This window comes from Sparus aurata, chromosome 4 (genome assembly GCF_900880675.1).
Source record: "Sparus aurata chromosome 4, fSpaAur1.1, whole genome shotgun sequence".
In the NCBI taxonomy this organism is placed as follows: Eukaryota; Metazoa; Chordata; class Actinopteri; order Spariformes; family Sparidae; genus Sparus; species Sparus aurata.
In genome coordinates this window covers 27,888,239-28,032,417 of record NC_044190.1, presented here as the reverse complement: position 1 = coordinate 28,032,417, position 144,179 = coordinate 27,888,239, and the positions used below count along the sequence as shown (strand labels likewise).

At 43.9% G+C, this 144,179-nt stretch overlaps 1 protein-coding gene across 2 annotated transcripts; it reads left to right on the top strand.

Annotated features, from left to right (window-relative positions):
* Positions 1-51,238: 51,238 nt before the first annotated feature.
* Positions 51,239-139,385, top strand: mafa (MAF bZIP transcription factor a). 2 transcript variants are annotated; one of them, XM_030414558.1, is made up of 3 exons: positions 51,239-52,681; positions 61,556-61,628; positions 130,348-139,385. In XM_030414558.1, the coding sequence occupies exons 1-2, from the start codon at positions 51,714-51,716 to the stop codon at positions 61,581-61,583; spliced, it is 996 nt and encodes a 331-aa protein (XP_030270418.1). In that variant the 5' UTR covers positions 51,239-51,713; the 3' UTR covers positions 61,584-61,628; positions 130,348-139,385. The 2 variants fall into 2 exon arrangements, with proteins under 2 accessions (XP_030270418.1, XP_030270417.1); XM_030414557.1 differs by lacking the exons at positions 61,556-61,628; positions 130,348-139,385 and adding an exon at positions 53,340-54,933.
* The last annotated feature ends 4,794 nt before the right edge of the window (positions 139,386-144,179 follow it).

Genomic DNA, 144,179 nt, shown 5'->3' with positions numbered 1-144,179 from the left:
CTGCCTTCCTACAGTACAGAGAACAGATGGAGACTCAAAGGTTTCTCATGTTGTAATAACCATATTCACCAAAATCAATAGCACAGGAGAGGAGGCAATAATGCAGACCAACTGAAGGAAATGAGATCAGACACAACAAGAGAGGACAGAAGAGGTAAATAAGGTGATTTGTATCGAAGAGTAGGCTTTTTATTAAGCACAGAAACTACGAGCGTTGGCCTGCAACATTCGATTTTGGAAATGGTTTTTAATCGCCAGCAATAAAGTAAATATTCTGAATCAGCGCTATATCATGATTGCTATGGTAGTCAATAAAATAGGTAAGTCATTAAGAATGTACAGTAGCTGTAACATCTATAGCAGTGGCTCTTATGTAAAAGTCACGTCTCAAGTTCCACCCATTATTTCAATTTCTCTCCTCTGTTCATCAACATTATTGCCCCCTTTTCAGATCTTAATTAAAGCACACCAGCCCACCTCACTTTTCCACCCCAGTTCTGAGACCCCTGTGCAGTAGGATTATGGGATTACACCAGTAGGGTCCATGCCTGTGAAAGCCCCTCTGTAGCAACCAGTGCTACAGCTCGGAGCTCCGTGGCACAAAGGAATTCTAGGTGGAATTCTTCATGAGGACTAACACAGCCGTGGCCTTTTGTAAGCAGCACAGTAGGTTTCCCACCCGCATCTGACGGCATGTTTTTAAAAACTGGCCCCAATAGTGAGACCTACAGCAAGAGAGCAGAAAAATGATTATCCATGTATTCAGTGAATTGAATTCCATTAAGTCGGAATGTCAAAATTTCCCCCCTGAAGAGGTGTGTGTGTGTGTGTGTGTGTGGGGGGGGGGGGGGGGTTCGGAGTTGCTGTTTTTGCCCCCTTAAGTGTGGCAGAATTAATAAGACTATTACCTCAACAATTACCGCTCTGTGCAGCACCCAGGATTCATTTCTGTGGAAATTCAATGCCACTAATTAAAACTGTTGCCATCGCTCTGGCGTGAGAGTGATTGTCTCAGAAGATACATTCCCCACCGAATTACAAAGGCAATTTTATGAGTTGGAAAACTGAGAGCAATTATTTTAACAAGCATAAAGCATTTTCTATCGAGCAGCAGTCCCGGCTGATCTAATATTAGTGCTCGTACTATAAGCAGAAAAAATACAGAGTGAAGCCAACACCGGGAGAAAATGAGGCTCCCTCCTCAGAAGGCTGTAAACCAGGGAGGTGTCGACCTCCCGCTGCTGCTCTCTGTGTGGTCACAGACTGTCTGGCCATGGCCAATGTAGCAACCATTTTTACAGGATGCACACAAACACACCCACACACACACACACACACACACACACACACCCACACACATCTATAAGTACACGATATATCACTCTAGAATACACACACCGGACGGAAAGTCAATAGCAAGAGCGCATGTATGCGTGTTATAAGTTTTCTGTGTTTCAACAGAAACTGCAGCTGATTGCTTCTGATAGTATCATTATGACTCGCTCACACAAAAAATAATTCCTTCCTGTTTCCACGTAGATTTTTATATTTGCATCAATGTGGTTTCAGACATTTAAAACTGATAAACCACCAACCGTTTTTTGTATGATAACTGGTGTCCTTAACTGTTGTGAAACTCATTTGTACCATCTGAAAAAAAGGGGAAACATTTGTATGAAACCACATCAAAAGCACATTTTACCCAAATGCAAAGTTGTTTTCAAACTGAGATGAGATTTTTACCCAAAGTTCTTGTGTACCTTCCACAGCCAAGTCACCGGGACATAATGCTAGCAGGTAACGTTGCAAACCACAGATGCGTCCAAGTACGTATCAGAGACATGCACCATATCAACATTTGCATAAAACGTATCATATTATTTTTATATGATATTATTACATGCATATTCAAGCAGACCAGTGGAGGGGTTGGTGGTGGAATTACAGGCGTCACGGCTGCCAAATGGGTGACCACAGTTCAAGTCTGCATATGTAAGTGTGAAACTATGGGATATTTTTGACCGTGGGACATTTACAGCCTTCTTTGTGGTGACCAAAACTGGATATCTTTCACGGGAAGTCAGGCCATCTCCAGCTTTGTTTGTAGACACACATGTGGGTGTTTTTGAAGGAGACCTTGGGCATTTCAAGCCGCGCTTGTGACAGCCAGAACCAGACATATTTCACAAGAAGTCAGGCCATCCCCAGCCCGCTTTGTAGTGACAAAGCCGGGTCTTTCAAGTCAAACCATGGTGCTTTCCTAACAATTACCAAGAGGTTTTTCTGCCTAAACCTGACCAGAGCTTACATACAGCATTGTGACAAAAGAGTTGTAAAAACAAACTTGGCTAACATTTATCATCATGATCATGACAGGTAGGGGTAACTTGACTTGTCTAAGTTTAACTTTTCAAAGGGCAAACTTCTCACGGGAGAAAACTGCTGTGTGTAATCTGTTACATTGTCATAATCAACTGTGTGATGACAGAATACAATATAATACTGACAATTCATGTCCACAACACACAGCAATGTCTTATTTAGTTTGAGTTCCAGTCATAAAATGTAATAAGCCAGTGTTGGATACACATAGGTTAAAGACATAGACCTGATTTATGAAGGCCTACTGTATATGCACGTATATGCATTGTGTGTGTGTGTGTGTGTGTGTGTGAGCTTTCATCCGTCTCTCCACATCTGTTATACCTTGGCATTAACCACCAATGCCATAAATCCCTGCTGCAATTAAATGTGTTTTGACATGAGGGATATCCCCAAACTTATCATTACTGATGTGCAAATTACACATATACCTCTGACATGCGCCCCCAATTAGTCACTTTGTACTCTTAATTAAGCGGCATTAATCCGTGTGTATGTGGCGGCTGTGAGTTGAAACTGGAAGCGCCACAGGATGAAATGAAATGAAAGGCAGGAGGTGGGGTGGGGGGGTACAACATTGTGGTATAGGTCATGCTTCAAATCACACAGACAAAGATGTGATCAGGAATGCACTCCGCGTAGACATAATAACCTCTGTTGGGAGACAATACATATTACAAGTGATCGCCTTGATTAGCTTTCAAATAAAAATGAAGGAACGGGGAAGTCCTTTAAGTGTGGTGTTGTTTTCTGATTAAATATTATGTATGATTCAGTTTTCATATCAGCACCTGCCAGCTGAATAAATATACATTTGTCTATGTTTACTCGCCCAAATCCACAATCCGCTGTGACCTAGAGCGCCGTGTCCTGCCCAGACCACTCCGACTTACAGAGTGTGACTTTTCACACGAGGCCTGAGCGGTAGGCCGCCCCTTCCTTGCCAAAACATATGAGAGATTCCTCCGACATACCCAGTCCACACACATTCATCAGGCCTCCCACCTCGTCCAGCAGTGTCCCTTCATCCTCCATTATATTTCCAATTAGCGTGGATTTTCAGGATTTAACATCATTTTCCCCGGTACAACCCACTGTTTACACTGCCAGTGTCTCTATAGGCGCCACTGTGAATCCTTCAAACAGAGGAAACTTGGACCATTAGTGAAGGGGGGAATGTACTGTCACACATACAGTAATGTACTAATATTTAGGACACAGGGTGATATGTTAGCGTTAGCTAGTGAAAGCTTGTGCTTCTCTCTTTCTGAAGAGGATATGTTTTAGATGCCACTAGATGCATGAATCTGTGTATTATTTCATTTTTTTGCAACTACATAAAAACATATACACGCAAACACAAGCAGCTCATGTGTCTTGTTTTAAAATCAATGCATTCATTTCTACTCGGACTGATAAAATGTGAGCATGATACATATTGTAGAGCAGACTGCCCTCTGAGTAGTGCTTATCAATGTCAGGTTTTACACTGAAAACAATTTGCTTTGACTAAAAAGTAGTGATCGGATCACCATGTACCATAGCGTGCACGGAAAAGAAATATGTAACAAGCTGTTTATCTGACTCTGTCCTCAGTCTCCTGCACATCTGGCCCTTAAATTACAGCTGCTGAAAACGAGGAGAAATTTACAGTGATCTTGACAGGGTTTTCAGACTGGGCACGGAGCCCAGTCCCCCTGCCTCACACAGCCTTGGAGCCCTGAGCACACATGGGGGCCATTATTTGTAAAGTAGCTGCGGTGGCACCAGGGAATGATTTGAAAGGAGCGTGTGTGTCTGTGTGTGTGTGTGTGCTGGAACATGCAGCCCGAGTATGTTTACTCTCTGTTATCACATCCACACATCTCTAGTAAGTGGCGGGGAGAGAGTGTGCCGTGTCCAGGAGGAGATATGGGGAGATTATTGTGCTGTTTAAAAACCCCCAAACTCTGCCGCCCACTCCTTTCTCCTTGAAAATGGATTACCTTTTCAAGTATTGTAACCCACTTGAGTGAAATGCTCGCACACACATTTATCTCACTTGTCATTTGGCAGTGAAACCCTGTCGCATGTGTTTATTATAGTGGTAGATAAAGCACAACTTAGCAAGTCTGCCTGGAGAGCGAGGCGAGCTGAAGGCAAATGAGCGATACGGGAGTGCATTTAAAAATAGAACATTAAATAACACACTGACCTGATTAAAATACAGTAGAAAACACGTGTAAGTAAAGCCCCCAAAATTCAACAGACTATAAAAAAACCTGAAAACTAAATAGACAGGAGCCAAAAGCAGAGGGGTGGAGGGGTGATACAGCAACAAGGGAGAGGGGATAATATCTCTGGCGTGCAGCCCCGCAGTAAAGCCACTGGTTGGTCATGGCTCTGGGCTGTAGACGGACCGTCTCCTCACAGCGCTGGGTGAATTAGGCTGTGGTTCTACAGCAAACCTCAGCCAGCCTCAGCAATGTGCTAAACCCAGACGTGACTTATGGCTACCCACCAGAGATTTGGCCTCTGGACTCAGGACCCACACCGCAGAGCGGAAAGGCAAAAGAAGTTTCATCACAAGCACCACAGAAAAAAAGTGGGACAACACATGACATATGTACTGCCATGGTGAGCTCCATCCAAATTGTACTAACTTCTCTATTCTCCAGACTAAGCATAGTCGTGCCTTGCCAAAAGGCACGGTTCTTGTCCAGTCGCTGTGTTCGCACTGGTGGTCAGTGCAAAAAGCCACAGGGCAAAGATGCTCTCCTGAGGTCTCCTGACCGCAGCTCCAGGGGATACTCCCAAGTAGGACAGCTATGAGTACCAGTGGTTGGAACTGGTTTGAGAACATGATGGTCTTTTAATAAGATGCTTGCCATTCCAAATTTCCCCTGAAAAAGTTTCAGTTTCACCAAATCCTTGAAAGGGAAATGATGTGTATTTCTAGGAAGAGTGAAGAACGGATTACACCGGGCCATCTCCTCATACATTGGGCCACAGTGAGAAAATGCTCGATGGCTGTACTTACAGTAGTAAACTGACCCGATCTCCCACGTCTGAGTCCAAGTAACATGACTTTACACTTTTCAAATTACATGCAGCGCGTACGCCAAAGTCCATTTTTCCAAGGTGGTGATGCGCTAAACTTTCCCATTTACTTATGTGGACAACAGATCTGTAGCCAGGTGACCTTTGTCGTCATGGTAACAAAAATAAACAGCTTAGTGTTGTGAAATGGTCATAGTTTGCTTAGGTTTACCGAAATCAAGGTTTCGGCCACAAAGCTACTTGGCTGGACAAAGTTTGGGTTGAAATAAGTATGTTAAATTACATTACAGCGCCTGTTAATAAGAGTTTCCCAACTCAAATTGGATGCTTTGGGATTGTAGGTCAGGTCGGCCACCATCAACTTGCTGAAAAAAAATCAACTATCTCACCAACAGGAGCTTTAAGTACATGATGTAACTTACGGACGTCAGTTGAAACAAGCCAACACTTTTGGTTTCACCTGCTACACAACCATTAGCCTTAAGTCCTCTGTTTGACCTACCCATCAACACTGCAGAGACTTTCTTGCTCTATATACATAACCTGGAATTTTTCAAATGCGTGGTATTTTGCCGCATCTGCCTTCCACAGAAGTTAACAGGAATTGGTATTTCATCTGCACGCAAGATGGACTTTGGCAATTCACAAAAGTGTAAAGCAGTGGGGGAAAAAAAACAACCCTTTTTTGTCTCCTTTCCAGTCACAAGGCCTCAATTAAGTCATTATGAAACAAGTCAAACCACAATGTCAGAGCCGTCTTCAGCCTCCTCTGCACACGCTCCAGGGTGATTCTAATACTCTCTCCCTGTTACAACATGCTCTAATAGTTTAATACACAACTTTGAATGTAAGTTGATACAGGACTCTTGATAGTTTCTCAGTGCCACTCATATCACAAAGGGTAACACTCGGTTAATCAGACTCTGTTTGCGCATCGTGCTTTCCTGCTTGCCATAAAATCTGGTTTTCACGCTCCAGCTGTTAGACGCCGTGCCCTGTTATCAAGCTCCAGTTTGTCCCTAGACTTACATTGCCTTCTCATTTAGTGAGTCTTACCTGTGAAGGATATTCAGCATAAATCTGTACTGTATTCTGTCACACTTAAACAACTGCATCGGTCAAAATGAACTGCCTTTGTGCTGTCCTGACTTCATTTTTAATAAATGTGAGGTTATCATCTTCGGTATATCCGCAGAGGCAAACACATTCGTTAGACCTCGTGCTTGACACAAGAGTTATTCACCATCTCTGACGAGATTTACAGTTTAATTTGCAGGATACAGTCATTTATTGATCTGGCAAAGCTTATTAGCAATCCCTTCCGCGTACTGCCTCAACAACATGTATCTGTCATCCTTCACATAAGCAGCAGGTTCCTTTGAGAAATCTATGGCATTGTCAGTTACACTGTGGGGAGTTAAAGAATGCCCTGCCACAATGCACAGTTGTCTAGTCCGTACAATACAAGTATTGATACTCACGGCTTCAGGGTGTGCTCACGCTAATCTGCATTTTTGGAGATGGCCAATCCTTTAGCTCATTTTGTGGAGTTCATTTGAAAAAAGTGACATACGCTTGCCGTGACAATGAGCCAGCCGGTTCTCATCATAAAACCGACCACACAGGTCAACTACGCAAGCAGCTTACAACAACCCAAATTTAGGATTCTTGTTGATCATGACCTCGAGTGGCCGAGGTGATTATAATGGCAGCAAAAGCGGGAAGTGACATGAGGCAGTGTGAGGAGCGACAAAGTCTGCATGAGGGGGAAGCTGGCGTGGATGGGTGGGTCACACTAACACACGGCTTTTACCCAGAGGAAGTTACTTTCACCAAACATTAATATGTAACGTACCGATTTGAAAAACCTTTTTGTAAATGTCTCATGTCTAATAATTATGGATCTGGATGAAAAAAAAGTGGTACTCGTAAGTTGGATATCGTCCAATTTTGATAAATCACACATAAGGGATCTGACTGATTCAGTACCCGGTGCTGAAGCCAATATACCTGGAAGACGTGTGCTGTCATTGGCTCACCCTTGCTTCCTGTTTGGATTTCAAACCACCCACAGAGCATTTATACAGCTTCACTCCAACACTTTTATTGGCCATCATCAGTCTTGTTTAAAGCAACCATGCATTAGAGATGGGGTTGCTGGGGGGAAATTGCCCTAGTTTGATAATGTGGCCTGGATGAGAAAGGCTGATGGTGGTGGGTGGGCTTCGGGGGAAAGAGACTCAGTAATTAAACTGTACAGGTGATTCATTCAAAGAGGAGGCAGCGCATGAGAATGTGACAACATAGCAGTGAAGATGAAGCTTAATTGCGAACGCTGGCTGTAGTTGAAATGGATTGTTCTTGCCGGGGTGTCTGTCTTGGCGGAGGCCTCGCTGTGCAGATGAGTTTATCCATGAGAGCCTTTACTGCCTTTACTTTATGTGTGTGTGCACGTGTAAATACAAAATATGTCAATATCATTTGTCTCACCTTCTTAGCACCAATCGCACAGAGAGGAAATGAAAGCCGATGCGGAGCACAGACGTGCCTCTTTTCTTGACCTTTAAGAGGGGTCAAACAATTTGTACATAAAAATGATTGATTTGATATTTGTCAGATTTGTTTATGGACCAATTTGACGATACAAGATCATAAAATTCAAAGACAGGGCGCATTCCTCCGTGTTTCCAGTCACACACGGAATATCCTCACTGTTGTTTATAACAGGCTGGCTAAAGTGTAACTAAGTGCACGGCTGATACTGAAGAATATTAACGCAGAACCAAAAATTGTCACTTGTAAGTTAACAACAACATGAAAAAAACACACTTTTTAGTACGTGCTGTTCCCTCACTAAAGGACTCTGTCTACAACTGATGAGGGACATACAGAGAACAGTTCACAAGCCATCTGAATGAATCTCAGTTTTCTGCAGATTCATTATGAATGTTAAGGACAGTCATCAGAATTGTGCTCCATGTACCTTACTAAAAAGGTATTCACTGCTAGGAATGTCTTTCTTAATACTATAATAACATGGCCCGAGCCTGTGTGATTTGAGACATATTGAACTTTGATCTTTAAACGGCCTTAATATCATTAACTTGACTGCACATTCTGTTTACAACCTGAGAACCATAATCTTGTGCCCAGCGGTGGGGAGATGCCATTGTAAATAGTTAATGGCTCAACGTGTTTTTGAGCAGAGATAACTTGTGTCTTGGTGTTGTTTTGCTGGACAGCATGGGGAAACAACATTTCCTGTTTCTGAATATCCTTCCGTGACATGAGTAACCGGGTTATTTTTTGAATTTTTGTAATATTTCTGCCTGTTAGTGACAGGAATTACTGCCCTTTGAAGGGAGTCGGATCTTCTATGTGTGCCTACATTCCTTTAAAAGAGTCTTAAAAAAGGAAAGCTCATAGTTCTTTTTTTTGTCTGTTTATTTGTTTTGTTGGTTACTGATAATGACAGGGTATGATTTGGATCAGATTCAAACTTGGACAAGGTGAAGCCGCACTAAATTACTTATCTACATTGTTCGGCCATAGCCCTCTGCTGTATCAGTGAAATTACTACTTTGTATTTACCGTATGAACTGTGTTGTGTAAATAACGTTGACTCGCCTTAAATGCAATTCATGCCAAACAGGACATTGCCTTTTATTGCATTGTGGGTACTGCACGCTCCAGGGTTTGAAAGGTAGTACACTAGTCTGGGATCACACACCAATAACACCGTTGGACTCATCATGGACATTTTGAGACACAAAATCGATAAAACACATTTATTGTGTTTCTTTTCTCCTTTTCAAAAACTGGCGCCGACATTACCCACAGCGCAACGTAGCCACTGGGTGACATCACTTGAGGCGATTTTATCAGATTAACTGCAGCTTCCTGTGGAGTCTCAAAAGAATTTATCCAACCATTTATTCCTTAAAACCTGTTAGCGAACTTTAATGTGTGACATTTCTGTCACCCTTTAATATTCTCACTGACGACTGAATTCTGTTCTTTTCCCAAGAGCCGTTAAAAAGAATGGTGTCGCTCTCGAACGTAACATCCCTACTGTCTGTAATGGTCCTGAAAAACAGAGGAACACACTTTTTACAAAAAAAATTAATGAATTCTGTCAGTTCTTCTCGCACAATGTCTTGCTTCCAAGGGCAATATAAAAAAAGCACATATATACCAGTTCTCTGCCAAAACTGTAAAAGGGGAGAAAAGTAAGAATGAGGAGAATAACAGCTCTAAAACGCGGAGGATAACTCAAACACGGAGTCCCATATGAAGTAACGGCTTTACTGAGTTTAATCCCTTATCAAACAGACTATACAATGAAGCCCTAATCTAGCAGAATTCACAGTCCATTTCCAATGTTTGGACAGAGTGGATCCACAGGGGTGTCCTGGTCTTTCACTGCTGTAACCTTGAGTAGGAATCCAGCTATCCCGTGCACAATAATTGCTCTTATTACCGGGAAATAAATCTGGTCGGTACTTATTTCATGCTCAGGTGAAGACTTCTCTCACACGAACATGTCGAATTAGTTTGTTTTTCAGTCTGACAGTGACTGAGCGCGAAATATTCACGCCGGAGAAGAATATTTGATTTCAAACTCCAGTGCCATTTATGCTTTTTTCAGATCTTCTACATCCACACAGCCGTGACCCAAAACCTTCTTGTTCCCATGTTCCCTGCATGCTGGACATATATATGTATTTGAATCATTCTCCACGGAGAGAGGGGGGGGAGAGAGAGAAAAAAAAGTAAATTGAATCCCAAACCCAAAATAAATAACATGAGGCGTTTGAAAGTGGCTGAATATATTCTGGACAGAGAGGTAGGTGCCGCCCGACACGTTTCAGAGAGAAACCCCTCGCTTTGCTTTTTATCTGTGAATAATTAATTCCAGAGGCTGAAGAAATTTAGCTATTCATGACCTTGATAGTGGGCACATTAAAGAGGGGAGCATTTGCTAAACGTGAAATTATATGCAACTAGAAAGGCGTAGCTACATCACCGGAGTCACCCCAGAGTAAACAAACGAGTTCAGCAAGCAGAGGAGGGATTACCATATCTCCACTTAACTTATTTTATCCTGTGAGAATCATCAATATTAAAGGGTAAGGAGAGGGAGAGAAACTGCTGAGGTGGGCTTTTAGCAGCAGGGTGAACCACTGTGTTTAAGGAGAGAGATAAATGAGAGATCTCCCCGGAATCTACAAAGAGAGTAAACATGGTCTTTTTATCTTTTCTCTTAAACCACACAAGGTCTCTCTTCATTTTAAAATGGTTTAACATGGTTTGATGTCACCACCATCCCCGTTCCCATCGTCTCTCTGTTGTTGTTGAACTGCTTTTGACAGCTAACCGGTGTGTCACTTCACTGGGTTTTGTTTTTTGCTGTGCAGGAATGAACACACAAATATTGACTAGACAGTTTTTTTTTTTTACATATTTGCAGCCATGCTAATGTTTTTATTAATTCAATCATGGCAGCATTCTGCAGCTCACTGCAGTTTCGACGCTTAATGAGGGTAACTCCAACTGAGGACTGACCTGTGTTTGTGTGCCTTTGGGCTAAATGCCAACGAATATGCTGTGTTTGCCTGTCATGCCAGTGCAGTGTATACCGTGTGGAGGTAGACGCTGCCTCAGGGCCATCAGAATCAGCACGGCGCCTTTGTCAGGTAACTGACCCTTCAGGGCAAGTAGCAGACTGCTGATCTATGGACTTAACTTCTGTTCACCCCACCTGTCAGTCAAAAAACTTATGACATTAGACAGTCCCAAACGGAAAGGAAGAACCTCCACGAGATACTTTGTGTACTACGTGCTACCCTGTGCCATTGCTCGCTGTCCTTTCACTGTGAGGCAGAATATTTGGATCCTGTGCACATCTGTACGCCCTCCAGCTCCTGAACACATGCCAGTGAAGGCGGACAAGAGCCCAGAGGGGGGTCTCCTGCTACCTGCCAAAAACCCAGCCCAGCCTCCAGCTGATATTAGTTATCGATATTTTACTGGCTCCCATTAAAACTTTAAGAGGCTGCGATTAGACGCAAAAACAAAGGAGATCCTTCATGAGGCGGGGTCACGTGGGGCTGTAAAAGATGGCTTTAAAGGGCTTCATTTAACGATATAAAATTCACCCTGGTGTGTGACGCTGTGGGGTCGTACAGCTATAAGGAAGGAGCTTCTGTGCTGCGGTTGTTCTGCCAGCTCTCACGGCCTTGAGCTACAGAAATTGCTGCAGCCGTGAGCAGCGTTTGCTGCATGACTGCCACCCAGAGAACTGTTGAATAATGTTTTTATACATTACATGGAAATAACTGTTACAGGGGCCATCGAAATCAACAAAAAAAGAAACTTCCATGATGATGAAATTCCCTTATACATCTCTTTAAGAAGTGCGTACTAATTAACAGTATTTTTATGCAGAGCTGATATAATTCTGTTTGGTGTTTTTACTTATGTTTCTTTTTGTGACACAAAAAATCTAAAAGTCTAAGCTTTTCTGCCTGTGTGTGGTTGTCTCTATGTACATGTTTATGGTCGCCTGAGTGTTGTGTTGTTGTTCACTGTGCGTGGGCCACAGTTGGCATGGACACCGAGGAGTAGGAGGTCTCTCCTGGCATCATTTCCATGTCCTTTGACCACTGTCATGACAGGGAAGCCACAATGATGAGGAATTTTAGCATTGTGGTTACAGTAACAAGAGCAAGCCACAAACAACGCCCCTTGGTCTCCATTCCTCTCCATCCAACTCTCCTTATTGTTTTTCCCATTATGTGTTCTCTTACTCACTTAATATTCTTTCTTTCCTTCCTCAGTCTCTTGTCTCTCCGTGTCTCTCGGTGTCTCCTTCCTCTGAAACACCCACTGAAGCCCTCGAGGCTCTGGGTAGTCTGAACATTATCATCAGAGACCATGTGAGGTTGGGGTGAAAGATGAGCTTTTCACAAAACAACTATGACAAGGCTGTCTGTTACTGTAGCTCAGAAACAATGGTCTCATACAAGCCTCTGCAGTAACACCGACATTACAGTCTAAGTAGCTGTAGAAAGTCTTTATTTGTTCTCTTAGAAGCAGGTCAGCTCCCCCTAGATAACCTTAGTTTAAGTGCAAATTCTATCAGCGTGAAGGAAAGATGACTCAAAGTAGGTTAAAATCAAAGTTTTTGTAATGTGTGTGTTTGTGTGTCAATGTGCAAGTGCATGCTGTGCACACCTTGGAGCCGACGCTTCTACTTATTTGTGTGATGCAAGCACCTACACGGATGTATATTGCCCCACAAAGAAAAAGTAACAGCATACTTAAGACAAAAATTTGACTTGCTGACATTTAGTTTGTCATATAACATTTTTATGCCATGCATAAATTCAAACAAAAAACACATTTTAAATGTGCAGACTGTCGCCACAGTTCACCTTGACTAATGGTTTGTATAACTATATCCATCTCAGCAAACTCAAATCTTGATCATTTAGCTTGTTGTTCCACATAAGTAAAGGATAAGTTACATCAAGTTGTGCAGGCATTATTATGGATCCTATGCCATTTATTGCCAAACCCACCCTACTCTGCCTCTGATTAGCTGCTTTCGCTATACTTGACTCAAACTGTTAACTACAGCAGTATATTAGCTGTTAACACCTGGTAAACACACCGACCTCTTCAGCCTGCTTCAAGCTCTTTTGCTGCCCCTCTAGAGGTCACTCATCCTCTGGAGCTATTATCTGCCAGTGTCTCTGGGCTAGGCTGTCCTACCACCGGTCTGCTAACTAGCCCGGAGACACTGCAGCCAGAGAGGTCAGTGTGTTTACTAGGGAAACCACAGCTCACAAGCTGCTGTATCAGCTCTGCCGCTGACCATTTGTTTTACAAACCAACTGCAAGAAAAAACACAAACACAACCCATTAATGCCAGACAACCACTGAACTTCCAGGGTAGGAAATAGCACGATAGCTGCGTAATTCTCTTCTCTAGATCATTTGCGGCGTGATCAACCTTCTTCCCTCTGGTTGTCTAGCGGAGTAAGGCAAGAAATGCAGTGGGGTCCATCAGGGTCTCCATAATGGAGAATAACCTCAGCTTATCAGCTGAGTGTAGCAAATTCACAATTTGGTGGGAAATTACAATAAGGTGTAAATTAATGTATTACATATTCAATAATGTATTGTTATTATTATTATTATTATTATTATTAGAAATAGTATATGGAGTGCTGAAAGAACTATTTATGTTAGCTGGCTACTGTGTTTCCCTCCCTATGTTTTTCCAAAGGTTTACGCAAGTTTTTGTATCTTTAGTCAAATAAAATGAAAGAATTGCATCCTTTCTCCATCAGATACAGTTGTTACAGTGTCAGGTTGACGACAGTTTTTTTTTCCACTTAGGCTCTTCTTCAGCAACTGCCCTCCATATTTTGCACAGCATGATTTGATAACACAGGACCATGCATGTGATAACACAAGGCCATCAACATGATTCTATTAAGTTACTTACCAGTACCTCTGAATTAATCTGAAGATGATGTACTACCTTGGCTCGAATAAGTGCACTGAGAAAATGTTGATATTGGAAAAGCACATTTCTTTCAATTTACTACAAACTGTGCACCATCACGTCCTTTTTTTGCTGTGGAAGCCTTTTTCCTTGCCAGCTTACAATTTACATAAAAGCATTTATTCGATCATCGCACCGTAAATGAAGATGTACGTATTAGAACTTTTATTCTACTCGGGCTCATGCGAATGGAAAATTTAAGTTGCATTGTAATTAAATCTTCTACTTATTCATTAAATATATTTTAACTGCTCGAAGGTAATATTGGTTAGCACTTTTATGGCTTCTCCCTGTCTCATGGCAGTAGATCCCAGAATGAGACACTGAGCTGGCCCCTGCACCAGACGCTGAGCTGGCTTTGAGACAGTAACTTGCTCCATCCCTCTTCCTTCTGTTCCGCATCCCCTGTAGTTCATTTAGTCTTTGCATCACTTGTCTTTCCCTCTTCTATTTCTCTCTTGCTCCATTTTCTTCCTCCTTTCAATCTCCTCAAACGTCCCTCACCTCCACACTTCCTTCCATTAATTGCACAATTCCCTGCGCGTCCCTACCATTCCTGAGGGAGGTTCTACCGTGAATAGCCAGCCTTGAAGGTTGGCTCTTTGGCCCAGCACCACGTCCCATTTGGCCCAGCTATGGTGGAAAAGCCGAGTGGCGACCACATAATGACCAGTGTCTGAGGGCCCGGCTAATTTTTCATGTTCAAACAGGCGGCTGACTCCTAGGCCCAGACTGGGGCTAATGTAAGGTTTGTCAGTGCCCTCCAGGGGTCATAAAACATGGCAACATGAGCTTCTGATCTCTTTTACACAATCTACACTAAGAAGTGCGTGATAGCCTTTAGTTGTGGCTCTGGCAGATTTGCCAAATCGCATAAAAATGTCAGGCACATTTTCCATACAACTTCATGGGGGAAAGAAAAGTATTATGAGCCTTACAGTATTTTCTCCAACTAAAGTTAAATATCTGAGGGATTTCCTCTGACTAATACTGCAGATGCATTTTGTATGTGGTGTTATCTTAAATGTGTTAATTAAGACAAAGCAGTGCTTTTATTAATTGAAATTACATAAACCTGTTTGATATATTTGTATTTTGACAGCAAATGACAAGTTAAATGTGTCTATGAAAGGTTTATTTTTGGGTGATGCAATGTCATTTCTTCAGATCTGACCTTTGACCTCATTAAAAGCTCTTAAACAGTCGAGGCTAGTTTAGCTTTCCGTATCCTCCTGACTACCAGGAAAAAAAATGTTGTCCAATCACAATTTTTTTTAAATTCCCCAATCTTTGTAAGGTAATTAGAATACTGAAAACATTTTTTAGGAAAAAAAAGCTTTCATTTTTAAGATATCGTATGTCCATGTTACGACCCTCTAGTAACAGTCCACTACAGTGGACATTGGAATGCTATACATCTGAAACTGAACCTTGATGGGAACTTAGGTGCTTCTGAGAATGAATCTCTTTCTTTTCATTTGAAAAAACAGAACAAAATAGAGGAAATAACAACAAATGTCCACTACAGAGGACATGCTTTAAACACTTAAATACTATGCTAAAATACAGTAAAAAAATTCAGACAATGTTTTAATGTGTTGTTTAGAGACTTATATAAAATATGCCAACAACATTTCAAGCCAAAATTTGCTCAATAAAAAGTATTATGCGCTTACTTTCCCTCTTCCCATAAAATGTGCTTGCCATTTTCCTAAATGAGGAGGAGAAAGGTACCAAAGCCCCACCCCTTCACATTTGGTATCATTGAAAAGCCCTAAATGTCCTCTATAGATAGCAAAAGGAGTTAATTTAGTAGTATGCAGTGGGTGGGAGATATTCAGGTTTAGAAATGTCCTCCATAGAGGACAAATTTGAACTACTGGTAGTCAGGAGGATAGAGGTGAATTCACATGATTTCCTCCTTGCTCATGTCAGCTGACACCCATTGCTTCTTACTCTGGACGCTGAGGAGCAGCTACTCCTTTTGCTTTGAGTTCTTCACTCCCCTCACAGCCTGGTGACGCTACTGTTGGCATGATTCTGTGTGTTTTTTTCTTCAACAAACTGCACACAAATCATGCTTCCAACAGGCAGAAAGATAAACATCCGAAATGTATTAGCAACAGCGTTCTCAGCGCAGTATGGCAAAGAAAGGGAAATATGGTTTTGGAAAGCAGTGCAGTGATTGTTTGCTAAATGCAGAGTTGGCTAACACTTGGTGAGGGGGACTTCAGACTTAAAATAGGTTAGCGGGAAGAGTGCAGCTAACACAAATGTGTTGTGCTGTCTAGATACACTAATTATTTGTAGGTATAAAAAGAATAAGGCGCACAGATGAGCTGGAGTAAGAAAAATAGACCACCTCTATGGTGACCCACATAATCCATTATGTAGATGAAGGCATGTTAGCTATGTGTGTGTGTGTGTGTGGGTTCTTGGGAAGTTCGCAACTGTCTAGATTCATTTCCTGTGCCTTTTTGTTTGTGTGTACGTGTGTGTGAATGTGACTGTCTTTTTACATCCTCACATATGCATTGTTTTGTGAAAAAACAGGAGTTCCATAAAGAATTGCTGCTAATAGTGTATATACAGTAAACCAAGTATATCTTGTTGCCCGAGAAAATGTTACTGCTATCTTTGTGACTTTGAGCGATCATCTTTGCATTCATCATTTTGTCATTTTCTCACGTGTAGCCTGCAGATTTACTTTGCCACCCAAATATAGATAAGACAAGAAATGTTCTACCATTTGCTGTGGCGGGACAAGGTTACGCAGAAAAAGATGAAAGCGCATAAAGATTTACTGTTTGTGCCAAATCAGTCACTTATTGACCAATCTCGGAAACCAATGGACAATGGGTAATGGATGTCCGGTCGCACACTTCCTCTTTTGTGCACCGGTCAATATTTACATCTAATTAGCAACTTGAGACAAAAAGAATGGATATAAGACAACATTTTAGCTCGTCTCTATGAATAAATATCTGCACATGAGCGCAGAAACATTTTTAAAAAGCTAATACAAAGTTCAATTATCATCAGATCATAGCTGATGGGTCCCAAGACGTAGTTTTGGTCAAAGCATTACGCCTATTTTGTTCTTTTCACCACTAACCATCAAAACCCACTCAAACATACTTGATCAACACTAGTCAGCAAATGGGAGCAGAACCAGTAGCAATATCTGTCATTCAAATGCATTAGATAGATTACTAATTGACTGAAACTTGCTTGCTAAAGGAACTGAATGAAGGTTCGACATCCGTTATTATCTGTTAAGATATGATTTTACATTCAGGTTTAAAATCTGCTTACTCATGTTGCTTCAGTACTTTTTGCTGCAGAAGTCTTCAGTAAATTTCGTATGACAGAGACATGCCACAACAATGTTCCCATTAGCCACGTATTGAATTACTCGCAACAGAAGCCGCGATAGCACCTTTTTTTTTTAAAACCATAACCAGTACAGCATGCCTCACAACTTCAAGCCTGTCAGGAAAGATGCACTGAGAAACCACTTTATCTCTTACTGGAAATGCTTCTCTGCGGCTTTCCTGTGTGAGGAACACAGATGGGTTCTTAGCTTGTCAATGAACCTGGACTTTTTTTCTTGAGGTCTTCTAATGAAAGCCGGTTGTTACTGCCATACAGGATGTAGAGCTTCGGTATCTTCAAGTTCATCATAACTGTAACCTCAGCGGAAGTACCTTGTGGCATTGTGGAATGTCGTTCTCTGTGTGAATATGGAGCCAACTGTTTATCACGAAAAATGCTTCAGATGATCTTTAGTGTGTGTGGCTCCACATCAAAGTTTCAGCAACTGAATGTGCGCTCTGCAAATTGATGTCACACTAACAAGTGGATCTAAGGGGTGTAGTGCTGTTTGAAAGAATGTTATTACTTATTTCAACCACTGGCAGGGGAGAGCACAGTGTTAGCTATTGGGCCGCACTCAAGGACACTTGAGTGGGGCAGGTGCTTTCTATTGCAGTGTACTCCATGTGAATGTTGGCCTCTGTACGCACAAGGCTACCCAGCTATGTGTATCGAAGGGACTTGGACACTCCAAGAATCACATCAGCCAACTCCATGTTGCTTTGTTAATGAGAAACAAATATTGAATATTTTTCAGAGATCTGTGATGTAAAAGTGATAATCTGTGATTCAAACCTGTTGGAAATTCTGACGGACGTGATAGCTGTAGCTGTGCTTGCATGGGTTTCTCATTTGGCCTCCTCGGTACAGAATAGCTCAATGATGGAGCTGCGCCTGCGGCTGGAAATCTAATGCAAACGTGACGCAAAAGAGGGCAACCTAAAGAGGAGGTTGGAAAAAGAAAGGATAACTGCACCGCTCCTGGGTTTGTGGCTACATGCTGGCTGCCAGGGCCGAGACAAACCCAGTAATTCAACCCAAATCTTAGTCTGCTAATTGATGGTATCTATGACAGATAGCTGCAACACACGTAATGCAATCTAACAAAAATTCACACATGACTCATGGTTTGAAATGTAGAGGTAATAGGCGATTAATGCAATGTATGCATACAGCATGGTGGACACAATTTTTGTATCACTTTAAATTTCAATGATGGCATCCCATTCCCACCAATATTTGGTATCTCAAATTACAAGAAGATTCAGATTAGAGACCTCCAACTTTGAGGGATGCACAATTTGTGTATGTACACATGTATATGTATTTTCTGTGCATGGGTGGCGGAAGAGCTGTCAATGGCTCGTCTCATCTGCAGGCGGGACCTCCATCCGTCAGGGCTTAAGTAGTTTTCCAACAGTACATTGACCTTGAGTGCCTGGTATCGATTTCCTGTGGTGTCGCACTGAGAGGGGTCGTTACCACATGGCCCCTGCCGTGGGGTGTGATCAGGAACAGATTCCTGAAATCCCGATGCGATGGTGATGGATCGCCGGCCTCTGAAGACCATCAATCCTCACCTACCGTAACCAGGGTGACACCTGCACTGAATTTATCATCATACAAAACACAGATGTGGCAGAGGCCGGGATGCAAACATAACGCTGTGAAATAAAACTTCCACGCAGGCATAAACAAATACACACTCGTGCACGTGTACTACATCTGACCTTAGCAGAGAGTCATATCAATGCATTACCTCCCTCCGCTCATCCCTGACAGTCTTGTTTGCTGTCTACAGGAGACTCGCGATTAGAGCAAGATACAATTTAGATTGCCGCTGTGACAAGATGATGTATGACTAGATAAGAGTGTGTCTAGATATAGTCGCTCAGCTACATATAAAAAGCATTCACACTATTGTAGCTAACATACAGATGTCCTCTCTCTGACCCTGTGCCATTTTGAGGACAAACACCTTATTTTAAAGTTGACCGGACATTTGCTCTAACCAGCATCGGCCTTGAAAAAAACAAGATCGTGACTTTTTCGCTCTCTCCATCTCCTTTGTTCCTTAGTCTTTCTCTTTCGCATCATATTTGAAGCGCATATTTTCTTTGTCCCCCGTCTTCTCCCTGGGCAACAAGCGTGGCGATTACTGGTATTGGGAGCGGCCTCTGGTGCTCTCCACACCACAGCCTCAGAGCCTCCACTGCAGGCCCCATGTGGAGGAGAAGGGCTTACAAGCTTTACCCACCAGGAGAACACTCCCTCAGCACAATGCTCCTTTTCACAGAGTTCCTCCAGAGGCGTCGCACAAACCCACTGAGAGAACGAGCCAGAGGTTTAAGGGCACGAACACACACAGACACATGCGTGCATACACAAGATCTCACACACACACAGATCTGTCTCCCTGTTTCATTAACCGTAAAAAGAGATTAATGCAACGCATCACTAATAGAAAAAAGCAGCACCCAGAGCCCAAAACTTCTCGATATGCAGATGCTTTACTCCCAACATCCTCACACTAAGACTTGGATTAGGTTGCATCAAAGGATAAAGACTGTAATCAATCAATTTCTTTCTCTTTATTTCTCAGTTCTTTCTAGCAAAAGTAAAACTTCAAATTCCTCTTACTTTCTCATTGTGATTAAAGTTGCAAAATACATTTACATATATCTTATAAATATGTTACTTACTGGTGGACTGCATTTTTTTAAAAAACATGATATTATGTTGTGGCAGCGCCCCACAATGTCATTATCAACATCACTGACAGCACAATACATGTGTTGACAGAGCATCATAGCTGTGTTTATTGTACATAACAAAGGTCTTTTATAATGCTAATTCACACATTTTCTTTCAGCATTCTTCTTTGAAATGTTCCCCTTTGATCCACTCAGTTTGACACCGGACTGGCCCCGTCTCACCGGCTTGATTGAGAGCCGGGGAAGACAGGACTAATCTATCTGCACATCGAGGATGGCCCGGGCCATGCTCCAGAGCACCATGCTTTGATAAAGAATGGCTTTGAATGATTCCTTAAACTATCGATTGGCTCGGAGATGACATTCGACAGCTGAAGGGGAAAAAAAGACAAAAGAGAGAGATAAAATCGAGGGATTACTACTTATAATACTTTAAAGGAAAGGTTTATGGATGTGAAAATCCACAGAGTTTTCTTCTTTTTTCTGGTGCGTCTGAGTAATTTGAAAATCTGAATTTTCTTTGTTTCCAAATAGGTTTAATTATAAATCTGAACATTTTTTTTCTTTGGTAAGAAGGCTAAAAGTTAATCAAGCCCTGAGAGAATTTAACCAAATTAGGGGCCAAACAAAAACTGTTCTGTGCGCTGGAAATAAAAACATATGAATAAATTTAAGAAAGCACTACACTAATGGTAAAGGATAGCGCTTATAAATAGACCTATACTGGCATCAGTTTGCATACTTTCCCTTCATATTTGTGGTTTCAGCGTGGTACGATAAATATATAAATAAAGGCATGGGGTTGGATGGGTTGCCGTGGATCTTCCTGTTTCCACTTGTGGTGTCCTTGTCCGTGGTCTGCTTCTGGCTGCGCTGGCTGTTGTAGGAACAGCCTCCGTCTACCAGTTATTCACTCTGCACACTGCAGAATTCAGCCTGGGAGGTACGGGTCACCCCCTATGGCAAGCTAGTCCACAAGGTGTTACTCATTTTCCCCAGTCTTCCGTAACTTGTCTTTGCGTTCCTTTATCTTGTGATGGAGATCAGTCGGCATTAATCCATTTTTCCTTTTCAAAAGCAGACTAATAGGAGCAACGCAGGCAACCTTCAGTAGTAATCCTACGATAGTGTCTCTGCGCCCTTCCTACCCCTGTGCCTTCTCCCTCCGTCTTCCTCCCTCAGCTCTTCAGCATTGACAACGGTGTAATTTGAACTGCTTTTCCCAGGAGCCTAATCGTTTACTTCCTGCTCGCAGAATATGCAGCTATTGATTAGTTATCAGACCCTAATTGGGGTGCAATCTTTCTCACCCCCGGATGTTCAAATCTATGATGGAAATGGCAGAAAGCAAATAAGCTACTAATACTTGTAAATAGTTTTGGCCACTTGCCCCCGTTACCCGTAAAGACGCTCACAACTTTCCTTCTGTCATTCATAGAGGAGAAAGACAGAATGGAGACGTACAACAAACCGGTGATAAATGCATCAACATCCTAATTTGTAACCGAAAGAGCAGAGTTGGAATATTAGCTCGGGTGCGCCATCTGCTTTGTAGATCTCCCGGTTCTTCTCTGTGTATTGTGTGCATAAGGAACTGACCTACATGTCTTTGTACACCAGGAAGCCTGCGCAGCTTTCCAACCCTTCTCCACCTCCCCTCAGCTCCCAGTCCGACCTGGCCTCCCTGGAATACCGTGGGCGGCTCCGGCCACAGCTCCCACTGTGCCGGAGAACGGTGCAGAGCACGGCTGGAATGGGAATAGACAGTTAATAGGCACTTAGAGGGATGGTGAAAACATTTTCCTCAGGAGACGCGGCGGTTTTGGAGATTTCTCAGCGGGACACGGCCTACCCAGCCAGCGCCCTGTCCTTCTCCGCCACTTTTATCCACTATGTCTACGTCTATTTTTCAATGCGCTCACCCACTCCGTCTTTTTTCATTTAGTTTTGGTTTCCTAATGCTTGTCGTGTCTCATGTAGTTCATATTCCAACTTATGTATCGCCTTTTTCTTTATTCATTTACGATAGAATACGTTTTTTGCAAGCATACCCACCATTCACATCAACAACAGTGCAACCTACCACTACTACAGTTAATCTATTGATGTTATTCTGTTTCCTGTCTACCTGCTCCCCTGCTATCCCCTCCATTTTTCCATAAGCCATTCCAATGCGACTCAGTGCACTGGACAGACACCAGACCTAGCTTTCTTATGACTGTCTGTGAGGCCCTAAGTTCAGAATGGAGCCTTTAACTCTGTGCCCAGCAGCAGTGTCTGGTGATGGGTACTGGCTGGGCCCCAAGCCTCACGTCCAGTCCAGACATACGAGAATGCCGTTTGAGTCTGGTGTCACCTCAGGATAAAGCTGGAGCTGGCTGCACATTTTCCAAACCATTTTCGCTCTGCTTTCAGCTACACTGCTACATCGCTGTCTCGTTTCCATTCCCCAAAACACCTCATATAAGTTTGGACCCCGACCTCTATGTACAGTACGTTTTTTACTGTGTTTATTTTATGTTATGAAAAATGTTTCCCCACTTAATTTTTGTGGGGGGTTTTTTGTCCGTCTGAAGTCATATGGGAAAAAATACTCTTGAGTACATGCATTAAGTTCCTCTCCTTTAAGAATAGGGACGTTTTTGATGACACTAGTATGAAAGTGTTCGAACAATATAATTTCTTTGAGCATTTGTGTAAATTAGTAATGAGAGTTATAGAATAACACTATGTATCACTACTTGTTCCCAAACATTTCCATGCCTGTTTTTAGACTTTCTGAGTATTTAATAAAGTATTTTACAGCTTGCTATATCATTGATCTCTCACTCTACTGGGGTGCATATCAGAGCAGGCCTAAAAAAGGACAAAAAGATTTCAGGCCATTCCAGCCGTACCTGTTCAAGTAAACATTACCGGAACATACATGTGTCAGAGCCGGCTAATGACGCCTGACTTCTCTGACCTTGTACACTGTGTGTTTTCTGCCACAGTACGGAATGTGCCATGGAGGATTGTTGAAGTGTAGGTGCTTATGCTCCGTGAGTGAAGGATATGTGCGCCTGTGGGAGGGAAGAAATCTGCAATGGGAGGCAGAAGTGTCCAAATGTGACCCCCTCAGCAGAACCATCCAACTCTAAAGGCTATCTAATTGACTGGCTTGTGCTCTCCTGCCTCCCTCTATTCTCCCCCAGTCCCTGTGGATAGCCATCAGATGGATTGTGTGAACTTGCCCCTAATCAAGACCCACCACTAATGAGAATACGCTTAATGACCAAATAATGCCCGCGTGTGTGTGTGTCTGCAGTCTTAGGTCAGTGTGTCAGTAAGGCGGGCGTCGCATAAAGCAAGAGATGGACAAGAAGTCTGGACAAACAAACTTAACTGAGCTAAATCAACTAGCAGGTGAAAAGCAGCCTTCGTTAAGCATGACATATTACTGTTAAATAAAATAATGGCAAATACTTATAATCAGAAAAGTGTTTTGGATCAAAGACGCTAAAACTGTTAGCATGAGCAGCATTATATGGCTGAACAGACTAGCTGCAAAAATGTGTTTGCTGGCTTCCTGCTCAGTCCTGGATCACCTTTAGGCCTCATTTAGACCAAATCAGACATTCAGCCACCTGCAGTGAAAAAGTTTAACCAGAATAAACTGTGCAGGAGCGCAATCCGATGTCATGTTGCGGTGGCTGATCATGTAAACAGGCAATTGGACCAGAAGACTCTGAGGAATCAGCAGGACTGACAGAACACGCTGGAGTATAACATTAAAAACATCAGGAATTTTGGTGAAGTGAGATTTTTCGCAAAGAGCCCAAAGGTTACTTTGGATACCCACCCCAGCCACAGTCTGTTCACCACGCTGCCATCTGACAAAAGATACAGAGGTATGTGCTATCTTACCACCAGACTGCCGAGCAGCTTCTTTCCCTAGGCTGCGAGACACAGTTCATCCTCCACACTCCACTCTATAAAATAGTTTGTTTTGTTTTTGTATTGTCTGTGATGTAGCATAAAGAGACTCAAGCTCAATCTCCTTTTGCAACCCTGGTATTGTAAAATGAAAGATAAAACAATGAACTTCGAGCCTTGGAAGTTTCATGTGTAGTCGCTCACTCTGGAGTCCTGCACCAGTTTGAAACTGCACTGATAGGCTTATCCTGGTTATTGAAAGTAGATGCCTTTTTTCATTTGTCGGTGTGGAAAATCACAGTCACAATCCTGCTATTACAAGGCATGACCCGCCAATCAGAGGCACAGTTCAGGGTAATTTGCAGACGTACATGGCTAAACGTTACGGGGGAACCAGTAGAAGTTTCTTTGTGTAACCTCATGTTTCACTTGCAGCCACTCAGTTTGGCCTTGTGACCCAGTTTAAAGCTCGTCATAATGATACACCTTGAATTCTGGTAATTTGTTATTACGCTTTATGCCTTAAAGTATCTTTACAACGACTAAATACAAATATGTTTATGACTAACAAGACAAGACATCTGTCTCATTAAATGGGGGGAGACTTTTTTGCTTAAGTTGTGACAGTGGTTTTATAATGTCCATTTCGTATAGGAAAACTTTTCTGTTGAATCTTATACAGCTTATGTGTTCAAATTCTTCCAGGGCGTAATGGCGCAGGCTGTATCCATGTGCCTGTGTGGTGCTTTCACAGCCGTGAAAAAAAAATCTCTAGTTTTAGTTTCTCTACACACCAGACGGGAAGAAAATAAGCATCAGGCAAAGCTTTTGTTATAAAATCAATTATGTGAATTTGATGAAGACAGCTGTGTAGGTTTGTATTATCTGGAGAGCAGCAGAGTACGTCTGGCATGGAATCGGGCTCTGCCAAAATGCAAAAGGAAGTTTAGCTGGAAATTTCTGGCTTGTACAAGCACAATCCACAATCAAGGGGCCTTCACATAAAGACAACGACAATGTTGAGTGCCAAATAATAAAGGCTAAAAAATTACCTAAAGGCAGCTTTGAAACACAAGATACTTAGAGGTGTGTTGAACATCGGTGCATGTGTGTGTGAGGGAGAGAGAGGGGATAACGGGGTACAGGTTATCACTCTCTGATCTCAGTCTCTCTCTTTATCATCCTACAATCTTTATCTCATCCCCAGAGAATCTCTTTAGACCTCTTTAAAATTGGAAACATGGAAGTCGGTGTTTGACCAGAACTTAAATAGATCACCAGGAATCTCCTTCGCCTACCTTTCAGTGAGCTCGGTGTTCCCATGAGAGCGTAGAACTAGACACCCATTAAAAAGGCCCTGGACGACCATTTGCCAGTCTCCGATACCCCCTTTAAGAGCACGGGATAGTGCTTTAAATGGGCTCTTTCCTAGCTGATTGCATGTCATCTCTGGAGCAGATTAGACAGCAGGCAGCAGGGTCTTCGGTGGAGCAGCATGCTCCCTTCTGCCACAGGAGAGACGACTGAGAGGAGTCATCCATCACCGCTTTTGTGAAAGCCCTCTCGCAAGGGGATGAGCGGCTAATGACTGCTTTGCTAAAGCTGGGGATGGAGCACTGGGGTGTATGTGGGCCTTCTCCTGAGGTACAGACTGAGATTTGGGGACTGGAAGGCATTTTGATCGCGCGACTGGAACGACGCAACGTGTTTTTGAGACAAGAGGGGACACCAGAAAAAAAAAAAAAAGTTGACAAAGTGTGTGATGAGCGATGAGGTCTTTTGAGTGAGTTTTAGTCACTGCTGCTTTCTTGTTCGGCAGCACGCTGTAAGGGTTAGCCGGAGAGCTGCTCCAGCTGGATTGTATTCCTCTCCCCTCCACACTGTGCTGGGGCCAGGGAGGGAGGGAAGGGAAACAGGAGATTTATGTCCTTCTGTGACACACGCTGCTCTAGGTCTCATGTTAATGGAAAATGAGATGTTTAAGAGTCTGGCAGAGAAATACAGCTCTCTTTAAATCCTCCGCTTGTCAGCCAGTGAAACAGCATTATAACTATAGTCCAGCATGATAATTCCGTTAATGACAGTAATATGTTATGTTCTCGGAAGACTTTCGTGCGTCTTTCACTCTGCGTCCCGCCGCACTCTTCAGCTGTTTTGAGTGCAGCTTACATGACGCCGGGTGAATGGTTATTTCGGAACGCTGCACTCGCTGCACAATTTGAGACGGCCCGAAGAAGCCCCCGAGAAATGAAAGAAAAAGTGTTTCCGCGACTGTGAGCTGATTACTATTCGGACAGCGAGTTCATTCACAATGGACGCCCAGTCTATCAACATGTCTTCCCACTCGCTGCTTGTGCATTGAAAGGTCTGTCAGTGAAATGGACCTACAATGCTCTACCTAAGGTCTGTGGGAAATGGACTCGGGTCACTAGCCGTGTAATCTTTTCGAAAAAACAAGGAGGGACAATTCCATAGTTTTCAACCATCACAGTTTGCCTTTGTCCGTCCAATCTGACATTCCCATAATGCCCACATGTTTCAGATGCCTCCTGCTTCCTTGTTTCCTCAATTCTGCATCTGTTTACTCTCGAAAGGGCTCTCTCTGCCCTCTGTTCTCAGCCTCGGCGTCCAGGTCCAGTCAAGAAACTGGAGTTGAAAACCACAACAGCGTTAGTGTCAGTTTCTGTACTTTATTGCACTGATCAAGCAATAAAAGATACATAGATATACTGCATAGTCTCGACATTCACTTCTTTTTTACTTTAAGCAGTGGCCAAAGGCTCTGTCAGTCACTCTGCCAGTTGGCCGTGTGTGTCTGTGTGTGAGGGTGAGTGTTTGTGTTTATGCCAGTTGGCTAAAATGGGGGTGGCAATGGGAGGGGCCAATAGCAAAAAGGCGCATAACTTCTAAACAGATTCACAGACCTGCAAAAGACTTTATGGAAACGTTGCTTCTAAGTCAAAGTACAGCTGACTAACTGTACATGCCAATAGAGTGAAGAGAGTTTTAAGCATTGGGAGTGACCACATCACATGACCAAACATTTGTAGAAAGACATATATGCACACACATTGTTCTGCATCCACCTTCATAACTCATGAACTGGTTGTCACAGACGGTAGATGGAGGGACCTTTGGACTGAGCTAAGTTCCTTCTTAAAGCTCTATCTCTCTCTGTTGACCCATCAGGTCATTGGTCCACAAAGCTGTGTCCACCCTATAGCAACTGCAATTTTTCCCTCTGGGCAGCTTTGCCATGGAGGTTCACTCGTGTTTTTATTTGTATTTCCTTCAAAATCGTCTACTCAAGTCCATAATCTGGCAAAGTTTTTGATACACCTTCCACAAGACATTGAAAGAAATCTTATTTATTTTTAAAAGTTATTTTTGTCCAATCCTGAATTGACACAATGATAAATACTGCATGTCTAAAAAGCTTTGTGGGCCCAGTTTAGAGATTAACCTTAATGCAGTTAGTATTTTAGTGTAGGCCTTCATGCTCTAATTGTATTAAGATGATCTAAATCGTATATTTTATTGTCGCAGACAATGCGGACTAGAATACAGTGCAGCCTACAAGAATGACATGTTTGCTACTGAACCACGAAAGACATTTTATCTCATCTCTAATGGCCTCAGTACCGTCATCAAACTCGCAATATACTGCCTGGAGATGGTTATCACTGCCGGACATCCCTGTTCGACACTTCAACCCCGGCTCACCCCCATGAAACAACCAATCCCTAAAACAACAATAGGGGAGATAAAAGTAGCCCTGTGTAAACCACAGAAGCCTCTCTTCCTCTTGAGCACAAAACCCATGGCCACTGCTTCCCGTGCGAGAGATTGCAGCAGGATTTCATCCAGGAAAGGATGAGTATTCTCTAAACTAATCCTGGTTCTGTGGTCTTGGTGAGACGAGCCTGATTATGTGGCAGGGAGAACCATGGGACTGTCATGAAAAGAGCTGAAAATGAACAGCAGCTGAGATGACAACATGTATAACCACTGATTTAAGATTGATCATTTTCAAGTTTCGCACAATCTGTGAGATTTTGTACACCATTAACTAGGCTTTTTTTTTGGTCATTTGATCTGTGAAGTGAAGCATGGTGGAATAATGCTCTTCAGATGGCACTTAGTAAGTGATTTGTAACATTATAGCCTACGGATTATGCTGTTTGTACACCACACAAGGCCAGCCTATTAAATCTCATCAAACATAACAGCCCATATCATGTCTTCTCCGCCTCACGCTCCTCTGAGATACACGCTGCCTCGTCTATCTGGTCTGGACCGGGTCCAAAATCCTCCAGCAAAACCTAAATTTGTGTAACAAGATCTGGACCTTGAGACGCACGCCTGCCACAACAAATTGGCCTCATGTAGAGAGAGGGGAAAGAGGGGAGGTGTGTGTATGTGTGTGTGTGTGGGGGGGGGGGGGGGGCTGCAAAGCTAGTGAAGATGTAAGCTAGCAGAGGGAGGTAATCTTAGAGCCTCCATTGCCTGGAGGGGCCCTGCCCCCTGATGCTCAGCATTTGGCCACAGCCCAAATCGTGAAGACAAACATCATGTCTTCTTCAATTAGACACACTTCTCTCTGGGCAGGCAGAACAGGGTGCTACACAGAGTGGGTTTTCTTTGAGATGGACAAGGTGTTTGCTCTACTTTGACTTTGAATTATTTCTCAGCCCACTGAACCTTTTCGGGAAACGTGTTTTTTTAAGTCTGGAGGTTTGGAATTGACAGTTTAACTGTTGTATCTATAAATTATGAATCCGACTGCACACAAGTCAATTTAGTTTTCTGTATGCGTGGTTTGGAAGAGGAGCGTTAATGACTGTAACTGTTCCATGTTTTGGACTTTACACGGCAAAAAGAATAATTTTGTGCTCCATTTCAAATGGGCAAACATGTTTCTGCCAAGTCATGAATTTTCATACTGACTGTTTGAAAATCAAACATCCTCTCACAATTACCTTTTCTGTGCAATATTTCTGTCCTCCCTCGTTTTCTGTTTTCCTGTTCCTGTCTGGCAGCAGGTGTAGGTGTGAGATGAATGTGTCCCAGTGGTGTGTAGTACGGCTGGTTGCAAATTTAATGCATATCCTTGTAAATCAGAACTTTCTCTTGTCTAACGTCCAAATCCACATCCACCGCCTCTGTATAATGTTTTCGTTTCTCTGGCCATGTTTTTCTTGCAATGAAGGTGCAAATGAAATCACTTGTCCATCTGCCAACAGAATTATAGCTGTATAAAGAGTCATACGGCATTTATTTTTATGCTTTTGGATTTCTTTGTTTTATTTCAGGCAGATTTGTTTGATAATTATGTTGTATTAATTAGCACCAGCTTCCTCTCTATCTCGAAAAATGGAAATTCTGCTATGGTTTGTAGGATTGAGGAAAAATTTAGACTCCAGACTGGAAACGTCCCCATGGGGGTCCCTCCACCACCAACCTAGATGTCCAAAAATCAATAAGTGAAGGTCGCGGTCGGTTCGTTGATAAACATTGAGACAGACAAGCAGAAATTAATTTCATCATCACTTCATGAGTCTATCATCCATTCATAATTTCACATCTTACCATTTCACCTTTGCTGTTTGAAATGCATCACCGAATGGGTCACCAATCCATAGGTTTATAGGGAGCTACTGTCCATTTTTCTATAATTAAACCATCAATGCCAGTAACAACAGGACACATGCAAATGACCAGGTCGTACAGAGGGCTGAATGAACTTAACTAAAAGAAGCTAAGTTGAAATAGATGAAATGTTTACAGTTCTAGCTCGTGTCAATGTCAAATTTTGGAAGAGATGTTGAATTTGCCCTTTACTTTGAAGCTGGAAAGACGTGTTAACAGAACATACATGTACTTGTTATGGCGGCAATTGGAGCTGCAATTAGAAGTAGGGAAACTTGGGAAGGTTTTGGGGATGACTTCAGGAGCTTCTCAGTGGAGAAAAGGGTCCCTTGTCGGAGGATGGATGGAGCACCATAAGAAGATTCTTATACTGGTTAGCAGTACTTAGCAGTTACTTTTGCAGTAAAGCTATCTGTCCAAAGTTGAGTCAGAACAGCTGGAGGACAACAAAGGAAAAAACAGACAACATTTTCTCCATAAAATATGACCCACTTTCACCCAAATCAGTGAAACTTTTTTTCTTTTTGTACATTTATCTGTGAGATATCTGTGAGATGTGAGATATAGCGCACATGGGAACTTAAATGTTAGTCAACGCTGTCGATTTTGTCAGTTAAAACACTGTGCATGACATAGTTATTGTTTTCCTGCAGTCAAAAACGATAAAATCGACTTTTATTGAATTAGATCATCCAACATCACCACTCCTTCACATTCAATATATCTCTATGTGCAATTTTTGCAATCATTGTCCTTGTGAATGCTGGAGTCGGTGCATGTTCTTGCCACCAGCTGCAGAGAGCAAAGAAACATCAGCTGCAGTAGTTACTGTAAAATTAACCCTTCTCATTCCCACTGGATGTATAATTCTTGTGACCCTTCCTCGTTGAACAGTTATTGGATGTATCTCTCCCCTTAGTGCCTCCGGAATACAATGGGTTAACACAGAGACTTCCTGTGTTGGCAGCGATCCCAGACTAGGACATGCCTCTGCACGTAGAGGTGCAGACTGTGAAACATCTGTGTAGCAGAATTGTGACACACGCACACACGCCGACACACATTTACACGTTTTTTGAAAAACTGTGTGCGCAAAAACCACCCCCACAAATTTTCATTCTTGCTCGGCTTTTCTCATGTTTCAAGATAAGATAACAGCGTGATGCAGCATCTATTCATATCAAATCTGGAGCACGAACTCAAGCTTTCAGTCTGCAAACTGTCAAGTCATGTGAAACTAGAGACTCTAGAAGCCACTCTAATTGTCATGAATAAGAATATAAGATGCCGTCGTTTTCTTCAATAGATGAGAGAATGAAGGGTTGAAGAGCCAAGTTAAATGCAAGGTTCGAGGTGATTATTTGCCACTATACAACACGTATACAGAGCATATATACAGTGACTTATATATACATAAAAACCTAGTGCATTTGTTGAGTTGCGCCAGGGTAAATGTAAAGAGCAGCAGCAAGATGCCGATGATAATATGGTTGTCATCCTCACATTAAAAGTTACACTGTGCATCAATCTTGTCTACATGTGACCACCGAGCACCAATGATATAAACACAGAGTGCATCCGGGATGTTGTGGTAGAGACCGGTCTCTTTAAATATGCGGGTGCAACACTCTGATTTCCTGTTGCTCAGCCAGCAGAGTCCCATTCGTCCGTTTCTTTTTCCTGCAACCGTGAATGAGCCAGTAGCAGTCTTGAATCCAAGTACTTCCTCTACATGCCCCTTGCATCTTCCACTCTCCTTGACTGTGCAATGCCATGCACGTATAATGCCTTCTAGATCAGATGCTAATCTGATACTCGTACACTAACTCAGGCTACGGACAGATTGTTTTACCCCCCTCCCCTCTCTCTCTCTCTCCCACTTCCCAAAAGTGAACAACATGTTGCATGGTGTATAACAGGGTGTATAACAGGGGCCTTTTGTTTATTTAAGACCCGCTATGCCAGACGTGCGGTATGCCACACGAGAGGTGCGGTGCCCCGAAGCAGTCAAGTAAATGAAACTCACAGCACTTGAAAGCAGCAGAGAGAAACAGCTGTTGAGCCCACGCCTGCTGGACTGAAACTGAGAATATTGAGAGGGGGTAGCTCCCCGGGCCTCAAGAGTGAATTTTGAGGCTGTCCATACGAGGGACTTGATTTAAATGCATTATGGTTCTTTGCACCCCGTCTATGAAATATCTGTGTATTTGTGTCTCCAGCTCACTGCCTTTCCCGGCTGGAGCGAGTCCATTCGTGCCCACAGGGGGTGGAGAGGAGCACAGGTGGAATTACTACCCAGACCGTGCCACTCGGCTCGCTCATCTCCCGCTACAGGTGTGTTGTCTGATCCGTTTGTCTGAGGGAGTCAGCTCTCTCTTTGTTCTCTTCCCCCATTATTTTGTTACTCTTCCAGGAAAGGTACGCCTTGCACTGCCAGTAAAGCATCGCGTACAGATGTCACACCCCCATCCGTCGACCCAGGTCATGTCACTCACTAAACTGAGGTAATGGGTTACCAGAGTTGCAAAAAAAGAAAAACTTCCCTGAGGTCGGATCAGCACATCCAAACAAGATGAAACAGACACCCCGAACCACACATCATTAGTTGGCCACAAATACAAAGGAAAAGAGAGGTGATTTCTGGTGAAGTTCATTGTTTTATTTTGCCTTTTTGCCTCTCCCTGGGCTGGCAAAATAAGCTCTACAACAGCAGCCCTGGTGCAGGTGAAGTGAGGTTCAGCATCTTGCTCATGGGCACCTCAGAAGAGTAAACGCTGAACATCAACATACAACTCAGAACTCTCTTCTCACCCCCAAATGATAAATTTTCTAACACAGTAACACCAGCGCAGGAAACACTGTGGTGTCTTTAAATGATGTATAGGTGAAAGACAACAGTGGGGATCCCCGACATCACAGGATGTTATATACGGACACACTGCATCACATCCTGCCTTCCTCTCACTGCCTCACCACATCACATTGAAGAAAATCCACTCACACGTAAAAACACTTGAGCTCATTCCCACACAAAAGAAGTGTCGAGTAGTTTCCTGCGGTGTTTCAGTTTTGTTTTCTCTGCTACTGTACTTCACCTACTTTCTAGGCTTTTTTGCTTTGCCGTCTTGTTTGCAAATTAACCTCGTTAACCTCCTCATGATCCTCGAGAAATACGATATGAATAATGTAGACCATGACCTCTATTTGGTATTTATCTGCAAAACCTGCTTAGCAGGGGTGTTCCTACCTGGCCTACATTATCATAAAAAGATGACGAAGCATGTGAATAGCATTATAACGCCTTTTGAAAAAGGATGTAGTGAGAAACAGAAAAATGGAAAACCTTCATTCAGAGGAAAAGGAGCGAGATCTGTTCTGCTTTGTCTGTATCTGACTCAACACCCAGTGTGCAATAATGACAGAAGTAAAGCACACTGCAGTGATCAGTGGGATAAGCTCTCAGACCTTCCATACACCCCTCTTCACTCCAATTGACGAGTGTAATTTGATGGCACTCGTAACAGAGTTAGAAAGCAATTAGCGTCATGGCCCATCGGCACAAACAGAGCGGAGAGCCCACCTGTGGGTCACTTTTTAATTTGGTGGAGTGCTTAGTGCTTAGCGCAGGGCTCCTGCCTTTGATATACTCAGTAGATGGTAAATCCTGTTAGCGCTAGCTCCACAAACTACCCCACGACCAATATCCATCTAATCCACTGGTTAGGAGCTCACCAAGCCGCACAACAAATTATTAGGGTGTCATCTGGCCTGGGATTAAAATCCAGGCTCCTTCGTGTAAGAAAAAAGAGAGGAGAAAAAGTAGAGAAGAGAGGGAGGGAATGGAAGGGAAGATGGACAAGGCGATGATGGGGGAGGGTGTTTAATTAAAGCGACTGATCCGTGCTGTTTGTTGAAGGACTAATTGTCTTTCCCCCTGAGAAGGCTGTTTCCTCAAGGAGCCTCTCCAAATTACACTCCAGACGGTAAATCCTCCTTGGTGGTGAAGACGGCGGCGCTAACTGGAAAGAATAATTCAAGGAAATAAGTTTATTTCAAAACAATAACTGCACACGAGGAGATCAGTCTTTGTTCCTTTTGTTCTTCCGAGATACGGTCGGTCCCCGGCATCTGTGTTTGTTCTAATTAGGCCAGCGTTGTTGATCTTGTCAGACACTGTGCTGTCCCTCTTTTCCCCTGGGGAGTGTGTTTAACATGTAGTCCCCAGGCAGGGTACTTGACCCAGAATGTCCTCTGACCTCTCATTAAACCAGCTTGGGTTTCCTTTTCCTAGCCGCGGTCCTGCAGTCCAAATTTTCAGACTCTGCTGTCTCTGACTGTAACCCTGCCCTTGAAGCATAACTTCACGTGACTCAGTATACACAGTACATGACAGTAGGTACTCATGAGTTCCCAAGCTCATGACATTTGAATGTGGATGAGTAGAAGGGCCTGACATGAGGTTTTTTCAGTTGTTTATTCCAGGCTCGACAGAACATACATCTTACTTGATAGAAAAATGCGACTATAACGTGGTCACAGATACAATGTAGTCCTTCTTGTAAGCACATCTGCCTACCTGGCAACACTCTCGAATTTGTGGGAGTCTCCCCTCTTTTGACCCTTTGTCCTTTTGTAATTTCTCCCATTGATCTTGAGATTTCACGGTGATATAAATCAAATGAGTTATTTTCTTAGTTTCTGTGTGGGATACGTGTCGTGGTACTTGGCAACCCCACATAGAGGCACAGGCGATTGAGCTTCAACGACCCTGTCTGTCATGCGTCACTCCACTTCGCACAGTTTGCCGCTAAATATACATGAAACAGGTCCTACGAAGGAGAAATACGTTCTATTAATCTGTGTTGTGGGGTACATAGGGACGGGGACGCTGAGTGTGGGCCATTTGCTGATATCCCAGAATATCTCCCTCTTTTTCACAGCTTCATAGTGGCAGGTTTGTAACTGTTAAATATCAGAGATAGTGTGGATATAAATTGGGGTCCAGACAAGAAGTCTTCAAGGGATTTTTGATTTAGTAATGTGGAAATTCACTGTTTGAAACAACTCCATGGGATTGTAAAATAAGCTCTGAGAGGAGAGGAAAGTGAGGTTCAGTATCTTGCTCATGGGCACTTCAGAAGAGTAAATGCTGTAGATAAAAACACACATCTCAGAATTCTCTTCCCCCCATAGAATGATCGTGAGAAGTAACCGTAATACCAGCACAGGAAACACTGCGGTGGCTTTAAATGATGTATAGGTGAAAGACGACGGTGGGGATCCCCAACATCACAGGATGCTTTATACGTGTACTTCATCACATCCTGCCTAGGGTCCAAGACCAGACCCAGGACCTGTGTGCTGGGTCTGAATAGATAGATAGACAGATGAAAAAACTAATCATACTCCATAATGCCCCTTGACCCCACATGCCACTTAAACATTGAGCCACTCATAGAAGCTTTGTAAACATGATGAAAACAGATGACAAAATTGACCAAATGGAAAATTGACATTTAAGGTCACATATTATGAAAAACAGGTTTTCTCTGGTCTCTACATATATAAGCTGGTCCTCCCTGAGCCTGCCAACTCCCAGAATGAGGGAAGCAAACAAGTCCTGCATGGTCTCTGCAGCCCACCCACAGGTAAAATGGCGCTCCTAAAGGCTGTTCAGATTCAGCTCCTGTTGTTATGAAACGAAACGAGAGATGTTTATAGGCCGGCCTCCTCTGCGTGATGATAGGAGATATCCGAGAGGGGGACGTCCATCCCCGAGGTGAAGTTCGGTGTGTCCAGTGGTAAGATAAAAGTGTTTCGCAATGTCGTCGCTCGGAGCTAGAAATGCAAATTGCCCTGTTGTTGGTTGTAAAAATCAACATAAGTGCCTATATTCTGTCCCAGCTACAGAACAACAGAAGAGACAGTAGTTGCGTTTCATAACTACAACATGCCAGGTACGATTCGTGTAAGTTTGTTTGTGTGTGCTTACCAATTCACATCGGACTGCTTCAGTAACAAGGGTCAGTATAAAGCTGGCTTTGCCTCGACACTGACCCTCGTAAAAGGATCAGTCCCAACCATACGGGACCCAGCAACTGCACCCGAGCCCAGGTTCACAGGTAAGTGTTGCCATGTTTTGATAGTATTTACAGTTGCCATAGAACTACAAGTTACCGTTAGCAGGAGCTAGCATTAGCTACATGGTAGTAACTGTAAAAACACATACGAATAAACTAAGTAACATTTTCAGACAGACCAACCATTCTGAAACATCCTGCTGCAGCCGTAGAGTCTGTATTTCTTCAGGAGCCTCTCCTTCTGGGTCTGATTCTGAGTCAAACTGGTTTGGTTGAACAACAGCATCTCGGCGAGCCATAGCGATACATCCACCGTGAACATTAGCTCATGCTACTGCTAGCGTAGGCGGCATCCTCTCCCTCAGACGCCTGCCTTGCCTGCTACACATAGCAGGCAACTACTTGTAGTAACAGATGGAGCTCATACGCATTTAAAGGTGCAGGCACAGAAACAGCCTGCTCTCAGTAGAGCTCACTTGAGCGACTTTTAGACAGCTGAAATTCAGGAACACAGATGGGTTTGGGACAATACATTTCGAATACAGTGTTGTTGGACCTCTGACAGCTGTGTGAAATTGATAAATCCAAAACTCGAACTGAGTAAGTCTACCTGTGACAGATGAACCAGATCAATCGCTGAATTAACTGCAGGCCATTTTCAGTGGTAGATGATGGCCGGCAATTGAGACTTTAGAGATTGCGTCCTCGGACTCAACAATAAGCCGCCTCTGAGAAATACAAATGTGAACAAAAATTATTAGTGATGATAAAACATGATACATGCAATTAATTCAGAATAATTAAGATGAATTAATTCACTGGTAATGAATCATGCTCCTGCCAGTGTTGGTGTTCTGGGTTTGTTCAGAGTGACTGTATTCAGTCCCATTATCCCTAACTCTGTTTGGATCAGGCCATCAGGTTTGATTGGACCAAATTTGTGTACATTGGGTACAGGTAGGTTTTCCACTGGTGTGTTTCTCAGCAGCCCACTTTTTTTGTTGCCCTGTGAAGTCCTGACACTGAAACTTAGCACCACAGCCTTCCCTCTGGCATCCCTAACTCCTCCTTGAGCAAATTCTGATTGACGCAGGGTGATTTAGTTTCAGCCATGGGTAATTGAGCTCATCATCCACAGGCTGAGTAATGAAGAGGAATTATGGGTAATGAGAAGGAAAAGATTTCTTTGACTGGGGAAACTCAGACTGTCAACACGTCTACAGGAACAAAGAGGGTTTGTTGTGAAGCGGGTGGACATTCACCGTCACATTCATGCAGACAAGGCTAAAACTGGAGATGAGGAAGGTCGTCACTTTCATTCCCCAAAATACACATACTTAAATAGCACTATCATAGAATCAATGCATTGATGTATGGCTGAACTTTGGTTGTGTTGCCTGGCTTATTGCAGTTATCACCATGCTTGACATGCTAGACCTAGGTTTTTTAATTAAAAATCTCATTCTTATATTATCCACGGGACAGAAAACAGGATGAATGTATCCCTCTCTTGGAATTTCCATTAGTTGACAGATGATCATAATTCTGCAGACTGAATGAGGACTACACTTTCAGTAGTATAGTGTCCAACATGCTAAGTTCAGCCTCCAATTGCTGTGCAGCAAACTGTCACTAGGCAGTTTAAACCAGTCCGATGTCCAAAACTCCGCCCACATAGACAACGCCAAACCTCTGGCCCCTGCTTAACCAAACAAAAGGGGAGAGAAAGAAACGAGCCGAGGGATCCCACAGCGCCGGACAATGACACAGTGTGGATTGGACATGTGTGAATGTGTGTGTGCATGTGAGTGCATTCGCTCTCAGTGTTGATGTTGCTGCAACGTCATACAAGCCTGAGTCACAGTCACATCCTCTGGCCTGAGCTGCGGGAGTTCTGATGAAGGGTTCACAGTACTAAACTGTCACAACGCTCCATGACTGTGCCCTGTGCACAGTACAGTCTGAGGAAGTCACTGGAGAAGCATGTGGAAAAAGCTTCGATCATACAGGGTCGTTTTGTGCAAGATGTTACAGAAACTTAAGACGTAAACATGCAAAGTCTAAATGATCCTCCACGGGACATTAAATCACAAACACTTCAATTAAATGAAATGGAGTGGTCTCTAATGGATCCATTCTCCTGCCGCTCTGTGGCTGAGGTTTGTCTCTGAATCTGCGTGTGGACATGTGAGTCTACCTGGCACCCCTGCAATATTTCCAGCTTGGACTAATGCCTTTAACAGCCAGCTGCAGGCCGAATGGGGAGCAACAGGAAACACATCGCTGTCATCAAAACACACTATACTGGCCAGGAGTCTTAAATTAAAAAAAAAAAGAAAAAAAAAAAGGGAGGTTTAATTTATGCAGTGATTATGGTCTCATGATCCCAGAGAAGGCCAGTGATTCATTGTCATAGATAGAGTTGATTTATAGTTTTCATTTTTGTGGAAGAGAGGAGGTTAGGAAAAAAAAAAAAATCTAGTGGCAACATATTCTAACATTGTAAGAAAGTACTGCGTCTTTGCTTCAACTCTGCATGGAGTGGGAGCAGCAGTCCACAGATGGTGAACAAATGTTCTTTTGAAGGAGCGTTGCGCAAGACTCGGTTCTCGCACGGCCCAGCAGCGCGCTAGCTACGCTGCAGATGGTTTGAAAAGCAGCCATCGGCAAACATGCTCGTGGCAAACATGACTCCTTCCAATCAAACTGTGATGCAATGCAACTTGAAGAGCGGGGCACACGCTTGATTTATTGCATATTTGGCTCCGTTTGTGGCCAAGGCACTTGCCAAATCCTTTCACACATTGATCGGTATTGATCAGAGCAGCTTCGACATGGCCTTGTTAATATTGAACAACAAGGTCTCGTTGTTTCGACATCATCACCTTAAACTCAATCGTAGGGGAGCTGCTGTTGGACTCTTGGAGGCCTTCATGTGTTATATATATATTCATTTGGAATAAATGGACGCCCTGTGTAATTAGTGGCTACATGAAATGACTGCTAGCAGCGGTGTGTCTGGTCAACATTGCAATAGTTTCAAAGAGAAGGTAGAAAAAACATTTGTAAAGACTTCAGTAGGACTAATGCTATTTCCATTACATCTGGGACATTTCATCTCACACTGAATCAGAAACCAGATTTTTTGCTCACAAAATTACAGCGCAGGCTATTAACACATAATTACGTGGTGTGAATAACGGCCGTGCGTATGAAATACAAGCATTCGGGCAGCATTTGAGCTTTTGGGTTTTATGTGTCTTAAAGAAGCTGAGAGAGTTAACGGAACACGTCGGGGAAAAGGTTGTCGGGAAAGGTAGACGGTGTCCAAGTACCTGTGAGCCTGAATATATGTTTTGTTTTGTGAAAAAAGTCACAATTCAGTGTCTACTTCACATTACTTTGCATCCCTCTAATTTCATGTTTGGTATATTGCTACATATGCTTTCGTGGCTATATAGATGTGCCTTCCCTTATTGTGTCAGGAAAGTACAATCATGCAAATGTGATGCCGCTGTAGGCAAATCATCATAAAGTCATTCAGAAAAACACTAAGAATCTGAAGCTCACATCAATTGCATTCCGAGTCCTCCCCGGCCGCAGCACAACCAGGGACTGACCTGTTGTCATGACCATCGCATTAATGTGAGAACATGCGATGGCTGAGAATTCTTCTAATGAACGAGTTAAGATTAATAACAAGATTGGACCAGGAGCAGAGGGGGGAGACGGGGACAGAGGAATGAAGAGGGTCCAAAGAGGGTTGCCCTTGTGTGTGAACAGTGATGCCCATTGTGCTCGTCGAGTAGGTGTTCTGGTCTGGATTGGTGGGCCCGGTGCTGTAATTGCTGCTCGGAATGTCAGCCCGGTTAGAGGATGTGCTCTGACAACTGGGTGTCATTGTCCATGTGCACTCCAACGCCAGAACTCCGGAGTCACGGACCACAATTAAGATTATGAGCTTTTATTAGCCAATTTAGTCCCTATGTCGCCATGGGAAGTGCTGCCAGCACAGAGAGCCGTTTGACTGACTGGTCTGAATGTACAACAACCATGTGATGTCTATCTTGAGAATTAAGATAATTCTCATAGTATATATGCATAGTATACTTGTTTCTAAGTGTCTGCGCATTTATAGCGTCAGGCTATGGATGTGCTTGTGCTGACATTGAGTTGAATATCTGTCTTACGGATATCAAGACCTGCCACATGTGATGTAGCCTCTCAGATTTCTTTTTAACAGCTACAGTAAAACTACTGGCTGTAGATACACATAGTGAAGCGATAAAGTTCTTAAGCTGTCTGCCTTTTAACTTCTACAGGACATTTAACAGTGGCCGGCCTCAAAGTCCAAAGTTCTTTATTTGGTCATTTACTCATTGACCTGTTGTTGGTTACTCATATTTACAAAGGTGAACATTACTAATATTGCTATATGACTTGTGTATGGCACACTCAAAATCTACTTTCTGCATGGAGTATGGTTCAGTACAGCGAGTCAATGGTTGGCAAGAGTCCAAGTTCCTGGGATAATAGTAGTGCTGACTATTTCTCCGCTCCTATGGACACTAAAAAGGAAAAAAAAAACTAGCAGCTTCTTTTTCACTGAAATGGTTTTGCATTTTACAAATCTATAGTGTTGACCTTTGAAGACACCAAACTATATTTAGTGACGTGCAGCATGTCAACAGCTATCTATAGCTATATATAATATGAATGTAATAAATGAATCTTTCCAAATTTGAGGACCTGAGATTTTACAGCCAAGTGACTGACCTTTTAAGGAACAGAAGTCTTGGTTTGCAGTGTTTAAGGTATCATAACTATCCTATCAGATTAAACAGTCAGTGAAAAATTCAAAAATAAACTTTTTGCTTTAGAGCCAGAAGACTCAGCACCAACCACCGGCACCACTTTCCATTCAGGATATGCGAGAGGAGAGCAGAGGAGGAAGAGTTTCATTTAATTATCTTATTTAATGTATTTTCTTTTAACAAGAATAAATAATTATCAGTGGGATCAAACAAAAAAATGGTTGTACACTGAATATACCCAAACATTTAAACACACTTCTGCAGGTGAGTTCTGCAGTTTTGCCTGCTTGGAAAAGTTACTCATCAAATAATAGCATGTCAAGTGCTGCTCTTGAGGCTGACAAAAATGCAAATGTGGGCAGATGATTTTTCAATTTGGTGGTAGCCTCTGTGCACCAATGTAGGCCAAGTTTAGCAGAGGCCAGGCACTGCAGCGCTCAAGCCTGCTCATCTGAGTCAGACTCGGAAAGTTGTGGTTTTATTCATGAAAGTTGCCATCAGATGTAGATAATTACGACGGAGTATTGGTAATTCTAGTAGGAGGTTACATGCACAGTGCGTGCGTGTATGCACGGTCATGCAGGCAGGATGCAAAAGGGTTATTAAGATGTCCTGACGTATAATCACACTGACTCAGAATCATCAGCCTGGGTTGTGTTCGCAATTAAAGAAATGTGAACTTTATCAGGTTTATCAGGCAAGCAGCATGGACGCAAATGCAGATATTGTGCAACGATGATCTCTCTCTTTCTCTCTTTCTCTTTTTCTTTTTCTTTATCTATTTCCCTCACTATCTCTCCCCCTATCTCTATCTCTTTCTCTCTCTCTCTGTGTCTGTCTCTGTCAGCCAGGCCTGGAGACTCATTGTTCTGCAGGAAATGCTCTCACCATACAAACTGCAGGCTTGTATACTCTAGATTTAACCTTATAATAGCGTCACCAGCATTTAACCAACCAGTTTCCGCTTGCTTTATGCCGAAGCCCCATTGCAAATACAAAATAGACTTTAACAAACATCGACGAGCTCGGCTCTCTCTCAGAAAACAGCTCGGCAGAGACGGGAGGTGAGGCGGAGAGTGGGGTTGCGACAGATCATTAGGATTCTGGCTTTTAAATATTCTGTCTGTATCTTTTGTTTTGACAGTTTCGCTTCAAGATGCTAAAGGGTAGATTTGTTTGCCATCTTCTGCCTTGAGGCCTTTGCACACTTCTAGTGGAGGGGAGCAGCTGCTGCTTCTTGCCACTCGTAAAGACTGACACATATTTACTTGCATGCACATGTGGAGGCGCTTGCTGTCACTCGCTTCCCCTTAAACACGTGCCCAAATACAAAGCGAGAAGGCAGCGGGAGAGGGAGATTCTCTGTAATGGATGGTGCAGGTGTGAGGATGTTGCGATGTGGGAATTTCCAAAGGTCATGAAATATGCAGGCTGTAACGGCGGGGCCAATAGCAGCCTCGGCTTAACAACGTGTGTCCAGAGGAAGGGGGATTTTTATTGGCCAAGCAGCACACCTGCCCTGTAAATACCGCCTCATCCCTCACTCACCTATGTAACTCCAACCCCACTCATCCATCTCCACACTGACATCTCCAATTTTAGACTTTAAAGTGTGTTGACATGTCTCGGGGAGTACTTCTGCATATGTGAAAAAAGCAGTACAAAGCCTTTTGTGACTCCACAGGATGCTCTATATAATCTGATAAATTGCCCTCCATTCATGTCACCCAGTGGCTAAGTTGCATTGTGGGTAATGTAGGCACCCATAAAGGGGATATCTCTGGTTCTGTTGTATGGATTTTGATCATTTGTTTTTAAGCTGTCCAACAGTTGTACAGGAGCGCCATGCCAGACTGCTTTTTCAAATCCTGGTGCCTATATTACCCACAATGCAACTAGCACTGAGTGACATCACCGGAGGGAATTTAGAGAGCCATTAAAAAGGCTTTATACTACTTCTTTCCCATATGAACTAGTGCTCAGCAAAACCTGTAAACTTATTGTAATGTGTAAAATTGGCAGAGTTTCCCTTTAAATGTGAGAATTCATTAACTTTGAATGGGATTCTGCATGACTATTGCTCCCAGTCCCCAACTATATTTGGAGCGACTCATTAAAAAAAAAAAAAAAAAAAGAACTGAACTGAATTTGGAGGATCACCAGGCTTTGAAAAAATGTAAAAATGCAATGTCGAGGCCAATTTATCCGTGATGGATTTGTATTCATCCAGTAGATGCTTCTGTGATCGTTTCATCCGTCCTCTAGGCTGACAACAGGCCAGACTATCAGCATCTGTGCACAGCCTCGTCAGTATCTCCTCCCCAGCCTTTTCTCATTTCATTAGGAGTCACTCAGCACTTCAGAGAAACATTCAATTACGCTCCAATGGTAATTAAATGTTCCTCAAATGACTTCATTTAAATCATCTTCATTTGGGCTTCAGTCGGGTCTTTTTAATGCCGGGCGCTCAACGCGGGGGCTCAGATGAACATTAAGAGCCTCACCCACTGGGAGTGTTTGAAGGGCCTTGCTCACAATCACAGTCAGATGACATTTTAACCAGCTTAGCTGTGTAATAATTGAGAAGATATAGGCCTTAATAATACTGGTTATGACATTGGCAGCACAGTGCAAGCAAGCAAGGCACATTTACAGGCCAGAGATGGCTCTGATTAGAATAATTCCAAAACCTTGTCATTGGAATGCGGTGATTAGTCGTCTTGCCACAAGACCAAATGTGACATTACCTGTGATTACTTAGCTCATGTGTCGGATTTGACACGGGTAATGGGAATGATCTGGGAGGGGACAAAATTCATCCACTCACGTTTCGTCGTGACAAAGGTTTTCCTCGTAAAGGTCATAAAGATTTGAAATGTCAGTGCAAATCCTACAATTAGAAATGGCTGAAATTCAGTAGCAGATCTTTTAAAGTTGCAGGACATTATGGGAAAGTTAAACGTAAACGGCCTGAGCCAACGCTTAAAACTTTGTGTCCTCTCCTTCTCCTCAAAAAGAGCTTCCTTTCACCAATCTGACAATGCAGAGTAAATGCTACAGGTTTACACTCACAGTGGTTTATGTACCGCTCAGGAAAGCTGTAAACTCCTGTGATGTTAACTTCAGAGTGGAACATAAGTGCAGAGTAAAATAAACTTTTAATCGCCTCCATTGTGTTCTAAAAGGTCTACCTTCTTCTACGACAATGGCCCAACCCTGTACAGTCCAACATAATAAATGTAATAATTATGTGTTGGTGAAATAACTGTAAATCATTTAATGACCCTACAAGGCGAGAGTTATTTTTAAAAGGGGATTCATCAATATTCTCCAGGGGTACATGAAGAAAGGTCAGAAAAATCTCTCATTAGGCAATGAGCATGCGCATGTGTGTCCCCTTATGTGCATTTGTGTAGCCGTGCATACATTTGGGAGCATCTTTGTGTCACTGCGTCTGCTTGTGCGTTTTTATTTACTTGTTAGTGTTGAGGGGGGGGCGTGATTCGAGCTGTTGATCAGAGATATCTGTGACATCAGAAGAGCACATGATGAGTCGTCACCAGGAGGATCACTGAGCGGTGATCTGTGTGACGAACTGAAAAAACAAAGTTATTACCCTCCTAAAAATTACGGCGTTACCCTCATTTTCTGAGAGAATCTTGAAATTCCGAGGCTTTTATGAAACTGTGGTTTAGGCCGACAGCCATCACTCCTGTCCTCCAGCGAGTCAATAGCCTGTATTGGCTGTTTGACAAACGCTGTGCTGGAAACGATGAAGGGGGTGCTCTCATTAAGCCCGGCGGAATGACCATGTAACAGATGAGGAATGACACAGAACATGGCAGATAAGGTAATAGCCGCAAGTTACACAACGGCAAAAACAACACATCAGGTGAGTGTGATTATCTGTTAACATACTGTGTGTGTGGACATGTGGTTAGTGTGTTATCTTCCACCACTACCACCCCCCCACCCCCATACACACAAACTCACCACACGTTTCCTTTATTCTGCTCATTTTCTTCTGCTCAACAACAGAGGACGGGGCAGAGAGTTTTACTATGATAAAGCCTTTGGAGCTCTGCTGCAATTAGCGTGTTTGCTCTCTGTAATTGAGAAAACTTTTTTTTTGCTCGTGTCAGTTCCAGGATACAGTAGCTCAAGGGCAAAAGGAGTAGCTGGGGGTGGAAGCTAGAGACCGGCCAGAGACTTGCGTAGCTGGTGACTACTCCTGCATACATTGCTGCAATTCCTATTGGCCCTGTTTAGACAGGAGGAAGGCACAAGAGTAAAATCTGATGCAAGCCAGTAGAAAATCCCTGATACTAATGATACATTTTTTAATAATTGGTTTAGCCACTGTCAGAGAGAAGTGTTGGCAACATAATGTTAATGATTAAAGCAAATTTGTGAATTCCCAAATTACAAATTGGCCGAATGTTGAAGCTGATATTGATGGGTGTTTAATGGTCTTGTGGTCATTCTCCCTTTTGGAACAGCGAAACAAAGGAATTCCCATGATAGAAAAAGGGCGGAGCTGTTTTAAAGTCATTCATTCCACCATCTTTGAAAGAGCGCGACTTTTCATCACGCTGCTGAAACATCCTTTAAGGACAGATTCTTTCTTTAGAACCTTTTAGCTCTTACATAGCCTTACAAACTGATGGCAGAAGCTCATGAACGTGCCAGCGCAAAAAAATGATGCAACACAACAGATAAACATCAGCCGGTGCTATCGGTGAATGTCATTCTATTCGCTGAGCCGATGGCAGTCTACATGGTGAATACTGGACAGTACAAATGTACAAATGCCAGGTATTTGCGCTCATTCACTTTTGCGCTCAACATATTTTGTTCTTTTCTGTATAGCGCTGCTTGAAAACAGCGAATGTGTCATGCAAAAACAATGATGCAGTTGAAAAAAAAAAAAAATGTATGGTTGCCCTCCAAAACATGTCTCTCAGGATTGACTCAATTAGTTATCATGTAATGTATAACTTTGTTTAGTCTGGTAGAAAACTCTGTCATTGCAGCGTGAGTACTTGTTATGCTAAGATGCTCACAACAAACATACAAATGCATGCATCCACACACACCCACTGGCATACATAAAGACACACAGGTAAACAGGCACACTCATGCACACACATGCACACACACACACATACACAGATGAAAGTCTAAGTCGCATGGACGCACCGAGGACATCTAAAGGAGATAAGCCCGGAAAGCTATCCAACGGTTAATATACCATTAAATTGCTGTACACATTAACTTTACACATGACAGTAAACCAATACATTATGCTCATGTGGATGTAATTATGGCTAATATGCAAGCCGCTCTGCCAGCTCTTGCGCAATATTGACCAAGTCGACTTCGATTACTCTACGTGTGGTGACCAGGAGTGCAGCCTACATCCAGTGGCCGCGCAGTATTAATTAGCAGCCGCGTTATTTTCCTTGACAAATATTCAAGTGGGGTAAATAGGAGAGATTTTGACCTCGGAACTCTGTGCCACACCCGGTCATGTGACGCTGAGACAGTCTGGAAAAACACGTGTGACTGTCGCCGTTCACAGCGTTGTAACACATTCACAGGTTTACTGCTGGTCCCTTCGCCATCGAGCAACAGAGCTGGTACAAGCTCACCCCGCTCTTGGTCCGCAGTCGCACTAGCTGTAGGCCACCAAATACTTTCCGCCAGTGTCACAGAGGCCATCCAGAATCCAACTCAGACTACAGCTCTGCTCTCCTGTTGACCTTGTTTTGTCTGCTCTGTCCTCTGTCGCACCCTCCTCAGCCTCACCCTCCTTCTGACTAATGGATTAAGGTAATTATGACATGGCTGTGCCCACATTCTGTTGGTGGAGTGAAAATTGATATTCCAGCTTTGTTGTTTCTCACTAAACTGTTGATGGAAGTGCATCGCCCTGGGAGCAACACAAGGCTCCTCACAATGGCGGAGATGTCAAGCACGGATAGTGTTTCCGTCGTCTTCATTTTTAAAAGTCGAAAAAGCAGCACTCAAACAAAGTGTTTTTGTCACATTTAAAAGCCCACACGGCCCGTGCGTTTGCAGGCGCTATCAGCTTCCAGGTATTCACCAATGCAGACACGGATACAGTCATAGTGCTCAGGTTAGTGTTGGAATGCAAAGAGGCTGATTAGATGGCCTTATCCAGCCCTGTCTGGAACCGAGCAACCCCCCACCCTACACACAAACACACACACACACACACACTGACTTACACACACAGTCCAACAGACATACAGCAAACAACTCAGTGACCTCTGCTCTTTCCACTCAGGCGCCTCTATCACTCACCAGAAACAGACAAACTCTCTCCGACAACAACGCTAATACTCTGATCTAAATGACAAGCTGTTACGTCAGTTCTGACTTCAGGTTAAAGGACTGAATTTGTTTACATTTTAAAGTGCTTCCTGAGAAGATCATTCTGGGCTACTGACAGATTTACTTGCGTATCTCTACAAACTTTAAAGACAGTTTAATTTGTTTTGTATATTTGACGGCATATAATCCTGACTTCCTCCTATGTTCATTTGTTTTACCGAGACGGGAGAACACAAGGAAATGATTTTGAATTTTCAAACTCACTGTCTGGTCTGCTGTTTAAAGCATATTGTCATATCAGTCCGTGTGCTGGTCTACTGTAGAATAAAACATGGGTCTTCGCCACTGTAATGTCTCAATGCTTTGCATTTTCCTAAAAAGTCTGCAGCCTCCTGCAGAAGTATGCACAAAGAGTTGCTTATTGCATTGGGACAGCCCTGAGCACTCGCAAAGTTACCATGAGGGTGCTTACAGTGAGGACCTGTGAGTGCGTGAAGGGGGACGTTAGCACTCGTCACTGAAAGACCTCTGCCAATGATATACCGTTTAAATCAATAAGCTAACGAGAATCTGGAAGGAAAGGGATTTCTTAGACTAAGCCCACACCATTTCAAAACACAACAACATCACACTGAAAATAAATGTATACAATGCATTCTGTTTTTTTTTTTTTACAAGACATCTTTTGTCTTTTTAAAATACAGTAAACAAGGGGCTTGTTGGCCCGTTTGAAATGGGCAGTAATGGCATCGAGGGAAACTCTTGAGAACGTTCTTATGATTTGGGATTTACAAATCAAAAGATTATTGAGATTACAGTTTTTACAGAGATAAGAGTTATTCAGTCTTATAGTTGACACACTGCTTTTAAATACGCGTATCGGTACGCGTGGTTTAAAAATCCGAGCCCATTCGCCAGAATAAAAGGCAGGCAAAGTACATCATTTAAACCACAGATACGATAAATGTGTATGTTTCATACGTATCATATCTACAGTTCTACAAAACGTATCATATTATGTTCGGATTACATGTATACGGGCTGACTTTTTCTTACCAGGATTAGGTGGTGGACAGCCATACAAGATCGCTGTTCAACCGCCGTGCCAGACTGTCGCTTACTTCCCTTTTCAACCAACAAAACGGAGCAATTAGCAACCATCGGGACATTTTGCAGCGGCAACAAATGCAGACGTTTTTAACACGACATCGGCACGTTTTCCTGCCATGTTTGCGTCAATAACACCAGGTATTTTAACCCGAAGCATAATCTCTTCCTAACCCTAACAAAGTGCTTAAACCTCACCAGACTTTAAGCAAAGTTTAAAAACGGAAAAGGTCAAGTCGAAATGTAAAGATAGCGTTTATACATTTCCATCCCTCGCGTAACCCTACAATACCAACATTCATTCAAGTGATTTGGTTGGAAGTCCTCCGGTTTTGACTCTTTAAACCATGTCGTAACGTTTGCACATCTTAGCGGGACGACCCATGCTGCTCTTCCACCTCGTACCGTCGTCCTTCCTGGTTTGGGAAAAAAGTTCTCCCCAACAGCGGACCCTCTCCTCTCCACGTAGATCCCTCTCAGCTCTGCATCATCAATAACTTCAAAGGCACAAAAGCAGCTAAATTAGGTCCGCCACTTTCTTCTGTCATGACTAATGAGCTCTCCCTTCGTTTGTGTATTAGTCTCGCTCTGCTGTGACTGTACCCCGGGGGACGGGCCACTGCTGTGCCTTCCCGTGAACAGGTAAGCCCAAACAGATGACAAGGCAACAGAATGGAAATAGAAACAATGGGGTTCTATTTGAGTTTTTGTTTTGAGCCACACGCGCAAGTCTGCGAGCAGAATCGTCCATTTATCCCCTCAGGAGAACATTCAGTAACTGGCAATGATATCTGTGCATTCGGTTAACTGCGCTTCATACTTTCACTGCACTTAAGACAAGACACAGCCACACGAAAAAAACAAAACAGAAAAAGCATGTTTCCATTCAATTTAAAAACAGAAGCGACTTAAGGATCTTATCTCAGCTGCAGTTTTGGACGACTGCAGCAGCGTGTTGAACTCCTTCTGGTTGTGAAAATATCTGGCTGATTGGCAGGATCATCTTCCACAGCTTTTGGCAGCGGGGACGTGACTGATTTGGCCTATCATTAAATAGTGTGCACCCAGGAATCTAAAAATACAAAATCGTCGCAACGATGAGATCATACACTTGGAGGGAGTGAGAGAGAGAGAGCGACAGACTATGATTATAGGCTTTTGTCACAGGAAAGAAATGGTTATTTGTCAGCAGCATGTCAAGAGAGGCCACAAAAGAAATCAACACTCGGGCAAAAAAACTGGCGAGACCGAGCCTGGGTGTAGTTTACATCAGTGTTATCCCAAACAAATTGCATTATTATTGAATGGGTAAACTGCCATTTGTCATCTTGTTAATTGCATTTTGCCATTAATGTAGATACAATAGTGGCGAAATAAATCCCGCAGTCGTCCTTGCTGATGAATTCAGGTTAATGCACGGGAATGGAAATGAATAAATTAACATTGTATTAAGAACCTTCTGCTGAATCCGTGTGCGCGTCATTATCACTTCACAGCAGCTGTGAACTAAGTTGTCTGTTCTGTAAAGAGATAAAAAAAAAATAAATAGAAAAAATAATTTTGTTGAGAAAAGCATCACAAGGGTGCGTTCATCCTCAGGCTGCGGTAAAAACATTCACTTGAACTCATATTCTTTACAGTTTCTGATCCACGTGGTTAAATGTGTGCTTTGTAGTTATGGGAAGACATTTTGATAGGGGGAGAGAAAAGATCTTTGTGGACTGATTTTAATGCCTTAACAAACCGACTGACTGAACTGAATAAACAAAACTGACCTTCAAGGACAACACAGTTTCACACTGTTGTACTTATGTTTATGAGTGGCGGACCCTGCCACCTTTCTGGCTTCTGGGGACCCTGAGCACAGCTTGTTTATTCAGCTTTTGAAAAGATAAATACGTCTGAGTTTGTGTTATCACCTCATTGTGAATATTAACAAATTCTAAGTTTCTGTTTCTTCTCCAAAATGTACGCAGCGGCCCTTTAAAACTCTTGAAGCTGCACACAGGACACACAGTCATACAGGAAATCCATGATGATACCCAGACTGCGTCATGTTACCGCTGGTACACGAGTCAATTAACAAGTGGGAGACCTCTGAACTGAGATAAAGTGCAAGGTACAAGTGTTGTTTATATGACTCCACTGTGCCTGTGCCAACACACAGATAAAGTGATTGTTTTATGGCTGCGGGATCATAATATCAGTCTGGATGGAACACTGGGTTCCACTGGGCACCCACGTCCACCGACTCCTCCAGCACAGGTTCGACTTATTCTTACATAACAACCCTCTGAAACCCACAGAAAAACAGCCTCCATCGCTTTATGAAGCCTCCTCTTCTGTCTTTATTTTAAATGTGTGTGCTTCTGTGTGTGTGTGTGTGTGTGTGTGTGGATATTCACAGTGATTGAAAAAAAGAGAGGGTAGGGGGTGGATCCCATGCACGAGCGTGTCCAAAAGGTGGCAGTGTTGAGTTTTAAAAACATGGAGCCGTCGCGGAGGCAGAATGAGAAATCTCCTCAAATCAGCCGTTCACATGTGCAGTCAGCTGTGCGAAGTTGCCACTCAACGTCGCGCACACACCTCGCATGTGCTGCACACTGTTACATTTGATGTGAAATAAAAAATAAAAACGCGAGTCGCGGGCATGCAGATGAGTGATTTCTGCAGGAGAGACGACATGTGTGCGTTCAAATCAGGAGGAGAAAAAAAAATAAAAGGATGTGAAATTAAGTATCGTGCAGATGAAAACAGTTAAATTCTCTCTTGTTTTTTCAAACTTGAATCTGCATTTATTTCATTTCCTCTTCTGTTTCTTTGCTCTCTCTCTCTCTTCTCTCAAGCAACGCATCGTTGGTGACTTTTCCAAAGCGCGCACGCTTCTCCTCTCCACTCGCGTCCAAAACGGGTTAAAAACAACAAGGGAGTAAAACAAAAAACAAAAACAAAAAAGGTTTTCGCTCGGTGTCGGAGTTGCTGGATTTAAAATGACAGCCCGTCTTTTGCGAGTCCCGTGTCCCGGCTGACAGTCAGCTGATGGCCTCTGACAGTTGCGCAAAAAAAAAGAAAAAAGAAAAAAGTTTTGTTTCTGTGGGCTTCACTAATATGTTAATTAGCTGTGGAGTGTGCGACCCGATTGGCTCTTCGTCCGAGTCAATTTCCCTTTCCCAGCCTGACGTCAGGGCGGCTACAATGCTCTTAAACTCATCTGCTGTGTGATCCCTCTAAAAAATCGCCCCACCAGTCAGCGGCTTATAACGTGCGAGGCTGTATTCACTCCATTTACTATCGGCTCCTCTCTCTCTCTCTCTCTCTCTCTCTGTGTGTCTCTCTCTCTCACCCTCTCTGTCTCACTCCTTATGTCTCTCTCTCCGGTTGCGCAATGTCTCCATGAGGAAACCGTAAAGTGTTAAATGTTTGAAATACAAAACCGCCGAATTTCACATGCTGAAAAAGGACTCCGCTACTCGTGTGCGCGGCACTGGTGTGTCTGTGCAATAGACTCTGCAAAGAAAAAACTACTCTGACGCGCCTGCAAGTCCGCGGCTGCAAAAGAAGGGACGCTGAAAAAGAAAAAGCTCGTTTTTTTTCCAGTTTCAAGACAAACGCTTTTTTAAAAATCAAACTGGCTCACGTCCTTCCCAACCAACCCAGTTTGACAGCTGCGCTTCACCCCGTTTGGAGGACTGTCAGCAGCAAGAGGATGGCATCAGAGCTGGCAATGAGCAACTCCGACCTGCCCACCAGTCCCCTGGCCATGGAATATGTTAATGACTTCGATCTGATGAAGTTTGAAGTGAAAAAGGAGCCGGTGGAGCCCGATCGCAACATCAGCCAGTGCAGTCGCCTTATCGCCGGGGGATCCTTGTCTTCCACCCCGATGAGCACGCCGTGCAGCTCGGTGCCCCCTTCCCCAAGCTTCTCGGCACCCAGTCCGGGCTCGGGGAGCGAGCAGAAGACACACATAGAGGATTTCTACTGGATGTCCGGTTATCAACAGCAGTTGAATCCAGAGGCGCTGGGCTTCAGCCCCGAAGACGCAGTCGAGGCGCTGATCAACAGCAGCCACCAGCTCCAGTCCTTCGATGGCTACGCCAGGGGCCAGCAGTTTGCTGGCGCAGCCGGAGCAGGAGGCACCATGGCCGGGGAAGAGATGGGGTCCGCGGCGGCGGTGGTATCGGCAGTCATCGCTGCGGCAGCCGCTCAGAACGGAGGGCAGCACCACCACCACCACCATCACCACCACAGCAACGGCCACCACCAGGCGCCCGGCGGCCAGTCCAACGGCACTTCTGGGACAATTCACCCACACATGCGCTTGGATGATCGGTTTTCGGACGAGCAGCTGGTCACCATGTCAGTGCGGGAGCTCAACCGGCAGCTACGGGGGGTCAGCAAGGAAGAAGTGATCCGATTGAAACAGAAGAGGAGGACCCTAAAGAACAGAGGCTACGCGCAGTCCTGCCGGTACAAGCGGGTCCAGCAGCGGCACGTCCTGGAGGGAGAGAAGACGCAACTCATACAGCAGGTCGATCATCTAAAGCAGGAGATCTCCAGGCTGGTCCGGGAGAGGGACGCGTACAAAGAAAAGTATGAGAAGCTCATCAGCAACGGCTTCAGAGAAAATGGATCCAGCAGCGACAACAACCCTTCATCCCCGGAGTTTTTCATGTGAGTCTCGACATTATCGTGAAAAAAAGAAAGAATATCAGATGAGTTACTCACCTCCGCTTACAAAAAGTTTTCATTATGATACTTTTTTTTTCTTCTTCATTTGGCACAAATGCCTCCTAGACCAAGAACTAATTTGTCAACTTTTTCTTTTTTGATTTTTGTTTTCATTTTCATTTTATACATTCTTTCTGAAAACGAGAGTTTGCTCAAGTCTGCGACTGTTTTGTAGATCTGGAGGAGCTTTTGTCATCCGTGTTTTTCATTACGCAGAGAGGCTCATTCAGAAACAAACTTTCATCCACTTTTTTTTTCTTTTTGCTATCACACTCAAGTTTATCCTGCATAAGCCTGTCTGTCGAGATTGTTTTATTTTTTCATCGTCGCTCATTAGATTTGCGGTGCTTGAGTAAAACAAATATGAATTTTTTTTTTTTTGAGAGTTGATCCAACTTCATGCCGCAGTGTGCTAAGTGTGCATGCCAGCACTGAGCGGAGGCCTCTGAAGTTCATCAACCTGCCCTGATATATTTTTTCATTGTTTCATCATTTTACCTTTTTAACTCAGTGTACAGATTCCTGTCAAACCTGCATCCATTGACAATATGTTTTTGGTCTTTATTTTTACTTTACTTCTTTTTTTTTTTTTGTCTGCCAGACTTGGAGGATTTGCGAGCCTGCCCGTTTGACGCCACCTCATCTCATTTTGCTTGTTATTGTTATTGAGCAACAAGAAAAAAAAGAAAAAAAAGACTATATTCACGACAAACTATTCATTGTTTTTTTTGTTGTTGTTGTTTTTTCTAAAGAGATGTGTTATTAAACTGCCCTGCATGCTGGACATGTATGGGGTTTTTTTTGTTTGTTTTTTTCCCTTTCTGTGCTTGAAGATGGTCCTCTTTTTGTCGGATGACTCCAGCATGGCATTCTTCATACTTCATTTTATGGCCTCCTCACTTTTATTATTATTATTATTATTTTTTGCCGACAAAAAAAAAAGTGACAGGACTTCCTTCCCAATCCTCCAACCACCCCCCCTCCTCCTCCTCCTCCACCCACCCATTGTAATCTATACAAGTGCATTTCAGCTGCGTTGAAGTGCACCACCACCATCGGCTTGTCATTAGACTGCAGTGAGTGAGTGCGCTATGCATTCCTGATGGAAGTTGATCGGCGGGGATCCTGTGAGAGGGAGCGAGAGGAGGGGGGAGAGAGATTGAGGGGGAGGAGGGTGTGTTGTGTGAAAGAAAAAAAAAAGACTTCAATATTCAGGAAATCAAACCTTCCCCGGAAGTTTATCCTGTTGTTTTAAAAAGCCTATAACTGTTATTTAAAGATATTTCACTCTGCATTTGACAAAATCATTTTTGTTTTAATTTAAGTACAACGTTTTTTGTTTTTTTTTATAATGCAAAGTTGCAACGTGCTACAGGTTGAATCATACAGATGAGACTGCTGCAGGAAAGAAAATATCTTTTTAACATTGTGTTAAGAGAAATTGGCTCGGCTCCAGTTCTTACAATGAGCAGTATTGTGCAGTGCATAAACAGCGCTTTTTTTTTCTCCTTTTCTTTTGCAGCATGTGCTTCAAAAACACAAGTGTGAGATACACATGTCATTATTGTTATTTCAAAAAAAAAAAAAAAAAAGAGAGAGAGAGAGAACAAGTATCGTTGGAGGTGATCCTACTCAAATTGCCATGCTCTTCGGGGGGGAGGGGGAGGGGGGGTGGTTTTGGACTGAAATGCACTAAAAGAGATAAAATGAAAAAAAAAAAAAAAAAAAAGATTCTCGCCTGTAATTAAATGTGGAAGTTAAAGGACATGTTGGTTTTCATGCTCCGCAGCTCAAGAAAAAGGTAAAGTTTGACTCTCTGTTTAGACCTGATCGTGACGTTTTCTGAGGAGAGGCTGTTGTTGTGTTGTCTCACACGAACTCGATATTTTTGCAAAGCAATAACAATTATTATTATAATCGATGATGTCTGGACATTGTTAGATCGTCAGGGATTGACACCCTGCATGTACAAAAAAAGAAAAAGAAACCCACGAGGGGAGAGAGACCCATTCGCCAATAAATCCTTGAGAGTATGTTAATTAAGCTTTCATCTTATATATATAGTATATATATATTTTGCTGTGCAAAATTATTTCACTCACTAACCATATGTGATGTTCATATGTGCTCGTTTTTTTGTTTTTTCATTTCATACGATTAAATGATATGCAATAAATGTATGTAATTGTCTTCAATAAGCTTCTCACTTTTTTCATTTCGACTTGTTCTGACAGTTTTTTTTTGTTTTTTTTTTCTGCTGTTGTGGTTGAAACTGAGTGGAGGTGGACTCAGAACATGATGGAGATTAACTGCACTACATTTTCACACTTCATATTCGCTGCTGCCCCTGTTTCAGCTTCAGCACTCAATGACGGACCAACAGAATCAGAAGCATTTGTTTATTATAATTTCTATTATTAATCACAAATTGACCCAAAAACTGGAGAGCAGCTCGAGTTCAGGCGCATTTTCTTTTTCCCCATTTTGAGCTTTGTGTGTGTGTGTGTGTGTGTGTGCTGCAGTTGGAAATATGCAGATTGAAGTCCGGTGCTGCAGATAAGTTGATGAGACCACAAACAAAGATTGAGGCAGCCGGTGGCCTACATATTCTTTTGTTCTCTCACGCTACTACCTGCTAGGTGTTTTCATATTTTTTCACCAAGTTACCTGGTAATGAAAAAAATGATGCGATGATCCCCCAACAAACGTAGACTGAGGCTGAATCCTTATTTCATTGCAATTTCTGTTGCATTATTTCGACTCTAAAACACCTTTAAGAATCAATAATTATGTGTGATGAGATATTAACTTTATTTAAAATACTTTGCACCATGAATCACACCCTCGTTTGTGATTATGGGAGCCCAATATGATTTATAGAATATGTTTACATCCAGTCAGTGTTATTGTACATGTGACCTGTGTTTAGTTTATGTGTGTGTGTGTGTGTGTGTCTATCTCTTTATCTGTGCCTGTGTGTGTGTGTGTGTGTGTGTGTGTGTGTGAGCGTGAGTGTGGTGTGCATGCCTGTGACTTGGTGAATGTGTTTCCCTGAATGAGTGTGTGTACAGATGACATCTCTATGAGAATCTCTTTGTGGGCGATGCATGCTCTATATTGTCACCCTCTTTGTGTCCATCTTCACGTTCCCTGCTTCCTGATCTGTGTGTGTAATGTGCGCGTGTGTACTGTGTGTGTGTGTGTAGCGTCTGCTTGTCTGTGCTTTTCAGACACACTGTGCTCACTGTCATCGGTTCTGTCGTTGTTTCGCTTTTTTCCCCCAGTTTTCACCCCGTTTTCATCCTGTTGGGTCAGATGTTGACGCGCTCTCAGAGGGGAGATGGGTGGGGAAGGTGGGTGCAGTGAGGGGCACAGTCACGTCAGGCATGTGAGGGGGCGCCGGAGAAGGTGCCAGTGTAAGTCAGTCAGTCAGTCAGCCGCTGCGGTGGGCAGAGGGAGCCTCAGCGCTGCCGGGCCCAAGTCTTGCATTTCAGCTGGTGCTCAGACGTCTCACTTTTGACTTCTTTCGAACCAAAAACTTCCGCTCTGCAGCCGCGTGCCGTACACTCAAACAGGCCCCACTTTCTTTTTTCTGAAACACAAGGGGGAAAAGTTCTGTTGTAAGTTTCTCGGACGAGGAACAGCCTCGTGGGCATCTTGTTTCACTGTTCTAGGACAATTTGTTTGTTGAAACAGGAAGACCCATTTGCCAAGATACACTCTGAAGACGCACTAAGGTTTCTGAGGACAGATTCAATCTGGACCTGTCAGCCTTTTATTTTTTATTTTTTGCAACTTTCGTAGCACAAAGGGCACCTTTCATAAGAATGAAACCACGCTGTCGGCGCGTTAAAGCACAGAGTGATCAGCTGTTAGTCTGCACCGTGAACGGCAGTCTATGCACTCGTACATTTTATACTTGTTAAATACACACACACAAAAAAAGCCGTCTTCTGCACCATCTGCCAGTGATGATCTGCTACACAGCTCGTCCACTGAAAAAAGAAAAAAAGAAAAAAAAAAGAGGAAGCCAGTCTTTAACCCATCACTTGTGTCCCTCTGTGTTGTGTGTGATTTCCTCTGAGGTGCTGTTGCTGCTGCTGCTGCTGCTGCTGCTGTGGTGGCTGATTTGCCCAGAGTGAGGGGAGAGACTGAGACAATAGTCGGGCTTGGGCTGAATTAAATGATTTTGCTGATGATTAATAGTGGTGTGGGCCACTGGCTCCTGCGATGTAGAGATGATAAATCGTGAGTGCAGCTCTGTGCAGCTGTGCCAGTGTTGGGTCTTAGCATGCACACACCACGCAATTTACAGCCAAGCCGCTCTCCTTCTTCCTCAATTTATCTAATTACATCTATTTGATCTGAGCAGCGAGCGCCGCTATATTTTCATATTTCATATTAGCCACAACAATGTACTGAATGACTTCAAGGAGGATAATTGTTTGCTTTCTTCCCCTCTAAAGAGCGTGTTTCTCTGCATTTCAAAGAGAATCTTTTTTCTTCTTTATTTAGGAGCTCTGCTTCTCTGAGGGCCGCGCGTTTGTGTGGTGGGTTTTTTTGATGTGTTAAGAGTGGCATGCAAAGCATGAATTTTGTTTTCAGTTTAAGACTCTTTCGCTTGCTCATTGTGTTTGTTTCCTTACTGGGATGGATCGTCTCGAGCTGCAATGTCAGAATGAAAGCGAACGCGCCGGCCTACACTCTGCAACACAAACGCAGACAAACAATGAGCAATCCCGCGAAGCCTCCTCGTGCTCCTCCGCATTCTTGAATTCACACGAGTCGCACACTTCATTCTCTGAGCTAAATGACATTTGCATGGAGACAGATCTGATTTGCAGAGGATGTTTCCTGTTATATCGGTGGCACCAGCGCGCGGTGCTTATGTAAGTGATAAATCCATCGATTTTCCGATGAGGCACTCATATGGAACGCTGGCGCTCTGCGGGGCTGACAGCCTGAGATGCAGCGAGACGTTCACTCGGGTAGCAAGCGCGTCAGTTAGACGGACCCAAAAATAAGGGCTGGTTGGGGGGGACGGGGTTCTTCCAGGCTTTAGACGGTGCCAGAGGAAGAGCCGGAGAGGAACTGTTGTGTTGTGGTTTCTGCATCTCTTAACTTGCACCGGCCTGTGTGTGTGAAGTCGATTAAGAGCCTGTGTAGAGGATACGTGTGCTCGTACGTGCGAATGTGTATGCATCTGGTGTGTGTGTGCGTGTGTGTGTCCTGTCATCTTTGGGAGAGGAGGATGAGCAGAGGTCAAAAGTTAGAGCGCACAAGGCTGCTCTCAAAGTCATTAGAGTAATCCCTGCCCTGGGGAGCTCATGCTCATTTCCTCTGCCCAGAGAACCACTGAATAAGATGTACACACACATCCGACACGGTACAGTACACAGCAAATCCACAACTACTCACTGCCACTTCTTTTTTTCTTTTTAACCATTTCCTGTATTTAACCGCAGCCTTAAGAGCGTCACAGTCTCTCAGCAGAACCTTCTTTAGTTATCTAAGTACATTTCTGAGAACATTTGATTACTTTGAGAGGTTTTTAGGCAAAGTTATTCTTGTTCTTCAACCAGTATACGTGTTGAAATGACTCGGTGGGTTTTGAATACACAAGAGAGGTGTTTATGTACTTACAAAGAGCACGCAGCATAAATGTTACCCTACATATGTGTAGAAGCGGGCAGACGCAGAGCTTGGCTGAAGGCTGGTGGTTAGGTTTCATGCTGCCAGACATTTTTATTTTTTCATGTCGTGTCGCTGAGTGGAAAAAAGAAAAAAAAAAAGAACTGAAGAAAGGATGATAAAAATAAGGCAGCTGTTAGACGGGTTTAACTGATCACAGTAGTATAATGGGCATGATCTGGTAGTCATATCGGGGCACTAATGATGATTGCAGACAGGAGTTGTTTTTTTTTTTCTTTTTTCTCACACCCACATCGTTCAAGGATTGTATTCCGGTTGTTGCGACACAGCAAAGCAAAGTAATAATCAGTGGTACTGGTGGAAAAATTCACTGTTCCTCTTCAAATCTCAGATACACATCATCTAATCACTGGGTACAAGTTCATGTTTATCTATTAATGCCAAACAACTATATTCCTCACGATGTGTTTCTTAACACAGTGATTCAAGAATTCATTTGGAACTTTGTTGAATTATATAAAGGCACCAACACAGCAGGACAGGTCAAAAACCAATTAAAAATTAAGTCAACTTAAAAAATACGTTATTCATTATGACTTTGAAACTTTGTCATAATCAGGGTAGTGTGCATTTATCTTATTATGAAAAGAAAACTTTTTCGTGACTTTTTCTTTGTTTTTATTTTATCTTCATTCTGTTTTTTTTGTATCCTCTCAGCCGTTGCAAAGGTTGAACTTCTGTCATATTCCTAAACATGTTTCCAGCCCACCATTAGATCACCGTTGCCTTTTTTTTCTTCTTTTTTTTTCCAAAATAACATTTGGAAATCATCATGTCATTGAATTTAAGTGCATGTATTACATAAAGTTAGGATTTTGTAAGATTACTTCTCAGTTACCAACCACAAACTCAATTTAATGAGTTTGGCTCTGAGTAACAGTGATGCAGGGAGAGGACGTACTGGATGTACAGGGAGGTAACAGTAACAGCAGTCAGGTGTGTCAGCACAACCAGGTGGCAGCCATATCTGCGAAAACTCTGTCCAGACTCACAACAGATACTGAGGCAAAAAAAAAAAATACCCTCCTCTCACTTTACAGTGTATATGAGAGTACAGGAAAAAACTGACTCCTTTAGAATTAAACAGACATCAGGGATCAATTAAGGCGCTTATTTTATCAGAGTGCGCTTTGCTCTTTCTATATATTTCTCTCTTTTCTTTGTGGCAGAAAAAGTCACAGCACGCTTCAAATAGACATTAAGTGGATACGCGCGCGGTGTCATTAGAGAGTTGTCCTTGAAAGACTGGCTGCAGGTTATGTTGGTAATGAGTTGGTCGGGACTTGCCGGGGTAATTTTATATGTCTGTAAATGGACCCAAACCGAGAGCCTGTGACTTAAATAAATGCAACACCATCTCTCAGCGGCAGTCCCGCTGCACAGAAGGTGACGGAGTTAAAAGAAACACAAAATGTAAGTTATATAGCCTTTCGAGGAGGCATATGGTTTTTCTAATCTCTTGAAGCTGCAGCAGAGCAATGCACATGAGAAATACAGTGATCCAGGGATGATTCAGTCATTTATAGAGAAGAATATTGATCAATATTCAGCTTTTTTTTCTCTTTATGGAGACATTTTTTTCCCTCTTTAGCACTGACAGTGTGTTAACTGCATCATGACGTAGCAGAGAATTAGAATATGACTAATTTAAATCATAAATGAGATGTTTCCATACATTTGGAACAGCATGTCAGAGGTCAGAGGCCTTTTTTGTCTGCAGTTCGTCGTCAAAGGGGCTCTGTGTAGTCTTGAAAAAGAAAGTGAAACTCAGAATTGTAATATTTACAATATTACTGAGGTAAAAAAAATACAAACTCAGAAATATTTATGTATTACTTTCTATAACTGAATAAACAAGCTGTTCTCAGAGGTAAACAAGGTCCTCAGAACACTGCTTGAAGCTAGAAATGTGGCAGGGTCCGCCACATGTAAACACAGCAAAACAGTATGAAAAGGTGTCGTCCTTTAAGGTCAGTTTAGTAATTCAGAAACGATGAAAATTGTTTCGAGAGTGTTTGTTTAGTTTTGTTTTGACATAAAAAAAATGAGTCGATGAAGATCTCTCTCTTTAAGTCAAAATTTCTCCCCCAAAAACCACGTGGTTCACCTTTCACCTTCTCTGCATGGTGTGTAAAATGTCTTCAAAACCCACGCTCCCTGTCGCTCCCAATGAAAGTTTACACTTTGTGATTTAGCCACTTTTTTCTGCTGAGGCACCGATATCAGCCCCGATGCATCACCGCTGTTCTCCTGCAGGTCCCGTATACTCTGTGGAGCTGAGTTATGTGGCATTTATTTGAAAGCCCAATGATTTAAAATTTCCTTCATTGCAGTGTGCGGGCAAAAGTGTTTCCACAACTGTCATTTTTCCACAGCGCTTTAAAGGGACCCTGCTTGGCATCGGCGCGCAAAGGGAGTTTGGAGCTAAGCTAATGTTTTCACCCGTGTAGCAACATTTATAGGGGGATATGAAAAACTCCATTCGGACCGGCCCGGAGCAACATGCTTGCTCGAGTGTGTTTCGAGTGTGTGTGTGTGTGTGTGTGTGTGTGGGGTGTGTGGGGGGGGGGGGGGGGGGGGGGGGGGGTGCTTATGAAAGTGTCCATCATGAAGGCAGCCATTACCATCCTCCACTGTTTTATACGTCTGCACTCCTCCCTCTTCGAACAATTAATTATGTAATTTAATGAAATGAGCAGCAGTAAAAGGCCTCGGCATGAGACTGCTTTTTATATTTCTGTGCGATGGCACACTGTATGCTTAGATATTTTAGTTTTTGTCTCTTGTGGTTAACAGTGTTTTGATGCATGGGCTCTGCCCCGTAGAATCTATTTGCATGCAAATTTTTTACATTCCCTCCCGCATCAAACGCTTACCATGATACATGTGGTGTGTTTCGGCAGACAGACAAGGTGAGAGTGAATCTCGCTCAGAATGGATCTACTTGTTCCTCTGTGATTATTTGCGTACGTGTGTGGCAGAGAGTGACGCGGGCGGTGGAAGAAACAGGGGGAGGAGGAGGTGGAAGGGGAAGACAGCACGTGCCTCGATGCTCACTCACCTGTTCTTCTGTGTTTTTTGTCCAATCTCACCTGCTTCCATTAGGTCATCGAGAAAATTCCTGCACCTGTGATTTCCAGCCCCTCTGCTCCGTTCGTGCCCCCCTTGGCTCTCTGAGGTAAAACACACACACACACAAAAAACACTTCTTACTTGATCTCTCTCTCTGCTTTTGTTTGTTTTTCTCTCCCCAAAGTCAGATTTGTAAAACCGGTCTGTTAAAGGAGCGATATGTAGTTTTTGGAACAAAATTCTCATCAGTATGGAAAGATGTTTTTTGTAATGCCTAAATAAACAAACTCTCTTCGTGGCTGAATAAACAAACTGACCTTAAAGGACAGCACAGTTTCATACTGTTTTACTTTGTTTACATTTTGGCGGACCCTGCCACCTTTCTAGCTTCAGACAGTGTTCCCTCTGATAGCAGCTTGTTAATTCAGTTATGGGATGTATTTTGGTATTTTTACCCCATTGGTATTGTACATATTAAAAAGAAGAAGTCGGAATTTCTATTTCCAAAACCACACAGTGCCCCCTTTCGATATAAACCTTAAAAAACATGATCACAAATCATATCTCATTTAATTATTAGTGGTCATGTTGTTTCTGCTCTGTTATCATATGCGAACATAATGAAATCCGTATTAATTATTCATTAAAATTAGACTCTCGTATCAAATAGAGAACCACCACATATAGTATGGAATGCGTTATTGCATACTGCAGGTGTCTGTAAGGCTTCCATAATGTGCCCATAGATTGCCGATACCTATTCATATGTTAAAGAGCACCATGCCGTCTGTGCATTGACGGTATCTCCCTCCATCACATCTCTCTCTATCTCCCCAAAGCCACAACTTTGCACACATTTCCCCACCTTATTCAACTCCACGCAAGAAAAGAATGTATACGCTCGACGCATTGGCGTTTTTTTTTTTTTTTCAGACGTTCCGGTTCAACGGCACACCCGGCAGATTACAGACACTCATTCAGATGTAAATTACATGTTCAGACTTTGTGCGAAGGAGGCAGAGAGAAAGAGGCAATGAGCCTCGGACATGCAGAGTGAAGAATAAGCTTTCTGGTCCCTGGAATCAATTCGCAGAGACAGAGAGGAAACCTGGGCCAATGTATACTGCAAACCCAATTGTTCCTGTAATGGTTTCGCTGATTGTTCCGTGGCAAACCGTCGCGACGTGCTCGCTCATCACACGCGAGGATGCGAGAAGGTTTCAAGCTTGTTGGGCGAAGTTGAGCGGACGTGTTGTGTGCGCATGTCTGTGTTTGTGTGTGCATCCAGTGTTATTTACTTGATTGTGTCTAAGTGGCATCAGTAGCTGGCCTTTCTCCAGCTCCACTTAACTTCAGGAGGGGAGGGGGGGAGCAGGACAAAAGCCATCAAGGAAGACAAGGACAAATCATCTTTAGATGAAGTGTTTTAAGTGCTCCGATTCTCCTCCCACGTCATCACTGTGAATTAGGTGCCCTCTGCTCGCCGTCGAGGGGTGTGGAGTATAAACAACGCAGAGGGAGCGGATGTTAAACGAATGAAAGTGGAAAACCATGAGGGTGTCTATCTTAGTCAGCCTCGTAAATCTCAGTTCCTTCGCCACGCCGTTGCGCCGCACTGAAGTTGCACTCTGACAACCTGCCAGCCGAGCTCAGAGGGGGCTGTGTGCGGTGTGGTCTGGTCGATCTCGTTTCTTAGCGGCCTCAGCTGTGGCAGACGTTGCAGGCAGAGCCGTGTCTTTGTTTTATGCAAATCCATGCATATGAGGAGGGGGGGGGGGGGGGTGGTCGATGAGCAGTCTGGCCACGTAGCTCCAGGAGGACAGGCTGAGTGATGGAGACGGAGAGCCAGGTCTCGGTGTCCTTGCCTGGGGAAAGAGTGTCCCGACTCCGGCCTAGACACCGCCAGGACACAGAGTCGCGGCGCCTCCACCGAGGAAAAAAAAGAGATTTTTCCCGGCACAAATGTATTTACACTGTGAGGTGTTGAGCTGGCGAGGAGATAAAGAGAGGTTAACGCCGGGATGAGGCTGCCGATGCGTCTCACCTGCGACTGCTGTGCGTTTGTGTGTGTGTTGTGAAGGCGAGGCGCACCTCAGGGGTTCGCCGTGCAAAGAGACTCTGGAGTTCAGAGCCCAGCAGGGAGCTGAAGGACCCGGAATGTGCTGACAAAGATAAAAGGCCAGGTGTGGGCATATGCACTGTAAGTGTGTGAAAGAGGCTGTGAGAAAGGGACCTGAGTGTAAATATAGATTGGGGAAGCAGGCTTGTGTGTGTGTGCATGTGTGTGTGTGTTTGTGCTTGTGTGATCGCATAAGCACACAGTAACAGGTAGGCAGGGCCACCAAGCATGTGGACATCTAGTCACAACAGTCCTATTTCCATCTTCACAAGTGCTTCAGTGGAGTATATCTGCACATTAAACGACATCTCGTGAATATTTTCTAAATAGTTTCGTTCCCCCGTCCTCTCTCGCTCAACCACTCCGCCCCCCCACCCCCCCCGAGCTGCGTGCTCACGGTAACGGCTGGTCGGCGGCTCTTCTATCCTGGAGAGCTCTATTTCTGGGTGCCAGGATGTTGGTCTCAGTCGTCGAGGGCAGATGTAATCGATCCAGATTGACCTGTCATGTGGAGGAGAAAATGAATGAGACGGAGGGGGGTGTGCAGGGGCCACAGAGAGATGAAGGTGGGAGGAGGGGGCGCGGCGCAAGAGGTACAAAAACAACCTCCTGCTCCATTTGGGTCAAAAGTCGAGGGATGATTTATTCAAGACTGGGTGTTATCCCTCCTTCCCCGCGCTCCACCTGCCTCTCGGAAAGGAGTGAGAAACTGGAGACTGCTCAGGAGGAGCGGACTATATTTAAACCCGGTGACCGAAGATACTGTGGTCTAACTTAAAAGTTAAAAATACAGATATCCATGTACAGTGAGATGGATACGGTTTTGCGTCACTACAAGCCACTAAGAACAAGTTTGTTAGCATGAAGCGACACCGGGGAGAAAAACGCAAAAGCAGATTGTAGCTTTCAGTGGATGCTGTTTTTTTTTTAAGAAGCCTGTATTTAAGTATGAACAGGAAACACAAATTTTACTCCTGATTGCGAGAATGATATCCCTCCACACAAAGAAATAAAGGAGGGGGAAGATTTATGGCTGCGTTTGTCTGTGAAGTGGTACTAGATTTAGCCCAGTGTGTTTGGGCAGAACTCCACTTTGCTAATTATTTTCCCGTGGCAGAGTTCTCAGCGTGGCGCTCCTTTCTCAGCTCTGAGAAGAGAGGCTCAGCGGTAAGTGCTTAGTCAGCCCCTGCTCTGGGTGTGAGATACTGTCGGGTCTCTGGTGGACTGTCGGGGGGGAGGCGGAGCAGCGTGGGACCGAGCCATCGCAAAAAAAAAAAAAGGGGGTGAAGGCTCTGTGAGGAGGGCAGGCCAAATCATCAGCCCGTCAGGGAGAGCGAAGGGGAGGGAGATACCACGGTTGGGGATGACAGCTCTCTATCGTCTCCTGTCTAAGCCCTTGACTATGTGAGGTAATGTCCTCAGGAGCTGGTAGTTTTCTGGTAGATTGGTTTGCCGCTTGCAGAGGCCCCAGAGAGCCCAGTTATTGAGGACATAGCTGCTCGTCAGTAACTAGCAAAGGCACAGATTTAAAAGAACACGTCATGGTTACTTTCTGCGCCGCCTTGATCTTTGTGCCAGTCATGTCTGCCCCTCGATCATTCGGCCCATAACAAACCGTCTCCGTTTTCTCTCCTCACTCTCTATTTATACTCCAATGTCAAACTTGTCTTTCTTTCTATCTCGCACAGCTCCTCCTCTCCCGTCTGCCCTGCTATCCTCCAAATGACTCTCCTCCTCCTCCTCCTCCTCCCAAACAAACTTAGCTTCCTTCCCCTTCGCTTCGCTCTGTTCCCGACGTCACCTCACCTCCCTCCTCCCCCCTCTGCCTCACACTGCACCTGCTTCCCTCCCGCTCTCTCTGCTCCCTCTCCAAACGTCACTTTTTTTCTCCCTCCCCCGCCTCCACTCTTCCCCCCCGCTCCTATTCTCCCCCTCGTTAGCTTGATGAATGGCTTCACTGCGGGGAAAGTGCTGATTTTCATCCCTCTGTCTGATTTCTGCTGGCTGTTATTAATTTCAAACACTCAGAGAAAAGCGAGCGAGTCAATAAATAAGGAAATGAACACACTTCATCCTGTCACGCAGCGGCTCTCGCAGTCATTCACCCGAGATGCGGGTCCTCCGCGGGGGCCGGGGCCTGCGTTTGTGCTGATAGAGTTCAGCTCCGCCCTTGAATCCCAACATGTTTGTGAAAAAAAAACAAAGAGGCAGAATAAAAAAGCCTCCCCTTTGCATCGTGTTTCTGGAAGTGTCGCCGGTGTCTCCAGTCAGAACAAACAGGACCGGAGGGAGACAGCGTGGCGCAAAGTAAATAGCACTGGAGAGACCTGCAGCGCCCCCTCTCATCCGTCATCTTTCACACGAGTGCACCGTTTAAGAAATGTACACAGGGAGTGACGATGGGAAGAGAGATGGAGAAGATGCAGGGCCGAAAGAGAGGCGACGAGAAGCAGCAGCCCTAACAGAGTTACTGCCACGCATTAAAAACGCTCGCTGTCCGCATAGTGTGGCCAGCGCTCCGTGTCTTAAGTGCCCATTAATTACATTCCAGCCTTAATGCATTGTGCCTGCCCGTTTAAAATCAAACGCAAATAAGCCTCCGAGATGATTCTCCCAGTTTCCTGTCGTCGGACGGCAACCCTCGCACCAAAAGGTTGCTGTCCTTTACGTTAGGTGTGTAAATAAAACGAGTTAGGATGCTCAGTCCCCCCCCCCCAAAAAAAAACAGGATCGCCATAATGCATGCACAGACACAGAAATTAACACCCGGGAATATCATCACGCTGTTTACAAAGTGTTAAGACAAACAGTCTGCCGGAGTGTCCTATTAATACACGTCTGAGACACACACAACACGTCCTCTGCTGTGTGGGCCGTGCTCTGCTGCGACGAGGCGTATGTTCCCCTTGGCTCGGACGATTAAAGCGATATTTGGTATCAAGCTAATAAACATGGAGAATTTATGAAGGCCAGGGCTTCCTTAACTCGCTGGTGGTTTCCCTAACCCTAACCCTAGCCCTAACCCTAACCCGCACAGATATGTTACTCTGTTACTGTTCACATGTAGTGTGATGGTAACCACGCCGTGCTTTTTATCTTTAAAGGATAAGTTCACACAAAAATCTAAATGTAGTCATGTTCTACTCAACCCCATGAAAACTAGTCAGTGAAAAGTTTGGCGAGGTATTGTAGTTCCACAAACCATTTCTGGAGCTTCACAGTGAAACTACGCTGCAGCACTCTATTAGCAACTGAAGTAGTTGGGCATTAAATCGTCATGAAAGGGATTTGGACATGTTATGTTATTTAAACTCTTTTTCAAAGCTGAAATCTGTATCGTAGCTGCTAAGCTAAACGTGTAAAAAAGTGCTAAAAGCACGCAGCCCGTCTGAATATTTTGGAATACTTACCTTATATAACGAGTCCCCATCTATTTCAGTTGTCAAGGAAAATGCTGCTTTGCTGTGAAGCTCCAGGAATGTTTTGAGTTTTTTCATCGGGACAGACGTGTGAGTAGATAGTGACGACATTTGTATTTTCGGATTAACGTGAAAATGTCTGGATCTTCCGTTTATGCAGAACAGCATCGTAGGAGGAAGTGTGAAGGACTTGAGAGGTAGTGTATTCAATCTTATATCTAACTTAACTTCGGTTTACTTTATTTCAGTATCTGAAGTATTCTTGTTTTGCCAACCATCACAACAGCTTAAGCAAGGGTTCCTATACATACGCACTCTTTGTCCTTTGTTTCCATGTACCTAAATGATACATATTAGCCGTCTTCTGTGTAGCACGCTTAATTTTACCAAAATATGTACAAAATTACAATCCTTTCCACTTGGGTGCCCGAGAATTTTTTTTATCAGGGTGCTAGAGGGGGCCACCGAAAATCTGGGGTGGTCACCAAAAGACTACCTTAAGGTAAATATCAGATAGAAGCATGCTATCCATATGCACCTGACTAGGGGAGGGTGTGCATTTGTTGACTGGGCGGGGCACTCACAATGGGGTGGGCACTCCTGAGTAGGGTGGCCAACAATTATATCACTCCCCCAACAGCCCTCTTGGAAGAGCCACTCTCTTATCCTAACTAAATCTTATCTAAAACGTAAATATCATTTAGTTCTCACAAACTGACCCGAATGTAGACCTGATACAGTCCTAGAGTCACACGCCTGCCATCAGCCCAACCACCTCGACGCGACGGTGCTGCACGCTTCATAAATGCAGTGATCAATTTAGTTAAACAAACAAGCTGCAGGCATGCAAGATATTCATGCTGAGTCACACAAACAAATGCAACGTTTTTTTGCTCATGGAAATAAACCTTGTGGATTACACTTTTGCAACAATTTGACAACCTGCCATCACACTCTGTTGTTCCAAGAGTTGTGGTTTGACAACTTTGGCAGGTAATGGTCCTCATAGAGCCACAACCCTACATAGACTGCGAGAGTAAATACTGATAGAAAACAAAGTCATTCATATATATATGTATATATATATATATATATATATACATATATATATTTAAACTTTTTCAGAACTTGTGAAAGACGCTGTGTCCGTTTCCGAGGAAAAAAGAAAACCCAACGCTGATACAAAGTGTGCGCTGCTGTAAATATCCCATTGAGTTTCTGTCATTCCTCATTTCATCTATAAATAAATAAATATTCTGAAAGGCTGAATGTCAAGAGATCCAAACTTTGGCTTTGAGGAGAGGAGGGGAGAGGAGAGGAGACTGTATTAGTGGTAGCTGCAGGGGTAGTGGAGCCTGTGTGTCTGCTCCATGGCTCTGTGAGCGCAGACGTAACTATTGTGTTTACAAGGCTGAGTTGCTCTTACAGTGAAATTATTGGGGTGGGGGTGCGTTAAGGGAGGAGGAACAGAGGGAATGGGTGGCAGTGGCGGTGGAGGGGAGTAAATATTTGTCCCTCTCCCTCATAGTTCTGGCTAACCAGGCTGAGGAATGCTCTTTGCTCGTTTTTTTATAATTACAGAGTTTGGGTAGTGTCACCCTCGGAGCGTACATGGCCTCAGAGACCTGAGGGAGGAGGGACTCCTGTGCACACAGCGTTGTTACCGGGGGCCTCAAAGAGCGGAGGCCGAGGAGCGGCACACTTCTGCGTGTCAACACTGTACCAGAGAGGCATGTTCGGTTAATGGCCAAAACACAGGCACGCATGGCCAGACCAAGCTGTGAACTCAGTTGGACACCTCGCTGTCGTCTTTTTGTTGGCTTAGAAGGGTGTGTGTGTGTGTGTGTGTGTGACCCCTGGGAAAGAATGTTGTGGCAGAGACAAAAAGAGAGACACCCGCAGTTTTGCTTTCTCACAACTGAGGAAACAGTCTTTCTCTCTCTCTCTCTCTCACGACGTCTCTCACCGCTCCGCAGCGCGCTCAGGTTTTTTTTTTCCTTCCTCTCGGCGACCTGGCCATTAAAGGAGAGCGATGAGTTCACAGCTGATAGTCTCTGGTTGCGAGGGAGCGGAGAGCAGTGTAGGATGACATTATCGGAAGCGGCTGCATATAGATACAAAAAAAAAAAGAAGAAAGAAAAAAAAAGACAAACAGAAAGAGAATACTATGGTGCACTTCTCTCAGTATAAACTTCTGTCTGCTTGGATTACACTAATGACCCCTGACAAACCATAATAAGACACATGCATCTCCATGGACACTAGCCACGACCAAAGGAATGGCTCTGTGTTTGTTTGACATTCTGCAGTTTTTGAGACTCTCGTTAGCAAAAAACTCAAACATCGTTATTTTTTTTTTCTGGCGTGTCCTTAAAACAATAGGTCATGGTCGGAGAAGGAAAAAAAACAAAGTAAACGCATTCTCAATATACAATACAAGCCGGTCCGCCGCAACTACCATTAGAGAGAGGGATGCGAGAGGAGGGTGATGGAGAGGGACAAAGCTTTCCCTCCACCCCTGCGGCCGAAGTGGAATAGTTGTGGTGACGGGTTGTGACAGCTGAGGGAGCGAGGGAGCGAGAGGGGAGTATCACTCCAAAATCCCCAGGAAACAGAGAGGAGCGAAAGAGTAATTTAGGATGAACCGCCTGCCGTCTGTTTCTGTTGTCTTTCTCACTTTTGGACACGGAACTGCATGTGAGCGAGTCTCTTCTTCTCTCTGACACACACACACACACACCGGCGTGTGCTCTGGGTAATAGATATTTACTGTAGCAATTCTTTTATTAACTCTCCGGTCACTACATTATCATAATGATCCAGCCAATAAGTATAAATGCTTGGCTCCTTGGCCGCAACCCTGGGTCAAAATTAGACATACGTCAAACACACACCAGAAGTAGATGCATGCGGGACTCTCATCCCCCCTTCTCCTGATAGTATCCCTAATAGACCTCTCTCCCAGTGGCATACTGCTGTTGCAACATTCACCTACTATTGCTTAATGAGATGTCTGTGCTGCACTGTGTGTGTGTGTGTGTTCGCGCGCGTGTGTGTGTCAGTATGAGTGTGTGCGCCTGAGAAAAGAGAGATGTTAGCGATCCTTGTGGTCCTGTTTATCTCCACCCTTGTGTTGGAGTAGAGGGAGGTCAGAGGCAGGGCTGCCTATATCCATCTCCATTCCCACGGCTGCTGTCTCACAGGCACAGTGGTCACAGGAGGATGAAAAGACTATGGATTTTTTTTTCTCCTCCTCCCTACACTCGCCGGAGCAGGAAGATTAGACAGGCGATGAGCACAGCCTGGCCCTATTCAATGCAGCTTTAAGCCCAACACTGGAAGGCATCTGACCCGCACGCTCTGGTTCATGGAGCACATAAGCGCACACGAGACATGCATCTGCACACACACACACACACACACAAATCAGCTGAGATTGAGATTTCTTGGTTCGCTTTTCCGGTTCAAAGCGTGGTCATACTGCACCCGGGTGTTAAACACTGACCCCGTGGCCTCTGTACATTAACACACGTCGGCACGAAGCGGTGGCGGAAAGTGAGCGCTCACACTTCACTTACCCAGCCAGCCCCAGATGGAGGCTGACAGTTGCATGTGTGTGTAAAAAGATGTTTTTTTGGGAGGGGAAAACTTGATAGAGGATGAGGTGAAGCGAGTCGGGAGGGAGGAGGAGGCGAGCCATATGGGGCGGGAGAGCGCGAGACAAAGAAAGTGATGCAGGCGAAGAGAAAACGGGGAGATAAAATTCAAAGCTCCGCGGCTCTCCCGAGCAATTAAAATAATTTCTGGATAATTTGAAAGGCCTGAGCCGTCTTATCGGTTTCCAGATAAGTCTCCTCCTCCTCCTCCTCCTCCTTCTCCTCCTCTTCCTCTACCAGCATGCACAAGAGGCCCCCATGACTGAAAACTGACACAGTGTACGCTGATAGCTGCTACCATATGGCCGCCTCCTCTCCACTCAATTCCTTCCACTTGCAGCTCTTGCTCTGGCACACACACACACACACACACACACACACACACACACAAGCATGCAGATAGGTCAGTTGAAAAGGCATTAGAGCTTCTGAAAGGGCAGTAACTTCATCCGAACTGTCAGCTTGTCATCTTCCTTGTCTGTTTCCTGATATATTTTGGGAGACATACTTTCTACGTGTGTGTGCATGTAGTTATAACATAGAAGAGGCCAAAGTCAGCCCACTGCCAAGTTAAACTTGGCCGGCCAGATGTCTCTAGAGAAATAAAATCCAAAATTTAACAAAAATAAGAAAAATAAAATCCAAAGAATATGAGTCGCTATTTCTGCTGTTTTATTTTATACAGAATGTTCTTCAAATATAAAGGTTCCTAATTGTTATTTATTTGTTTATAATTGGACTGCACGGTGGGCAGTGTGACACTTGAGGCTCATGGTGCGTTCATGTTGTATCAGAATAATCAGCAAAAAGAAATTTCACGTGAAAGCGCCCTCGAGTCAGAAAAAGAAACACCTCGGAAAGAGATGTTTTGGTAGATGAGTTGCAGAGTTGACGTCGTAAGACGCTGAAAGATGGTGGACGAGAGTAATTGGTGGGTTGATGGTGACGTGTGTGTTTGTGAAACATTATTTCATGGTTTACTTCGCTCTCCCTTGTCACTCGAATAGCAATAACAGCTGTCAGTGTGAGCGATAACATGCGAAACATCGTCCATGTTGCCTCCACATTTCGACTAGACACACATGAATACACTGAAGTCAGAAGACAGACTTCTGATCTGTGGGAGTGGGAACACAGCACCAGTCAATTAAGGAAGCTTGGGGTCCTATACTACAGAAGCCTTGAGACGCAAAATAAACTCAGAGATTATCCAGAAAAGACATGTTTTCATCTCTTTTTAAGTCATAAACACAGGACCGATAGCAATTACAACAGCATCATAGCCAAGTCCACCATTGAATACCAGTTTGGGTCTTCCGGGGTAAAAAGAGAGGGCCACTGTACCATCAACAATCCTCTATGTTTTAGTCTTGAGGCATCTTCTCTGTCTCTCTCTTTCTGGATATTTCTCACTTCATTCGAGAGATGTTAAGCGTTTGGCTTCCTCGTTGAAACGACTGTAGGGACGGAACATTTTGATTAAAAACACAGTAAGAGAAAGAGAGAGAGGGAGAGCAGAGGGCCTGCGCCGTAGAGAGAAAGTGTGGGCGAGCAGCAGAGCAAAAACTCGACAGGGACCGGAACTCGATGTTATGTCTCTATTTAAAGGGGGTTAGGCGCTTGGCTAAAAATAGCAGCAGGTAAAACCCACAACACTCAGGTAGTGGGCACGCACGCGAAAACAAACACTACTAAGAGTTTCGCCGGTCGGGGTGGCACGACAGGTGAGGCACCGTTCAAATATCTGAACGCGTTTGATGTGGAAGGGACCTGATCGTGTCATGGGTGCGTTGCGTGGGAACAGCGGGGGCGGGCCCTTTCAAAACAGAGTGTCAAACGAGGCCCCGTCAGATGTTTATCCACACTATTTGATTTGAGCCTACGTCAAAACCTGACTTGAGTCAGTCTTGCGTGTAAACGGGTGCTCCCCCTAACTTTGGTAGGTCTCCAGGGTGCCAGACGCTAAGATCAGAAGCTAAGAATTCCAGTGTTATGGTTCAACAGACACAGATCAACTGAGATCCCCAAAGAGTCTCACTCGAGATAATTATGCCTTATGTATGTGTGTGGTCGGAATCGTTGAGGTCAAACTGTTGACACTTCTCTTGGTAGCTGATGTAAGGTGACAACTGACTACAGACTTTTCGCTGCTCTGCGAAAAACAATTGTGGCAGGATATGGTCAGGGGCAGTTATGGGTGAGTGCATGTGTGTGTTGGATGATGGCACAGTGTGTCAGGCAGCATGGTTTCAGAGCTGTGGGTAGTGTGAACTAGTGGTTTGTTACTGTTTTTCACACGTGGCTTCAAACTGCCATCATCAGCATGTGTGTGTGCGTCTGTGAGAGAGCTGGAACAAGGATAAGGGGGGAAAAAATAAATATAAAGAGAGAAATTTTACGCGTTCCCAGGCTAATGTGCTTCAATGAGATGACATTTGGTTAGCGACCGCGGACGCGTCGATTAAACCCGCGTCTAGGAGCACCTGTTTATCCGCGTGCGCGCGCGGAAAGCTTTTTTTTCCAAGCGCGCCCGAAGCGAGGCGGCAAGGTTTGCGTCATTTGGGAGGTTGCTGGTTGTCACGGACACACAGAGGGCGACGTTTTAGCGAACAGGAGGTGGGTGCAGTGACATAAGCAGGGCACAGTGCCCTTTACCGTACGCGATACTCTCGGAACACCTACATATGGAGGGGTCAAGGGCATGCACTGACTCACACACACACACACACACACACACACACACACACACACACATTTTATTTTGATAACCTTCCATAAAAAAGGTATCAACCTGTCTGCGTCTTACCCTCTAATATATATTTTTTTCTTCCCACCCTTATCAAACTGTATGTTCTTTTATAGTGAATACATCTTTTTTTTTCTTCTTTTCTTTGTTGCAGTCTCTGAGCAGATACAGTACAACACAGAGAGTGCGTCTGGTTCCATACACTTGGCAGCATCCTGCGCACACACACTGCGAGAGCGCTGTAAATAGCCAGAGTGTGTCGTGCATCTCTGCTGTGTTTGGACCTATTTTAGAGCTGACACAGGAAACAGGGCCATTCTGACAGCCACCCTGCCAGCCGGTACTGCACACAGCAGCCCCGGAACCTTCTGTCGCACACACATACACACACGTGCACGCGTTCAAACAAACAAACACACACACACACACTCACTCACACACACACACACACAGACCAGATTTTTCCATGTTAACCTACCAGTGCTTCATACACATCATAGACTTCCACGAATCATTTAATTTCCTTTTCGAGTCAACGTGCCGCCTCTCATCCCTGCTGCTCTATTCCAGTTTGCCACAAACTCTGACTGGAAAAGACCTTTAACAAAAAGCCCCCTGCTGTGTCACTTGGCGAGCCCCCCCCCCCCTTGTCCTTGTCCTTAGGATTTGCACATTTCAAAACCACGCAGTGCGTTTCACTTCTGAGCCAACGAGAGAGAATCTAGCCACTTTGCCGTGTTACACATCCGTGCATAATAAGCAAAATGATAACTCTGGCAGAGGGGGGCTCAATTACCTAAGACGCAGGTTTCTGCTCCCAGCTACAGGAGGCAGCTGGAGACCTGGGCGCAACATGCAGAGTTAATTTAGAGTTAATTCATGTTGTTTTTATGATAGTCTTGTTTATTGTTTCTGTACCACTCTGCATTGTTCTATTTTTTTAAATGTCATCCGTCCACCAGGGTATTTTAATTCAATTCAAAAATCTTTGTCTTTCATTCATTCGCTGAACACTTTTCAGGGCTCGGAGATACGGAAGATCCCCCTCCCCCGACTCCGCAAGCTTATACCTAAATGAAGCCGCGCCGCCGTGATGTGACAGTGTTAGCTCATTTAGAGACCGTTAGCACGCAGACATAAACGCCTCTTCAAAGAGGCTGTAGCGGAGTCCCACTCACCCGCCTCTCGTATTTGGGTTGGAAGATAAATTCTGCATGCAGGCTGCTCCTGCCTTCCTATGTAATTATGTGCATGGTGATGTGCTTTTACAGCCTGCCTAACAGTCGGAAATTATCTCCCGGAAATGAAGTCCAATTAATTGTGGCACTTTGCGAGGCGTGCGTGTGTGCAGAAACACTGTAATGACACTTAACAGGAAATTGGCTCCTGTTGAAATATTTCATAAATAAGTTGCGAGGTGAAACAGCGTTGTGTGATACTGACGAACGTTTGTTCTTTCTGTTATTCTTTTGAACACACACACACACACACACACAGCTCCTTTTCATTTGGATGAACATCTCAGGTATGCAGAGCCAGAAAACAGTGAGCAGTGTCACGCTAATAGCTTTAAGATGTGTTGCATGTAAACACGATGTCACAGGTTCAATTCCAGCTGTGGACCTTTTGCTTTTACCCCCCCCTCCCCCCGACTGTAAGCTGCTCAGTAAAAGCAAAAATTGACAGAATGTATTTTGAGTGTAAAAAAATTTAACAGGCAGATAAAATAATTTTGAATAAGGTACGAGGGCGCACTATCGATCGGACGCAAAATGGGAAAGTCTATAAAAGGAAACAGCAGTGTTTTAGGGTCAGTGACATACTGTGTCACGCCACAGCAGCTCTCTATTGTAGGACACACTCTGATGAGTCAGCACTTTGGAAGAATAGCACCTTTTGTTTTTGTCCCTGGGAGTCTGGGTGCTCTGCCCAGAGCTACTGTCCAGATATAACCCATTCATGAATTTTTTTTTTGCAGTTATTACTTTTTCCATAATTCCAGTTCATTTTCTTAGTGCTATTCTGAATATGATCATGGGTTCTCAGTCAGTTTGCACCTACTGAGATTTCTGCACCTCATTTTCTGGATATCCGCAATTAAAGCGAAACTCTCGCCAAAAAGTAACCGAGGCTTTATTTGGGATTGAATATGAGTCAAACCTTCGTGTGAAAGCATAATTACGACGAAAGAGGCACTTTTAAGATTTACCGTAGTTTCGGTTTTGGGCACGTTAATTTTGAACGGGAGTGCATGGGGCAAGACATGCTAGCATCAAAATCGCTATTTTTAGAACACTAAAAAGGCTCGACGCAACATGAAACTTTGCTCGTAGCATCACTAGGGTCTCTACTCATGAACAAGAGCATTGAGAACATTGTTTGTGTACACAGAGTTTATGAAAAAGAAGGTTTTTGAACTACTCACGTTAGCTGCTGCACCTCCTGCGCGTTGCTGTCATGGCAGGCAAAAAGTGTCGATCCCCGAGTGCGACCTGACAGGCACGCTTGAGGAGCGGTTCACCATTACTTTCCTGCCTGTCAGGTCGCACTCGGGGATCGACACTTTTTGTCTGGCATGACCGCGTGCCCAAAACCGAAACTACGGTAAATCTTAAAAGTGCCTCTTTCGTCGTAATTATGCTTTCACACGAAGGTTTGACTCATATTCAATCCCAAATAAAGCCTTGGTTGCTTTTTGGCGAGAGTTTCGCTTTAATAACCAAACTTAAAGGTGTTGTTGATAACATTCAGCAACTACATGAGACATTCCATCTCCCATCTACTTTGCATTAACGTCACAACACTGCTGTTGATAGAATCATGTGCCCCCCCTCAAGTGGTTGCCAGATCTATGTTGCCAATGCTTGCTGGTTAACATTAATGTGGCCAACACTAGGTAATGTTAACGTTGCTAACGCTGGCTAAGGTTGATGTTAGACTAGTTAATGTAAAGCTAGCTAACATTAGGGAAGTACAGTAGGCTGGGCACATATTGAAGAACTCAATATGACAAACTGGCAACTACCAAGACTGCCGATGCTGATGAAACAGACACCATGTGATATCAACAGCTTCATACTGCCGACACCGATCATTGTTAAAAGGTGGAGCTAACAGTTCTGTTAGAATTCAGAATTCTACAATCATAATAATGTTTTTTGAAGAAAACATTATTGTGATTGTGATTCTGCACCTTTTTACCATCTCTTTAGATTCTACATAAACATGTTATCAATATGGCCTTTAAAGATACATTCTTGGAGATCACAGTTTTGTTCTTTTTGGCAGCAGCTTTGGTGATCAGCGTTCGCCCATTCGTACAGTGGTGGCAGAGGCTGCCGTGCACGGCGCCACCTGCTCAGCAGGAGCAATAACCATTCACATGCTCACTCACACACACTGAAAGAGCCACAGGGAGCAATCTGGGGGCCAGTTTTTTTGCGCAAGTACCCTAGGATAGGTTGAATGCACAAATAATACTTTTAGCGTTAGAGATGGTGACTGATACGGCACCTGCTAGATCAGTTGGAAGACATATCTCGCCTTTTCTCAGAAACCACATCCAGCTGTACTGACGTTTTGTTAAATTTGGATATTGTTACTTTGAATTTGCCTGATGTCTCACGTGTCACTTTTGAAATGACATGCCTTTACATTCCTTTAAATTTAATGCATTTTGAGAGTCTCAGGCCGTTTCATAAAAAAAGGTAACTGAAAATCAATGTTTTAAACATCACACTCTACAAGACAAGTTTTCTAAAACGTATCCATAAGGGTGTGTGTGTGTGTGTGTGTTAACATTCACCTCTCACACCCACTTGTTCATTACCTTAGGTCATTCTGCTCTGCTTGGTTACACATAACAGCTTGCTGGTCCAGGTGTGTGTGTGTGTGTGTGTGTGTGTCTGTGCGCGTCTGTCTGTCTTGCTGCGTTAGGGCCTACCATAGACCCATTCGGCTCTGCAGCACGGCACGTAAATGGCAGCAGAGTGGTGTGAGTGTCAGCCGGAACGTGTGCTTGGCAGGCAGTGGCTATGCTATTAGCAAGCGCTAACAGTTTTATTATTAGGAAATAAACGGTGCGCTGCAAAACTCTGAATGTTATTAGCACCTCACCATCTGGGTCTGACAGCTGTGTTCAGCCACCATCATGGCTGAACTGCTAACAGCTATATCTGAAAATCTCCACGTTTTTATCTGCAGGACTTTCACACCCGTCTCTCGGTGTGTCTGTCAGTGCCTCTTCCTCTCTCATTCTCTCTCATTCGTTTCTTGCTCTTGAAGGGTTTTTCTTGCAGACATAAAGATAGCGAGCGCAGACAAAAACACACGTTTGTTTCGTGGCCTCAGCAGATGATTCTTATCCTGTTTCTTGTGGCCTATATGAAACGAGCATTTCTTCTTGTATGGCTGGGTTATTGCCCTAATTTAGCAGAGTTAAAAAACAAAAGCATCCAGAATAAAAACCACAGAAAGAAGCCTGGTGTTTCCCACGGCAGCCTCCGTCTGCTCCCACAGAAACTTTAGACTCGACTGATCACACGAAAGACAAACAGAACGCAGCATCTCCAAATGGTGGAAAAAGAAGTTCTTACTTGTCCTGTGTGTCTGCATGGACACCTTACATTCTTTCTTTTTTTGCATGTGTGTTTTTCCTCCCCAGTCACACAACTTTGCGGGGCTTTATTTAAACAGATAACCTGCTACTAGAAGCCCCCAGCGTCCCCGAAAAACCCCCTCGCTCTCTCCTCGCCTCCCAGGCTTTCACAACATACCCCATCGCAAGGAGACACCTCCAGAAATTAGTACTCTTATTGCAGACACTGCAGAAAAAGCCTGTACCCTGCAGTGCTCCTCGTTCTCCAACAGAAAAAAATACTTTCCCCCGCTAAAACAGGCCAACTCCTTCTAGGGGTGCATGCGTCTCCCGTGCTCGACCTAATCTACATGCATACTTACCTTCCTTATATTTAGGGATGTCGCTACCAAGCAGCGTGAAGGACTCCGGATAGCATAGGAATCTATTTCACATACAGATGCACAGGGCTGGCGTACAGCAATAGGATATAGAGCAGGGAAAAAAGTGTGTTTTCAATCTCACTGACCCTCTTTTGTATTATGCTGAAGCTATCTGCTGTCTAATTCTGTTTATATGAGTGTTTCCTCACTGTGTGATAAAACTGTTAAAACTGTTATTTTTAGAAGCATGAAGATAGATGTTTTTTTTTATTGATGAGTTTCGACTTTGCATGCGTTGCCTCAACCGGCAGAACATACAGCATGAGACCCAAACCCTGAAAAAAATACAGTTATCATGGCTCCAGTGAATCTTTCTTTCTTTCTTTCTTTCTTTCTTTCAAAGATCATCTTTTGTTGATTCAGTCATTTCGAACCTTTGTAACTACCAATATGAGCAGACAAATCAGAAACACTGTTCACGTCAGTCACCTCATTATCATTCCAATTTGTGAACATCAGGAATTTAGCAGTTAAAATATCTCCCATCAGAGGTGTCACACTGCTGGCAAAATGGCAACACACAGCCTAAATCCCTGGCAGTAGCCGTACATCTTAATACAATCCAAAATGTACACCACGCTTATTGATATAGCTAATTTTTAAAGGGGCTCTGTGGAACTTCTGTGTTGAGCTGGCTTATGTTTGCGCACTCCATTTCAAAAACAACATGGTAACGGCAATCGGGGACGTGCGAACAGTCACATCCAGTCCATCAGCTTTAAACGACTAAAAACAAATAGTCCACAGGCTCGTATGGTCAACCGAGAGAGTTGCATGTAGCCAGTATAAACAGTGATTAATACATGTTAATTGCTTTTAAAATCCCTTTTAAAAGAACTACACTGTTTCTGTGGATTCGGGTTTTCCTAGTCAACAAGCCACCGCAAATACATGAGACAACAAAGGCAGCAAGTTTAATTTGTTTACATTGTGCTAGCAACGGGGGTAACCACGTTGGAAACTATGTATGAATACTCCCAGGTTTTTCTTTTCTTTCCCCCCCGCCCTGCCGACTTTGCGTGAATGCAGCATGAGACCGAAATCCTAAAGCCGCTTCCAATAACGTAGCGGGACGACTGGTGTAAAGCCATGGATGCGATTTTTAAAAGCTAATTTCAACATGAAAGAAAACACTTTGTGCAGTCAAGCGTGTGAAGTGCATTGTTAAAGGAGCAACTCTTACTGTAATCATTGCTTTTTTTTTGGATGCACCGATTACAGCGTCTGTCCTCTGTTTGGGTAAAAAGCGGTTCATTTTGAAAATCCTCAAGAGCGGCGTAACGAGTTGTGAATCATCCTGTTTCAGTGAAGAACTTTGCTCTAATTTGGAATAATTATGGGATTGGACATCTGGCTGCAAGAAAGGGAGCAATTTGCAGATTTGTCTCACAGTGAATGCTAAGCAAATGAGTCACTTTGGCAGACTGAAAAAAAAAATAAAAATAACTATTTTGTCTCTGGACCTGTTGAAATACATAACACATGCTGGTGTTTTCTTCAGCGGTACATGAATACGGTCTAAACAGTTTCTGAATCGGTATCAAACACTCTTGCGAGCAAGCACATTCATTTCACTCCCCCTGAGGTTTGCTCCTTTTTGATGCTGTGTGTATTTGTGTGTGTGTGTTTATTCAGCTAAATGTATCTGTGTGTGTGTGTGTGTGTGTGTGTGTGTGTGCATATGCGGTTAATGTACTTGACTTGAGACTGACCACAAATCAAAGTGATGGCTGTGATGGCTGGTGAGTACCACATAAGAGAAAACAGAAATGAAGCAGATAAGTGTCGAGATCAAACAGACCTTCCCCCAGCCGAGAGCTCCCCTCGAGGGGGCAGGGGGGCCGCGAGGCTCTGCTCAGTGTACGTCTCATTTAGTGCAGTCACTGCCGCAGCCGCTAACGAGGTGATAACACGGACAGACGATAAGTTATTAGTAAGAAGAAAAGATCAGTTATGTCACTTTTCTCTTTGCTCGCTCTGTGTGTCGCTCTGCGTGTAGCATTTAAAAATCCAACGCGTGCGGTATTTAAACAGAAAATATGATCGATGACTCCAGTACTTAAGTTGATGCATTATATGTTAGTGTGAACTGAGATCAGAGCTGGAGTGCTCTAAACATGGCAGACAATGGGACTCTGAGGACAGATGAGGAATGGCACTGATGAGAGGTTTCTGTCACTGAGCTGGCTGAGAGCCAGAACCTAATGTGGACTGTGGAGTGTTAGAGTTTGACAAGACTGAACGCTGTTTGTCTGACAGCCAGCCAACTGACTGCATCTGAGAGCGGATCATATCCAGACCCCTTCTGCTTCCTTGTACAGTCCCCCCCCCCACCCCCTTTTTTTTTTAAATGCACTTTGAGTTTTTCTCTTCTCTTCACCCACAGGTCATGATCACAGATAGCCGGAAATCTTTTGACTGTTACACAAAATCTCTCAGAGTATTTTTTTTCCCACGGTTTTATCCGCCATCCATTTTTTATTTAGCAGTCGTTGCACCGTCATCTGTATCTTTACATCCCCCTGAACCAGAATAAGCTCCACCATTTTTTTATCAAGTACATCCACGTAATTTTTGGAGGAAAACAAACAGCATTACCAACTGCCACTGTTGTTTTGAGTCCGTTTCAACACCTTAAGAAAAAGCCCCAGGAAGCCGATCCAAAACACTGACAATTCCACGATCACAACAGAGTTTCATTAGCACATGTTTATGTGCATTTTAAAGCGTTGCATTATATAAAAAAAAAAAAAAACGCCCTTAATTTTGCTTGGTGGTGGGTGTTTTTTTGCCTTTTGGAAGAGGGAAAAAAGTTAAAGAGCCAAATGAGAGATGGAAACATCTTCCTGAATAAGTGGTGTCATATTGAATTGGGTCATACGGCTGATCAGCTCAATGACAAAAGGTGAAAAAAAAGTGGCTGATTTTAACTCCAGACATTTGATGTAACCTTCCTCACATCAATAGATGAAACAATCACCAATGTCTTGTCACCGTTGTGTTCTCCACATTGCTTTACGCCGTTTGATGTTAGACTGGAGCACCAGATGAAATACAAACGACTACCTGAAGCCCTCCCTTCCAGTACATATGTGCAGCCTAGTGTTCATAATGAAATGTTGGCAGTAAAGGTCTTTCAGCAAAACACTGATATGTTAACAATTGCACATGTCATATCTGGGCTACATTTTTGGCCTGACTTCCACATGGGGAGGGGAAGAGGATGGTGGTGGAGTCAGCCACCGCAGTCCAGGGCTGCGTTTCACAATTTTATGTGAGTCGCCACTGGATATTTTTGAGGAGAGATCAAGACAGTTTCCAGCAGTGTTTTGGGCGCTAAGAAGGTTGATACTTTTGACAGGAAGTCACAACACCTCCAGTTGTGTTTGTGAGAACCAAAGTAGGTATTTTAAGCCAAAACGTGATCTTTTCCCAACCCTAACCAACCGATTTTGTACCTTAACCTAACCAGAGCATAAGCACAGCGTTGTCACCAATTAGAATTGAAAACCAGACCTGCAGGCGCGTTGAGTTGCGACGTATAGAAATATAACGTTTCAACATATTCCTGACCTGCAGAAACGCATACTGCTAACAATGAGTCTGGCAGTTGTGTTGGTATCTCAGGACTATGATGAAGGCTTACTCAGAAAGAAGGAAACCCGCTGTCACAGCCTACAGCGTACAGAAGTTTGTCAAACAACCCCGGTGTTCTTGTCTGTCTACCTCTGTCATCCTCTCGTTTATCTCTGTTTGTCGCAGTCTGTCCAGGAGCTGTGTTTTAGCTCTACTAACGACAGGGTGGCAGGATAAAAAAAAGACATCTTCATAACAGTAATCTCTCCCTACTGTGCCAACAGCCAAATTGTTCTGAGAGACGTTTTTGACTTATCTTGCCCATTGTTCCCGCGCTACAAATTAAAGCACAGAGCAATGAATACAACGGCACGTTTTTTTTTAAACACTTGAAATAAGTGCTTGTATTCAGCTTCCTCTCCTTTTGTGCTCTGTCGGAGTGATACTCGGAAGTTATTTTTTTTATTTATTTTTTTTCTCCAGGAGAATAAATCTGATAAGTTACATCTCTACTGGAGGAAAAATGTGCGGAGTGGGTATGAAAGGAGGAGCGTACGTCGCGAGCACTGCATTGAGAGAATGTTATTACATAAATGGACTATGCAAGACAAAGACTTTGATATTATCATAATTAAAAGTGAGCAGCACCATATGGTGAGGGAGAGGAGCTGCGCGAAAACAATCAAATTGAAAGCCTCTCAGTGAGCAGAAAATACATGAAATGCTCATTTTTCAGCCAGAAGAACTGACAAAGTCTGAACGTACACTTTTTCTATAACCTTCTCCTCTCCTCTCCTCTCCTTGTCCCGTATGTGAGTGGATGCCTGGTCAGTGCCCTGGGCCTGCTAGGGGTCTACAGCATGCTCCAGGAATAGTCCCGTCACGTGGCCGCTCTGTGGGATCTGTTCCCTTGGCAGGAAGCTGTTATATGGTTACAGTTATTTTTGTTGTCTGTCTGGGGATAGTTTTTACTGCGCTCCAGAGGATCAATAATTGTCATAAAAAGACTGCGTCACCCGGTGCCCTCTTTGAGCAGGACAGCGAGGTGGTGTGTGTAGGTTAGGGACGTGTGTGTGCGTGTTTGTATGTGTACAAGTGTGCGTTTCTGGCTGTATTTACAGGAGTGAATATTTGTGCGCACGTGTGATATTAAAGGGACAGTTTGTATGAGCGTTTACATCCGCTTCTGTGAGCTGAAAAGAAGCGCTGGCGGTTTATCTTATAGACAATGTCTGAGTCTGTGGAAATTGTGAAAATGTTTGTGATGTGAGAGGAAGTGACATGCAGACAATGTGGTATGTGGGGTTGTGAGGTTTATTAGAATGTGTTACAGCACTTGATTTACAATAAGGATGAGTCAGTCACAGCGGCGCGGCCTCAGCCCGTGCTAAAGACTCCATCTTCATTGCCCTCTTCGACCTGCCGCATCCGTCTGCCCTCCCGTTTGTCCCTTTTCCGTCTGGAAGGCCACACCGCATCCCCCGTCCATAGCATGTCTGCCGAGTATCTGTGTCTCTCCTATAGCTCGTCTACTGTATACAGTATATGTGCCACCACAGCCCTGAAGCTGCAGTCAGCCCTGGGGACCCAGAGAGGAGGTCCTATAACAGCGCAGGCAGCGGAAGCCGGCTCCCAGCTAATTGGTTCCTGTGTTAGCGGCACACACAGAAGACGGTGTCAGAGTCAGCACTTTCCCTCCCCCTTCCCACGTTCCCCCTCTCCTTTTCCCCTTTCTCCATCCCTCCCTGCCTGCCAGCCAACCACAGATGCCGCAGGTTTGACATCCCTTCAGGACACAACGCCTGAGCTAATATGTACACTGCTGGATGTTTGTGTGTGTTGACAGATGATTTCGGCGTGTCGTCGCCGCTGCCAGTTTGACAAATAAATCCAAACTGCTGCAATTTTATGTACATGTATATATATGTGTATATATATATATATATATATATATATATATATATATATATATATATATATGAATTGACTGAATATTAAAAGTCATGTCTTCTGGCCCTTGCTCAGCGTGTTCCTCTATTCCTTGCTGCTCATCCATCCCTCCATACCTGCAATCTCGTCGGTCATTGTCTTCTTCTGTCCTTTGCAACGTCTCGACCCACAGAAACAGCCCACACCATGGGCGGAGCAAATGAAGGTCACTAACTATGTAAACACACACCAGCTCTCCTTCGGCTGATGGCCCCAATGACAGGGAAGGTAGACTCGAGTCCAGGTAATCACAGCTTGTCGGTGTCTTTGCTCTGAAGTGTGTGCTGTGATGTTTCCTCTGAGAGTGTGTGTGTGTGTGTCTGCGTGTATGCTTTTCATACTGTGAGAGGTGATGACTATGAAGTGCATCCCACTGAGCTAGAGTGGACCTGAAGTAAGAAGCCCTTTTCCCTGCCCTGATCACAGAGTAGGCGTCTGATCGGCCACAGACTGGTGCTGTGTGTTTATCCTCGCAGGATGTCCTCTCAGAAACCGGCTTAAACTTTGAGCTGTGAGCCTTCAGTTAACTTGGACTCAGAAAGTATCATCTTCCACGGTTTTGTGATCCTGCAAAAGGGTAAATACTGTACGTCTGTGCTGTATTGCACGGCAGTTTAGGATGATGGGAAATGATAAAGCCGACTGCAGTCACATGTGTTCTTGAGACCGTTCGGTGTCATCATCATCACTCGAATGCACTCGCGACTAATTTGCTTTGCCGAATATGGTTTGAAAGAGGGATAGCTGGGTTCTTGGATTACATTCACTGGCCATGTTGAAACATCAACAATGTGGACCCATGAAGGCCAGGGTCTAGCTTTGACACAGGGGGCCAACACCTGCATCCTGCGTCTCAGGTGATAAAATCAGGGCTGTCGATGATTAAATTATTTATCGCTTTTAAATGGCACATTTTTTATTTGTTCCAAATATGACTTAAAGGGATATTTTTTCAAGTGTTTAATACTCTTATCAACATGGTACACTGCTGGATGTTTGTGTGTGTTGACAGATGATGCTTATGACAGATGTATGTTCATTATCATTGCAACAATCCAAAACAATGACAAACATCATCCAGAATATCATCCAGAATGACCTCAGTGGTATTACATGCTTGAAAATCTTTGCAACAGCCATGTGCTTGGCCAGGAAGTGGTATTTAGGACATGACGTACTCGGATGGTTACTCAGTTCGCGTTGACAGTAAATGCAAACTCGAAGGAGCCGCCTGGCAGGGCTTTGAAGCTGAACTTGCAAATCGAAAGACCGTTTCTTTATCCATTTCTGCTCAAGGAGGTTTATTTCTGTTTGCCATCCACGATTTTGCACAATCAGATTTTGCCATGTTGGTGTTGTTCCTGGAACGTCATGATTCATGTTGCTGAAACTGACCAGTCATGTTTTTGTAATGTCATAGCTTTGTGACTCGGCCAAAACGACCTTTCAAATGTGTTTCAAGTTGTGAAACGGTGTATTTTGAGCCACACAATCTTCCTCTGCCTAACCACGTTTATTTGTAGCTCAAACCTCATCAAGTATTTTGGTACTCAAAACCTGAAAAGACAGGGAAAAGAATAAGTATAGAAAAAGATCAATAATAATAATAATAATAACAATAATAATAATAATGATCATAATAATCATCATCATAATCATAATCATAATAAAAGTATAAAAAGGATACATTCATATGTTTTAAGTCTGCTTCAAAGCATTACCCATGTACTTACTGTATAAGCACATTTAAAGCTACTTGTTTTTGTCTCACTGAGACAGTTTAAGCCTCGTATTAGGTTCAGCTGAACTTTAGAATGAATTGTTGCACCGAGCGGGGTCTGTGGATTCTGTCTTCATCACTTACAATGGAATCCCTTTAGGGAGAGGGAGCTGCCAGTACGGGCTGGTGGAACTACTACAGCTAGCAGTAATACTCTTAATGTGCATACTGTATGAGCATGTGAGCATTGTATTCACTTAAACCATAAATATATTATCTCATGTCAATATTGCAGACATAATTTTCTTGTGGCATTAAAGTAGCCTACAAAAGAGAAATCTCTTAATGTGAATGAACAGCACGTTTTAGGAGACAGTGACAAAGATTTTATTTATAACAGAGCGACCTCTGACTGTCTCTTGTCACACTCCTCTAACATCTCTGAGGTCTCCCTCCAGCCCGACGACTCTGGCTTGACCTCCTCCTGAGTGAGGGTGGCAGCCCGGTCTCAGCCCCCTTTCTCTTGCCCCACTGCATTAAACATTGATGGGGAGGCTGGAGCCTGTCTCCTACTGTGGTCTGGCCCTCGCCTATAGCACGTCTCCCTTCTCTGGCTGCAACCTGTCTCCTTTCAATTTCTAGCCCTCCTCCTGCGATGTGTATCTCTGCTAGCGCTGTGGCTGTTTGAATGAAGCTGTCTGCTTGCAAGTGCCGCTCAGTATGAGGAGACACATGAAATCTCAAGAAATGAGAGTGATAAGTGTCTGCTGCCTGTGGCCATTTGCACAGCAGTGAGACGTGACTTCCTGGAAATGACTCTGTGTGTGTATTTGATTCCTGCATTTGCATCTCAGTCTGTGCATTTATGTTATGCATTATGACTCTTACCACAGAGCACGGCTATATGAAAGGAAGTGGTAGGAGACACAAGACACAGTACTTTCCTCCTTGATCGTTGTGGTGTGCGTGTGTGGGGGTGTGTGTGTGTGTGTGTCCTTGTACGTGTGTTCCAGTACTGCTGCATAACATCAGAACAAGATCTCGACACCTTGCTGTCAGTTTTATCTATTCTCAAAATGTAAAGAAATGTTTGATTAACACACAATAACGCTGTCATGCATCGTCAAACAATTGGTTTCAGAAATAGACCTTTGACTTCCAAATTAGGGTATTAATAGTGATATGTTAAATTTGTCCACAACACTTGCAGCTCCACGAGGTATCTAGTTGCATCCACCCTAATCACCCATCTGTAACCCTGCAGAGCCTGGCCCCTGGGAGATCTGCCCCACAACCAACAAGTGGTGGAGTTCAGCAGCATACCAGGCCCTGATACTGAGTCCTGTGAAGACTGTAAATGTATTTATAGAATGTAACGTGAGCTGGGAACGGGGTTTTAGACTGTAAGAGAATGAGACGTCGTAATCTGCGAGAATCGATGTCTGGCGTTTGTTGCGTGTGAACGTGTGAGGTCTGGGAGGAAGCACGTTCTGTGTGTTTGTACTGTTTATGTGGGTGTTTTTACATGGCTGCAGCGGGCTTGTGTTAATCTGGATCACGTCTGATTATGTGGCCATAGGGCATGATGGGGGGGCGGGGGGTTTACAGACGATGCTTGTGTTTTGCGCTGGCAGACTTGTGCGTCGGGTCCTGAGAAAGTCATCCGGCAGATCACTCCCTCCCCCTGCCAGTAACCTGCCATACAGCCCCCTCAGGCGAACTTCCATGCAACACGAGCGAATACAGCAGGGCTATTCTCTCTGTTCCGAACCGCACAAAGCAGAGATATGATCCATCCTGTAAGCCCTCTGTAACACAAGAGCAACACACACGATACCGTGAAAAAAAAAAAGAAAGGAGAGAAAAAAAGGGTTATGATTGCAATAAAATTTTCCTTCAGTTTTCCACCTCGAACGAAATCAGATGTGATGAAAATCATCGCAATTGGAGGCGCTAAGCTTGAGGATTCTCATTAATTTGAGGGAGCTCAGACCAGTTGTCTGCTTCAAGGAAAAGGAGAATCGCATGAGAATAATCGTAAGTGAAATAATCACAGCTCTGAGCAATAGCAAACGGGGATGAATAAATAAGGCTGACTAAATAAATGATCAGTGATTGTTTGGCTCTAAGTGCTGTTGCTGTAGCTCAGCATCCTGATTTAGTCGAAGCCTTCAGCCATCCCTCAGCGGAGTCATGGTCCTAGCGGAAGAGAAACGGCTAAAAAGCCCCATTCTTCTTCATACCTTCAATATTCAATGAGAGCGCTAATTGCACCGCGCTGAAAGAAAGAGAAAAAAGGGAGGGAGGGAGGCGGAGTGGGGCGGTGGGAGGGATCCACTGGCTAATGGTCCGTAGGGGGAAAATAAAGGAGAGGAAAAAAAAGGGGGGGATTTAAAAAGTTCGACATATCCTCAGGAGGTTCCTTCCTCTGTGTTTCTTACCTGTGCGTCTCTTAGCCATAATGCTAATGCTCATTAGCCAGTCTGTGTGATATCCGCCGAAATCACGGCTACCGTTAGCGACCGTCACCGGGAGCACTCTGGTGAAGCGAGTGCATCCAGTGGTTACGCACACGCTCCCCTGTTGTCAGCCGGAATCCAACTCTGGCTTTTTTTTTTCCTCCCCCTTTTTCCTTTTTTGTTTTACCTCAAAAGTTAGTCGGAAAGATATCTTGGAAATATATTCGCTCAAGGTGCACCCATTTGTGAAGAAGAATCGGTAGATGCATATGCATTAAAAAGTCTTTGTGTGTATAAAAATGCCAGCGCAGCACTTTAGCTTTCCCTCATCCTTCCACCCCCGTTTCTCCCTTTAATCTTTGCCTGAGTTATAATACAATAAGTCCCTATAATCATTGGATCTTCCTTCTCTCGACTTACCTGGGATAAATGAATAGGGTTTGTACAGGGAGGTGGAGGAAAATGGAAAAAACAAAATGATGCAAACTTAAAAATGAATCACGATAAAATAAACAACAGTAAAATATCATTATGTTTAATGAGACTTTACAAGGGAATGTGCCGTTCATGACCACAAGGGGCAGCGTGCAACGAGATGTACCAGGTACCCAGGCTGCGGCGTCTCCTTCTCCTCTCCCCTACAGTCAGCGCCTTTCACTGTCCCCTGGTATACGGCAAGTGAAATTCTGCTGATGGGAAGTTTTTCTCATAAATCATGCCATCCACCAAACAAAGCAATAAAGATGTTTGTTTGCATTATTGAAGGGAAAGTATTGCCTTGGGTCAGCTTTAAGCGGCGCCGTGTGTGTGCATGCACGCATTCTTAAAAAATACATGTTCGCTCGGGTGTGCGGCTGCCAAATATTTTTTTTGCTTGCGAAAAAAAAAAGTTATTTGCTTAAGAAAAGCATATTTTGTTGAGTCCACTACCTGTCGGCAACAGTATTTCTGATTGCTCAGCTGATCGGAAATAAGACGCATGTGTGTGTTTGAGTGTGAAGGTGGCAAGCGGTGGGTGCGCGCACGAACTGGGAAAATGTACGTCTGTGTGCACGTCTGCACCTGTGCATACGAGCCTGTGCTCCTTTCATGTTCCAGTTTTGTCTTTGGGGATCATTTACGACTCTTGACAATTTTATAACAGCCCATTTGGTGCTATTTATATTGATCACACAGGCTGCAAAGCACAGGCTCAGAGCACAGGCTTTTCCTGAATTTCACTCGTTCGCTTCCTTTCCTCGCTGCAGTTCCACTTCCTTCATGTCTTTCACACTGATAAAGAACACCCTTCCGAAAGCCCCCCTTTTTTTTTTTGACTGTGACTTGACTGCGTTGTGTCCTGTATAATTATGCTTACACATGAAATGAATATGAATAATGAATCCGTCCATTGATGATATATAAATATTAATCACTGACCCTCTCATGAGCCGGGCTCGTATGTGTTGTCTCTTTCTGTCTCTCGATGAGTCACGCAGATAAAAATACACATAAACACATACAATTATGAGATGTAGTTATTTTCATATATTAATGAAGTAATGATACAAACTCAGAAATATATATATATATATATATATATATATATATATATATATATATATATATATATATTTTTTTTTTTTATTATTATTTTTTATTTTTTATTTTAAATATTTTTTTTCCATCACTGAATACACAAGCTGGGAAAGTAAGTACCCCAGAACACTGTTTTAAGATAAAAAAGCGGCAGGGTTCGCCAAAGTAAAACATTTGTTAAGTCATGAAAAGTTTTCTACAAGGCCCTCTGACATAAAATGATGGATGCATACTGTATATTTAAAAACCTGGCAAGAGCCGGGACACGCACAGTACCTGTCTAAGATCGTGTCCGCCAGCTCGCTAATTAGAGAGCAACCGAACCCGGATCTCTATCAATATGATCCCCCGCTCAGTTGGTCGGTCGACAGCATTCCAGCTTAAGCTTGAACCTGGTACACTCATTAAAACCAAACCCAAGTATTCAGTTTGTGGCGGTGAGGCCTGCGTGCAATTCGTCACTGTGTGTATTTGTGTGTGACGAAAGTGCATCGGCCCCCGAGTTGTGCTGTAACTGAACCTGGTCCATTGGAGTCTGTTCTGGGCTCTTGGCCTGACTCTTGTGGCCTTCAAGCATTCAGCACTTCATCTGAGGAGGAGTTCTTTGAGGGGCTTTTGAGTGCTTCGCATGACCGAAACGCTCCCTTCTAACTGAGATAGCTCCCTGAGAAGACCCCTGCTTCCTGCCCCCACCTTGAGGAGTTAAAACACAAATAATGAAAGGTCTGGTCGCCAAAGGAAATGGGAGTCGTTGCAAGTGGAAGGACTGCGCCGGAGGACTCTCGTATAAGAAACTCAAAGACATTTAAGAAGGACATTACCCTTTTGTTATCAGCCTACTTTGAAAACTTTTTATGATCCTGTTTACTCTGCCTCCCCATCCTTCTCCATTCCTCCCCTCCCTCACCTTCTGTCAGAGAAAATGACTAATAGTAAATAGCTTTCTAGAGTGGTGCCGCAGAGTGAGGGGGCTGAGAAACTACCTGCTTTTGTTATCTTAACACCCAGCGGCGTGCGAGAGGTAACCATCAAACATCCAGCTCCTCGCTTGACACGAGCAGACTACACTGATGTGGAGGGATGCTGTCAGTGACATGGTTGGTGGAGTAAGAGTACACTGCATCCTGGGCCTGGCAGCTTTATGAGCCCGGGGGGACCATAAAGACGCAGGCTTTGCAGGCCCCTCAGCTGCTCTCCGGGTTCGGGTTAGAAAAGCAAGAGGGGGGACGGGGACAGGATGCCTGTTAGGTCAGAGTTCATTCTTATCTGAGTCAGTCTTCACATTTACAGTAGCCAGAGTGGAACCAAGGAAAGCTTGAATGCACTGATAGTTACACACACTAGCACACAATCCTACCACAACACCAAGTCAAACAAACGAAAAAGCGGCTGCGAGATGAGAGATGCACAGAAAACACTGGAAGAGAAGACGATTTCCTGCTTTTCAAATACCTGCGGCATGTCACTGACGGATGGACGGGTCAGTGTTTGTTTTAGCGGCCAGGTCTTTTTGGATGACAGGAGGAAGCTCTGGAAGAGCTGTATCAGTGTTTGGACAGATACTGCTGGGCCTGAGAGCTACCCTCAGGCCTTCAGGGCGCTGCTCGTCGAGCCGGGCAAAGGTCACAAGAAAAAAAAAAGATGCGTTTATCTCAGACTGTCACGCCGTAGTACTGCGATTAAGTCATTTGAACATACCACATGGTTGGGTGTGTGTGTGTTAGTCCAACTAACAAATTAAACTGTAATTTCCAGAGCTTATTAGGACTCGTTGCACGGGCGAGTGGTAAACCCTGCCCATCCCGCCGCTAACGAACTCCATTAGACGGAGCGCTGTGTTTTAACATGGCCAATGATTTTTTTTTTTTTTTTTTACTGCGTGTTCTCGCCCTTGTTTTTCCGAGCTTTCACTGTGACTGGATGTGGCCCACTTGGCAGCAAGTTTAACAGTGTTTTATAGAGTAATCCTCATTGTCCCAACCTCCACGTGGTAAGGAGTTAATGGGACCAGGTTGAGGAGGCGACAGGGATGAGGCGAGGAGGCGCAGACAGGATTAGACACAATGGGAGCACACGTAGGGGCCTGCACGGGCATCTGTTTCTGCTGAGATGCCACTGATGGAGAACAGAGACTCCGCCATCTGCACGTGGAAGGCGCTGTAGGCACACTCGCAGGTGCACGGAGGCACACGCACCTATACGTGCAGTAGGGCGCACAACGCCGCAGCTCGAATTGCAAATCAAATCCCGTAAAAAAGGGTGCTGAGAGACATTTTCTTTCAGCGGCGTTAATCTAAAAACAGCAACGCCGAGTATAGTCATGACTAAATGCGACTGGCCGAGCGACACGGTGGAGGAGATATGAGTCAATGCCAGTCGCGGTGGTGCAATCGCATGCTGTTTTTTTCGAGGCGTATGAGCGAGCGTTGCCTTTACAACCTCTGACAGTAAAGTGTGAATCATCGGCCGTTTCATCATCATCATAATCTGCCTCCCTCAGGAACACAGTACGTGGGGGTTGTGACCGCTCCAGCCTTGTTTTCTAGTAATGTGTGAGCCGACCGAGTCACACGCTTTATCCTCCTGTTCTCCACGCTCTCTCAAACCCATCCTCCTCCTCCCCTCTCTCTGTATCTGTCACGCTCCTCACGCTCTCTGCTCAGCGTGGTCGAGGGAAGAAAAGAAAAAAAGTAACGCAGCTTCACCCTTATGTGTATTTGAGAACAAATCAAAATTCAGTGTCGAGAAGCACTTAGTTTGCGTTACTGAAAGAGTTAAGTTTCAATCCACAGCGGGCTTTTCCTGCATTTATACACATTGAAACACAGCAGCATTTTAAAAGACACCCCCTTGAAAAGCACTTGCACTCAATTAATCAAAATGACCATGTGGTCATGCGAGTGGTTTAAAGTGTTCATCTCCGCATTACACTTAAGAGCAACCACAGCCCCTCTGCCTCCATCTAACAGCTCCTGAGGCCGGTCACAGGGGATGGGGGTGGGGGTTTCCAGAGAAAACCTGTGGTAAAGGTGGTCACGCTGAGGTTCACAGATGTGCGCTAGAGCTGGATTGTGTTTGTGTGTGTGCGCGTCCGTCCGCCTACCTGCAAGCGCAAAAAACCTACATCCGCAGGGCGGGGGGGAGAGAAGGGGAGAGAGAGAAAGAGAGAGGGGGGCAGGCTGTGAAGTTTCTGTTGCCACAGACACCGTATCATCTCTCACCACCCGAAAAAAAAAAGTCGCCGGAATGTGAGACTGCAGCTACCGCCGCCGCTGTGCAAAACGAAAACACTAACAGACTCCGAACATCTAAAATGCCCGCTGACATGTTCCGCTGAGCGAGCTTACATAATGAATGTTGGTTTTCAGCAAACTGTCTTGACAATGAATTAAGTGGATTTATTTCAATAGTACATAGTGACCCAGGCTTTCCTGCCGCTGGAGACGAAACACTAATGCATCCATTTGTGTAGGTGTGCTGCCTTTGTTGTCGCTGTGCGTTTTGTGTGTGTTGTGGGGAAGGTGTTTTATTTATAGTCATATTGTTTTGACATTTTCTAAAAATGTAATATTCGCTCAACGGGTGCATCGGATCGGTGCTGCTTTCGGGGGCCCGTGAACAAATGTTGATACATAAGAATTAGGATGGAGTGCAGCATTTTGCAGGCTAAACGTCGCAGGCTGTCTTGGCACCATCTTCACCCGACAACTGTCAGGAATAAAACAAACGCCGACTGCATGGCGCACAAATGAACACAAAGCCTCCTGTTCGTTTAAAGCACGCGCAGTTAAGTTGGCCTTTGCAAAAGAGTGTGTGTGTGTGTGTGTGTGTGTGTGTAAGATTAGGGGGTGTGAATAAAAGCAGAAGTGAGAACAATCGATACACTGTGGACCGGCCAAGTGGCTGCAAAATAAAACATAAACTCACTCGGATGAAAAAGAATAATCGCCGCTTTTATTACCAAAATAAAGTATGACCACAGGCCCCGCTCGGTTTCTTTAATCCTCGGATTACAGCAGATGGTCAATACTGACTCCAGTCTCTGCTGGCGGACTTGATCTATCGCAGGTTGCAGAAGAAAAGGAAATCTGTGATCACCTTTAACAGAAGTGTATTTATATCCATTTTAATTTTTTTTATTTTTTTTATTTAAAGAAGTGTCACCGAGAGTCTAACATTTACCCTCGGATGTCTAATTTCTTGTCTGTTTGTTTTCCACTGTAAGGCGATTGTCCGATATTAGCTGCACCTTCCCAGCATTGCGGAAGAACGGTATCTATTTCTGTTCCTTCCTGCCGTGGCTTCGAGCAGGCATCCATATCTTACCATAACCCCATCGTAGTTCTCTGTAGACCTGTATCTCTGTCAGCCCTCGCTGAGAGAGAGAAAAACGCTGCTTCCTGTTTGGTTTGTCCAACCAGTGCCAGTTTCTCACTTTACTGGTTGCCTCTGACTTGTTCCTACATCAACTTTGACCCTACTTAACTGAAACCACTGCTGTCAGCCCGGTTCGCCCTAGTCACAGGAAGTCATGTTCTGAACTCGTGTCCTCGGAGATGGTTAGAAAAGCAGGTAAAGAAGAAAAAAAAAAAAAAAGAGCGAAATGTGAAAATGCACTGAGAAGGAACTTTTCTTTATCACACAGTCATTTTGCACATACTTTAAAAGATGCAAGGGTAAAAATAAAAACAGAGCAATAAAAAGTGGAGGAATTGATGTTCACCAGGCTATATATAATTTATGTCGTGCAGAACGGGTTTGCATGCTCTTCCCATTTAGGTTAAACAAACAGCTCAGGGTTTCGATCGCTTCTGGAGTCTGTCCGCGGCACACTCATCTTTCATTCACCCCCATTCGGAGATGTTTTCTGTTCGACTGTCTCCTCCGCCCTCTTCCATTTGCCGGCGTACTCTAAACCGCCGCTGCCCTCCCACACGGAGCGCTGCAGTCCAGCGGCTGAAAAGGGACTGAGACGAGAAAGTGAAAACATTTAAAAAGACAGGCCTTCCACTTGGCTTAGCTACAGCAGCAGTCACACGCAGCTAGTAGGCGCCAAGTCTCACGCTGAGTCTGAGGGGACGGAAAAGACATGAGCTTCCACAGCAAAGCTCCATCTAGCCGAGTTGCGATGTCCCGTTCTGCTGTTACGGGAATGTTAAAGAAAGTAAAGGGGAGGAGGAGGAGGAGGGGGAACTCGCATGTGTGCATCTCTGTGGGAGTGCGTAAGGGAGAGTAGTTGAGATATGAGGGGGGGAAAAAAAAAAAGATGAAGAGAGTGAGGATATGAAGGAGGGACAGACAGCACGGCGGACCACTGAGTGTCTAAGAAAGTGAGCGTAGCGCCGTCTCCATCAGCCTTAATAGAAACACGCACCGGCCCATTATGGAGAGGTGTTTGAGAATAAATCATCTAACCGGGCCCTTTTCAAAGCATTACCCTGTCAAACCTAATCTAACTTACCTCTGTCTGCTCTCCCCTCCCATCCCACATCACCCCCCCTCCCCCTCTCCTCCTCTCCCCCTTAGTGAGCAAAGCCGTTTGCCGCCTCAGGCAAGGGCTGGGAACATAAGAGCAAAGTCACAGCAGAGCCGTAGATTCGCCACCACAGCGTCTCCTCTCAGACTGCACACTTTACGGGAGCAGGCCCGCACTGTGAACCCAGCACTCGGGGGTTAACTCCAACAGTATCTGTTCGGTCATCCGTCGCGATATTTGGGCAACCGTTTATTTCTTTTCCAAATAAATTTGTAAGTGAATTTGTTTGTGATTTTTGTCCAGTTTTTTTTTTTTTTTTTTTCTTTTTAGAATAAGACCGCCAGAGAACAAAAAAGGCAAAACAAGTTAATAGCTTTTGATGTGACCACTGCTCCAGTGAACATGGATGAGAACTGCCTTCCTCATGTCTCCTCTGTGTCTGTCACACAGTGTGGTTTTCACCACAAGACACATCCCCTATCCTTCTGGGAACCATAAGGCTATGACAGCACGGCAAAGCAACAAATAGGCGAGCAGAGAGACTCTGACCGCGAGAAAGGAGTTTCACAGAAGCATGCAGAATGACTGTGTCTTTAATGCTGCTTTAAAAAAAGGAGGGACTACCCGCCTCTGCATGCACAGAAGCTCAACTCTTGAAATCAGATTGATGTGACAATGCACGGTTGGAGTCGTAGCAGGCTTAGAGATCGAGCAGTGTGAATTTGTTTTTCAATTTTTCCTATGTGCGTATTTCAAATTAACATTGTAATTGCTTGGCGGGGTCTCTGATACGTGAGAACTGCTTTGCGCAGGTTTGCACTTCCGTTCTCACTTAAGGACAAGCCCCATTGATCGGTTGGATATGGGGCAACGAGCCCTGTGTGTTTTTCCATGGCTCCCTCCAGTGCTGAAGCAGGCCGATGCTGTGTGTGAGATGGCTCGGCCCGCTGACTGACAGCCCTGGATAAGGGATAGTGTGTCTGCCCTCAGTGCCAGCACAGCTAGAAGTGATAAACACAGGCAACCCGATCCAGAGACGAGAGACGCCTCTGCCTTTCGACAGAGTTCAAACTTAATGCGCTTCTATTCTTCTTTGCCAATTTCCAGATTTGCTTTCGGCTCGGCCGTTGCCTCGAGCGCGACGTGGCCTTGGCCAGGTGGAGGTCGGCGCGGGCTGTTCCGGCAGTTTCTTTCCGAACCACTTCTGATTGGTTCTCCCCTCATCCATCCCGTCAGACACACCATCACAATTTCGCAATCTGTCTGCTGCCTCTGCTTTATGGCCGGGCCCTTCAGTCTTCATTATTCCAAAAGCTTCTCCTATTCAATATTCCTATTGCACCAACAGGACCTGAGCATTCTCTCTGGTCTGGAATATTTATGGAAAGTTTATTTTATCTGTTTTTTTTTTATTGCTACTTTTGTGCAAATAGGCCCCCATAGAGTCCCTAGTCCCTGCCCTTGCAGTAATGGCAATGTAAACATGGGAAAGTAATTTGAATTCTAACAAAGTGGAGATTAGCTGGTGACAGTGTGTGGCATGGGCGATTATTTCTAAAATAATCCTGTTTTGATATGCATCTGCGTCCCGGCAGGAATTTTCAATTTGTTTTCCCATTGCCGCATGTAAACAAGCTCTAGTGTCTCCTTATCATGGCGTCGCACGGACAAGGAGAGAGCGTATGCCTGCCTGCCTGGCTGCCCCCCCCCCCTTCTTCCTCCTCCCCTCTTCCATCTCCCCTCACAACCTGTCTCCTCCATCCTGCATCTGGTTAGAGTCGCCGAGCAGCCGCGCTTGTCTGGGTTTCAACAAGTCTCTTTATCGAGAGCAGGTGGGTGGGTGGTGGGGGGGGTGGGGGTTTATGTGTGTACCTGCAAGTCATTTGCAAACATGAAGTCCTCAGAAAACGCGCCCCACTGAATATGTTCTGCTTGAGGGGTTCTGCCCATTCCCTGTTTGAATAGGCAAATGTGCAGCATGGCAAAATGGCCTCCTGTCTGCCAAAAGAGCCATCCCACCCACAGGCCTGGGGCGCGTGATAAATGTTTACACTTTTGATTGTCACCTCGGAGTCAGGGGAAAGAATTGGTTATTTATTTGAGCCACTTTAATTTAAAGTTACAAACTTCACCCGAAACTGAAGGAAGGTGGTGTTATAAAGATTTGCCGTCGTGGGTGTAATTTGGCTCTGTTGTAGACGAGGGGGCTGCTCTTTGAGTTCACAGGGCGCCCGCAGAGGTGGGAAGGCCGCAGAAGAAGCCCTGAGCAGCCACATATTAGCTGTTTACCTACCTGTCTTTCATGTGGACAGAAAGCCAGGGGGCTATTTATCTCCCGCTGATTGATTGCTCCTGCCTGAAGCTAATCAGCATGTAGCTCGTTGTGTCTTAATGTTTATGGGGATTACGGGAGGATAAACATGTTAATCCCTGATGTTGTGCAGGACTTCCAATTATCACGCCGCTTCACCAAAAATAAGGTCACCATAGATTTAACCTATTAATGCAATATAAGCCAGCCGACATCCCCGCGCGGTTCATCCCACCAAAGTTAAACCCCGACTTTTAGATCCGCAAGAACCTGGCAGGGAGTCACGGGGGTGACTCATCTCCGCTATAGTGGGTTGTGACTGGAGCTGACTTGCTGGGTTAGGCTGTGGTCAGCGCCGTGACTGAGGCAGGCTTCCTTACAGATAGAGATAACAGGCAGAGGTGAGCATCTAGTCCATGCTGACAGTCTGGATCGATTAGGGATGGATCACTTACACGCAGCAATCGTTACAACCCCACCCCAGCGCTCAGGTGGAGCCACGGAGTGAGTCACGGCAGCACAGAGAGGTGACGGTCCTGACTGAATTGTGCCCTTGCCCTGAAATACAATTGTTATCGTGTGCAGCGGCGGACCAGTTTTATTGCACCAAGTTGCGTTTAAGAGTTATGCCTAAAACTTTTGGCAAAAGTATCGCGCAATCTCTGATTGACAAAGACTGCATGATTGATAAACCTCCTCTTTCCACGCCATTAAGGGTGTGTGAGAAGAGAGGGTGCAGAGTGGCCTGGCTCTCACTGCTAGTCACCTCCACATCCTCCCCTCATTAATCTACTCTAATACATTCACTGCAAAGAGCTGCTTTCCCAGGGAAGAGCAAGCAGGCCTTAAATTACAATACAGAGGACTGGAATCATTACTACCTTTAATGTTCCCAATCTAATTGAGGCATTAATTTAAGTAGAGTCCCCAGCGAGGATTATTCATAACTGCTTTTTAATTTAGAGGGGTGATCAGAAGAAATATTCCCCAGATCAGAGGCAAAGTTCCTTCCCTGGTTTCCCCCCTTCCACTGCTTCTCCAGAGCCCCCTGACATTCGCAGGGGCGAGGCAGGAGAAGCTGTTATTTTAACAATAAATACAAACACTACGGAGCGGCTCCTCTGGTGTGTTTTTCCGTTTCATTTAGTGCTAAAGAGAATGTTGCTCTGCACAATGTGGGAGCGCACAGAGCAGAATCAAACATGAGGCTGACAACAGACAAAAACCTTTATTTCCCCAGCAGATTATAGTTTACCCTGTGCCCCAGAATTAAGCTGTAGTAGCTCTTGCTGAACTATGATCTTTTCATCTTTAGCAAATGAGTTTTGTGGCAAATTATTTGTGGATGCTCCTGACTTATTTTCCACATGAATATCGAGATGAAGGGAAGTGGCCTCGTGGCTGGATTTTAACACACAGCTCCTTTGCTGCTTTGCTTTTAGACAGAGCCTAAAAATACTTGATAATAATGCAGGGTCCTGTAAACCATTGCATAATGTTATAATTGATTTAGCGGTTAAGTGGTGTGTCTTTCAAAATAACTACGCATTGGACAAATTTCCCCAGACAGAAACACGTCTGATGAGAGACTGACTGCAAATGGTCTTGCAGTTAGATTTGAAAGAATTTGACCAGCAAAACTATTACACACCTGATTAATAGTATATAGTATAATCAATATGGACCTCAGATAATATCAAAGTCAGCAGTACCAGAAATATTGTTATTATTTTTTTCATTGTGTGGTTGTCTCACCCAAGTCCCTGTCAGGGTGGGGAGAGAAAGGAGGGCAAATAAGAGCCCCTCTGTCAGGTTGTTGATGAACATCATCATCATAATACACATGGATAAACAAGAGTACCGAGCTTTCATAGTTTGGTAAATTTGACCATGGCGAGTATATAAAGGTGTAAGCAAAGGCTGATGGTTTGCTGGCATACTCAACCTAACCGCTGGGAAAAATCTTGTGATGAAAAACAAATGTGTCCAAAAGAGCTACACTTGGACAGAAGTGTTGGTGTTTTGGTGAAGAAATCAGCGGTGTGGCAGTGATCAGCATGCTTCTATATATATAACTAGATGTCACTAACTGATAGCAGATCCGCTGATGTGCAAATAAAGTAAAAACTTTAGGGTTCCGCCGGGATGCACACGATGCTCCACGAATGCAAAGTAAAACCTGGGGGACTTTGGGGGCCCCTCGGGGTCTCAGACTCCAGGGGAGCGATACATCTGTATATCTGTCTGTGTGCATACAGTAGTTTTAATGCACTGCAGCAGCAGTCGTAGACGAACCGGGTTCTTTAAAGCATATTATCGTGAGTTGGTCCCTGAGATGTAAAGTTTCCTGTTCCTGTGTTCGAGCCGATTCTCACAGCAGTTTTATGACCATACAAATAAAAACAAATCTCCTCCGTCATCACTGCTGTTTGCGAAAAAAATACCACTCTGCGTATTCCTCTTTAAACAGGCTACAGTGAGGGAAACATTCAAGGAAAGTACTCTTTGTATTCTGCTCTGTATATGACACCTCCAGCAGTGAAGTGTTTCTGGAAATCTATGACAGGCCAGTTTTCACAGGCTCCACTTTCCCCTTTGAAATGACTTACTTAAACAGTGAGGCTCCGCGGGGAGGATTATTAGTGAAGGGGCTCCATATTGAACCACAGCAGCCAAGCATGGCCAAAGGGGAGAAATCAGCAGCCTCACGAGACACGGGCATTTGATTTTGGGGACTCTCAAAAAACACACAACCAAACAAGAGCACTTAAGGGACCAGCGCACACGCTCGCATGCACGTACCCAAACACACGTGCACACGGACCGTGCCCCCGAGGGACTCGAGTCACGCCGATACCATCGCAGTCCCCCGTGGCACTAGAACCAGGCACGGCATGCCATCTGGAGTTGGGAGGAGGGTTTGTTAGAGGGGTGTTGAAACCGAGTGGTACATGCCTCGACCGTGTGGCTGACCATCTGGCTTGGCATCCTGTGTATCAGTAACTTTGAGCAGTCCTGCAAGAGAGAGGAGGGGAGATGGATGGATGGAGACAGAGGGGTAGATAGCTGTAGGGTTAAAAGCAGCCAGGGCTCAGTGGCACTGATTTGATGGATGTATTCTGTATAGCACTCTCTCTCCCTCCCTCTCTCTATCTCGCTCTGTGTGCTGAGAAAATAAACTCTTCTCGGTTTGAAACTGGCACAAAACCTACTCAATCCTGTACTCTCGCTCTCTTTAATCCCTGTAGGTGCTCTATAGATTATTAGGGCTGCGACTATGGATTGTATTTGTTATTGATTAAAAGTCAAGTTCACCCAAAAATTTAAATTTCTGCATTATCTACTCACCGCTGTGCTGATGCAGTTGAAGTTTTGTATTCAACAAAACATTCCCGGAGCGTCACAGAAAAAAACATTTTTGCAGCATTCTTCCAAACAAGAGACGTAGATGGGGGTTAGTTTTGAAATGTAAAGTAATTGTGCCAACAGTTTTAGCTTGGAAGTGAATATAAAGGCTTTTAATAACATTTTTATGAATCAATTTGGGGTCTCTGGGCTTCTGAAGACATGAATTATGCTTGACAAGCCCCGTGGAGCTATTTAACGTTTTTTTTTGTCTGCAGCTTTTTCACGTTGTAAAACAAGACCCCGTCTACTGCAGTAGTTTAGGAGGACGCTTCAACCCTGTTTTTCTTGTGAAGCTCCAGGAATGTTTACTGGACTGCAAAATTCCATCTGACTTTCCATCAGCATGGCGTGGAGCAGATAATTGCACAATTTTCAAGTTTTGGTATAACTTATCCTTTAATCTTCTTGTTGCTTGTATTGCCCGACCAACTTTATTGCTTCATGACTGCTACCTCGCACGTTTTCGTATGGATCCCAGTTTTACATCTTATTCAGTCCACATATTGTATACTAAAATACTAAACACACAGTGCAAAGCGAACATTTGGTTGCTCAGAAATGAAGAATAAGATTAACAAGACGTGGAGCTGGTGTTTGGCTGAGGAACGTGACCCCCCTGCCAACAGCAGACAGACGGACACGCTTCGAGTCCGTGTAGCTCAAAGCTCCATGACCCTTTTTTCTTACCGCACAGACCGAGGCCCGGAGAGAGGAGGGAGTGAGAAAGAGATAAAAAAAGAGAGAGAATGAGGATTTATCTTATGGGCCAGTGTGTGGCCTGACTCGTGTCTGCGTAAAGCCAAGTGAGGTATCCACTTCCCCTTAATATTTTATAGTTTCCTTCAAAGAGGTCCTGCTGCCCGTGCTAAGTCTCCCTATGTGTTCAGCGCAAGAATTCAGACTTCCTACCTGGTATCCTGGTCCTGTATAGAGTTACACGTCTATCCTTTACCGATCTCCCTCATCACACACTTTATATCCGCACAGTGGTGACTGTGCACTTCACCTGAACCCATAGACAGTATAGCTTCTAGATTCAGCCAGCGAACGCATGTCGAGACACATTTTCAGCGGGAGATGAAGGAAAGCGAAGGACCCGTTCAGCATTTTGAGCATTTCTAGTCGTATTGACCCGATAAGTGTACCGACAAGCATATTTTTCAAAACTCACGGCTCCCTCAGATCGACATTAGCACATGAAGGACTGCTCCTTCTCTGAAGACGTGAGGAAAAGTAGGAAGTTACTGAAATACTAAAAAAAATATATATATATTTACAGTAAGTATTTATGTTAGTGCCCAATTACTGACCGGTCAGAATGAACTGAGGTTTTTGAGAGACGCATAAAATCTGGTATTGCTTCTACTTCAAAGCCAGGAAAGGGTATAGAGTTCCTAAACACATCATGAATATTGCAAGATTGTAAAGTCACTCTGATCTGAAAAAGAAAAAGAAACTTTTGAAGAGCTCCACTCGACCACCTCCTCCTCCTCCTCCAGCCCCCCTCCCCCGACTTACAGTAGCCAAGCGGACGGGCAGTCCATTAACTATTTAAATGCACACAGAGATGTGAGAAGCAGTGGCCAGCATTTTAATGAAAAACAGAGAGCGGATTGGCTCCTGACGGGACCTCTCTGTTTCTGATTACCATTACTACAGCAGTGCAGTTACATTTATAGGTCTGGATGTGATTAAAGTTACATTGATATTTTCTTTTTCTTCTTCTTCTTTTTTTTTTTCTTGAGTGTGTGTATGCGTGCAGTTTTTCCTTAACCAGATGTGTGATGCAGAGCCTTCGTGGCAGCTCCATTTCTATGACTGCAAGTCAAGACGGTGACAAAATCCAAATAGGCCTGAGTCAAAGCCAAAGTGTCATCTATCCTTCCTGTTTCCCCTGAGGAAGTTCTCACCTATCCAGCCTTCGCGGTCCTATCTTGGGCACTGCACTAATAAGGAACACCCTTTATTTAAGCTGGGTGAGGCCCTGTCAAGGATTCTGCCTGGGTGCCTACAAGGGTACACTGCCAGTTTGCAATAAGAGACGGGAGTTAGAATATATCGCTCCTTCAGCCATGAACTATTGCCACCTAAAATAAGGAAGGGGACTGTGGAGCTACATGTGTCTAGTTTGCTAAAGCTTTCAGAGCTTAGCGGCACATCATCATTGGCGTCCTAAAAAATATCTTTGTGTGCTTCTGATTTTCTCTACCAAAGTTATTTTAGAGAGTACTGCTTGGGTGTAGTTCACTGGCTGTAGTTTGAGACTGTTTTCGTGCACCAAAACTGGAGAGAGGAGGTTGAGTACGAGGTCTGGCAAATAAAGCACAGGACTGAGACTGGGACTCAGTTTCTGTGTTGTCAGGTTTAAACCATTAAAACACTTGTTGTTATCGTAACATGGTTTTGCTTCAATACTGACAATGAAGACGCGCCGGGTTTGTCCTTAAAGGGAACAAAAATTGTCTTTTTCTACCCTAAACCTAAACTTTGAAAATAAATGTATGATATAAGTCAAGTTTCTTATTAAATCTATATGAAATTTTGATTCGATTATGCCTCTATCTGCTGCTGTTAAATTTGACATAACATAGGCACATATTAGGATTTTGGGACACTGAGAGCCTTCTGGCGCTAAATCCCTAGTTGGGTGCTATTAAACCATGGAAGAAGCGCAAAATACGGCATGTTTTCTTGTTGTTTCACATATTCATTTAATGTGACAGGCGCTTGTCAATTGTGGTTTGTTGCTTTTGCACTTAGTCACACCTTGTTTTGTTGTGTCAATTCACCGGGTTTCCACTCAGGGTTTTTTTTTTTTTCATGCATACGTCTCATAAAAACATTCTAAAAACACAGGTGGATGGGAACACTCTTCAAAAAAAGTAGACATGGTTGCAAATCTGTATACAGACATGTTTAATCCTGCGTTCAAAACTCAAAGCAAAAGAGAAAGAGAACAAAGTTGCTCAGCCCTCTGAGAGCAGTTTCAACAAGCCTTCACCTCTGGGAACATGCAAACATGACTCCATTATGAAGAAACATGCATCGTCCTTAATAATTCAAGGATATATATATATATATATATATATATATATATATATATATATATATATATATATATATATATATATATATATATATATATATATATATATATATATATATATATATATATATATATATATATATATATATTCCACAGTTCTGTTTTCTTATTTTAAAAGTGTCTGGCTCTTTAGTATTTTTACCCCTGAGACGCTGCTGCAACAACAGCCACTTGAGTTCCCTCGGGCAGGGTGCTAAGTGGCTGAGAGGACTGGGAGAGCTGGTGCAGAAGACTAAAGACATGCCTCTGTAAACACACATGCATCTTTGCACTGCTCTCGCTTCACACACACACACACACACACACACACACACACACACACACACACACACACACGCTCCCCGGCAGAGTCAATAAACTGTTTGTTTTAAGTGTCTCTCTCACTTTCATTCACTCTGTGTATCCCTTGCTTAGCTCTCTATGTCCATGATATGAAACGCTTTCTCTCTCTCTCTCTCTGCTCTTCTGAAGCAGTGCTCGATCTTGCGCTGCAGCACAACAGGAAGCCGTTTAGAGTATAGTCCCCACCATTGTTCCAGTCTGTTTCTCTCAAAAAGCTTTTATCGCTTCTACTAAGCGCTCTGCCAGGGGAGAAACAAAGATTTGTTGATAGTTTGCCGCTGCTAAAAATTGCACCCTGGAGGTTCGCACACTTAACATGTGAATCATGTAATAAATTAAAAAGAAAACGACGAGATGCAAGCCCGGGTGATGGAGGATGTTCCTGTGAGTGATGACAGCAGGGTCGTGTACCGTGGCAGGGACACTGCAGTTTCCTCTTTGTTATCTCACAACCCTCACTCGAGCTTTCCTGTTGCTCTCGAACTTCTTTTCTTCTCTTCATTGGCAGCTTTATTGCCATTATGCTCCCTCTCGAAACTCCGCTATGAAGCACAGCGCTGTTATTGTTAACGTGATCTTTGAACAAAATATAAAACAAATGTCTCCGCTTTTGCGTGTGACAAATCACTTGCCAAAAACCCCAGAAAGAGTGCTGGGCTATAAAACTTTTTAGTGTATTGTCCTAGTTTTGACATATAAAAGTATTATAGAAACAAAAGTAACTAAGGATCAAACAAAACAAAATCATATTTGAGCCAAAGTCCAATAAAGATTATAAGTTGCCAAGAGCTATCAACTATAATTTTTTAATGTTATCCACTTGTGTGAGCACTGACTGGAGTCAGAGAGAAACACTGAGTGCAGAAAAGTTTCAAAGCCTGAATTTTTGTCCATACTTATTTGTTTAAAAACAATGAATCAGCATGTTCAGAGAAGTACCTAAGTACCTATTAAATGTTTCAGCTACTTTTAGTAGCAAGAGATAATGTAATCAGAGCCCAAAGTTTAAACATTTTATCCATCAGAGTGTTCCAGTGTTTTTTTTTTCGAAGTTTATTCCAATTCTGGGGGTTTGAGTTAAATATTCTCAAAATTGTATTTGAATCAGAGGAAGACAGAGACAGAGAAAGTGGAAGACATAAATACCCAATTGCTCATTTTCCCCAATATCCTAATTGATACGCGTCTAATCAACAGACAGTAAAAACAAAAGATTGTTGGGTTTCACTAATATAATATTGTAATGTGCATGTAAAGTACAGTCTGTATGAAAAGTGCCCGGTGACAACTTGTTCTGATTTTGGCACCATACAAATACAATCGAGTTTAAAGGTGCGATATGCAAGAATTGCCAGCAGTAAAATTCACACTCAAAACAAACAGGGGGCGGCATATCACCAGGGCGACTGCTAACTGCCGCTAAATGTAGCTGCTCTTAGTTAGTTAGCTCAGTTAGCTCTGCAGCTAGCGGTTGAGGGTCAAAGCACCGGAGCTTTGACCCGGGACGGGACGGGGCTAGCTGGTTAGCATGCTAACTTCAGTAGATATCTCTGCAACACAATCCACAGACATAATATACCAATTGAAAATCTCACACATTGCCCCTTTAAACTGAATTGAGATCGTGTAACTTGAGGAATCATCTCAGAATTGTATCGTCGGTCAGGATAGTAGAATGATAACAATCGTTCAAAGCTTTGCATTTTTCAAAAAAAAGAAATCACTGGTTTTGCACATTTATGCAAAAATAAAAGTTATTCATATATATATTTTAATTTGCACTCTGACACATTCATGCTCTTTGTCACCTGAAACATTATTTTAGGACAGTCTTGAAATTTATTTAAATTTTAAAATTGAAATACACACAACTACTTTCGATACATGTGTCGAGTCATGTCCGTACTGTACACACACTCACGGTCAGACAGGTGTTACTGCCCCTTGACCTTTCTTCTCCCGTCTTGTTCAATGCTCAGAGTTAAAGTCTGTTCCTTGACCCTTGCTAGGATAAGCTGCTTTTTGGATAATCAATGGACATAAGTTAATTGCCATGTCACAATGTCACATACACCACAGACAGACTCACCATTGAGGACCAGGGAGTGGGGGAGGGGGGGTTTGTAAGAGGATTAACCGGACCAGATGTCTGTGTGTTTAGCTTTGGCTTTGGCCCAGACAGGTTGGGGTCACACCGGCCAGGGCGAGTTCCCAGAAAAAAAACAAAAAAAAAACAAAATCATGTTCCTGAAAATTGGTCATCTCGTTCTATCAGACAGCCTGATGCTCACAGGCGCTGACAGCTACAGTAATGAAAAGCATATCATAACAACAGCTAGAGCATGTAGTACAGCATATGCTATCATAGGGGGGTTAGAAAAAAAACATCCCATAACTTCAAGGCAGTGCTAGGCAGCTTCTTTTTTTTTTTTGCATATCATTACACTATAACCTTTATGTAAATAATTTAAAGTACTACTTGAATTATTCATCAGAAGTGGCTATAAAGCCGAGGGAGTTCTCTATATAGCCCTTTTCCATTTTTTAATGTTCTTTACAGTAGTGACTACATGTATTTATTGTAAGAGACATCACTGCGTTGGCTTGTTGGTGCCTGCCTTAATGTATAATGTGAGTGTATACAGTCCTCTGCAAGCAGATAAGAACTCACTGGTGTTGCCACTATGTCTGCGTGTTGTGGTTGCGCGATGTGCAGTCGCGTGCAGCCCCTCATGATGTAAAAACAGATGCCATTAGATTGCTAGTTCAGTTGGGAGGCACAGGTAGCGGAGGATGTTTGTGTGCAGATGAAGAGCCTCCTCTGGCTTCTGTGTGAGGTATCGTCTCTTGTGGGGCAGGAGCAGCTAAGATTGATCTGTACCTGCTCACCGGAGCAGCATGTAGGCCTGTGGCTGTCATGCCGGAGACAGGGGAGAGACGGAGAGAGGGGGGGGATTTTAAACGTATACTGTAGCAGTTGAGAGGCCACACAGGATATTACAGATGTGCTCCCAATTTAAAGCCCCAAAACCTCCAGACGTCAACTCTGTAACATCAATCATAAAGCCTTCCTGTCCCCTGCATGTGATGAGGGACGTGGCTGAGGACAGACCTTAGCTGGTTGCCACAAAGGCTTTGGGGACCGGAGCTACCTCTCTGGACCCGTACCTGACGCTGGAGGGATACCGTGCTTTTGTCACTCTGTCACCATCTCTTTTCTCTGTGACTTATGTCCCCTCAGGCATCTTTTGGGACTCCATTACCTCTGCGTGTATTGTGGGAATGTCGGGACCTCCCTGTGTGGAGAGTGTGTGTCTCAGATTGATGGGCAGAGGTCTAACTGTGACCCGGCTGACTTTCACTCTTACCTTGTAGACAGATTTTCACGGTACAGGCATGAGGCTTTTGTGCATTATGGGAGAGGAGTGTGAGGTCCCTGGATACAAGTTGTACAAGTAGAAGGTTAAGATGACTGATTTATGAGCCCAAAAGTGGTGCCATTTCAGATCAGTTTGAGAGGGGTTAAAAGTGCAGAGTGTGGTGAAAAAGTAAACCAATCAATCGGAAACAAAATTGGAAAGTTCCGCAAATGGCTCAATTTTGCTTGTAAACCAAAATATTCAAGATAATTTGATAATGCATTGTCCGAGTCTTTCCTTCCACTCAGCTAATTATCCTTAAAGGTCCAAATGGTTAGATATTGATCGTTGAGTCTCATTCACGACCCATCAAACACTGACACTTTGGCCCAACCTACCGACCTTAAAGCATCAGTATCTGACGCATCGGGAATGAGTCTCTACAAACAACCATCTCATAAATGGGACCTAATTTCTTTACACAAATATTAGCGTATGAACGCAGAATCTGTAGGCAGAAGACAAGATTTTGTTACCCGAAGCGATCTGGTTTAGGTTTGTTGTCCTAGTAGTATCGACCAGCTGTGTTGGAGCACGCTACCTTGCGTGCAGTTCAACAGCCCCAGCAAAAGATGGGACAAAATTGCAGTCTTGGAAACCATTGGATTTATTGCCTGACAATTATTAACACTTTTTATCAACATTTTAAAAGATTTATCTTTGTTCATACTCATCGTCTCTCAACAACAACTCCATCCTTGCGTTTCAAGTTGCTAATCGAAGGACAAAGTCTTGGCTGGCTGGATACACTGGAAGCCTTGAGGCATGGGCGTGCCCTCAAAGGCTAAATCATGGTCAGACGACAGCCAATGGGTTCCACGCTGGCCCTTAACTTCATCATCAGTGAGCGGTTTTATAATGAACACATGAAGAAGAAGAGGTATGGCTGGCTCGTTGAATTGTTATGCTGATAGTCATGGATGGGGACGGACGTAACGCGGACATAATTACCATCCACAACACTCGGTTTTTATCGCAGACAGAAGATCTCCTGTGTATTCTAGTGCACTGCTTGTTAATCTACCTTTTTCTAGCGGAGGGATTCTTTCCACTTCCCCACTACAGCGCCTGTACACATCTAGTTGTCAGTTCACTGGGTTGAGGAGGGTAGTGTTTTTTTTTTTTTTTCTTTCTACCCCCCAGAGAAGCAGTACAGGGCCCAGAGCATAGAGCGGAGGCTTTGTAATCACTGTCCTGTCTCTGCCTCTGCATTTCTCTGTCTGTGTTTTCTGTTAGTATTGGAGCTGACAGGCTGTCAGTGGAGGAAGGGCTTTGAACCTGAGGGCTCCTCTGTCTCTACCAAAGGCTAATCGCTACTTCAGAACAGGGGGACTGCCCCTAAACAAACATTTACTGCTGTAAAGACAGGGTCGGCCCCTAACGATGTAGGTCAGCGGGGCTTTTTTACAGCAAGGCCTTTATGGAGACGGATGCCAGGGGATGGACAAATAGCAGGACATTAGCTGTCAGCAGCACCAGCAGGAGCCAGATCTGGCCGCACTTTAATAGCTGTTTGTTGGTGGAGAGGAAGAGGCTCGTAAAAAGAGGAGACTCTTATCTTTCGCGGGACCATGTGTGTTTGCGACACAGCCAAGAGTGACCACAATGAAACACAAGCACCACAGGCCAGAGACGGACGGCACTCCATGTGATAATTGCTGCCTGTCCTCCTATCTGCATAGGCCACGGGGCTGGATTACGACGCGTCACCACCCCCGGCTTATTTACAGCGCACGCCACGCCGCGGTGCACGATTTGTCAACGCAGGAAAAAAAAAATCCATCTTTTTCAAGCAGGGTGCGATGTAATGCTATGATTTTTTTTGACAGCGTAATCAGTTCATCCAACAAGGGTTTTTATTTGGTGACAGCACTGAGGGGTCTCTCTCTGCCTGAAGGAGCCGCGCTCTCCCAAACTCCACATGCTCACACCTTTAACGACTTCTTAAATGTCACAGAATGTCAGGCGGGGGGGATAAAAGCAGAGGACCTCCCCCTGCTTGCCAGTGATCCTTGGTGGTTTTTACTACGCTACAGCGCTGCCGGGCAGGGCATATACGCACTCAGGTGTGGCCCAGATTTCACTGGACCGGCTGGTGACATGATTTAATGCACTCGCTACTAAGGAGGCGAGTGAGAAGAACTCCCCGTCAGTGGAGGAGCTCTGAATGAGCACAGCGTGTCCTTACAAATGTATCCTTTGTGCACGCTAGTCAGAAGAAAATCACACAGCCCACTTCAGATTAAAAAGAATTCTCTGTAGTGGGCCAGCTCCCCTCACAAACACCACAATATATATGTATATATATATATATATATATTTTTTTTTTTTTTTCCCTCCGTTTCAGAAGGGTTTAAAATCAGTGTAAGTCGACTGTGTACTCCCGGGGGGACGAACCACTGCTGTGATGAAATAAGCATCAACTCTGCTCAATTTTCCATTGAGCTAACCAGGCAGCTCATCTCCATTAGTGTTAGTCTAACCAGCTCGGCTCTGGATCTCTTTAGCTGTGATCTCGCCAGAAGCCAGCTGGATGTTATGCGAGTGTGTGTGTGTGTGTGTGCCTGCACACGCTTGTGTGACTCTGTGAGAGCTCAGTACTCTGAGCCCTACAGCTGTGAGAGATCTGAGTGTAAGGCCATGATGGGGCTCCGTTAAGCTCAACAGCGTGAGCCTGTATCAATTACACTGCAACAGCGATACGGACACAGCGTGCAGCCTTCAAAGACAAAGACTTATGACCGTCCAGTGTCTCCTCAGCTCCCCTGGCCACAGAGTCAGCTGGATAACCTTCAGACAACACACACTGAAGCAGGGAGGAGAAAGACAGCGCGACAACTGTTTATTTATCCTCTGATCTGATATTTGGAGAGTCGAGTGACACCATGTTAACTGTTTCTTTGTGTGCCTAATTTAGCAAGTAGTTTATAAGACACAGGATAAGATAGAGTCTCCTTAGAGGACAACGTCATGCCATGTGACCTGCCTCACCTCTCGGAAGGAAACCTCTGTGGTCCGGCGCTCCTTTGAACGTCATATGGATCTAGTTCCTGGGCTGGAGACTTGTAGTATAGATGAGCTGTAATCCATGTCGGTCCATCTCTATTTCCAACCTCTTTTCCAATACCTTTGTACCTTTGTTCCTCTATATTCAATACAACTCCAAAGGCAAAGCGGATGCCTTTGAGGACTTCACCGAAGTTTCGAGACTGTCAGGCATGATGCGTGTGGTATTTTCGACTCCGACTCCCGGTTAAAGGAATGACTGCCATATCAGCCAGTCAGCTGTGGACTGGAGGGAGCGCGTGGGCGTACGTACGCGGCGCGGTAATGAATGAAGGTAAATGGCAGGGTATGAAGCACTTCCTATCGTAATTTCACACTTGTCAGCTCCTGTGAGGAAACTTCACCTTTACACGAGGATAGCAGAACAGGCCGGGGCTGTGGAAAACACAGAGAATATGTCTCCATGTTGTGGGATGAAAAAAAAAAATTCTCTATTCAAAGAATCTCCCTTGCAAATGAAACCGTGCAGGGTCTGGACTCAAATACTGAAGTTCAAACAACATGTAGTCTTAGTTGCCAGTGTTTAAAAGGTATTTTGATTAATGCACAGTGCGCAGGGCAAGTGCTATAAATCAGGGGAATAAAATATGAACCTAGCGTTACGACAGTGTCTCTAAATCACCTGCAGTTGTTCAATGAGTGCATACGTTGCTGCGTCGGAGGGGCTGTAATGAGTTCACTGTATATCACCGCGCTATTTAGAGGTAGGTGAATTAGGGTGAAGTTATCATTTACACAGGCTCGTCTCACACAACGAGCCAGGTGGTAACCGGAATGAACGGTGAGGTGTGACCCGGAGTATAAACAAATACAATGTGTTGAACCTCCTACTTTCACAGCACCTCTAACACCTTAAAGAAATTCATAATGGCCCGATGTGAACCGTGGTTCATTAATAATCGTCCTGCATTCATGAGTCAGGGTTGTGGGATGAAAGGCTAGTCGAGGAAATGCCTACCAGGAGAACAGGTCTGATACTCTCCGGCTTAACACTGCCGTCCCTTGATGAAGTTTTGCAGCGATCGGGCAGGAAGACGGACTGAAACAGAAGTTGTCCACAGTGAATAGTTTTGATTGTTAATTTATGGAAGAGAAACTCCTGATGAGTATAATTCACTCATAGTTAAATAAAACAAAACAAAAAACAAAAAAAAGGTTTACGCTTTGTTTTACGGATTGCTGTTCTGTTTTAACACACCCCACATAAACATTTATCCTCGGCATAAATTTTAGCCGCGGTCTGTTCAGAACATCTCAGCCTCGTGTTGAGATTTCCTCACATTAACAAACACACAGTGCTTACTCGAAGCTTTGCATCAAATGTACTGACAAATAGGAACGCGCGTTTCACATTTGAATATCTCTCTGTTGGCTGCAGCGTCATCTGTACCGAGGGGAAAACAAGCCTCAGTAATCGAAGCATGAATTCCACAAAAGAAAAATTATTTACTCATCTCCGTCGCTTTATTTATTTAAAGCTTAACGCGATATAAAAAAAAAAAGTCTTGCTCGCTTGTTGTTGATTGTTGTCATTTGTATGCCTTGTTTTGTGTTTATTTACTTCCTAAGTTATGTTCTTTTGCTCAGCACTTTGGTCATCTTAGGATAGGCTTAAAATGTGCTCTAGAAAATAGAACTTGACTTGACCAAGAAAACAAGTAAATTATGCAGAAAACCTTTTAAAAATGATCGCTTGAACCATCAACACATGTCAGGATCTATCTCTATAATATGCAGTGCAAGTTAGGGAACTCAAAAGTGGCGGTGTGTGTGTGTTAGCGCGAGAGAGACAGAGCCGAGAACAGGGAAGGGGGTGAGGGAGAGGGAGGATATGAGAGCCTTCTCGGGGGACCTTAAACAAACTGACTAAAGTGGTCCTGTTTTCTGATCAGGCACAGAGAGGAGAACACTTAGCACTGCTGGAGACACTCTAAACAGCCACTGAGGAATTAGCCTGTTACTGGGAAACTTCGCAGCGCCTGCACTGGGCCGTGTCCCCGACTAAGTAATACAGAAAATAGAGCAGGCCATAAACAGCAACAAACAAATGCATGTATGCACGCACCCGCCTCACCCGCAATCGCTCCCACCTTCACGCAGGTGCAGGAGGATGTGCTGTGTTGTGAGTTGCGGCTGCCGCCCCGAAACCGGCGCAGATAAACAAGAAAACACACACACAAGATGCCATATGCGCTCCGGTCCCCTCCGAGGAAAAAAGCAGCGGATAATGAATGGGCCCCTCACGCACACTCCGGAAAAAAATGTCGCAAGTGACTTGAGACAAGGAAAAATATGTTTTCACTGAGGAAAAGCGATGACCTTATTCCTTCTCCGCGTATTCATACGCGGTGTTCTTTTGGCTGCGTCGCCAGGTTTGGCCAAACAAAGATGAGCTTAAATTTAGGCCCCATGATGTCAACACCAACACAGGATAGAAAGTTCATGTTTAATTAGGTGTCCCCCCTTTTCTAAAGTTCATTTCAATTAGTCCCACCTCGGCCCCACTTTCAGGTCTCAGTGATTTGTCAATGCCTCAACTTCTATGTGAGCGCAGTGTGGTCACAATGCAGCGTGGAAATGTGAGCGTGCCTGCGTGTGTGTGTTTGTGTGTGTGCATGGTTTTGCATGCGTGTTTGCTGTTTATGTTTTGTGAGTGTGACCTCGACAAAAAAAAAGAAAGAAAAAAAAAAGCGACTCCTGTGCCCTTGACATTTCCTTCTTGTTCTCATGATGAATTGCGGGGGTTATTTACTTGTTCATGGGAGAGATTCACAGATCCCCGCTTTGTTCCCAAACAATCGCAAAAAGAGTGCAGAGACATCCATAAAAATAACTGCTCTGGAACTTTCACCGTCATAATTGTAAAAGGAGAAATGTTTTTTTTTTTTCTCCCCTCTCTCTGAGCTCATTTGTTCCATCAGCTGTGGGGTGCTGTTGGGAAATGCTAAATATGCTCTCCATAAGCTCAAATGCTTTAAACCCCAGAGGTTCAAACATTTCCTTACGTTTTCATGAAACAAGACCTTGTTTAGGAAGCTATTCACTGTCTGCATGGTTTAATAATAGCCATTGTATTGTATTTACATTCTTTCATTACTTTTCTCGAGGTAGTTTTCATTGTTGGTGGCAGGGTATGCCATCATGTGCTGGACTCATACTGCATTTTTTTTTTCAGCAGGTCAGTTTGAAATGTTGCAGTGTGACATAACATCCTATAGTTCTTCAGATATTTAAGTTAGATATGTTCCATGTTAATGGCTTCACAACATTTAGTGCAGTGCGTTGTACTTTGGTATCCTTGAGATCTGGACAGCAATTCTAAATAAATATCTGACTTTGATGTGATAAATAACAGTTTTAGTATTTTTTTCAAATTCAGATTTATTTTATTATTTACAATGTTGGGGAGTAGTAATATAAACCCAGATCTTTTTCTTTTTTCCATGACTGAATAAACAAGCTGTTCTCAGAGGAAAATAAGTCCCCAGGACGCTGTTTGAAGCGAGAAAGTTGGCAGGGTCCGCCACATACAAAGTAAAAAAGTATGAAATTGGGTTGTTTAGTTTGTTTAAAGAGTCCATGTCAACGATCTTTCTCCTGCGATTAAGAATTCTTCTCCCAAAACTACATGGTGCACCTTTAATGTAGACACTATAAAGGTAATAACTATTTCTAAAAATGGAACATCATCTATATATATCTATCTATATCTATCTATCTATATCTATATCTATATATCTATATCTATATATCTATATATATCTATATAGATATATAGATAGACAGATAGATAGATAGATAGATATAGATATATACATTTTTTTTTTGCCTCGTGTCTATGACGTGTGCTACTACTTTCCTTCAAACCTGTACTGTCTTCGTGGCCAACACCTCTCCAACATAGTGTGTTCATTCACTATCTCCTCCTGAATGATAATTGTTGGCTTGAAAGTAAAGCATTTGCAGCACTTGAGTCCCTTTGTGTTGTTCTAATGGGCTTCGTAGGAACCTTTATACACTGCGAGTAGCATCAAAGACAAAACGAGAGCATTTTAAAGTAACATTCCAACTGTGAAATGTTCAGTATCAAATATTTCTGAAAAAAAGCGTCAAGAAACCTGCAGACGTATCCACATGTGCAAGACACCACAAGCTTTCTGTATATAGGAACTGTTGGTTAGATGGCCTATATGTCCTGTGTAGGATCCTGAAGGTGTACTATGTCTCCTCTGTCCATTTCGTGACACCCTCACACAAGCCGATCAATCAGCTGTAATGAAACCCATCAGGTCACCTTTGAAATTTATCATTTTTTTTTGTCTGCGTAAAATGAAACGCCCCCGTGATGGTATGGAAGCTAAATTTAGATTACCTATATGCTAACATATCTCTACCCCTCCTTCCCTTCAAAAAGAGAGTGGGGGAAGGAGAAAAAAAAAAAAAAAGGTTTATGAATTATGCTGAGAGTCCATATGCTCGGTTGCTCATGACAGGTAATATCAAAGGCCTGATCGTTTGACTTTGTCTCCTTCTTTTATCCATGGTCGTAGTGTTTTTTTTGCGGCGGTGAGTCTAAACTGTTAAGCCGACAGAATCTGAAAGTTTTTTAGAGGTAAAAAAAATAATAATAATGTTGCTTTGTTGCTCATCAGCGAAAGAAGAAGGAAAAAAAAAAAAGTGCAATCACCTGACTGTCTGACTTATCTCTCTCTCACCCGGCGGTGCGTTTCCCTCCGCGGGTGTCTGTCGCTCGCAGAGGTTTGAGGTGCTTAGCATCTCTTGTTTGCACACAATCCGTCTGTGATTGTTGCCCGCTCCAGGCTTTCATGTGCGGTGATGCGTCTTTTCACAAAGCAGCGTCATTTGCATAGATTTTGCCAAGAACCCTCTCGGATCTTGAGGAGCGCGCTTAAAAAGACGAGTGGAAGATCAGCAATCACGACGACGGATCGGCTTGTTTGTGTTAAAGGCGGGGCCGTATCAGTAGGCACGCACGCCACAAATTGGCTCTTCAAGTTGGAAGGAGGCGCACGTGAATTTGTTTTGATGGTGGGTGAGAAGCGTTCCAACACTTTTTTTTTTTTTTTAAGCGTTTTAAGGCTCTTTTGAATAGTCAGGCCGAACTGCAATCAAGGTCCGACCGTGTGGTTTCGTTTTCTGCAGATGGCACACAAAAAAGTCCTTGTTCAGGCATTCGCTAAGAAATACGCTTTTTCCTTATATGTTCGTTGATTTGTTTATTTATTTCTTTATTTTGTTGTTGTCATTCTTTTTTTCCTTTTTTTTTTCTGCTGAACACAGCTGCTTGGACCCCGCCATGCAGAAAGGCCCAATATGGCTCTGTCTGTAAATCGGAGTCCGGGGGCCACAAGACAGAAAAACAGGGGAGAACCACCCGGCGAAATTTAGCGCACGATGGCTCCCAGCGGGCATCATTTGGGGACCGGAGAGACTTTTTTTTACCCCCTGCCCCCCTCTTCTCTTTTTCCTTTTTCCTGCATGGTGAGCAGGTTGCAAGGCTCAACCCTAACATTGCTGCTGACACAACCACTCAGGGACGGCTGTAACAGCTCTCTTAGCATGGCACCTGTTATTGAGCCGTCAGAGAGAGAGGGGGAGAGGGAGAGAATGAGAAAGAGAGCGTCGGAGAGGGAGGTAGGGAGAACAAGGGGAAAGGGAGAAGGGAGGTAGGTGTGAAAGCGGGGGGAAAGAGTGAAACTCAATTGTAATTTCAAGGCTGTCACAGTTCTGAGAGCCGGTAATTCCGCTGTCGCACCGGCGAGCCGACGTACTCGAATGCTCCTCGGCGCTGAGGCTGATCTCTCTCTCCCCTTATTGTCCAGACCACCTAAATTTACACATTCATCACAAGAAAACAGAATAACAACAAACTGATTATAATTAGATTCACATCAGGCTACTTTGTAAACAGAGAGCAGATTATGTGTCTGCGCGGCGGTCACACTCCCGCTCCTTCTGTTTCACTGTTGTGTTTTGTCTGGTTTAACTCATTTTCTTCCCACCGTCGCTGCTTTAATGCAACCGAAATGACTCGGACGATCCGGTGTGGCCTTTTTTTTCTCTCTCTTCTCTTTTTCTTTGTTTTCCATTTGTCTTCTTCCACCGAATACAATTGGCTTTTTAGATTTTTTTCTTTTTTTTTTTAAATGATTCATAATGCTTTCATCAAACTAACGGCGATTATGGAGACTCCCTATGTCTCAAGTTTTACCGAGAAGAACGACCTACAGTGGAGCAAAATGAGGTGGTGGTAACAGTGTAATGTGTTTTTTTCATTGTAGTTTATTGTCTTTTGATATCCGCAAAGAGGAAGGAGATATCTAAAGGTGCACTGTGTAGTTTGATCAGAAGAGAAAGATCGTTATTTCATTTTTCATGCAGAAACTGAATAAACAAACTCACCTTAAAGGACGAGACGGTTTCACACTGTTTTGCTTTGTTTATATGTGGCGGACCCTGCCACCTTTCTAGCTTCAAACACTGTCCTGGGGACCTTGTTTTCCACTGAGAACAGCTTGTCTATTCAGTTTTGGGATTGTATGATTACCTATTTAATATTTTAAATATAAAAACTCATACAGCCCCTTTAAAGGATTTCCACAAAAGCTCAACATAAATGTTTGTGGGAGAAAACAGCACTCACGAACATGGAGGAACAAAAGAAAAGAAAGTAGTTGCTTTTATTTCCTCTCCCAGCCGATCATCAGAGGTGCACGGCAAGTAGCTGTCCATTCGAGCAGAGCAGTGGCATTCCTCTGCACAGCAATCAAAATGGATTAAACCGAGCACGCTCCGGCTGCCTCCACGCAAATCAGATATGCCCGTGATGATGATAATCAATCCATAATAAAATAACAAAACATAAATCTGATAGTGTTGTTCCAACAATTTTAATAACATAGATTTAAATATTGCCATGTGCAGTGGAGTGATTTATTGACGGAAAAAGTGCTATCAAGCTTATATACACCCCGTTTCCTGGTGGCTCGCCAATAATACCATTAACTGCATTGTTCAAACTCATTATGTGATGAGAAACACAATAATAATCGCACGACTACAAACGCACAATTTCTCCCATTGAGCTAATCACTTTTCCTAGCATTATTAGTCTCTCCTCCTCTCTCTCTCCTGCCCCCTCGCTCGCCTCGCCGTAAATCCTCCGAGGGGCTGGCGTATAAATCCCTCACCCTGAATTAGTATTGTAATTTCTGGTATCCATGCATGCTTTGCCAGCGCGGACCCCGGGAGTTATTAATCTGGGGGGACAGGTGCCATAGAAACAATATGCTGAGCGGTTGGCCTGGATACCGGGACCGACCCCACCCGTGCCAAAGCCCCTCAGTGCATTCAATTAGAATTACAAGGTATGGACCGGAGCCCAGTTTTAGCGAACATAAAAAATCTGAAAGGGCTGAAAGGGATTTTATATGTTTTATCGCTGCAAGTTAAGTTTAAATGTAGTTTTTAAAAAACATTTGTCCGCCTCGCACCGAGACAAAAACACGCAGCGATCGAGGCACGAACATAAAAAAAACAAAAAAAAAGTTTCTGAAGAGTGGCCGCGTCGCCTCCGCTGACATCTCCGTGTAGCTGAGCCGAGCTCTTTTCAGAGTGCCATAATGTGTGATATCGTGTGGTTTACCACCTCTCTGACAGAAAAAAAAGCTGTTGCGCGGCACATATGGCCCGCTGACAAACATGACAGATGAAACACTTTGTTTGCTTTTGTTTAAGCACCGGCTTCTTTCCTAATACAAGCCTTTTAAGTGAACAAAAAGGCCCGGCGATATTTGATGTTGTCTGCGAGAGAGAGAGAGTGAGGGAAGGAGCGGAGAGGGGGGGGGGGGGGGGGGAGTGTCATCCAGTGATATACAGCTCCAGTCCTCTGTCACACAGCGCAGTGTCTGCTGGGAAATAATCTGACATCTTGTGCTCGACACATCCAGGCGATGAGTAGAGAAGGAGCGAGGGGGGGGAGGAAAGAAAAAAAAAGGGGGAGTGGGGGATGGAGGGAGAAGAGATAGAAGGCAGAGAGAGTGATGGGACAAAGAGGTGAGGGAGGGGAGAGAGAGAGAGGGGAGAGAGAGCACATAATCAATTCAGCGGCCCCGTCTCCATCATGTCATCACCTGTCAGCATAGATTTAAGAATAAAGCTTTTGAGAGACCATCCAGAGCTACTGTCTGATCGATGCTCTGGAAAACGTTGGCCCGGATGTCGCCGGCACGCTCAGAACACGAGCGACCCCTCTCCCACTACCGGGGACCCCTGCTCTGAGTCGGTGGCGGGACGCGGCGCACTTTTCAAAGGCCACATCCACATGCGGTGAGGGACAAGAAAAACTGGGAGTGCATATGGACAAGACCATTAGAGAAAAAAAAAACAGAGAGGCAAAGATGAAGATATGGTGACGGGGTGAATAAATCGAGTCATTAAGCATGTGTTTGCGGGCTCCCATATGACAGCGCGGGGTGGCGGGATGCCTCTGCTGCCGTTCCCCCGTAAACAGACAAGCAGATTGGCTCGTTTGCCTCTCTCCTCTGGGCAGCTCGTGCCTCCTGCTTTCCGGGGGAACGCTTAGGACTCTCTCTCTCTCCCCCCCCGGGAGTCTCCGGAGAGACCACCGCTCGCGCCGTGTTTCAATTTACGGCTCTGTGGCTTCTTTTAATTAATCTCCACGACTGTCAAGTGTCAAACGAACGTTGAGAGCAGATCTCAAGCCATTACGTTTATAAGTAGCTGTGATTCAAAATGTAATTGATTTAATTAAGGCATTAGCTGATCAAAACGTTGAATAAATCAAAAAACGTTTTAGTCAAAGTAGCGCGTGCGTGGCTCCTCGGCTGCTCTCCTTTCACTCAAGTCCCTCACGAGAGCTCTTTATGTAGCCACGCGCACGAATGTTATAAAGTGAAAGTGAATCGTATTATGCATCAGACACGCCATTATCCGGTTTTGCTGTGTAAATAAGTCAGCAATGCTTTTCCTTAAAACTTCTCCGTTCACTTGCAGTAAACCATCAGGTCATTTTCTACCATCAAACTGGCTGAAGTGTAAGTAAAACTCCAGGCTTAAAACGCGCATACTTGTGGCTTCCTGCTGACCCCGCCGTCTAGGACGTGTGCCGTCAGCTCTGACAGGAATCTTTTCCTCATATTTCCCGTCACTGTCTGTCATTAAACTGGCAGGTGAAGGAAAAAAAAATGCCAGGACCAACTATTAAAACTAAAACTAAAAGAATTTGTTATAGGTGCTACATGTGAGTATAAATAGAGAGTCTGCAGGTAGCAGCTGTGGAGAGCCGCACGGTTTTGCTGTTGTTGTTCGGTTGAGACGCAGTAAATCGGGAATTCAGTGACGGAAAAACTGATGGAAAAGTTCACTGTGGCAGAGTTTGAAAGCAGGTAATACTGCTTAAAACGCACGACACAAAACGCAAACCACCAAAAAATGTGTTAAAAAATTGTATCTGCCTGCAGAGTGGAACAAATACTTCTCTGGCCAGTGGAAAAAAGCAAACCACGGCGATTCCATCTCAGCAGCACGGAGGGGAAAATCTACCTCTGAGTTCAAAACCCTGTGAAAATGTAGACGCAAAAAAAAGAAAAAAAGACTAGACAGTTTCACAGACGATGCCGAGATACATTATATCCTCTTACCGCGCAACACAACAACTCATCTGCCTTCACGTCTGTTTCTTCAATCCTCTCCGACCCTCTCGCGCTCTCTTCTTGTCTTTTGATTTCAGTGTGTGTGTGGCAGCGGCGGGGGGGGGGGGGGGGGGGGGGGGCAATCGTTACGTGAGTGATGGTACCCATCAGTGTAGTGCATGTGTTGTAAAACTGTCAGCCGCTGACAGATTGACTGACATGGTCAACCCTTCGATCACCACCAGCGGAGGACAAGGGGAGCAGGGTGAGAGGAAGGAAGATACGGAGCGGAAAAGACGTGCGAAGAGAGAGAGAGAAGAGAAAAGAAACGAGGGGGAAACAGGTGCATTTAAAAAAAAAAAGCCGTGCTTTGTTTTTGAGCACTGATCAAATCTGGCACTAAACCGGAGCCGTAACACAAACATGGTTGGTTTTTTAAAAAAAAAGGGGGGGGGGGAGTGCGAGAACAAAAATACTGATATACAGAGAGAGTGTTTCCCGTGTAATTTCCAACAGCTGTTGATTCAAAGGGAAAAACTTTATTTGGTCCAGATGGTCTCAGTCAGTGGCAGAATGAGAGAGCTGACTTCATTGGCTCCAGCCATGTGTTTTTCCTCCTGATAGAAATTAAAACGGTCGTTCGTTTGTCACCGCTCACTACACAGCTTAAAATGTAGCAATGAAACGTTCCTTGGCGATAATGCACCGTAATTACTCAAACGCCTGTTCTTTATCTGCAGCAGAGGGACGACAGAAGGAGCATTCTCCTCAGATGAGATTCTAACACCCGGGGAGTGCAAAAGTATTGTTCACTTTGAGCGGGAAGGAGAGTTCTTTTTAGTCTGTCATCTTCTCGCTCAATTATTGAGAAACGCCAATCCTGTGACCTTGGTTTTTTTTTTTTTTTTTCTGTTAGAGGAGTGTTTGACGGCAGCTTCTGTCGGTGAGCCCTGTGTATCTCTGCTTCCAATCAGATCAGTAACATGCTTGTAGTGGCACGCTGTAGCGAGCGTCGGGGAGTGATGAATGTATTTATTTTAGCGGTCTGATGGGTATTGATCTCCTGAGGCGGCTCCCTCCACAGGCCAACGTTCTGAGACCCTAGAAGGGAAGAGAGTGGGCGGCTCTCTAACATCATCTCACACCTCCCAAACGAGGTGAAAAAAGACACTGTTGCGGAGGCGTCGAAAGGTTAACGGTGGCCTCCGACTGCCAGTTAAACATAAAATCAGTCATTTATCGGAAATAAAAGTAAGAGTGTCTCAGCAGTCACCGTTGAGGAGATGAAAGACCGAAGCGTGACAGGAGTTGAGTCACGGCAGCGTGAAACTGACACAGAGCAGAAAATATATCCACAGTTTTTTTTGTTTTTTTTCTCAGAGGCTTGCGCTGCACATCCAAAGGCACACATGAGTAGGCTGGAGAGGTAGGGGCAGGCAGAAAGTCAGGCGTAGACGCAACCTGTGGTCGCTTGACTCAAACATCCACGGCAGCATCCTCTTCCCTGTAGCACCGCATTAACCATGACTGAGCGCGGCTCGGTGAATCATGCGAGGAGATATTCTCAATGTTTGACTGTGATGGCCCAAACTCGGCCGCGGGCTGAGGCCAGTCATAGCGCTTCGTGAGAAGTATCACAGGCGCTCAGTTTTTCAGCTCAGTTTCAGTTTCTCTTCTTTTGATCTCCCGGTCTTGAACCTTTCTGTGCTCAAACGTTGACAGATGATTCATTGAGCTTTTTTTGAAAATGTCACCTGCTGAGGTGTATAGACGCTTGCATCTGTCTATTTCCTTGTTAAGAGCTTGAGTGCTTTATCAGTATAAAGTATTTTCTTTTCAAAGGAAACTTCTGTTCACATCTTTATATAAGAGAACAAATTCCATCTATTCACTCCAGGAACATTTTTTTTTTCTTTTTTTTTTTGAAAATTAAAACATAACAGCAGCATGGTAGGCAAGAATCAAAAATAAACCAAATGCCAGCAGTCACAGAGACCAGGTCCTCTTATCTATCATTTACTCTTTTCAGCTAGAAGCCATCATCACGCTATAACAAACAGCACATGAGACAATACATATGTGAGGTTCAAACAACAATCAACAATAAGAGAATCCATCTGTCAATTGTTTGATGCCCACAGTAAATAAGAAGACCTGCTCTCTGAGTTTTGTACAATTTTTTATTTCTATTTTTAGAAGAAGCATTTTACATTTAGAGTGTTTGCCATTAAATATGAAACCATTTATGAAACTAATTAAAAAAACTATTTCCATTTTTGGCAGAAGACACAGCGATACATTTCTATTCAATTAAACTGGAGAAGAATTTAAAAAAAAAACCTGAATCTTCATTCTGCCACTATTCAGACTGATATACAGCAGAACAATGAGAGAATATAGACATAGTCTAATTTGTAAAGAAATTCAATTTTGCGTCCTTTGGATACAACTTGAGTGTTTTAACGGTATATTCATCTCTATAACAGAGGAGAAGAAGTAATGAAAGCATTTATATCCGACTCTTTTTTTCCCTTTTTTTTGGCATAACTTGTTTGAAGTATGCATGTGTGAAATTTAATTAAACAAGCTTTTATGATACTACATACATTTTTTTTTTAAAAAAGTCAGTAAAGAATGATGAAGTGGCAGCTCAGTTTGCACTCAAATACATATTTTTTTCAACAAAGACAGGAAAACGTTAGTCTCATTAGAGCTCTTTGACAATAGCTGAGGGACGTTCGCCTCGCAGTGTGTTTGGCTGTGCAGAGGCTGCTAAACGGCAGATTGTGAAACACTAAAATGAGTGCGGTGCCGCTCTCATTGTGGCTTGGTCTATAAACACAGGATCCGATTGGGTAATCGGCGTCTCCACTACGGTCTCTTTACCAGTAAATTCAACCCCGATGAACTAGAGAGAGCTCTCGAAAATAACCCTCCGAGTGTCCACAGAGAAAAGAGCTGAGTGCTCCTCCTCCTCCTGATATTAACAGGGAGTTTCCGATGCAGTTGCATAAATGAGTCGTAATAATTATCTCTCTTTCGACGAGCGATAATTTTGGGACACGGGCATGTCGTAGAATAGAGGATGGACGGGCTCCTGTCACAACGTGTTTCACTTTGAGCTGAATGGAGGGACGGTGACCTTAAAGAGCGGTGACTTACAGAGAGTCAGTGAGGCAAGATTCAGAGCAGTTCAAGAAATGAGGACGCTTCACCTCTCAGCCAATGAGGCCAAAGACAGCGCGATATATGTTTACACAGTATATGAACTTAGTATGTGAGTACACAACAAGATGTGGAAAAAGAGAAAAACAGGTAGTATGTGAAATGTTAATGTTAAAAAAATTTGGCAAATTTAGGTGGAAAAAAGTTAAACTTACAGCCCTGTGGACTAACATGGACAATCTATTAGGAATCAGACACTAAACTTCAACAGCGACAGCCTTTTATTCGGTGAGAGCGACACTGGAGGGTCGTTTGGAATCATCTGTTCCACTAATCTTGCTGGAGGCCAGCATTTTGTTCACTTAAAATATAAAGGGAGTTCATAAAGAACATTTTTTTTTTTATTCGACTTTGTTTCTGTTTTCGTTCTCTCTGTCTGTTTTTATTTATTTATTTTTACTCTGTCATGTGTGCCAGAATTGGTCCCAGTCTCTTTAGAATAGAAAAAGTAGCAGTTGCAGTGTTTCTGCATGCAAAAATGTCCAAAAGTTCTCAAATGATAACAGGAAAAAGATTAGTCATATGACTGCAAGCACTTTATTTTAATCTTTTTGCCCTTTATATGCTTGTGTGTACTCTGTGTGTGTGTGTGTGTGTGTGTGTGAGCACAGTTAACTGAGACAGATCTAGTCTAGAGACAAATAGGATGGCGAGAGGCTATCGGCGGATGAACCAGCATTTGCATCTCCAGAAGTGTGTCAGCCGTACGGGACACCCCCCAGACCAGAGCCTTTGACCTTTCATGCTCTATTTTTTTTTTTTACACTCACACTATATATGGACATTGGTAATGAGGCGGTTATGAAATGTATTGTTTAAGTTCTGTAACTGGCAAACATTTCGGTGGTGAAGCTGATGTTGCGCAAAAACATCAGGCGGCGTTTGAGGCCTGTCTCGTTGCTACATATTCCTTTTTTTTATTATTATTTTTTTTATTTTCCCCATTACGTTTGCTCGATGTTGTGTTATCTGTTTCCTCTTCCAGTAATATTGCATTAGATTTCCAATACTCGTGGTGTGTTTTTCCATCTTTCACAGATCAAGACTTCATGGGCTTTTTAGATGAAAAATTATCAATACGAGATGAAGCATCAGCGAAAAAAATATGCGGTGACACTGTTGCCAACATGCTCTCATTCCCGGTGCCAGCATCAATAATTCAGCCACTAGCTCATAACTTTATTTTCAATGCATAATTGAGGCCGACCAATGTTTTTGCCTTGGCCATTTATATGTCGGGCAGTTTTTAAACAATGAGAGGAGCCGTCCATTAAGCTTTTAACATCTTACTCTTTACTCTTTTTTCTTCAGATGCTGGAAAGTATGGCGAGTGGGGCCTGTTTTGTGCTTAGTCATGTAAGAGGTGGTGGTGGGGGGTGTTTTCAGGTGTTTTCTCTCTGCAGTTGGAGCTACTGTAAGCATCAAAGTGCGTACATGATAACTGTGGGAACGCTGTGGTGAGTGAATGATGAAGTGTAGAATCCACATTTAAACAGTGTGGTTTGGAAAGGAAGGGGGTCTCGGGGTGAGGTGAGGTTTCGGCACCTGCAGTCTTGAATGTGTTTTGTGTTTGTTGTGTACTCTACTGTGTGTGTGTGTGTGTGTGTGTTTGTGTGTGCAAAGTGATTTACAGTAAGCCTTCTTGATTTTTACTGCAAATAATTTTGCAAAATACCCGAGATATCCTACCCCTCTATCCGTCGAGTTGTTATACGACCTGATTGCACCGCCGATGTGGTTTTGCACTGCTGCTTAATAAATAATGATTTACTATCTTAATTATATGTTAATCTCAAAACACACAGGTCCCGGCGTTATGGCTCTCTCAAGTCATATCGCAAATTTCCCGTTTGCAAATATTTATTGAGGACGACGTCCTGAGAGGGCCGTAAAAGTGAATGGCAATCATTAAACGGAGACTATCTGTCCACAATATCTGCACAAGTGTCAATATCAGCAGCCCGGGATGAGCTAGCGACTAATCAATCATCCCTACTTTTTTTTTTTTTTTTTTTTCCTTCTAAGAAAGGTTCAGTACATCTTTTATGTCCATTTCAATAATGCCATAAAACATTTTCAATTCATATTATTAATTAACCAGGATTAAGGACTGTTACAGTGACCGCCTCACTATTACAGATGCCCTTTTCGCTGTAACTGTGGTGGTTTAAGAACAAGAGTCTCAACGTCACCGAAACTGTTCGGGCCAAAGGTTAAGTGAAAACGTTATGATCGCCTTTCATGTGGTACAATCAGGTTTAGGGGAGCAGTTGGACTGAACTCTGCATGATGATCAAATTAATTTAGATAACCGCTATCTGCGTCCTGTAGCTCCCGTGAAGCGCTCGCCATCGCCATAGTAAATTATTTCCCCAAACTGATTGCTTCGTGGAGCGTGACTTGCCAATACACTGGAGGGAATGTCTCAGACTTCGCAGGAAATCGAGCCCAACGGTGTTAAAACGGGGGCAAATAATGGAGCAGATCACTGGAGCTATTTTCTTCTTTCTGCAAATTGCTTTTATCTCCCACTGGTATTAAAATATGTCATCATAACTAATTTGACAGCGGTGCATTAATGAAGGATCATACACTCGCTTACGGTTGAATCTGATTATAAGCTACAGTAGGTGACTTTTTTTTTTTTTTTACAGTTTGCACACATGAGGCGTTTCATGGAACTTGTAGAAGCGTTGATAAGAAAACCAAATAAGGTCTAAGCAATTTCTTCATGGCAATTTTGCAGATTGTTGCTCCACTGAAAGACAGGTAGTGATGGAACTGGTTATCTCCTCTACCTTGTTTGAAGTTGTCATCATCACCCTTTCCCAAAATTGCATACTTGAATTCACGCAGACTCAGACAGTGTTGGTTTTGGGCAACCCGGTTGCCGGTGTGAATGTCGGCAAAGTAATTTGCTGCAAAACCATAGATTAGTTCACTCTAGACATTTCTTTAAGTCTGTTTGGGTTTAATTTTTTTATTCCTCTCTTGAAACAATGCTTTGCCCCCTGGTCTGGTGAGGTTTACACACCAAAACCACTTGGTTAGTGTCAGGAAAAAAAAAAAAATCATTGTTTGGCTTGAAATACCTTGGTCTTGGTAATCATGGCTGGAGATTGGTCTGACTTCCTGTAAACAATAGTTGGTTTTGTCGCCACAATAACAGAAAAAAACACAAAAACAATCCCCTCCGTTGTCTGATGTGAAAGGTAGCTAAAAAGCATATGATGTGAATGTGATGTGCCAAGTTCGCTACAGATGTCAACCACGGACGTATCTGTGGTTTGCAGGAACCTTAACTCGTAGCATTCAAATCTAATTCTAAAGTCTTTGTTTAGAATGACACCCTGCTCCTGGGCCATCACTGCAGGCTACTGTATAGCGTTAAACCTCAGAGTGCAGTGTGTATCGCTCCTCCTCCTCCTCCTCTCTTCCAGTCTTGCTCCCTCTATTGCTTTTTCTCATTCCAGATCTTTCTGGCGCAAAGATATATATCGAAACTGAGAATGCATTAGGATGATTGGGAAGCTAAATGAAATGGGAAATACTGTCTCTTTTTTTTGCAATGAGTGAGGGTAAACAACACAATTTGAATCTCAGAGAACATGTAAATTATTTTACTTTAAATAGCGGCGCGTGTGTGTGTGTGTGTGTGCATGTGTGTGAATAATCCGTCCAGCACGTTTGCTTGTTCCTGACATCAAGGTTGCTGGTTTAATTGAGCCTGCACTGGATCCAGGGCTGGGAGAGCAGGCAGAGGAGCATCGATAAACTATGAAATGGTTCCAATATGGCCGATCGATGAGGCTTTGTGAGCGGGTCCCTCGGGCCTTTGATTTTCCTCTCAAACAACAATCCGGGATCTCTGCTCTTCAAAGGCAAACTCCATCTCTGCTGTTATTGTTGTTGTTGCTTCCCCCCATGTTTGAGTGATGTCACCGGGGTCGATTTTATCCATGTCCATAAAGGCTCTCCCACACTTAAATCACCCGGGAGACGGCTTCTGTTGGTCTGTGCGCTGGTAACAGCAACCAATAAAGGTCAATCTCCCATGGTAATGGCCAATTGGGTTTGTTCCCATTATTGGCCCTCTGAGCAGTGGTCAACAGATGGAGAGCTGGCAACGCTGACACAAGTTACACTCCAACCTTAAGGAGGCTCTGCTCCGTCTCCAACTGCATCCCTCCCTCGGCTCGTGTTGGCCTGTACATCACTCCATCACATGCGGCTCCGGTATGAGGAGCCCCGTCGCAGGAGCGTCACAGGAGCGCTGCCAGTGAGGGCTAACCGTCTAACCATTTCAGCTAATTGCCTCATTAATGATTCACCGGTGTTAGGCTGCTCTAGCACTTCGCTGTGGGGAGCAAATTGTTCTGATTGGTTTGCCTCTGTCAATTATTGATGAGGCAGTGAGCTGAAGTGCTAACACCTGGCTTTGGAGGTCCAAATGGCCCTGCATTCCCATCACGCACTCTGTTATCACACACCCTGGGACCACATTCAGTCTTGAAGGGGCTGGAGTCTTGACTGCTGCTGTTCCGCCAGAGTGGATGTAGCATGCCCCCGGGGCAATGGCTGTGATCTCAGTTGCGAGGATATCAGCTCATAGAACATGGCTCACTGCTGCGTGAAAAAAAAAAAAGGTGGACATAACAGAGACATGTAGCTCGCAGTGATTCACACCGCAAATGGTGGAAGGCAAACTGAGAGCAGGCCTTGGTATATCTACTGTATGTGTGATATTGGAAAATATCTCCTGATGGCACGGTAATAACTGAAGAGATACAATCATAGTTTTGCTCCATCTTTTAGAAAAAAAACATGGCACAACCAATCTTATCACCAGGGTAAATGTTACTTAAGTATGTTTCTGCAAAAAAACACAGATTCAATCATACATTTCTTTATGATTCAACTTTAGGTTTGATTAGGCTGAAATTTTGATCACAGTCCTTTGCTCATGCAACAAAAAAACACCATGGTTTGGCTTAAAATACCTGTTTTTGGATGCCACAACCACGGATGGAAATATTCCCAGGTCTCCTGAATAAAATACCCAGTTTTGTCACCACAAAAACAGCTCGAGATATCCCCATTTAGCATGCTTGTTGGGTCTAATAATGCCAACACAATCCCTATCACCCTCTGATGTAAAGTCAGGCAACAAGTATTTAATTTGAACGTGATATGCCACATTTGCTACAAATGTCAATTTAGGATGTGGTTTACAGAAACGTTAACTGCTAACATTATTATTATATCCTGGAGACTGAACGGGCACATGTCTCTGGCGTTCCATGTCTCTGGAAAGTGGAGCTGAAATATTAGTTGATTAATCGAGTGGTTGACTTAAAGACAAATTAATTGCAGACTACTTTGATAATTGATTGATTGTTTAAGCCGTTCTCAGGCAGAAATGACAAACATTTACTGGTTCCAGCTTCTTAAATGGGAGGACTTGCTTTGCTTTGTCATTTCTGATGTTAAATAAAGTCGTTTGGAGGTTTTGCACTGTTGGTTGGATAAAGAAGCAATACAAAAATGTAACTTTGGGTTCTGAGAAATTGTGATGAAAAACGGCAGACTAATCGATAATGAAAATAATCATTAGTTGCAGACTTGTTGGGAAAACTAAGATCATACTGGTTGAATATAAAAAATCTGAATCTTACAGCTAATAAAATACACCCTCTTTGATTGAATTGGGTGTTTACAGCTATGATAATAACTCCAGATTTTTACAGGCATGAGCGGAGCTGTAACGGTATGCAAAGCAATGTCAATACTTGCTTTGTTTATGGTGATTTATATTGGGTCCAGGCGAGGCACCTTTACAGTAGGGTCATGTAATTGGATCTCCAGTAGATAGCGGCTGAATTCCACTATAGTCTCTGCGTCTAATGGCCCACCCACAAAGCTCCTTCTGGCTACATGAATCATCCTCAACACAGTGTGCGAGCTGCTCACAAGACTTTCTGTGTTTCAAGACGCAAAATAACACGACAAAGAACAGTATTCTTATGAAGTTTTTTCAACGTGAAGGGATTAAAGAACGTAGAGGGAAGTGGACACAGGGTGGACTCATCCACGCTGAATTTGCTCGTCTCTCCTTGGCCTTAATTGAAGCTGATTAAGGAGTCACCCCATCATGCTGACGCCACTGTCAGTCTGAATCTCAGCCAAGTGGGGCTCGCCATGTACACTCACAGGGTGGTCACTCCGCCTTTGTTTTTACACTGGCACCAGTGACAGCTCCCCCCCCAAATACAGTGACTGACTCACTGTGTGTCACCATAAAGCCTGAACGAGCTCAGACAAAGGTCCAGTACAGGTCACTCGCCGCCTCATGGTCCCGTGTGTGTGTGCATGCATTCATGGACGCACAACATGAAAAAAGTATGTGAGAGGATTGTGTTCTGAGTCACACTTTAATCCCTTCCTTTTTTCTTTTTCTTGTCCAACCCCTCTTCTTCTCCTCTATCCTCTCCCCTCGTTTCTCTCTTTGTGTCAACAGGTAACCCAACGACCGAGCAGTGATGGCGTCAGAGCGGATGACCAATCACACGGAGATACCTACAAAGCACAACATTCAAAAATGACTTCACTGAAGAACAAAAAGACAAGGCCCACTGAAATCCCTCGAAATCCCCCGACAGTGAAATTCTTGAAAGCCTCTTACTGCTCCTGTTTCCCTCCCTGACATTTTACCTCCAGCTTTTTTCTACGAAACACGAAGAAAAAAAAAAAAGACAGAAAGACAAGACAGACTCATACTGATGAGATGGTTGACAGCGCCAGATGAATCCAATCGGAAAGGACTATTTTCACTTTGGTGGGAAGATAGTTGATGCATGCTTCTGTAAATAGATCATAATAAAAAATCCTATTCTTATTCCTAATATAGGAAAACATACCAAGTCACTCTCACCAACTTCATATCTGTGGATAGAGTACTCATGGGTAAATATTTTCCATATGAAGTCTTCTTACCTCCTCAGAGATCATGTAATTATCATTTCCGGTATTGTTTCCTCGACTCTTTGGAGTTATCTGGACTGTAAAAAAAAAAAAAAAAAATGTACTTCCTACTCTTCTTATTCTCTTTACATAACGGCCTAGTCTTCCTCCTCAATATCCACATTAGTACATGTAAATAGAGATGAATGAAGACAACAGCATGGAACAGACTATAGTGTATATTTACCACTCCCCTAGTAGATCACAAATCTCAATACGTGGATATTTCAGACAAACCTTTTTGAGAAGTTTAAAACACTTGTTTTCTGGTAGTTAAGGACATAGTCCCAGGTACCTGGACACTTTTCCTATGTATTTGAATAGGTGCATAAAAATTATTAGCTATAGGTGATGTTATTATTTGACTACCATGGAAGGACCAGAGGGCAGCAGTTTCTTTTCTCATCAATCAGCTCCACCTGGAAACGAACGGTCAAACTGAAGGAGAACAGCAGGCTTGAGCCATGAGCCATGAGCGATGAGATCACACTGGCACATATATATTTTCATCATATTTAATTATATTGTTCTCCTATTTATTCTTTCCCATGGCAATAATCGCCCTGTCCCTCTCTGTGAGCGGGTTGTAGCTGATGTAGCAAGAGAGGAGCCGCTTCCTTCTTCGCATGGTTTCGACACGGTGCGCCCATCCGGAGCCTACGCATGTGGACGTGAGGACTCTGCCCACTGTGAAGATAACCAAACGGAGTGCCAATGGACAGACAACCTAAAAAGGTTACCCCCGGAAGATAAGGACAGACCTTTATGCATGGACAACAGGGAAAATACATGTTGAATGAGCGCCTCATCTTCACCATCGTGCATCCTCTACCTCTCAGTGTGTGCTGTGCATCCAGAAAATCATGACTTATATATATATATATATCATTTATATACCCCCGTCCCCCCACTACTGTACCCCTCGGCCCACTTCTCTGCTGCATGTCCCTTAGAGCCTCGTGAGGATAGAGTCGCTCAGAACGCTACCGATGGAGAAAACAAGACACACACAACCACACTCACATATACGAGCGCATGCATACAGACGCACAATCACACACAGCGCCTTTTAAATACGTTGCTGTATATATGTACAGTATATCCATTGTGTGCAGTGTGGACTCCGATGCTGTACTTTGCATGCTGACTTGTAGATGGAACATGACCATTATTCATAGAGGAGGCTGTGCAGGTGGTCAGCGGACGGACTCACTCGCTAAACTCTCTTTGTCAGCTTTACATCTACCCAACTTTGATTTGAGCAAACTCACAGTTAATACGACAGAAAAAAGTCTTTTCCGTTCCTCTTTTCCGTTGCGAGGGGTCCGCTCGGCTCAAAGGTTTCAACCCTCTGAAGGGACGCATAACCTCGCCTTTAATGTCAGACGGAACCTGGCCGCAGCGAGCGTGGGTAGGAGAAGAGAGGAGGGAAGGCAAACTGGGGCGCTCCAATTAAGTGGCAGCGCACAAAGTGGCACGGGGCATCCTGCCAGCAACTGTCTATTCATCCTACGTCAAAGGGATTTGCACATCTCAATGAGTGTGCGCGCTGCCAGAGAAGTCCGAGAGCAGGGCGGCGAGAGAGCAGAGAAAAAGGAAAGCGAGGGGAAAGAGTAATTTGACAAAAAATTTAAGGTCTTCTCCTGCTTCTTTTCCACCTTTTGGATTTTTTATTTATTTTTTTTTTCTGACTGGCAGCCACCTTGGAGACTCTAATAACCCCCTGACCTCAAACTGTTACAGCGTCATGCGGCTCTCTGGGCTGTCATGACCTCATGTCCTGTCTGAGGTTAACTTTGTGTTAATGAGCGCGGCCCTCAGCTCGACCAGATGTTCGGGCTTGCGCTTAAATACTTGTTACCCTTCTATCCCAGTGATTCCTCGGTGCCTGCCCACTGCATCTGCACTCTCCGTGGACAGAACTTTTAATGAGTGAAACTGTAAGAGTGGAGAGGAATTAAATCACTTTTTCAATGAAACTAATCAAATCAGTGAAACTTTTGTCAGTGCACCCTCTTTCCTATATCGACACTTTTATAGGACTTAATTTGTATGTCCCTGTGTTCAACCAATTTATATGAAGAAAGCGTCTCATTTCAAACACTGTCAGAGCACCATGTATCACATGGGTGTATTTACAGTCAACATGTAAAGAAACTTGAAATTAGGCCATGTGACTTAGCGGTGATTAGTTAAAGAAGATTTTAAAAAATACAGGAAGGATGAAGATGTCAGTCAAACATGAGACGCTTGCGTGTGGTAGGAAACAAGACATTGAGCAAGCGCTGATCTTCTCTGAGCCTCGAGGCTTTCCACTTTCTCAGAAGTCAAACAAAGCCCCATTTTTTTTCTTTTTCTAAGCAGCTGCAGGTGACGTGTGACAGGTTGATTTGCTGTTTTTTGTGCGTTTGAACGCAGCTTCTGTGTTGTTCTGCCCTGACAGTCAGGCAAGCAGTGTGCGCTTGTATCCGGCAGTGACCCTGACTGGGGTCGGTGCCTGTACGCAAACACGCATAGATGCACATGTTCATATACAGAACGCGTGGACGTGCACCCATGGAGGCACATCCTCGCTATTTTTTCTCTTTCTCTGTCAAACACACACACACACACACACACACACACCATGCTAATCTAAACAGCAAGGCTGTATGTAAACAGATCGTCGACATAATGGGATTGTTCAGTGTGCAAACAATAAGCTGTTAGCGTAATCACAGGTCAAAGATATATTACCCAGAGGGCCACGCTGTAGGTATATTAACATGATGGATATGTGGGAGGGAGGAGGGGGGCAGGCATATGAAGGATATAGAGCGCTACTGATTCAGATTTACCCCCTATTGGGCCCCGTCCGCTGCCTTTCTCTCCTCTACCTCCCTCGTACGGGCCCCACTTAATCAGCCTTCCTCTCCCATTCACCCACCTCTTTCTTAGACACTAAGCTCGTACCTTTCTTTACCATTGCAGACCGTCCCCTGTCTTATCCCATCTTCATTCTCCTCTTCCTCATCCCGTTTCCCTTTTGTTCTGGATAGATACGATCTCTGTCAGCGGAGCGGCCAATGCATCTCTGTGGTCAGTGTGAGAGCAGGACAAAGCGGCACCACAATCTTATTTTTGGATTAAGCAAAGAGGGTACCGAGTCATATTGGGCCATTGAGGCGCCTCACTCATGTCCGATACATAAACAAGATGAGGGAAAGAGCGAGGAGGAGACAGCAATTTGTAGCTTCAGGTTAAGAGATATTCATATGTTTATATTTCTATGAAAAACGCAAATGTAATATCTCCACTTAACCACGCTGAAAGCACCAGTAGCAGCCTACAAGTGCCACGCCGGCCCACACAAATCCGCGCCGTAGCTCACTCCACCGCGCATGCAGCTTATTAACTTACATCTGCTTTATTTGATTACCATCCAGCTCATTCTATCAACTGGTTAATAAGTCTGTGTGCTCCTGACTAAACACTACATTAGTGTCATCACTGGCAGGCTTGTGCAAGTGCCACATACATCTGTGGAACGCTGAAGCAGATACACACCGGGGCCGAGCAGCAGAGTAAACACAGAGGCAGGACACCGGGGAGAAAAACAACCTGTGAGACAGACAATAGGAACAAAGGTGGGCGGTCTGATGATGACAGGAAGGCCCACACAGCCCGTGGTCTTAAATTTCAACCAGGCTAACTGCTAACAGTTTCATTTAGAGTAGTCAGCATGCTACATCATGCTGCAGTATGATGATATATGTAACATTTCCAGCAAATTAAAATACCACAATAGACAATCTTCACATTACATAATAGAGTTATGAAGTGGAAGGAGCTGTTCAGGGGAAAATCTTATTCACTGGGCCCCACGAACACTGTTACTCGACTCAACAGTTAGACCACTTTTGGAGGTCAATTCTAGGAGATTCTCAGCCGATGATCATCAATACGAAAAGATTCACAAGTTTGATAAAAAAGTCGAAGGCAGAAGCTTCCGCACATAAAAAACATAAGGTTAACTACGAGGGAAGGACTATTTTGTTACACTTTTTTTTAAAAATACGGCCAAACAGAGACAATTACACAATAATGGTGATTTGCTCAACAGGAAACTTTAAAACAAAGGTTCTCAAAATGTAGGGGAGGATGAACAAGGTGTTTGAGCCAAATAAACTTGAATAAGTACAGCAAAATGAGGCCTAATGTATCTCTAAGACGACCACAAAAAAAGACATGACTTACACAATAACTTTCAAAACAAATACAAAGGTGGCACCAACAGATAACCCTTATGATTAATTTCACTTAAGCAACGTTACAAAGCTCAGGCAGCTTTTCATGTATTTTCGGCAAATTAGCTTCAACATTTCAACGCAGCTCAGGCAGGCAAAGAGCGCGTCAAAACAAAGATGGGGGGATGGAAGTTAATTACGACGCCTAACGTATATTTCTGCAACATAATTCCAATCAGGGAGCTTTAAATTTAGATATGTGTGCTGCTACAAGAGCACAAGCTAATCTGGAACTCGAATTAACTCACTTTTTGACTCTGGGTCAACGCTCGATGGATAAAGGAACAGCATCCGACGTATTTTATTCCCAACAGCAGAGACAAAGGGTTTAGAGTTTGCTACCCCCTCTGATTTGCACCTCTGGCTCTCAACAGTCGCTGAGGCTTATGGGTATTGTAGTATTTAGGGCCATCTGCCATGCCAGACTTAACATTGACAATACTGTGTAATCTTCAAAACTTGAATACAAATTAGGAATGCAACCGGCAGCTACTTAACTCGTGAACTCTATAATGTAGAAAATATGCAGGGGCACACACACATCCATGCTCTTTTCCTCTCTCTCCCTCTCTCTGTCACACACAGGCACACACTCTGTCCCCGTGTGTCTGTGTCTGGTGGGGTGTCATGATTAACAGTGACCTCCAGCCAGACATCGGGGTAGTGGGAGTCAGGGGGGGGTCAAAGGTGAAAGGATTACAGTGAGGCCACCCCGTGTCAACTGCTCTGCTGTAATCCTGACCTCCAGGCCGACCCGAGACTCTCGAAAAATGACTCGCGTGAGAGAGCTCAAAGTAGTGTGTTTACATCGTCACGGCGCTCACACAAACACTCGCCTGTTTCTTGTGTGTTTTGGCTGAAAGAGAACTCGTAAAAGCGCCTGAAAATGTAGCGTGAGAGGCGGCGAGGATTTGGATTGGGAGATACGGCGGACGAGGGTAGTTCTGATAGCCAGACAGTCGCGAAGACGGAGCAGACCTCCTTATGTCACACAGCTAATGACGGGGATGAATAATACAGCCTTTAAAGCCCCTCACTCCCACCTCGCTCTGGCCTGCGCATAAGCTCGTGCCCTGGGTGAGCAGTTAGCCATCGAGCCCCTCGCTGAGATGAGACGGTCTCACAGGAAGATTTGGCGCGGGGAGGGGGGAGGACGAGAGAGAATCAGATTAACCAAAATGCCTCAATTGGAGTAAATGCTCTGGGCTGGCCTCGGTGTAATACCATTGATAAATGCTGTAAACCAAATCTTCAGCATCTGATTAGGTAATGGAGGAAAATAACACATCCATTAGCCGCGGCGGAATAGCCCGAGTGTTCGCGTAAAAAGGGCTGTACGTGAATGTATCGAAACACGAGCAGGCTGTGTTTGTCAGAAGCAGCGAGGACTTTTACAAATACCCCAAGTTGCCACTATAGAAATAAATAAATGGGGGAATAATAAATCGCCAGAAGCTGTGGACAGGTGGCATTTCAGCCTGCACCGTTTAGCTGTGCAGTCTGGTTTCTGACAGCTTGATTTAGTCTCCTGCACCTGAGCCAGGAAAAAGAGAGAAAATTAACGGCAGGAAAAAACAGCTTAACTCGACTCCAATTTGCCTGCTTTGAAACAGAATTGATGAAGCTAATGTATACGGAACACACAGAACGGACTCTCTGGTCGCCGAGCTCATTGTGATCATGCAAAGACCTGGGACGGATACACAGAGAATCGTCGAACGGTTAAACTCTGAGCTTCTGAGCCCGGTTCTGTTTTGAGGGGACATCAGGGTTTTGTCTTCTGGGGTGTAGAGTGGAGATTAAAGTGGCTCAAGGGAGGAGATACTAGGACGCATGCTGTTCCCCCCGCTGCGAACAGGGTGTAATCCTTCAGTTTGAGAGAAGTGAAAAGTTTGCAGAGTCCAGAAAGTTGCGCATACGTCCCTTCTGGGCCCCCTACGGAGCAGAGAGTGTGACACAGCGGGAGATAACCATATGCTATCAAAGTGTTCTTCAAAAGCGCCCGTCTTTAGTCCGCTAAATAATACAGTATCATCACATTCACCTGACGGGAAATAGAGGAAACATAATTGTGCAGCTCGACGTAGAAAAACAATACGTACCTTAAAGGAATATGTTTTCGAGGAAATCTGTCGCCTTTGAAGGTAAAGGGACATTTGATATTCATTTTTTTCTGTTTGAACTTTGTTTAAACGTCAGTCGTGTCCCAACGGCGCCGGTCGGCTCATGATTTTGTATTTACACGCGTTTGAAAAAAAAAAATACTGCTGCCGATTAAAAATTTATGATTCCTATCACAGCGAGCCCCTTCTCCGTTGCCAGAGGTTAATTTGTGCTCGGCCCTCATTTCAATTGTACTGTAGTAAATGTCCACATTATTTCCCACATGGGCCTGGATGAGGGGTTTGATTATCCAAAAGGTAGGCCTCGGTCGGCTCTGTTATCGTCAGAGGGGTCGTAAGCTGCGGTAACGGCTTCTGGGGTCTTATTGCTCTGGCGATCAGCCCCTTGCCACTTGGCCTCCATGACCCCAGTCAGAGATAAGCTTTATGGGAAAGCACATTAACATGCTCCTGCGGTCGCCTCCCCTCCTTTTATCAAAGGCAGTTTCTGTGAAATCAAGTGTTTATGGACCCCCAGTGAGGGGATAGTGCTGTTGATTGCCTATATTAGAGGTTGAGTGTAAATGAGCTGGAGGTGGACACAGGACCAGCAGTAGAGGGGGAGAATTAAGGACGTGGTACTGATGTTATTCTCACTAACTGAGCAATATCTTTAATGACTGCGACGCCCCCCTGAGTAGGTTACTGGCCCCTGGACCGAAAATACTGTCTGCAGCCTAGATATATCCAAGTCTTCCATTCCTTTAACAAAAACGGACACGTAAGAGAAGTCAAATGTGCACAGATGTGGTCTTACACTATATTTTGGAGTTGTTCTATAATTTTCAACTGTAGATAACATAATTTGCATTGATTCTCATCACCTTTGTATCCTGTTAACTAAACTGTCCAGCAAATGTCTTTTTTTTATTTTCTTGCACACATGTGTTACGTTGATAGGAGCATTTTCCTGCGGCTACCGACGAAAATAAAAACAAATAAATAAACGCTGAGATGTCAGTAGTGGGGCTCCTGCTTGCAGCCCGATCACTGGTGAAAGATCCTTTCAGTATGTCTGCAGTGATGGATGGTGATAGCCCCGTGTCTCTGTACACATCGAGGGGGGCCCCTACTGTTGTCACTGGACAGATAGAGAGAGAGCGAGAAAAGAGAAAGATGTAGCTGCAGCTTAATGTCCTTCTCTGGTGCTGTGCATGCTCTTTCCTATTTGCTTTTCCCTTCACGGCACGGTTAACATCGTAAATTAACCTTTCCGAGCCCCCTGTGCTCAGACACTGGTGCGCAATACAGACAAAAAAAAAAAAATAGATCTGTGTTATGCAACGCAGTAGCACCGGTCAGAGACAGAGAGCCTGTTACAGAATTGAGCTATTCCTTTTTCTCGGCGACAGGGAATAAAAACAACACCCTTTGTTCAGTCAAGCAAACGTTCCATTTTGCGTGCATGTCCTGTGTACTCTGCAAATCGGTATGAGGCTGCTCCTTTTTTTGTTCTCCATCCTAGATATGTAAATGACACACATGAAAGAAAAATGCATTGTAGATCCCTTCTCTTCTTGGTTTCGAGGTCTGTAAATAGGATGTAAATACAAAAACAGCTATGCATGCTAATATACAAGCAATTTGTTCAGGTACTTTTTTGTAATCCAGACTTCTCCTATGGCATGTAATGACGACAAAGAGAAAAAAAAAAGAAAAAAAAAAAATCAAACATGGAAAAACATAATAAATTGTGAACAAGGATATGGTTTGTAAACAACTTCAAAACTGGAAAAAATATATGTCTTTGCTGTTAATGTTTTCTTACTGATAACTAATGCATCGGCCTGCCATTTACTACAGTGCTCTGCTCATGTTACTTGTTATCTTTTTTATGTTTCATAAGGTAGGGCTGAGGCAAAAAGGACCATAAATCACTGGTTTGTGGAAACAACCGGGGGTCGGGGGGAACTAAGAGGACGAGGAGAACGATGGCAGTCTGACCATACACTTTGTAGTCTTTTCTCATTGCCTCTGCACGTTCACACGCATACACTTAATAATTAATTACATATCCTTAGTGTCTAACACAGCCAATAAAACGCCATGGCAAAAAAAAAAAAAGAAAAAAAAAAAAAAAACCTTGACTAAAAGCAGTAGAAAGTGGGCTGCCATTTGAGTTATCACACCAAAAAGACGAATCACCAGCTTTAAAAGTGTTGCTGCTATTTTAAAGCGGCCTGCATTTGTGTCAGATAGATGAATGCAAAACCATTTAAAAAAACAAAAAAAAACTATAAAGCTGGTACAAGAAGGTAATTTTGACTCATTCCAAATTCTCCAAATCATGATTTGCAAAAAGGGGAAAGAGATTTTGAAAACTTTAAAAACATTTCTTTTTTTTTTTTTTTTTTTTTCTAATACTATATGTCCAGTGGGGGAAAACGATGATTGTCTACATGCCAAATTTGCCTCTGCCCTAGCAACTCTAATGTGACATTTTATGAAGATAGCGATGGAGGAAGTCGGGAGAAATCTTTTTTGGTTTCTAAGAGTGTTTATTTTCAACCATGTTAGAACCATGTTAAACCCCCCAAAGGCGCTCATGGTAGATGGAAGTGTCTAATTTTTAATCTGTGCTAAAGATATTTTAAATTTAATAAATAATTATTGTAACAAGAAAAAAAATGGTGTTGTGTGTCATGTTCTGAACTGTCCTCTTCACTTGTGCATACTTTTCCCGGCGATGATATAAGACGGACGTGAAGGGGACAATTAATGAAAGACAAAGAGGAAGTGAGGAAAATGAAAGCGTTTAATTATAAAGGGCCTTCAGGGGCGTTTGTGTCTCTTCTGCAAGTGCTGGGTCTTTTCACTCATTATACCCGCGATGAAATACAAAGAAAACCGCGGTCTCTCAAACGATGACCTTTGACCCCTGGCTCCCCAGCTGTAAGACAGAGCCGGGAGGTTAAGTTTCACTTCACCTTGGCCTTGGCTAAACAGCTGTTGGTTATCATATCTCATCAAAAACGTAAGATTATCTGCGGGACATGAAACCTTTTTTGGGATATTTGCCCAAGCATTATGTGGTTATGTGGTTTGGGGTGACATTACTCATCGCCTGCAACTAAAGTCATGGCTGTTTTTGTGAAGGTTATCAGGCTCACTCTTCAATTAATTAAAAGCCGCTCACACTCGTGCGGGAGGACTGCGAGACCGGCCGCTTGTGTTTTGCACGTTTCAACAAATTGTTTACAAGAGGACACATTCAATTAGTTATTTCATTATCGCCCTAGGTGTAATCAATTGACAATGCCGATAACAAAGCCGCATCAATTTGTGAGCCGACTCCAGCACATTTCTCTAAATGATTGAGGAGGGATTCTATTTTAGGCCCGTGTGAGGCTCCCCGTCTGCTCTGGCCTTTTCAGGGGAAACCCGTATAATGAATCATATCATCGGGCGTACCGTGCGTATCCTTGCAGTTTCGATGTTTGAGTCACGGGTCACGGCCGGATATTCCATATGTGCGCTCTCTCGGCTCCGGGGAGCAAGGGGTTCTGTCTTTTTCTCTGCCCCCCCCTCCCTCACTTTCCCCTTGAGTGATATATGGCGAAGAAAGAAAGAAACACTCACTTTCTCTCCGTCACTCGGCTCTCTCCCCTCCTGTAGCGCAGATAAACAATGCGAGTGACAGTCTCTCATCACTCAAGAGGCTGAATCTCTGGCCCTGACCCGATAACATCAAGTGTGTGTGTCACCTGTCAAGTGGCTTCTGTCACACTTCAGTGGGAACTCAAAAACGAGACTGTGTGTGTGTGTGTGTGTGTGTGTGTGTGTGTGTGTGTGTGTGTGTGTGCACGCTGTAGATTGGGGGATGGTGTTGTGGGTTTAAGAGTGCCTGTTGGCATGCAAGCACGGGCCTCTCCAGGCATGAGTGGAGCTGAGAGTGGCAAAGAGGGGGGGGGGGGGGGGGGGGGTGCTTGTGAAGGTATACCAGGAAACTGAGAGAGACCGGGGGGGGGGGGGGGGCGTAACGACCCAAATGAGAAGGACTTGTGCAGACACTGTGAAACTATCTCATTTTGTAGGCTCCGCTGGTCTCATTCTCATGTTCAGAATGGGCAGGGTGATCTGGGAACGCAATTATTTTCACCTATAAAAGGCAACATATGCCAAGATCATAAAAGTTCTTATTGGACAGTAATTTATTAAAGCAAGTCATAGAAATGGAAAGAGGTAGGGCACGAGCTATAATGTGAAGGTGTCGTTCTGCTTCTCATTAAGGGGCCTGAGTGTCGGTGGAATTCAATACCCCAGGTGCCCGGCGGAGGAGGGATAGATAGATGAGCTAAACACAAGATGTTCCGTCTTTATAAGATCCTGGGGAAATGGGAACATTTACTGCGGGCCACATCACGACGGAGTTCCATCCTTGATTCATATTCTGTGTTTCACTGTAAACCTATATGTATCCAAGTGTGTAATTAAGCTCACTTGTATCTCATTTCACATACTGTATATCAGGCATCCTCGGTATATTTTTCCTCTCTCTCGGCGCAGCTCTTTTCAAAGGTAGGCATCTTCTGGAGAGCTTTGAGACTAACAATGATCTACAGCCTCCGAGCAGCACCGCTGCCACTAAGCAGAACTGGCATCCTCTTAAATGGATGAGTGATCTAAGGCGGCGTGTTTGTTCCCATATTGTAAATGTTTAAATCATTGTTGAGCTCAGAATGAGCAATAATAAACCATCATTGTGATCCCCACAATGCTGAATGATGTGGATTAGCCAATGGGGAGCAGATTGTATTGAGGCACTTATCAGCATCTTCTCATTATCTAATACACAAAGTGCACGGAGGAGACGGTCGCGTCTGTGGCACATTTCTACCCAGAACAATGAGAGCGCGTGTTACCTCTGTTCATGTGTTGCTTCGAAAATGAATAAGGCATTGTCTGAGGTTATTGTGATGGTAAAATACATTTTCTTTTCTCTTTTTTTGTTAATGTAAATGATTGTAAATGACTCTTCTTTCAGACAAGAGCGAGGTTTTTTGTATCCTTTACCGAGATAAATACCATCACAAATGAGGCCGGGCAAAACAAAGGCACAACAGAGAGAAAAAGGCAATTGTGACTGGAGGGGAGGTGTGTGTGTGTGTGTGGGGGGGGGGGGGGGTTGCTGGGTGTACGCCTATTGTGTAACGTCTGGCAGCGCGCTCGCATGTTTGTTGTCGTCTTTCACGCTGACAACCACGTCCTGACAACGGTCGCGCTCAACACAAACAGAAACACATGCATGCACACACACACACACACACATGCTGCATGCCTCGAAAATAGACAGAATTAAACACAATGTAAACTTGAATGCGTGTGTGTGGAAAGTTGTACGGTGCAACACTGCACAAAGGTAGAAGTTACATTTTAACATAGCCCTTATTATATTTTATGGTAGATACATATATATTTGAAATGATCATGGCTTCAAACCAACGCTATCCTAATATTCCTCCCTCTCCCTGTCCTTCCTTTCTCCCTTGTTTCTGCATTAAAGCTAAAGAATTTGACGTGTACGTATTTTCCGTTGCAGCAGTGCATCCGCCTGCAGCGGCAGCACTAACGTGAAGAAAGACGAAGGAGGTCGAACTTCCAAATATGGGTCGGGCAGGTCATTTTTGGGGCTTATTTGGTCACAGGAGAGACATAAGAATACATTATCACATTCATACATAATGCAGCTGAGAGTTGAAAGTTGCACCTGTACTTATGACGATAATAAAATAATAATAAGAGGCTTTGTGGTCTAAACCGAGACGGCAAACCTTGATTCTGCTCAAAACTGCAGCACATACAGAGCAACCCTTTCTGTTTTTGTACCTATCTCAATAAAATCTCAATAAAGGGGTGTGACTGCTTATCATTACATTTTTAATTCACTCTGAGCATTTTACTCAAAGGCCAATCCATAAAACCACTTACAACATCAACATCGATATACACATATATTTTTAGCAGTCAGGCGAACATAACTCATTGATATCAAAAATATCTTTGTATTTATTTTTTCAATGTATTTTGTTTTCTTTAGCCCCATTTGTTTGCATTCATTCATAGATTGAGAAGAAGAAGAAGAAGAAGAAGAAGAAGATGAAATTTGTCTTTTAATCAGATCACACTATTTGCTGTGAAAGTCATTTACTGATATGCTTCAAACGCAAAGACTAGGTTTTATCTTCTTTCTTTGCCTCGCAGTTGCTGAAGTTGCAACCTTTATTATTAACATTCTCATTTACTTTTGATCTGCTCTGGTCTACTGTCTTCCTCAACCACACACAACATCGTGTACAAGTGGGTGTGTTGTGGAGGAAGCGTGGTTTGGACTCTGCAGCTGCTTCACTTCCTCGTCCTATAAGAGATGTTTAGTCAAATTTACTTCATTGTGCTTACAGCAGTCAGAGTTTTTACTAGAATACAGTGTCACATATAATATGTATATTAACTATATGACTTATTTCAGCAGAGTTTGTGCTATTGTGGAGTATCAAGCCAGTAAAAATCAAACTTTGAACCTGTATTGACGTGAGGATAAAAGACCTTTTTCTTTTGGTAACTTCCAATTCTACATTTTCCCATAACCTCTGTGTTCTCTTCAATCGCGCATTGACGTAAACTTGGTCAAGGTTGCGCAGGCCAGCTGGTCAGCCTGTCGAACATGTCCAGATCATGTCTGCTGAACTGTCCAGAGAACACAGGAGGCTCTAATCCCTTGTTTGCATTGGAATCAATGTCCTATTGATCACAGACTAATTATACAATCATACCGGTATTAATATCAGATGGAATTGATTTCTAGAGACTCATTTGGGATATAAATGTAGCGCCGTTTTACTCGTGGAAGAGGCCTCGTTCTCGTGTAAACAAAGACTCCCTTG

Coding starts and splice junctions, on each gene's coding strand:
- mafa (XM_030414557.1), top strand. CDS start 51,714: ATGGCATCAGAGCTGGCAATGAGCAACTCCGACCTGCCCACCAGTCCC. Junction 52,682..53,339: donor TCATCCCCGGAGTTTTTCAT/GTGAGTCTCGAC, acceptor TTTGTCTGCCAG/ACTTGGAGGATTTGCGAGCC.